Genomic DNA, 144,179 nt, shown 5'->3' with positions numbered 1-144,179 from the left:
GGTTAACATCAGTCAAACAGTGATAAGCTTCTGTGGAAAAGATGAGACAGCTTGGGTTTAGGGAAAAAAAAAAGAAGTATATTTGTTGTGTTCCAGAACATCTCTTTATTTTGAAATAGACATGACAGTACAGGGATAAATCTAGCATTGGCTTTTCTGATAGAAACCTGCTGAGCATCTGGCCTCTGGGATGACCCACAAGAGAAAAAAAAGTCAGCACACACATACCCTCATACCCACTGCGCTCTGGTGTGTGAAGATATTGCTTCCAGACACAAGTAGCTGATGCCTCTGGGAATCAGCTTCTGAGCCAGTAAACATTAATCATGCCCCGCGCTTTTAATTACTGAAATACAGCCCAGCTGTGTGTCTGCAGGACCCGTTCCAAACTAGTGCAGGAAATTATGAAATGGGCCATATAACTCCTCTGTGCAGCAGCCTGAATGCCCCTGCTACTTTTGGTGTCTGTGATTTTATCAGGTAAATTAAACGTGGAGACTAGCTAGTATGGCAAGCTAAAACACAATTACCCCAAAAATAAAGCACTTGGTTAGCAGCGGGTGGTGGAGGGGCGAATAATGAAGGCTGGTGGGATACCTGTTGTCTGTCTTCAAGATAGGTTTATTCCTGAAAAATACTTTGTTATTGTTGCTGTGTTTTTGCTTTTGTTTTGTTTTGTTTTGTTTTCCCAAAAGGGAGCTGTTGGTCTTATTGCTAGTGTTACCTCATGAAAATATGGCTGATTATATGATGTAATTCAGTAAAGATGATCTTTTGGTCCTGTTCAACCTTCAAAATCTAAGAATTTTTGAACTTGTCTTTCCTAGCAAGTGGTTCTACTACTAAAACAGTTCTGATTATTTGTAATTATCTTCTGAAGTTAACGACACTTGGTTATGTGTGAACCTATGTAACAAAACCCTCTTCTGATGTGTCCTGCCTGACCTGATGCAGCAACGTCCCCCTCTCCACACCCTTCAAGGGCTGCTGTCGAGGGCAGGCAGAAGAAAGCCTGTGGGCTGCTCTGCTCTTACTGCTGTTGCCCAGATGGGATCCCTGTGCCAAAAGGCTTGTAGGACAGAAGCTCTTTTTACTGAGGGAAAGTACGTGGTACTAATGAGATGTGCAGTAATGCATTTTCTATTCCAAAGCCATCCCAGAGGGAGGTGCTTCAGGGATTAATGGAAAGCAAAACACTGGTTATCTTGTTAAAATTGCATTTATGGTACTTCTTATCAGGATTTGAAAATATAAAATATATTTATATTTCTAGGTTGTACAATATTTCATTCCACGAAGTGCTTGTGCTCATAAAATTTGCCTACTAGGGTAAAAGACAAAAGCTTACAAAGAGAACAAAACCTCTTGATTTAGCCATGAGGACTTCATCCTGCTGGTCTGTGTAGGGCTGAGAAGAATTATCTAAAGGATTATTTCTTTAGCTGAAAAGAAAACACTGGTCAGTTGATCTGTACAGTACAGTAGGTTTAGCCTTGGGTTTCTTGAGTAGTCTGGAAGAGTTCCCCAGGTTAGCCGGGGCAGCCAGATAGCGAATGAAAGAAGCACACATCAGAACTGCCTTTTCCCTGTTGTTTCCGTGGGCAATCTCATATCCTCTGTAACACCAGGTAAGATAACATCTAAAAGCATGTTCCAAGGCCTTAACAAATCGGTAGAGGACTTTTTTCCATTCTTTGCTGTTGGCCTCAGGCTTCAATTTAAGGGAAGAAAGTATAAAATATACTCTTTTTTTTTCTTTTTTTTTTTTTCTTTTTGTAATTGAATATTTTATGAAGACTTTAAGACTTTTCAACTTGACTTTTTTGGAAGTATACTGTTGGTTGATGCAGGAATGCAGGGTGCTCTGAATATCCACTGCTCTTCTTTAAATAGCATACAAAGGAGAAATCTGTCAAAAATCAACAATTTCATGCAGATGGAAACAGTTTTATTCTGTGAGAAGACACAGAGGCCCAAGGGCATTCTCAGTAACAGGAAAATTACTTGCAGTTGGTCAGACAAGCTGTCTGACTCAGGTAATCTACAGTTCATCAGGTCACTTGGTTGAAACTGAAGTCCAAGATGAGATGCTATGTTCAGACGAAGGGAAGTGTAATGATTTCGTGTGTGTGTATGTGCGCAAATGCCTGCATTTTTGTGTGTGCGTGAGAACCTGGGGTTATTTGCCATACGTGTGATAAGGTGTCTGCAAAGCTTTTGGACAGCAGCGGGGCAAACTCAGGAACAAAGCAGACATTTCATTCATCAATTTACTTTACAGGGAAAAAAAGAAAAGGAGAAGAAGAAGAAACTACGTCAGGAAAGAAGACACAGATATTCTATATTAAAAAAAAAAAAAGGGGAGGGGGGAGGGGGAGGGAATTGGTAGAAATATTCCTTTAGCAGATGGACCAGTATCAAAATACCTAGGAAAGTGGTATCCAAATACCTACTGGTGAACAAAGTTGCCTAATACCTCTCTCTCCTGGAAGAGGCTGAGATGTGTTTAGTGTTCCGATCGGTGGTCACCAGTGGCTGTCCAAGCCTTTCCTCATTAACAGGCTGAGAGAGGAAGGAGCCACTTTGCCTTTGCTCACCTCTGCAAGTAGAGGAGGAGAAATTAAAAACAATTATTTATACTGTGGGCATAAACCGCCTGGTGGCATTATCTGCTGGAAACCCAAGCTGTGTCAAGCTCTGCCTGCACAAGTTGGTAGAAAATCCCTGTCCAGAGATTTTACTTTTAAATGAGAAACAAAAGCAAAGGAAGGGAAGGAGCTTTGTCCCAGTTGCTGACCTCTGCTGGGGTCTCTTGATGTATCTCCAGTTAACCAGCGTGCTTGGCTACCTGTATATGCGCTGATACAAAGAAAAGTGCACATCCAGTTTAAACATCCTATTAGGTTGGGCTGGAAAATACTTTGCAGGTCTGTCACAGAGCAATCAGAAAACTATCTCCTTCACAGAAAACAAATAATATGAAATGCCCTCAGAAGTGCCCAGCTACCCATCAGCTGACTCGGTTTTTCTGCCACCCTGGCAGCAAATTGCGCTGCTTTGCTGTGTGTATAAAGGGGGCAAGTCCTTAGGCTGAGCATTTTTCTCGTCCCTCTCCTCCAGCCAGGCAGTCTCCCCATCCTGCTGCCGACAAAAAGGTTCAGCAGATCTGTAGTTAATGCCTACATGTGCGTCTGATTATCTCTTTCTCCTCCTCCTCCCCCCTCGGCTGCACACTGTGGCTTGTGTGCAGCTCAGAGAGAGCAGCAAGAGGAAGTGGAGGGCTCGTTTGGGGAGCTGCTGAGTACCTCCAGTTGGCCCCAACTGTGACCACTAAACAATTCTTCTAACTATATAACTTGTGTGTAAACTTCACTGAGCACTTCCTCCCGGGCAGGATATCATCCACAGCAGGAGAAAAAAATATGGCTGCAGCAACATTAGCATCTATTTAATTTTCTCCTCCAATCCTGTAGGCAGAGACCCACAGGAGTTTAAGCCCCTGCTTGCAGACCCTGGCATGGGCATCTTTTGGGAGCTCAGCCCTGAGCCTGAACACAGGTCCTCTTCCCAGTTGCAGACATGGGATTTTGCTTCACCACAGCATCGGGATACACCACTCTCATCATGTCTTCAAAACTTCCTAAATAACCTCTCGAGTTTTCTTGTTTGCATCTGCAAAAAGTCTCCACTTGACAATTTGCCAGAGATGGACTGTTCTCCATTGTGTGTTTGCAGGAGTCACTGCAAGGGGGGGAGGACCACAAGACACCCAAGTCCCAAATGAAAAAAAATATATATATTAAAGACAGAAATGGCACTGAAATCACCCATAGGTTTGCCCAAGCCCTTTGGGAAAGTGTTTCTTCTCCCTAGGAAGGCAAAAAAAGAAACTTTGAGAGTGAAGAAAGATCGTCCCAGAAACAATGTCTGATGGGAAATTACTCTGTGCTTGAAACAAATATTTTAAGAGCTAGAACAACATTTACAAGAGGAGTGGTTGTGTGTTTGTATGGCCTGTATTTTAAATCGCAAAACTGACAAAAAGAAAGTTAAAGGTCGCAGATACCAAAATGCCATTTCCAGTCCTCCTCTTCTGCCACGTTGGGACCATGAGCTTGTGTTCAGGGAAATTAGTAGCTGGTCCTCATGTTGCATGACCAAGATCCTGGAAACGTGCCTCATAGCCAGTCCCACCTCATCAAATGGGATTGCTGGGAGATAGCCTCCAAATGGAGCAGCACATCTCCATCCAGCTGGATGGAAACCGTCCCAGCGTTGAAAAGCACTTATTTGTATTATAACAGCATTTTATAATATATTATAGAAACACTTGGAGTCCCAGCCAGCGTAAGAGCCTCGCTGTATTATTTGCATGGGTTGGAAGAGACTACCCTGTGGAGATTAAAGCCTGCGTGCAAATAAGACAAAATGCATTGGACAGAAATCAGAAAACTCTTTTCATAGTGTCCTGATAGGAACAGCTTCACCTGATACTTTGGCTTAATTATAAGCAATGATATCAGTAAGGATTCCTAATCCACATCACTAATTTTCTGAATAGTATCATCCACCAACACCACAGGCTGACTGGAAACTTCAGATAATTTTCCTTGAGAGAAAACAGCTGTTGAACAAAATGGAATTCATTCTGGTTTTGTTTCTGAAAAAAAAAAAAAAAAAGAAAAAAAAAAAGAAAAGGCTGAAGTTTTGCTGTAAGACTGAAATACCCAAATCAAAACTTGTACCCATTTACACTGAAAATCAGGTTTATCAAGTGTCTCGTTTTCCTCTTGCTTGTGGATGGGGAAGTCACAGTGCATAATTTTTGCAACAGGAAGAATCACTGACATACTGAAGCCTGCTTGTAGGGACGGGGCGGTGCGAGGGGGAACGGATGGAGCCTCCTGTGCTGTCCACTCGCTCCTGTGTTCGCAGACCTCACCGCTTTCTCCAGGCCTCGCCTTCCTCGTCCGCACTTGGTGCCTCGTGGTGCGGTGAGGCAGGGCCTCCAGGCGGCCCCACGAAGGGCCCATTGTAGCGCCTCGGCATCTGCTGGCGATTACTGCACGAGGATGTGCCAGGCTCCTGCGGTCAGGGCCCAGCACCCTGGTGCTTCTTCTGCTCAGCAATAATGCTGGCTGGCCCTGAAATCTGGCGGGTGTCCAGCCCCAGAGAGGGCTTGGAGGAGTGTTTCCTCTGTGAAGATGCCATAGGCCCGGTGATGGATCCTTGGGATCTGACATTGAGGCCTCACATGGTGGAAGATCCCAGAGTTTACAGCCTTATTGAACCATGTCACGACGTGAGAGGAATGAAGTTGGCCCTCACACCTGAAAGCTACCTGCTGCTTGGCAACATGTTTCAAAGAGCCCACGTACACCACGTGCAAGTCATTTAACATCGGCTGAAGTTACTTGGCAGCAAGGAATGGAAGGAAGAGGAAAGGGAATAATATTTCCAGCTTTGGAAAAATTAACTCTAATTACCCATTTTGAGCCAAGTGATCAGAGGTAGAAAACATTCATACAGGGGAAAAAGTCTTAGAGAGTTGCTTAAGCCATTACATTTTCTTGATGGGGGCTGGCAGCTGTTCAGAATTTGGGAAAACGTGTAGCGGTGGCTGACTGCTATCGGTTGAGTCAGAACCTGGAGCAAGACTGATAATGGACTCAACCCTTCTAATTTAAAACACAGATCATTTTGTTTGGGACACTGACCTGCCTGTGCCTCTCAGTCCTGTTTTTGTAGTTGATGAATTGCAAACAACGACTGGCTTTGCATAAAGCGACTGGAAATTGCACTGAGCCAGATACAAGCAGATTACATCGACTTTGCTCCTTGAATTCCTGGCTCCCCGCAGTGACCACGGTAGCTCTTGTCAGCAGCACAACTCTGAGGTTCTCTGTAGCTCCACGGAGCTGAGAGAAAATTAATACTAGGGAGGTCAGGTTACAACAACAAACGAACATTCAAATTTGGTTAAATAGAAGAGGCCAGATCATTAAGAAAGACAGGCTGCTGTATTTAGTCTGAGGATGACATAACTACCCAGGGCAACATCTCTTTTGTTAAACGCTGCCTTCATTTACATTTCTGCTACTTTTCTTTTTTTTTTCTTTTCAGAAGTAGGTAATACAGAGACCTGTCAAATTTAAATGCAAGTCTCTTGTCACCCTAATTATCAGAGCTGACACAATGCAATTGTTTGTATATCACAAAGCAAGATGGTGACATCTCAAGTGCAAATTTTGGATAGCGATCAAGGTGTTCAGAGCTTGGAAGAATTTGACATTTTCTGCTACACCAGCAGAGAGCTTCCTAATAGAAGTAGTTCGAAAACCATGAAAGCCCTAAGGGGAAGCCCAGGTGGAGGAGGAGCAGTACACTTTGTGTGGCATGATCTCCTGCAACTCATGTTGACCTCAGTTCCAGTATTTTTATTTCCAGCCGTCTCTAACTCATCTCAGGTTTTAACCTTCCACTTTATCAGGTGCAGAATGTACATTCTCAGGCAAGATGAAATAGCTCATAAGCAATGGAGCTAACCTCCAGTAGCTTCCAGTTCAGTCAATTTCTGTTTTGCAAATTTTGACTTTTTGCCTAAACTCTATCAGAACTACCATGCTACTCCTGCCATGTGGAATACCAGCATCCAAATGCAAGACAGGTGTTTCACCTGATTTGTCTGCAGGGAAGCCTGAATCTAAGCATAAGCCTTGTTAAATGTATGAGAATCCATGACACAAATAAAATGTGATTTCTGCTTCATTTTTCTGGGCATGTGGGATGCTCAGAATGACTCTTTGCTGATGACTACCCTCTGTCCAAGAGTGCGAGCAAACTGGGTTGCACCTTATTCCTTAAAAAATGCAATAATCAAGCTTTTTTCTTCTACCTACTGCCTCTTTTCATGAAACCTGCAGGAACGGAGACACTCTATTCAATTCAGCTGCGGATGGATCACAGGCTTTAAAGCTCTTGGGAGAGAAAAGCAGCCATTTAATTGTTTCTGTCATGCACTGAGGGAAATTGTGCCTGCATACACTGAAATAAAGAAACAAATACAGAAATAGTGCACTGGTTGTTAAGAACATCTTTTACTTGTGCCAGGTAAAAGGATTTGGGTTGGAATAGTGGAGGATGGAATTGAAGTCTCTCTGCCCCCGAGACCTGTAGACTGTGGAAACAGCATCATTCCTGCCCACTTTTTAAACAGAAATTAAGAGCATGCAGGGAAACTGTCCTTATGGTACATAATAGTGCAACACTTAGTGCTTGGTCCCTGTTATTCAGGCCTGACATAGTGGTTTTAGGCAACAATGAGAACTGGGGACACAATATAACAAAGGTTCTTCAAGCATGCAGCTTTTAAAACAATTCCATTTTGACTGTCTCCAAGTCCCCATTGTATTAATAAATATTTTAAGCCCAGATTTGGCAAAGGACTTAAGGACAAGCCTAAAGTGCAAATATGTTTACTTGTTAGTAAATGCCTCGGTGCTTTCTAGACTTAACATGTTCCCCATTAAGTGTAAGTGTGACCCCTACCATCAGCAAGGGGCTTGGAACTTGTTGGAGTCAATCAAAAGAGTTAGGTTGGCATCCTCAGTTTTGAACCAGACCCTTCAAAAAGGGAGCCTTGCTACCTCAGTTTGGAAATTTGCCAGAAGGAGACTTCAAACTGCATAACAAGCAAATTGCAAGTGTCAAACAAATATTTTAGCATGAGTGATTTGCCTGGACCTAATCAGGGGTATGTTTCTATGAGCATGGTGGACCAGATCCTCATCTGTTTTTTATCAGACAGACTCCATGAACTTCAGAGGAGCTATTCATAATCAGCATAGCCAAAGGACTGGCCTATTATGTGTAATATTTCTGCTAGAATGAATTATACTCCCGAGACTCCTTAGCAGAGTAATCAATGGAAAACTGCCTTTTTGTGTGTGAATATGGACAGCTATCTACATAACCAGTCCCCAGAACATGGCCCAGGACTGCAGAGCTACAGCATTCCCTGAGCTTGTCTGGGGAACCCGGGGCTGGGGAGTGAGCAGGACTTCAGGAAGCACTCCCTGCCTGCTGGGCTCTTCTGTCCTGACAGTCTTCAGGAGGTGGAGCTAGACCAGAGCCCAGCATTTCTGGACGCATTTCTTTGTATCCTGAAAATCAATAAATAGGTTGCGCTTTCCTATAGACACGATCCACTAGAGTGCAGGCTTTATCCGCATCTAAAAGGAAGGGAACAATCAGGACCTACTCCTGCTGCCCTGCTGCCTGTGGAGCAGTTGCCTAACCACACTACCTGCACAGCAGAGAGGTGCTGTGTGCTTCTAGATTCAGTGCACAGCCCAGAGAGCTACATCGCGCTTCCACAGAGCCCCCTCTGCTCCAGATTATCGTCTTACCTGTGCTTGCTGTGCAACGGGGAGCTGGGTTTGCCAGGGGTCCAGGTCATCAGTAATTCCCCTGCGCTCGCCCTCCGTGCTGGGGATCACATGGGGGAGACTGTTAGCTATGGGTGACGAAAGCTGGGATTATATTAAAGCCTGGCAATATTTATATATATATATATATATATTTTTTTTTTTTGGTCTGAGAGCAGTGTTGAGAAATGCAGCTTTGCCGGAAGTCTTAGTTTTATGAAAGGACTTCTAATTCAGGAAAATATTCCATTTTCTTACTATTATTAAAAAAAAAAAAACAGACCCAATAGAATGGAACCTGACACTTCCCTTAAGTTTAAAAAAAAATGAGGAGAAAACTGCTTTTCATCTTTGTTCTTTTTCTCCTTTCCCTCTTTTAATGCATCCTTCTGAGTAATGGAGGGAAGAGCACTGACGACCAAGGAGAGGGGCAGGGCAGAGGACGGGGAAAACCTCCGCCTCTCTTCTCCTCTCTTCTCCCCTGCGTATTCCCCTGACCTCGGAGCAGCCCAGCCTGGCGTGCATGTTTTCAATTTCAGCTGCCTTCAAAGAAGCTGTGCCGGGCCCTTTTTTTGCCATGCCCAGCTGTGTGGGAGTGCAGATGTGCAGCCCTCCTGCACCACTCCTGCTGCCGGCACCCCAGGGTCCCCCAGGTCCCTTCTGGGCACTACAGGGCATCCCAGTCCCAAACTGATCCTCATCTGCAGCGAGCACCTGGGAGAATCCCATCAGATTTTCCATAATCTCCCCAGGTTTGTGTATGGGGTGCCCTGCTCCTGCGCCTGCCATCCCTGAAAAAAGGAGGATCCATCCCCTCCTCGCGCGGGTGGTGTGGGATTATGTGAGCACGGTGAGATGAGAAATGATGAGAGAATGCAATGTTCTGTGGAGCAGATGGTCCACCTACAATGTTCCCGGCCACGGTGAAGTGCAAGGTGACCAGGGAGTCTGACTTAATTGAAACCTACCAGCTCCTGTCAAAAAAAAATAAAAAAAATAAAAAAATCTCTTTTTTCATGCAACATTGATGGATTAAAGTACAAACAACCGTGGGTGAAGTGCTTGAATGGGGCACGGTGAGATGGCAGAGCTGCCTCTGCCCATGTGTAACAGACCATCATTATGGGCAGTTTATGAGACCGCTATGTAATTACAAGGTAATTTCATTAGATAACTATTTCCGAGATCACTAGAATAACGGGAAAAAAGGGAATGTGATCAGAAGATCTGATTGGCAAAGACATGATGTTCTGTGAAACCCTAGCCCCAGAAAGAGATGGTCTGTGAGAAGAGGCCATCCGCTTATTTCATTTTTCTGTTTCTTCTCTTTTTTTTTTTTTCATCTATAGAAGGCAGAGGTGTATTAGCTGTCAGTCAAACTCCGAGTTTCTGCATTTTTCCTTTCTTTCTGTACTTCCCAGGAGCTTGCAGACCTGCAGGTGCCCTTGGAGCCCTGGACCCAGAGGTGCACTGGTGAGGAAGGGATTACTCTTCAAGAGGGAGACCTGTGGCTGCAGATCCCGGATTAATGAATTACTTGCATCCTGCTCGATCGTGTCATTAATTTCTCCACTGTTTGGCTCCTGCCACACGTTAGTGGATGCAGATGGCAGTGCTTACACTGCAGCCCGCTTACCCGCATGTGCCTGCAGCTCAGTGAATGGTAGCACTCAGACGTATAGTAGGATGAGCACGGAGCTGGCAGCTGGATGTGAAGTGCTACCATTTGGCAGTCCTTGCCTGGAAACCCCATGACCAGCAAGCAGGAGTGCACATCTGTTGTGCCAGGGACCATACTGGGGGGCCTTCCCTAACTTCACACCTTGGCTGCTGGAAGCTGTGAAGGTGGCGGTCACATTTTGAAGGGTGCAAGGCTCCTCTTGGTGCTCCCACTGTGCTACCAGGCCGTCCTGCTAGACCATTTCAAATCATTCCTAGGGAAAATGCCTTCGTCTTTAGTTTTGACAAAATCCCCTCACTAAAACGTGCTGCCCACACCTGCTTGTTTTATTTCCATTGAAAATTTCCTGTGCACACCTCTGTCTGCATTTAGCATGCTCGCACAGCTGAGAACCTCCTAAAAATATAACATAAAATTTACCTCAGGCTGAAAACCTACAGAAAATGACAATAAGAACATTTTTGTTTGCTGTTTCTACGGAAGTTACCACAGTTAGAATACACATGACGGTATTTCTTTTTCCAACTTTACATTTGGCAATGGAAAAATGCAAAAAAAAGAGAAAGATAAATAAAGACTGCATGATACTTTTTTTTTTTTTTTAAATAGACACTGCATTTCTGTTTAAGCCAGTCTGACTAACAACCATGTAAAAGAGATAATTTTTCTGTATTCTGTAACAAGAATTCCACACAGCATCCATCAGCTGCTCCTCAAATATGGGACTTCCACTGCCATTTTCTGCATTTCTGCTGTGTGATTTTACTGGAGGCTCAGAAAAAGTCACCGGTTTTGTCTTCACTGTGAACACAGAGCTGATGGAGGGTTCCCCAGGCCCCCCTAGCCATACACATGAATCGAAGGAGAGGAAGCAGTGCCACCAAGGGATGCACTGGGTGCAGGCAGACCTTTTCCCACAAATGTGGAACTGCAGGTGGTGGGGAGGAGGATGGAGGGGACTAGGGAAGGCAGAGTGGGAAAGCAGTCAGACACCCTTTTTTTTCACTTTTCTGAATGCAGGATATCTGTTTCTGTGCTCCTGCCCACAACGTGAGAGGGGCTTCGAGGGGCTGAAAAGGAGGAGCAAGGCATAAATAGAAAGGGAAAAGGGGCGTTTGGAAAGGAAAATGCAGATGAAAGAGGGAAAGAAAGCATGGCTCTGCTTCAAAGCAAACTACCCGCTGAAGATGAGTGGGCCTGTGTGTCTGAGCACGCTGTAATTTGCTGGAGCTCGTATCCTCTAATTTAGCCACTAGGTGTGTTTGTACAGAAATACAGAGCTAACAGCAATTCAGAGCTCCTCAGGAAGTGAATGTATGTGTGCATTTCTTGGGACTCTTTGTCTGCTTGGAGTACGCTTAACTACCTGTTTGGGAATACAGGCTGGGCAAAAAGCATAGCCAGAAAAAGGAAAAGAAAATACTATTTTCCCTTCAGAGCACCTCAGTCATTGGCGAGCTGTACAGGAAGTGTTAATGTATTGCTACTTCAGAAGTTCATTCAGGAGCTGCCACCGAAACGCAGTGATGCCTGCTCTAGTTATCAGCAGCCTGAACTATCCAGCATGGTCAGAGTGGTTAATGCAGTTCCTTTAAAGATACCTCATTCAAATAGATTACACCCAAACCAGAAACAAGCTTTGAATAGCTTATTATTATGGGGAGCATTTGTGTAGAAGTTCTGTGTAGGTTTTTCATGTATCTATCCAAACAGTCATGGAATGTTTAATTTATAATAAATGCAAGGTTTTGTTTTGTTGTGGTTAGAGCTATTCTGTCATCGATCTTGTAATTTTCCTCGTGGCTGCAAGGGGACAACGTTAAAGGCTGCAGCTTGTGAGAGGCTTTAAAGAATTTGAATCCAAATCTTGTTGGGGGATTATCTGCTCAGTGTATCAGCCTAGACAGAAACGGATAGATAATAGATAATTTTTTAATATTTTTAATATATTAGTCCAAAGTTAATTGTTAATAGTTAGTCTATGGTTTATAGACTGTAGTCTATACTTAGTATAGCTAATATACTGGACTGGTCAATAGTTAATAAATAACTGCTGTGGTTGCAGTACGTGTTAATGTCACAGAATCTTTGTAAATAATAAAGCAATTTATGTATTTGATCTGGAACAAATATAGTCATCTGTCACCTAATGGTGTGGAATGGGACAGCCATTGCACACCCAAACACATGGGCATATGAAGAGGACAGGTGAATAGGAGACTGAAGTGGTTCCCCGAAGAAGCTGTTTCTGGCTGTTGTGCCTAATTTTCAAAGCTTCTCAACATGCTGAAAGGCAATTAGCTGCCACTGAGTATGTTCTGAAAGCCTGTGCTGACCTCCTGATCATCAAAGCCACTAATTCATATTTAAGAGCAGGGGGTCACAGCTGTGGTCACTTCTCAGGGCTTTTGATCAGGTTTGTGGCAGGAATAGAGATTGCTGCAATGTGACAGACAATCCTGAGCTCCTGCAGCAGGGACAGGCCTGGCAAACGTTATGGTCAGGGGCCTGGAGTCTAAGCACAGTCCTTGAAGTGTAAAATTACAAGTACTTCTGTGCCAGCAACAGAGACTGATAACGAAAATGTGAAACCATCAGCTTTGTTTCTCCCTCTGTGGATGTGGTGACACAAAAGGTGGGAAAAGGATTTATGCCCTGCCGAAGGCATAATCAGCATTAGTGTATGTAAATGAATAGAAAAAAAAATTAAAAATAAAAAAGTAAAAATCAGAATTACTGCTTTGTTTTTCATCCCCACATTTTTAAACAAGCCGGCTTGTAAATAAAGGTCCATTTGCTGAAGATCTCCTAACAAAAAGTAGATTTTGTCACCGTAATAAGCACACATCTCATCTTAAACACACACACCTGATGGGAAACAGAAGACTCTGTCCTCTCCCATGTAATATGTGGAATACAGCCTAGAGGAAACAGTCTCACCTGCCAGATAACTGCAAGTCAGATGACATGGGTAGGTAGGAGCTCCTTTCCCATGCCTTCCTGTGGTCGCGTTGTTCTGAAACAGGATTTTCTAGGGGGCTCCAGAGACCGTACTTTTTTTACTTCATTGAGATTAGGAGATTTCATGTTCTGTTAAGAAACCAAGCTCCCAAAAGGACTGTGAGTTTTCTAACTTAGTATCCCATCTTTGGTAAAGGGAATGTTCACACTGAGCTGAGGTATCTCGTGCATCGTTCAATGAGTTTGGTGTTCACCTCCACCTCCCCCATGTCTGATATTTGGAGGAGTCTGCTTAGGCACTTGCTTCCCTGAAAAGCTTCTCCTGCCACTGGCCACTTTCCCATCTCACACTCCACATTCCAAGGGCAATGGGATTCTGGCTTGTTCCCAGCGGATCAGCGTGCCCAGTAGTTGACTGCTGCAATTGTTTAAGGCAAACATACACCTGTTCCAGGTACAATTCTTCATTGAAAAACCTGCAGCTTGGGCAAGAACATCCTGGTACTCAATTCAACAGTTACGGTACTCCAGTCGTTGGAGATGATTTGGTATAAGGGTGCCTACAGCTAAGGCTTAGATGAGGCCAAATCTTTGAAGTGGCAGAGGACAGGAAGGAATGATCAACCATGACATTGCTGTCATCCCAGGAAAGACCACCTTGGTAGGTGTAAGTAAGGGGATAATTTTTGGTAGGTATTAATAAAGTTAACCTGGGCATACTCATGAGCAGGGTTTGCGGTTGTGGCTAAGCTGGGGCTGGAGGTAGGATCTGCATTTTTGCTAAGAAAAGCCAGGTCTAATTCCCAAGCTATAAGCCTTTTCAAGGTTGAATTGTGGTGTCGCAGATTTCCCTGGGGAGACCTGGCTCAAAAACCAAAAGCTAAATTGTGCTCAGACACTTATCTGTACCACATCCAGCCACCCAGATCTGCAAAAGCCCATTCTCTACATGTCATGGTCTTAGCAGCCACCCTTCCCAGCAAGCCACAAGGAGCTTCCCTCTGTTGGCACCTTCCCCATGTTTCCTGGGGTTGAAAGGGGACTTGATTTACACTGAGTTTCAGACTAAGCACATTGACATCAAAGCAACGGAAATCAAGCCCCAGTAAGCGGTTTATAAATGCAGCCTAAGTGTTTTGAATCAAAATAGTTCTTTCAGTAAAGTTGGTGGGGTACCTCTGTCATCCTTATCATTGTTAGTTTCTGTCTTGAAAACATTGGAAAGTCACTGACATTGAAACCACTCTGGGGATCCTTAGAAAAGAAAGCTTTATTCCTGAATGAAGTCGTTTTCTGCAGGTTTTTCACATTTTTTTTTATTTTTATTTTTTTCCTCATTATATTACTTAGAGAGGATAGTAACTTAAACTAGTGAGATATGTACAGACTATCTCAGAGAAACGACCTGTGAATTGTGTTGAACAACATTAGGATAGGGATCTTCACCTCCTGCATGAGTTTCTCATCCCAGATGGAGAAGACAGGGCTTGCTCTGCAGTCTTTGCAAACAGCCTTGAGATTGTTTCAGCCCACTGAACAAAGAAAGAGCTTATGCAGATGCATCCAGTGAGGACCAGATGTCTGACTCATAAAGTACTTAGCTGAAATGACAAAGATATATTGGTTTGGTGGATGTTTCTTTTAGCAAATGTGCTCGTATCTTTAAGCTGGCAATGACTAAATAGCCTTTCAAATCTGGAAAAACAGTGTCTTTTTGTAATGCTTGCACATCTACTGGCTGCATTGGATAGCATAAAACAAACATAATGTTAGAAGAGAGGAGGAAGGAAAATCCAATGGCTTTTGAAATGAGCCTTTTGTGTTACTGAGCCTCTGAAACTTCTTGGAGCACATGTGTATAAACAATGCACACAAAAAGAGAAATAAGACAAGTAAATATTTAGTATTACAATTCACCCAAGCAGCAAAATTACTCTTTAACTAGGTTTGACTGTTACAAACAAATCGTGGATATCTGATCAGCTGAACTACAACCCCAGATGCCAGCACGGCTGTAACATAGGAACTGAACATAGGTGTGCAAGGGAAGCACAGTGCTTCAGAACAATCTTTTCTTCTACTTAAATCTGTCTGAAATGGTTGTGTGATGTAGTGATGTCACCCCGTCAATAAGACCAGAAATGAAAATAAAAGAATTCCTAAAGGAAAAGATTAAAATTTTTTAAACAGAGGTAAAGAATGAAGTCCAAAACTAGAGATTGTTCTGCCTCTTCTCCTGTTTAAATGCCTATGAGCTGTACATTGAATTTTGACTTGATGGAAAAGAGCCTACATGGTGAAGGTTGTGCATGCACCAGACCCACTGGCAACCTGGAGGGAAGATGTCTGCTGAACAGTGTCCAACAGGCTGCTGCCTCCAGGATTGCACAGAAACTTAGATCTCTGCTTCACATATAGGCATGTAAAACCAAAGGTTTTCATTTTTCAGTCTTAACCAGAAGGGAGGGAGATTTCTCAGAATCGTTGAATCACAGGATGGTTTGGGTTGGAAGGGACCTTAAAGATCAGCCAGTTCCAACCCCCCTGCCACGGGCAGGGACACCTCCCACCAGACCAGGTTGCCCAAAGCCCCATCCAGCCTGGCCTTGAACATCTCCAGGGATGGAGCATCCACAGCTTCTCTGGGCAACCTGTGCCAGTGCCTCACCGCCCTTTGAGTGAAGAATTTCTTCCTAACATCTAATCTAAATCTCCCCTCTTTTAGTTTAAAACCATTCCCCGTTGTCCTATCACTATCTGCCCATGTAAAAAGTTTCTCTCCGTCTTTTTTATAAGCCCCCAGTAAGTACTGAAAGGCTGCAGTGAGGTCATCCTGGAGCCTTCTCTTCTCCAGGCTGAACAGCCCCAGCTCTCTCAGCCTGTCTTTGTAGGAGAGGTGCTCCAGCCCTCTGATCAATTTTGTGGCCCTCCTCTGGACCCGCTCTAACATACCCACATCTTTCTTGTGCTGGGGGACTCAAACCTGTACACAGTACTCCAAGTGGAGCCTCACAAGGGCAGAGCAGAGGCCCTCCCTCACCCTGCTGGGCACCCCTCTGTTGATGAAGCCCAGGATGCAGTTGGCCTTCTGGGCTCCAAGCACAAACTGCTGGCTCATGTTGAGCTTTTTGTCCACCAGAACCCCCAAGACTCTCTCCACAGGACAGCTCTCAATGAGTTCTTCACCCTCTCTGTCCTTGTGTCTGGGATTGCCCCAACCTAGGTGCACTTGGACTTGTTGAACATCACTAGATTCATGTGAGCCCACTTCTCAGGTTTGTCCAGGCCCCTTTGGATGGCTTCGCTTCCTTCTGTTGTTTCAACTGCGCCACTCAGCTTGGTGTCACCTGCAAACTTACTGAGGGTGCACTCAATCCCACTGTCTATATCACTGATAAAGATACTAAGCAGCACTCGTCACTGGCCTCCACCTGGACATAGAGCTGTTGACCACAACTCTCTAGGTGTGGTCATCAAACCAATTCTTTATCCACCAAATAGTCCACCCTTCAAATCCATCTCTCTCCAATTTGGAAATCAGGATGTCATGTGGGACTGTGTCAAAGGCCTTACGGAAGCCCAGGTAGATGACCTCAGTCAGTCTTCCCTTGTCAACTGATGCAGTCACTCCACCACAGAAGGCCACCAGATTGGTCAGGCACGATTTACCCTTGGGGAAGCCTTGCTGGCTGTCTCAGATCACCTCTTTGTCTTGCCTTGACATTGCCTCCTGGAGGATCTGTTCCATGATCTTGCCAGGCACAGAGGTGAGGTTCACCGGTCTGTAGTTCCCTGGGTCCTCCTTTGTACCCTTGTTAAAAATGGGAGTGATGTTTCTCTTTTTCCAGTCACCAGGGACTTCACCTGACTGCCAGGACTTTTCAAGTATGATGGAGAGAGGCTTGGCAACTTAATCAGCCAGTTTCCTCATGATGCTGGGATGCATGGCATCAGGCCCCATAGACTTGTACCTGTCCAGTTCTGTCAGGTGCTCTCAAACCTGCTTTTCGCTTACAGTAGGAGTGACTTTACTCCCCCAGCCCTCACCTACTGGTTCAGGGAAATGAGAGACATGAGAAGCCTGACTGGCAGTGAAGGCTAAGGCAAAGAAGATGTTGAGTACCTCAGCCTTCTCCATGTCTGTCATTACCAGTTCTCTCTTCTCGTTTATCAGAGGGGGTACACGCTTGACCTTTCTTTTCTGAGCAACGCACCTATAGAAACCCTTCTTGCTATTCCTTGTACCCTTTGCCAAGCTCAGTTCCATCCATGCCTTGGCTTTTCTGACCCCATCCCTGCACATCCAGACAGCATCCTTGTACTCTTCCCAGGCCACACGTCCCTGCTTCCACTGCCTGTGCATTTCCTTCTTGTGCCTCAGTCTGACCTGCAACACCTCAGTTTCCCACACAATATGCCAGCAGGGGAAGGCTCTTCCACTGAGGAATGTTATTTTCATCCCAAGTGGAAAGACAAGATCTACATTTCCCAACATTAATGAATGACCCAGGGAAAGTTTTGTTTCAATATACCCAATGAGCGTATGTAGAAACTCATGACAGTAAATCCTTAGTTCTGATTCAGAATGAAATTTCCTAAGATTCTGTTTTCAAAACACTGTAAACTTGGTAAAATGTTCCTTTAAGTTTCAGTTTATCTTTTCAAAATGCAGAACTCAAACAGGCCTTATTTCTTGAGCTTGATTTACAAGAGGACCTCCGAACAGAAAAGAAAGAACACAACTCTTAATCAGTCATCACTGAAAATCTTCCTTTAATCAATATTTCTATTAAAAATGGTGTTTTTGAACAGGTATAGGCAGTATCACAGCCTTTTTACTGTTGTTAAATATAGTGGGTAAACTCTTCTTACTTCATGTAGCTCACACATGAAGTAAGCGAAACTGCATAAATATTCTACAAATTACTCTTCACAATGAGAAGTCTGTCTAAGCAAAAGCTTCTGTTATTTTCCAGACAATATAGAGAACTTTCTAGCACTGGTATTAGAAAAGACATATTGCTCTGCCCAAATCCAAACATGAACATGCTAAGTGTGGTAAATGCAAGTAAACCATGGGTGCTTTCCTTTCATTAGACTTTCTCCCTGACCTCTGGATGACAAGGGCATAGGAAAAGGAAGCAATTTTTCTTCTGTCCTGGGGGAAGAAACGTTTGAAAGAGATTTCCTGTGACTGGACTACATCATCTCTCCAGTGCCTGATCTTAAAATCTGGAAGACCACCTTTTCTTAGGATGCAACACAAATGCATATTTGTTTTTTCCCCATATAGTAACTCGTGGCAGATTCACAAAAGCATTAGGTGGGTATGCACGTTGACAATTTGAGAAGAGGACACTTTTTCTACCCCAGGAAAAGTTGAAAAATATATTTTAAACCTCAGTTTTTTTCGCTTTAAGTTGTCATATGCATCACAGAAATGGTATTTCCCAGCCTGTTTAGTTATGTCAAAGCTGTACATCAAACCCTTTGTTCTCAGAGTCACAGATTCCCAGGGGCAGTTGTCTAAGACCAGCAATCCAGAAATGAGTGCTGGACTTCTCAGGGCCTCATTCTGTGGTATTGTGGTTTCCACCTAAGGGCAATTTAGGTTTCCATATCTCTTACCAGAAAACCTTTCTGATATGAGCAGAGCTTTCCTTTTGTTCCAGCTGGATGAGTAGGATGCCTCAGCCTTCCTTTGTCTTTTCACTTTGTGCAGGCTCAAAGGAAGGCTGTAAGGAAACACCCACAAAGAGTAACATGGTTTACATAAATGGTTTACATGGTTCATATAAACATTATTATGTTTATATGGGGCCCCAGTCACACGAGAAGCAAGACATTGAACAAGATTGAAACTACAAGTATGGGCAGAACAACTGATTCCCACAGTGAGCAAATGAGCAAAAAAATACATTGTTCTTCTCTTCTGGATTTGGAGTTCTTAGATTTAATGAGATTTTTTTTTCTGAGGCTAAGGTTGAGAACCTGGTTATTTATCTTGCTCAAATAAAAATATATCTTGCATGTATAGGTGATGCTGGACTATGGCTAGTATCAGGGTAGAGTCTGGAATCACTGTTAGGGCTTCAGGGAGACAAAACAGTGAAGAAGTAAAAGGCAGTATGGCCACAGTGGTACTAATGTTTTTTCTTTGTGCAAATTGGGAATGTTAAGGTGAAAGTTTCACCGGGGTCAGAGACCTAATGTTAATATTAAAACTAGAACAGGGGTCATAGCTTTGATGAGGTATCAGTCTGAGAAATATGGATGAGATAAAAGGGAAGGAAGGACCTCAGAGAAAATTGTGTTTGGGGCTGTAGCTTGATTGTGTCATAAGCGTACATTAATATTTTGGGTTCCATATTGTTGTAATTCTCTGGATTTACATTTAGGAGTTTACATTAGGAGGATCAAGAAAAACTAGAGGTACAGAGAAATGGGGAATTCAGAATGGATCAGCTCCTCGTGCTCATAGCTGATATCAACCTGCATCCACATTTTCTGTTTCAGAAAATCTCTGGTATTACAGGACAACAACCAAGCATCCAAGCGGGATTTAGCTATGAATGAAATTTATTTAGAAATGAATGATCACTTCTGATGAGGATATTGAAACCAAGTTTCCAAATGAAGCTGAGGGGAAAGAGATGTCGGTTACAGGGCTACATTTAGGCATTCTATTTTTAGTGGTACATAAGCTAAGTGTGGGTTTATAATTAGGCTTCAGGCTTTGAGAAGTTAAGAACTGAAGCAACAGGAGCATTTTAGCCAGTGGAAGTTACTTTTTTGTCTTTGATATACATACTGGGGTTAGGATCAAGAAAGGGACACTAAAGGTTAAAGCAAAAAAGTGATTTACAATTGCCAGTTAATCTCGCTTTGGGACTGGTAGCTGTAATGCCTGGTTCCACAGCCACTTTTAAGTCTGGGTTTCATGGGTGTTGCATGGCTTAGTTTGGTGTTGGTTCAGGTAAATAACTGAGTAGAGGAATAAATTCGAAATAGGACAACAGCTATATTGAAAGATAGTATTACCATTATTTCCAAGCTATTTTAAGATTAAGCTCGTAGGTGTCAATAGACCAGGGTCCAGATTTAGAATATTGTTAGCGGTATTATTATCACAGTACTTGAAAGGAGAAACCAGGGAGGAACTGTGAAGTTCTGCTTTCATGTCATTGAACTACAGTTTCAGTTTCTAAAAATCCTCAACACTGAATGATGTTGAGGTTTGAGTTTCACAGAGGTCACCAGACCAGATCTGACAGTGTTACTAAAACAAGGGCTGTGATTAAGTCTGAAGTGCAGGCTAAGAGAAAGAGAAAAAAAAAAAAAAAAAAAGACTAAGAAAAGCCTAGCAGCCTAAGTTAGAACCTTGCATGGCTTGCTGCATGTTTTTAGATCTAAGGTTTGTGGGGTGGGTGAGGCTTGATCTAAGGCTTCATACCGGATTATTGGTGATGCTCTGTTAGGAAAAGGGAAGGGAGAATGTGAGTGGCGACAAAAGACATAATTAGAAAATGCAAAGAGATGAGGTTGAGCTTGTGGCCGTGCTTGCACCTGGCCTGATGACTTTGCTTATTGTGTTCTCCCACTCTGAACCCTAACCCTGAGTGCCCACCAGACTCTCACTAGCCATTTCCCAGCTCCCTTCCAGTGCCTGTGTCCCAGAGAGGGATGGCTGGGGGCTCTGCTGGGCAGCCCATTTAGAGGAGTGAGGGGGCAGGAGTTGGTTGTACCACAGACCCATGACTTCCCAAGAGCTGGGATGAGGCTGGGGTCATGGTCACCTTCAGCTCAAAGCATGCCTTGAGATGGGCCTCTGCTGTCCTAAGTTTGGGCTGGTAACGATAACTGTTGTACAAATCCTACCCATATTTCTAACTCCATTTGCTATAATGCCCATATATACCATATATTTTGTGATTCTCTCCACTCTTTCCCCAAACCATACCATCTTAACCTTGACCAAAATGTTAAATGAGCCTCTTGATCTGCAGGTACTTTGTGGGCTGAAAGTAATAAGAGGACCAACTCTTGTCCTATGCTTTAATTTAGCCTAATGATGCATTCTGGGCTTCCAACTCCAGCTCAATATTTTGCTTTGATTTCTGACCCTGGCTGTCAGCTATGTAGCCCAGCATTAATTTAAAGATGTATAAAAAGAACCAAAGACAAGTGCTGAAGCAGCTTTTATTTCATTTAAATGGTCTTTAAGTGTGACAGAGATGATACAGTATTTTTGTTTTTCACAGTATTAAATCAATCCATATATCTCATATTAATTGTAGATACAGCTTTAGTGTCAAGACAGCTGGGAACCCCAAGTCTAAAAACATGACAGGGAGCCATTTGGACATTAGTCCTCAAATTCTCATTGTAGACCACTTACCCCTTTCTTGTTCTCAGAGCTTTTTAATAAGCAGAGCAATGTTCTGAACTCTGGACATTAATTTAATGGCGACAAAGAATTCAAGATCTCAAAAGGGATTAAAACAAATACCAGGAAAAACACCCAAATCAGCCCGATGGACCATTTCAGAAAGCTACTTGAAACCAAATGCCAAATATGAATACAAGCTTTACCAAATGAATGACAAACCTAAACCTGACCATGTTGTGGTTAGTCACAAATTTTCCACACGCCTTGTGGAAACGCTAATTTCTGTCTGCGTCCTAGAACATTAAGGACACAAAGGTTAAAGTATTGCGAGCACTTTTGTTGGAAATAGCCCTGGGGATAATATAAGTGCTTTTTTGTGATATAGTAGTTTCTGAAAAACAGAACCCTAATCTAAGTCTTTTTCTATTCCTTCCGCAATCTAATGATATCTAGAAACCCTAAGCTTAAAAGTTAATAAATACCTGCTAAATATCTGTTTTTGAAACACCTGACAATTATTTTATATGGTGGGTGCAGATAGCATAATTTGGGCATTTCTAACCTGGAAGATCTATTTCTGAGTCTATGTTTCTACATGAAAACTGAGAATTTGAAAAAAATAAAAATGTGCCAAAGTCAATGTGTGTGCAAGAACCCCAGTAAATCTTTTTATCCTTGTATCCATCCCCTCTCATAACTACAGTCTCCCATAGACTGAACCCCAACTCCAGTATGAATGTTAGCACCAAGCATCAAAATTTGTTTTGAAAAGATAGAGAGAAAATAAAATGGGGCTCGCACTGAGACAACTACTCAGTCTCAGCCAACTCCATGGGGAGCACCAGTCAACATGTACCAAAAATCTGGGCCAGTGTACCTTGCTGTAGACAATGAACCACCACTCCTATCAGGACAAAGTGTGTTAAATGTCACCCTTTGCCACAGGTGCTTGAAATGTCCAACAAGGACACAGACTGAAAGACAGGGAAAATGGATGTCAAACTCATTTATGTCACGACACTCACAAAGTTGTTGGACAACACTTCTGTCAAGATATGCCAGAGTAGTTTGGGGTTATTCTTTGCTTATTTTCCTCTTGTAACACTCTATTTCTGTATTCACATCTTTTCTTCAGTTTGGGCTTGTCTGTGCCTTAAAAGAGCTCAGCCTAAGCTATATCCTCTCTGAAATGACAGGTTGGATTCCAGGACAAATTCTATCTGGCTTGGTGTGTGGAGTGTGGAGCCAGGAGCTGCATTTGATGATCCTTGTGGGTCCCTTCCAGCTGGGGATGTTCTATAGTTCTGTGGTTCAATGACTCTACCTAGTCTCCATGTGCTTGTAGGCTGGCTGGGACATGCAACATAAGCGGGGCCTTTCCCAAGTGTGAAGAGACTGCATGGAGTAAAACTTCATTTCATGAGGAATGGCACAAGGGCAGGGTCAGGGCTGCTACTCAGCAAACCAACCTCGCATCACGCATCCCCACAGGAGGTGCAGGAGGTGAAGGCAAGGGGCCAACCCTGACAACACCGCATCATTCAGCCCCTGCACTCCTTGCTCCCATCCCCATCCAAAAATACCACCACCAGGACCAGTGTCACATCCCCTCCTTGGGCTGGGGAGTCCCACACCACTGTGAGCAGGCTCTCTGCAAGCCCGTAACAAGCTGCATTCCTGGCTGGATTACTCATACTCCACTGCTGCTGGTTTTCTTCATGTGCACTCATTTGCAAGCCTTTCAACAACGGACACAAAGCTGTCTGTAAAATTAGGTCATGTGTGTTGCACTGTCAAGCCATTGGGCTTGCCAAAACCAGGATTTTCCTGCCATCACAATGGAGTTTGTAAAGCTCCATCCATGGCCAAAAAAAAAAAAAAACTTTCCCACCCCCTGTCACCAAAACTCGTGGTACCATGTACTAGGGATGAAGTCTGTATATACAAACATATCCTGTGGCATTTCTTCTCTGAAGTACTAAAGTACTGTCCTTCAACCTGACATTTAAAAGCAGATGTTTCTTACCACACTAAACTCCATTCTCTTCCAGCTCAGCTGCGTGTGAAAAAGGCAACTCCATTTCACACAGAATATCATTTTTGTCCAGTGGCATCTCTTCCTTTCATCTCCTGGACTGAACGTGAACGGCATCCCAACATCAGGGAGCAGATAAGTGCTGACTCAAAACAGATGCCCAGCTGCTGAAGTCCACCCAGGACCTCAGACCCAGGATGTTCAGCACGTCTGCCATCACACGAACTGCGTATCTTTCCTGTGCTTGGGGCTGTGGCAGCCTTTGGGGAAAATCTTTCAGGTTCAAGGAGGTAAGAAAGGCTGTGGGGTGAGCTGTTCCCTGGGGCACGTCGGTCTGAAAGGGAAGCCAAGGAAATGTGAGCTTGCAAAAAGGATGTTGTTGGAATATTTCTGTTAAAAAGCAAAAGTTTACATTGCGATAATCCCTTGATAACGGGACAAAGCCGGCCAATTTGGCTGTGACTGCTGCTGCAAAAGAAGCAGAGTAGAGGGGGAGAAGTGGAGCAAGCAAGAGGCCAGACCTGGGGCACTACTGGGAGTTTCTCCTTCGGGTTGGAAGGGCAGCCTCAAAGCAGCCACAGCCTCACCATCCCTGTGCACCAATCTAGGTTTCTCTAGATTTTGCAGGGCACTCAGAAGCTAACAGAACATAAAGCTTTTGCTTTCCTCTTTGGGTTGCTGTCATCCTGCACCAGGACTCTGTGAGTCCAGACATGTGGATGGAGCAGGAGGCCAGGCAGTGGGGCTGGGGCAGTTTTTCCCACCTAAGCCTGACATTAAAGCTCTTAGCATACATTGCTCTGACCTGTCGTGTGCAGCTTCTGTGCAGAGTGTGAGTAATGTCACAAAACCATTTTTAAGAGCAGCAGGACAGAGCCTCTGCACTGTAAGATGTGCTCCTGTTGCACCGTAATGAAACCTCTCTGGTTTCTTCTTGGCAGTTGTTTATTCTGCAGCACGAACGGAAAGGGAACACAAGCCTGAAAGCAAGCAAGGTCAGGGTGATTTATTCTTCCTTTTTGTGGCACAGCTTCCTAGCTGTGGGGGATACTGAAAGAGCATGCTGACAAGTCCCTATTGTCAGCGTATTCTGGAGAGCCACCACGGGCTTTTTAACGTGAACCTGGGCCAGATCACAGTCACAAGCAGAATCCAATTTAAGTCTAAGAGGATGTGTGCATAATCCCAATGAGAGATTCAGGTGCCTGGAAATTGAAGTTCTACTTTGGATCCGAAGCATGCAGGTGAAAACCTTCCCTGGCATTACCTGATAACCAGGCAGAGAACCCAGCACCATCAGCTTGCTTTCACTCCTGGAGGAGGAATGTGGGTTGGTGCTCTTCCCAGCAAGGTGTAGGTGGTGTCAAACAGACGTTTCACCCCAAGCAACAGTCTAGTCTGAGTGCGATTTTAATTAACATTAATGTTTTTGGCCTTTATTACCTATAAAGTAGATTTATTTGTTCTTTTAAAAGGTAAAGACAGTACTATGAAATCCCCATCTCAGTATGCTCCGCCTATCTTACTGGCTATGTTCTCTGGACCTAATAAATTACCTTCAGCTACTGCAGCTCTGCCTCCTTTGGTTGTGGCGAAGTTAAGCTAGTGATGAACTTGGGCCAGCATTTTCAGTAGTATCTCTAATATTCTTGAATTATTTGGACAGCTGGGGCTGGGAGGATAATACTAGCCATCTCATTTTCTCATTGATAATTATTTCATTTTCTAGGCAGGAGACTGGGCAAAAAGAGCCTCCAGCAGGGCTGGCCTATCCCCTCTATCTCTCCCTGAGAGACTTTGAAGGGAGGAGCGAGCGGCTAAGCAATGCCCCTGCATGCCTGGGATATTGCTGTTATCACTGCGATTTGTCAGGCAGGCTGCTGCTCTCTGCTCTGCTGCAGATGTGAGTGGTCCTGGGAGAATATCACACTCCTTTCCTTCGGTTCTTAATTCCCGTTTTACAAAGCTGGACTTTGGGTAGCCTCAGTTTTCACTCCTAATGATGTTTAAAGATTCCTGTTGTTGGACCAGCTGTTGTATAGCTATTCGTCCTCCCAGGAGAACCTTTTCCTTATCTCCTGGATCTATGGCAAGGGTCATCTTCCCCTGACTCCAAAGAGTAGACTACAATAACTTGTTTTCTAAGAATGGAGAGCCTGGAGGAAGTGCTTGGGTATTTCCTAGAAATCTGAAAATGAGATTAGCTTCTAAGCATGAGAATACATATGACCTTAAATGTCTTTGTGGAATATCTCATGGATGTTAAGCAGAACTGCTGACCCCAATGTGTATGTATTCAAAGGGTTACATATGTGCCACGACCTTTCTTGGCAGTGGTTGTGCAGGTTAACTTTTAGTTTCTGTGCTGCTTATTGAAAGGATGCATGTGTAAGTGAAATAAAAATGTAGATTCTTGGAGAAAATACAGTATTATCTGTTCACCAACAGTCTGGTGAACATAGATAAAATACCTTCTTATAATATTCCTTACCATCTTATAGGACTTTTATTTGTTCAGAGAAAAAACATGTGGAAAGTGTGCACACACACACAGAAAAAGGTTTAATACTCTTCCACTTTGAAATAATAGTAAATATGCTATTGATATCAACATGAATATGATCAAACCTGCTATTAGGAAGATGAAATGGTTTTCAAGTAGAAAATGTTTCTCACATAATAATGCAGTTTTCTATATAATGAGATTAGCCCTTGAGGAAAAAAATAAAATAAAATAAAATAAAATAAAATAAAATAAAATAAAATAAAATAAAATAAAATAAAATAAAATAAAATAAAATAAAATAAAATAAAATAAAATAAAATAAAATAAAATAAAATAAAATAAAATAATAAAATAAAATAAAATAAAATAAAATAATAAAATAAAATAAAATAATAAAATAAAATAAAATAAAATAAATAAAATAAAATAAAATAAAATAAAATAAAATAAAATAAAATAAAATAAAATAAAATAAAATAAAATAAAATAAAATAAAATAAAATAAAATAAAATAAAATAAAATAAAATAAGGTTTTGAGCAAAGAATTTTTGAATACAATTAAAATGTTTCACTTCTCTTTTTTTTTTTTTTTGGTTAATGTGATGGATGAGGTAATGAGCTCTGTGTCAATGCAGAAATGTTTAGCACTTCAAATCAGGGATAATTCCCACACGTTCAGATATATCTGAAATGTGCACATTTCATGGCAGATGTTGCTGACATAGAAAACAGTAGTGAAATCTCTGATAACAGGAACAGGATCAGGATCAGACAGTGATACGTCAGTGTTTTGCAGTTTACAGTGTGCATGATCTGAAAGAGATAACTCCGTGTTATTGCTGTGAATCTGGACTTCATACAGGGAAAGGTGGCTCAAAACCACAACCATCCTGCCATGTTCAAACACTGTGGACAGCCACAGCAGCAATGACACAGCCTTTTTATGAGAAGATTGGAGGAAACGATTTTGTCTGAGCTTTGTCCTTTGGTCCCAGGGGATGATTCTGAGAATGGTTCTGAACATCAGGGTCTCCTTCCAAAACTGCTCTGGAAAAAAGTTGACTGTCGGTTGTTTGGATCTGGTAGTGTTTGTCTGACATTGCATACGTTCTTGAGCAGCTGACAAAATGCCACAGCACGGAATAGAAATCAAAAGGTCTGGTGAGATGGTCTGCTCCCCGTGGCTTCATTCACATGGCAGTCAAAGGTAAGCCCTGAGAAAACCACTGAGAAACCAATAGAAACTCATTGAACTGCCTACCTCTCCTAGAGCTGGTGTATATTTAGGGCTCTGGCCCATGTCTGGATTACAATTCTGTTAGAAGGGTGGTTTACTCACGAGAAAAGAAAAAACATTCATCATGACTTTCCAAGCCAGGCTTCCCAAACAGTGCATAAAACAAGCTTGTCCATTATTAAGCTCACGTGTGACCTCTGATGTCCTGCTCAAGTCGCTTACAAGGGAGAGGTGCAAGGAACCTCCCAGGTCACCAGGAGCTTCCAGGGGGAAAAATCAAAGTTTTGTGAAAATGGGAGAAAGGATTGTTATTTCTCAGCTGTTCTTTAGCTTATTTACTAATTGCTTATTTACAATCTTCAGCTAATTTACCATCTGCAAGTGCCGAACACATTTTTTTTCTTATTATTTTTCCTACCTTCCAAATTATCCCACTTGTTTATTTTGTTTATTTTTGGTTTTTTTTTCTCCATGTTACTCTTTCATTCTTAGACTTAGCAGGCTTTTTTGCCTGCTAGCAATTAAAATTGGTATGTATACTTCTGTTCTGAAAACTAACTGTTTCAAAAATGAGAAATAATACATGAAGAATGAACATGCAGACTTCAAATTTCCATTATATTTTTCCAGTCTGAAAACAATGCTTATGGAGATTTTTTAATTTGTTTGTTCAGTTTTGAAAAAGGATTCTCCCATTTTATGCTGACTCTCTCTCTCCAGTGTCAAATTCAAACCAGCCATCCATAAAGTCTGCACTTTATGTCTGAAAGACCTTCATCGTCTTGTGAGGCAAAAGAAATCTAAGGCTCATAACTGAACAGGCATCTGCTGGTTGATCAGTACTTTCCCATATATACTAAATATGTATCTGGCATGACTCACTCATTGTCTTTTTTGCAAAATCAGGTGTGTTTGGATACATTGGTGCTAAGTACATATTATTTGAGCATGACTTTGCTGATGATTGACAGTGCACAGATTACTGCCAGAAGTCATAGGTTTTATTAAACAAACTGATCCAATACTCACCCAAAAGCAGATCATATGGCACTCACACAAGTCCTTCTGTATATCTGAAACAGGAGCAACAGACTGGAAGCCAAACATATGTTGAAATTAGTTTAATCATCCCATTTTCATAACTGAAGTCACTTTCTTGTCTGTGGCACAGGGAGGTGGCAAGAACGATATTAGAATAGGGAGAACAGAGAAAGAAGCAACTTTTGCCACTAGACATCCGTTGGTGAGGTGGGGAAGACTGCATTTTGCAGATATTATGAATACAGTAGGTATGCAGATATTATGAATACAGGAAAAAAACAGTCTAACACACTGTCTCTTTGGGTTGGTACAGTGGTTTCTGTTCTCTATTATGCTTTTTTGTTTTTTTTTTAAAGGGAAGCTGAAAAAACAAGTCAAACAGATAATGTCTCTGAATAGATCATATAGGTAGGAAATGGACCATTAGTCATCATTATTTGATAATTTTTGCAGGATACTCTTTTCCAGTCTTCATGCAGACTGCAGGTTTCGTATGGCACATTCACTTCTGTACAGTCCACGGGAAGAGCATTCCTCCAGGCTAATTGGTACCAGCTGCCTGTCTTCAAAAAAAGCACAGAGGGAAGGGATCATGAAACTGGGATTTTTGCAGCCAGGGGGGATTTCAGAGATAGGCATGGCTTCACCGGTGATATTTACATCCCCATAAAAGCTGATGCATTATTTTTTTTTCCTGGGCAGCTACAAATTCTGTTGTCCCTGTCTTTGTGAAGAGTCAGTCCATTTACAATTTAAGAACTTTTTGGCAAATAGCAATAGCTTTATTTATCTTCAGAAGAGAAAAATGGTTGAACTGCACTGTCACAAGCCTTACATTTTTGGGAGAGCTTGAAAGAGGTCTTCACAGTGAGAGAAGACACTTAAAATTAAACAGGACCAGTTTGGGGAAAATACACCCAAATTTCCTGCTTGGAGCTGAGGAATCTTTGACAAGAATGTGCATTGACCTCTTCACTTTGTGAAAGATGGAGCTGAACAAGAGCCATGAAATGTTTAGAAAGTATTAGCTGTTCTCTCCTACAAACAACTAGGGGTGTTTAATTTAGAAAACAGAAGATGCAACAGCACATAAACCTTCAGATAGATTACAAACAATACAACCACCAACTCTCTCTCTTATTTGTAGCAGAAAATGAGTTGGGAGGAATAAATTTTCATTTTCATACCAAAAATTTGTCTTAGTGGGAAAACAGGACAGATGTTAGAGGGAGATTTTTCTTTTTAAACTGTGAGGAAACACAGCACTTGAGGTTGATGAGAGGGGTGGTGAAATCAGACCTACTGGGCCCAGTGATGCACAGAAGAGCCCCCACAGGTGGAGGGATGAAGCCAGTGCTGTGAGGGGCACCAGAGGACCTCAAAAAGATGATGGAAGTTCTCAGAGGATGGAAAATGCAGTTTCTCTGGTTCACAGGGAAGGAGCAGAGGGGCCGTGGTGGTACTTGCCTGAAGGGTCTTCTTGTGGCAGGGCTTTTTGAGGAAGTGGTTGGGCTGAAAACTCACATCCCAGAGAACTGGAAAGAGGCCCCTGGGTCCAGGGGGAAGGGTGAGAAATGTTCAGGCATGCCTGTGTCTGGGAACCTGCAGGCCGCCTCGGGGCAGGAGAACGAGCTCCTGTCTGTCTGTATGGCCACAAAGCTGTGGCTAGCATCACCAGGCAAATGCTTGCCATTGTCTACAGGATAAGCCATGAGGCTTCCCAGAGCGAGGATGTTGCTGGGTTACTTCCTGCCAGGCACTCAGTGAAGATGACTGGTAACTTGGACCTGTGTCTCATTGTGATGGCTTTTTGTTGCTGTTTTTGTTTTAAAGAAGAGGCATCGGTAGTGTGTGTATTTCTTTAAATCTATAGTATATTAATGGAGACCTTAGTGTAGTGACATCTATTCAGAAATCTCAGGAAATTCCCCAACAAAGCTTTCAGTGACAGAGAATTACAACTGAACTGAATGTTGCTAATAGCTTCAGAAGCCTCTGTCCTTGGCATTTTCATGCTGTAATGTAGCATGTTGTAATCAGCAATTATTTCAGCTTTATGATTCCGACATGTCCAGGGTCTCTATGAGTTTTGCCTAGAACTCAGCTTTAGACAAACACAAAATCCAGTAGGAAAGATTAGTAAACAACAAGCCACACTTATTTTTTTTTCTCCATCTCAGCAATGCAAGCAGTAGCTTATGCTTTGAAAAGAGCATGAACTATTTCTGTGACAACAGGCCCATGTTTGACCAAAGTCAGCCTCCACTTCTGAACTTCAGCAAAAGTGTTCATTGACTTTAGGCTGCCTGGCAACCCACGGTCCAGAGATTTTTCTGTGGTCTCCAGTTTTGCCTTTAATCTTTCTTACCTAAATTGCACAGCTTTGTATCACTCTGTAAATGAGCTGTGTGAGGCCTCAGAACTTCTCCTTTGCCATTGTGTGTTTCACACTTCTGTGGTGTGCAGCTATTTGATATGACAATTTCACATATTAACTTTATACTTATATTCGCTTTATACTTACTAAAAAGGCAAAAGATGATTTAGGTAGATAGAAGGGCAGAGGCCTGCAAATGTCATCTGCAATGTACGCAAGGACTGAGTAATGTCAATTACTATCTTTTCTAGACGGCCCAAGTGTCTTTTTGACATCATTGGGGTGTGTCCATAGTTTGCCTCCACAGACCATGACACTATAGACAATGATTTCAAACTGGGGTATAGAGGCTTGCAGTTTGCTTGCAGACTTCTGTGGGTTGTCAGAAACAGTGATCCAAAAGCCAAGAGATGCTGGTAGGGACATACATGTTACTACTGAATTAATTACATCGTCAAGAAATGGGAGACTGGACGTGAGTAATACTTGATGAAATCACTGAAAGTATCTGCCAAAGTGATGGCTGTGGTTTATATTAATGTATTGTCTGTGGTGCCTTGCAGCATTTCTCTTCATTTGAAGAAGGTATGGAGACTGTTTTTGTTTACTTGTAATATCTATGTGAGCAGAATTTTTAGGTTGGATATTAGGAAAAACTTCTTTACCAAAAGGGTTGTTAGGCATTGGAATGGGCTGCTCAGGGAAATGGTTGAGTCACCATCCCTGGAGGTCTTTAAAAGACGTTTAGATGTAGAGCTTAGTGATATGGTTTAGTGGAGGACTTGTTAGTGTTAGGTCAGAGGTTGGACTTGGTGATCTTGGAGGTCTCTTCCAACCTAGATGATTCTGTGATTCTGTGATTTTGATGGTGAACATGTATGTTAGCAAGAGGAAAAGTCTTCAGCCTGATCACACCTCAAGGACATGTCCAACTGCAGTAGATACCCCTGGTACTCCTTGGTGCTGCAGGTGGGCTCCAGCACAATGAATGCAGAATGATTGTGGCCATGAGCGGTTCTTCCCATAGAGACATCAAGATGTCTTATCTGCCCTAACCTCACACTTGAAAAGTCTGCCTGATAGCTTTGAGGAGGGAAACAATGAAGAAAGCAGAACAAAATGTTCAAGGGGGAAAGCACTAGGCAAGAATCTCAGAAGTGGTCAAAGAATGCTTCAACTACAATGAAGATTTTTAGAAGGAAGTGAATTAAAACAGCTGCTCCAGCATTCTTTAGATAGTTTGCATTATTTGAGAAAGGATATATTGAAACTATTTATTTTAATTAAAAATAATAAGATTCTAGGCAGGAAAGAAACTCACAGCATCAGCAAAATAAGGAAAAATATAAGGAGGAGGGAGTAAGCCGAGCCAACATTTAATATACAGCATAGCCCAGGGCTTGATTACATTCATGGAAGACTGAACATAAGATAATGTAGTGTGTGTAATAGCTATTTTAATGTTTCATACAACAGTGGTTTTGAAATAAAAAATAATACATGTAGAAGAACAATAAGACTTCAGAGATCATGCATCTAAGTGCTTGAACTCCTGGCTGCACTCAATTATTTTTCACATTCAGGCCCCACTGCACCCCAAGGATGCAGAAACATTTGCCACGTTTGCCTCTGTTATTGCCAAATTAACCCCTGATCATGCCTTGTGCTTTCGTGCCCCTCAGGCCTTTAGACCACTGCTGCTGACTTCTTTATGACCAGCCAGGAGACCACAATTTTGGGTCCACAGGTGACAGCTCCCACCTCTTCCATATAACGTCCCTGTAGTTGTACCATTTCATAAATGAGTACTGAGGTGATGGCTCTCCTTGGGGCTGGTTCACAACGTTTCTGAATCCAGTAGGTGTTATATACCACTTACCTGGGTACGAGGGATGTGATTTCAGCCTGTGTCTGTATAGTTAAAACATCTGCTAGTGTTTTTGACAAGGGCATTGATACAGCTAGCAGAACAGAGAGAGAGGAAGGAAGTTTCCTTCAGATTTTCATTCTCCACCTCACATGGAAGCCTTCAGTGTTCTTGGGGCTCTCGTTCATCTTTCTGTTGAGGAATACCCCACAACTCACAGTGCTCAATGGTAATTTCCACACTCAAGGGAAGAAGTTTTGGATGTTGTGGCCCAATGGAAATCTCAGCCCAGGAGTCTGTACAGCCCAAGGTGGATGTGGAGCAAAGACTTGGTAAATTATCTTCCATACTGTGATGGAAAACTCTGGGAACATTAAAAAGAAAAAAAAAAAAAAGAAAGAAAGAAAAAAAAAAGCAGCTATTAAGAGTTGCAACAGCTTTCTAGAAGTGGGTGGCTCATGACCGGATCCCAGTGCTGGATGATGGGTTGTCATTCCTGTCCCTTCTCCTGCAAAAACTGCCAGCTGCAAACACCTTTTCTGGTGCTGGCATAACCCCAGCCTCATCCCCTCCCCTTCTTTTCCTTTATTAGCTCCTGAGTGGCGTGCAGTACGTTGTGCAACAGGCTGCTCCCTTGGCTAGCAGTCCTTGCTCCACGTAGCCCAGCCTCACAAGGGCGGGGGCCTCCCCGGCCATCTCTGCACCCAAGGAAGCCAACTCTGACCTCACAGCAGGAGTCTGGAAAACATCTCGTCCCTCCTCCCCATTAATTGCTTGGAAGGAGACGCTGCTGCAGCTAATAGCTTGAGGTAATTCACCTAATTCGCAGCTGGCCTGGAGCATCGTGAATGTTGTGGGGGTTGGAAGTCAGAAGCTGCAAAGCAATCTTATACATCACGGTTTGTATAGAAGGCTGCATCACTACTGGATGGTACAGTGTGTCCCCAGATCATAACACCAGGAACTCCTAAAAACTGCAGAAAAAATAAAAATAAATATAAAAATAAAAATAAAAATAAAAATAAAAATAAAAATAAAAATAAAAATAAATAATAATAATAATAATAATAATAATAATAATAATAATAATAATAAAATAGGCTTCAGGCTCAATTATCTAAATTAAAGCATCTTTGCAGACCAACACCACATGTTGTTCATGGTGTGCTATATAGGAATGTGCTATAGTCTCCTGCACAGGACCCTCTTAATTGTGAGTGATTACAGGCAAGGATATGATAGATGGTGAATAAAGCAGAAAACAGGGCAATCATCTCCAGCAGGCATCAGATGATGTGTTTTTTTCATCACCCCAGGTTTTTTCAAGTGCTAGTTGCCCAAGCCAAGCTGCTGCTGGACTTACCAAACACCCCCAAATCCTGAGGGAGAACCTCAGGATGGCTGGACTCAGCTTAGGGGAACACACCCTGAGCAGCCTCTTTTGCCACCCTCCTTTTTTTCTTTTCTTTTTCTTTTCCTACAGTTACAAAAGCCGTAGCAATTACTTTACTCACATTTTTAAGCTTTTCTCCACCGCTGTGAACAGCAGAAACTCTGGGAAAAAAAATGCATTTCCTGGAGCTTCATTCATGTTCATTCATTCAGTGTAGCCTCAAGCAAACAGCTAAATGGGGACACAGGATGGGCAAGAGAAATACACTTATCTGGGGAAAAATAGGGAAAGAAAAAAAAAACTATCCATGCCAAATTGATATTTCTCTTTCCACTATCAATTAGAATTTTGGAGCAAATATATTAACTAGTTCTGCTAGCTTCTGCACATCATTATGAAGGCTACAACAGCAGCTGCAGTGCATGGACTTGTGCTACAACTGTCTGCAGAGCACAAGAATCACCCTCGTGGGCAGAGAGGGGTTCACAACTGAGCGTTGTACTCCAGGAAAGGTGGCAAAAATCGCCTTTTCTGATGATAGGCAACCAGGTGAGATTCATAGTGCCACTGTATACTTCTGCTAAAATTACATAAATTCAGCCAAATCCGTTTCTTATCGTGTTAAAACAGGTATAACTCCTCTGTGAGACAGCTAACTTTTGTTAAGTGTGGTTCAAATGGATTTTGATCTAAATTAAGTCCTAAAAATGATGCAGTCTTGGTTGGGATTATTTTTTAGTAAGTGTCCTAGGAGCTGTAGATTTTTTTTCTGAAAAGACTTCTTATTGATTCTGCGGAGTTTTGATCAAACAGCTGTGGGATTGGCACGATAATGGAAACTCGTGATTTTTGGTGCCCCTGGTAGTTTGCATTCGGTGTGAGATAGGTTATGAAATCACAAAAGGGCTGTAGTTACATGCGCAGAATTAAAGGACACTTTAAGGAATGTTGAATTTGGTGGTAAATTCCTCTGAAAGCTTTGGCTTACACAAGGACTATCATGATTATTTTATTACTCAATGCCAGGTTTGCTATTCCCTTAGCCCATTTGATCTTAATGAGATCCACATTGCAAAAACCCCATGCAGTCTGTAGGGAATATATACAACCTTGCATGTTTATTTAATGTTGCTTACTTCAAGACCACTTAGGATGAGGAGAAAGAAGAAGGCTTGGTTTCTGAATGTGCAAAAGTAAAGGCAGATACAAGCTGTGTCAGGAAATTAGGGGCACACTTGGAATTAATTAGTTTCTGTATTGCTTTGAGAATATTATACGCTGGGCTTGAGGAGTGCTGCTGATGTCATCTGCCATGAAAGCACAGCTGGAGCGCAGCGTGAAGGCAGCAAAGCCCTGGGACACGATCACACTCTTGGTATTGCAGCCGCAGCCACGTGCAGTTTTCTGGGAACTGACGCTGCCTCACAGAGAAGAAAGCCACTCAGGAAGCAGAGCTGTGGTGGATCTGTCCCCGCAGGCAGGAGGGAATCCTGCCCAAAGGCAGGGCAGGGTGTCCTTCGGACCTGGTGTGGCACGGACATCCGCTGGGTCCTGCATGCTTGTCCAAGCTCCTGCCAGCTGGGTCTGCCTGCATCTGCACGCTGACCTCTGAACATGGCAGGAGGATGCTTCTTGAACCAGCATTACAGAGGCATCTCACACACCCGACCTGTCCAGTCCCTGCAAAGCACCTGGAGCAGTCAGATGAGGCTGGCAGAAGGAATAAGCGACCAGCCCAATTTAAGGACAGAAGGGGGGAAAGCTTTGACTCATGTGGCATTGCCCAAAGTCCTGCTGATTGCCTCGAAGGACACGCTGGGCACTGAGCTCAGATTGGTGGTCCCATCTCAACACATAAACCTTGAGACAAGCACCTTCTCTCTTAGGGTAGATCTGAACCAAGGAGCAGGGAAAAAGGTCTGGTTGAAATGCAAGCTAACTGTACTCTGATTTTCCAGATTTTGTCATAGTGTAAGCTTGGAAAAAGAGAAAAAGGGACAAGCTTTAGGTCAGGCAGAGCTGAGTATAAATCAGAATTAAATGGACTTTGCATTATGACTGTAACTGCAGATCAGTTTTCCCCAGAGCTACCCCATATACAGTTGATGAACAGCATGCACCTTTCCCCTAGCTCCATCTGTTGTGACATTGCTGTTTCCTCGATTGCTTTGGTGTGATTCTAAGCAGTGTAAGACCGGGCTTCTTCTAACCCCAAGGCAAACAAGAAGCTCCTGCCCAGGATGAAGTGGTCTTTGCAGAAGTGGGGGCCGTTTCGTCCTGCTTCAGCCCTTTTGTCTCTTAACCTTGAGCAAAACATTCCCCATACATTAGTGCAAAGCGATGTTGAATTTATGAAATGCAGCTGTCTGTACAGGTATGGACAGAGTTTGGCTTTCCCTTCACCCATTCCTAGTAACGGAGCAGCATTTCATCTGCATTTACAGCTTGGTAAATGCAATGTCATCTTTCAGTTGAAATTTGGCTGCACTGTGAATTGTTTTGCTCTCTTCCCTTTCCTGCGCAGCTGGAAGTGAATCCCTCTCCAGTCCTTTTTGGGATAGGATGAAGAGTGGAGAGAGAAGGGAAAAAAACTGGCAAGGAAAATGCTTGTTCCAGATTAAGTGAAGTAAGCTGAAGTTAAACAAGGCAGCGTCACCTCTTCAGGGATAAGCTGACGCTTGCATCAACACTGTATTTTGGGGGTAGCATCTGCAGGGAGAGCAGAAGCAGCAAGGTTCAGGAGCCTGGGGGAATGGGAGTGACTGCTGGCCGGTGGTTTGGGCACAGACCCGAAAAACAAGCGTGTGCTCTCAGTGCCCTGAGGTGGGGAGACAGAGGGGAAGCGCCCTGCCGTGCCATGCAAACTGTGGCTGACCCCAGCTGGCGTTCATCAGCAGTGTTGAAGCCTTGTCTGGGTGTAGCAGTGCAGCAGCTTTCCTCCCTCCCTGAGAGCAGGGGGAAAATCACCGCCCTGACGAAGCATGTGAAGTGAAGCTGTGATGCACCAGGCTCCCACCGAGCCCCAGCCTGATGCTGCAAACAGCCCAGAGCATGACTCAACCCCACGTCCTGCTCCCGTCACCACCAGGACAGCAATTGGGGCTGCAGGAGGGGCTCTGCAGGCAGCGGTCAGAGAGAGTCAGCTTCTCCCTTGCATACGTGACGCTTGCAGAGCAGGAAAGGTCAGACCGTGCAGACAATGAGGTTTTGGGGTTTTGCTTCTGGAAAATATACTGTGGGTTTTTTTGTCAGGCTTGAAGTTTTTTTTTCCGCAAGTCGTCTTACCAGCAGCCTGCCTGCTGCCTACTGCCACTATGCTGCTCATTGCAGACATCAGCTTGAACATGCGTTCTGCTACCAGCTTGGGAAACCTACAGCCTCCTGCAAAGGTTTTAAACTTACAAGCAGCTGCAAGAACTGAGCATGCAGCTGAGGCCCGACCAGAAAGCCAGAAGCACTGGCCTAATTAAGCTGAGGCTGTTTAGAGTGATGTTAAGTGACACCAGTTGTGAAGCTTTGTGAAGATTAACCACCCACCTCCTAATTGCTTTGGCATTCTTCAGTCTCCCTGCAAGGGAATTAGTCTCTGCAAGTGCTGGTGGAAAGAAGAGTGAGGAGCATGGCACAAAGAAGGAAAAAAAGGCTGAGTGGAGTTTCTTTTTGAACAACAAAATGTGGAAAACCTGTAGTTTCTGCAAGGCAGGGTACACCAATAAATAGAAAATTCCTAAGGTTCCTGGGAGCCTAATTAATACTGACTCAGACTTTCAGATACAAAACCATGCTATTTCCTCCTGTCTGTTAGCATACTGCATTCTTGTCAAGACAACAATGTTGTATATGTAAACAACCATAATGTTGATTTGATGTTAAATAGGAAAGTGTAATCCATCTGTTCACTTGTACAGCAGCTCTTTAGATTGGGTCAGTTTTCCTTGCAGTGAATACTTGCTCTGGGATCACTCCAAGTGTATTATGTTTCCTAAACTTGTCTGGGGGCATGGCAAGCCATGAAAGGAAATCAAAACACCAAGGAGAGAGCTGCACAGAGCTCCCAGCACCTGCAGCATTGCACCTATGGATGATTCCTTCACCCTGGGGTGCCTCTGAAGGACTTTGCTAAAAGTTCCTTCTCTTTGTAACAGTCCTGTTCATTTACACAGTCTGACTTTGTAGTATCCTTCATAATTTCATCCACATTCTCATGGCTATTTTTTCCTGAAAAATTTGCTTCCTTCTTTCTCACAACTCAAAAAAGCTGTCTCCCATTCACAAGCAGACCATCATACCCATACACCAGTATAGTAATGCAATGATAATCATGACTTAGAGCACATCTGGCCATCACCAGCAAGCCTGTGACAACTGTCTCCTGAATCCCACCCCAGTAGAAAAGGATAGGTACTCCTTTCCATGACCCACATGTGACTTTCCCTCCTCTCAGTTAGGGCTAGATGAAACTAATCTACACTCTACCATAGAATGCAGAAATGGCCATGTGTTTTATTTCATTATTATTATTATTGTTGTTGTTGTTTTTGTTGTTGTTGTTGTTGTTGTTATTATTATTATTTTCCCATGGTTCACTGTCTTAAAATCCTCACTGGACTCACAGGTGTGCCTCAGACTTTCAGTGTCACAGACTGTTTCAGTTCTGGTATTGTCACCCCAAATAGTGGTCTTACAGGTGAAGTTATTCAACATCACAAAAGCAGAAAATAAGTGGACTCACCCACGGGTGTGCAACGAAGTATTTTTTCTGGCAGTAACCGTGTTTCCAGTTTGCTGTGGCTGTCTGAGTGCCACCAGGTTCGTTTCCAGCAGAGGGCAGAAACAGACACGAGGTTCACCAAGCTTGAATTTGAAGTACATGAGTTTTGCCAGAGCTGCTCAACAGAGGTGGGCCCAGACCGAGATTTTGGATCCAGAGGAGATTTGAGAGCATTCAGTGCTGTGATTGAAACTAAATTGAGAATTCACCGCAGTTGTGATGCTCTAATAGAAAATTCGGCATCCAAACACTACCAGCCTTTGGGAATACTTGTGTCACTGTTTGCACTTTATCCACGTCATTCAAGCCTCGCTCAGATTTAGAGTTTCTCACTTCCAGGGATATGAAAAGTTGTTATTTTTTGAAGCATACTTCTCATTATGCTTAACATACATCTAATTTCTTACACTTAATGTCATTATATGGTCTGCAGAGCACACTGTTCAATGGCACCCAGAAGACTATGTTATTGGTGGTGTATAGTTCATAGCAAGGCTACAGAAATGAAGAAGGAATTATGTTTTGGAAAATGGTGCCTGTGCTAAGCAGGTGTTACAGCGAAACAAGCATTTTCATGCAAACACCCCATCCCAGAACGTGAAGTTAAAATAATATATGAGAATCTCTATTTTGGGAATGGGCTGTGTTTCGAAACCTTTATTTTTCTTCTTCTTCCCCTATTTCCCATCTGTCATTGCCACCCTTTCCTAGTGGTGACCCTGATAGCTTTGCGCCAGAAGGACAAAAAAGCCTCACAGAAGGTGCTAATTTTACCTCCTCAGGAGTAGGTGATGGCTTCAGAGAGGTCAAGGGTCCTTGCAAGGTTATTAATTTTCTCACCCTGTTCTCTGAAGAATATTTCTGCTATAATCTGGCTGAAAAATATGCACAAAGGAGGAGTGGTAACTGGTAAGTTCTACCTCAAGAAACACATTATTTATAAGCAGTTTATATTCCCAAAGATTATCATCATGCACTAAAGGTCGAGTCACTTTTCTCACTATTGTTGGTAACCAAGACTTTCTGTGGCCCTTGTTTTCACCTTCCTCATGAACTCAGACTTGCAGGCTTCTTTTCACAAGAGTGTAACCTTGTTTGGGGTTTCCAAAACACGGGAGGAAGGACTAACCCATCCATTTGCTTTGCTGCTTTAATTTGGTGAAAGTCTTACTGCATCCATTTAGCTGTCGTAATGGTGGGTAATCATAAAATCATTAGCTGAATACTTTCAGCAGCATGAAGCAAGAAAATGCCTTCAGAAGGGAAGGGAAGGGGGAAGGGAAGGGAAGGGAAGGGAAGGGAAGGGAAGGGAAGGGAAGGGAAGGGAAGGGAAGGGAAGGGAAGGGAAGGGAAGGGAAGGGAAGGGAAGGGAAGGGAAGGGAAGGGAAGGGAAGGGAAGGGAAGGGAAGGGAAGGGAAGGGAAGGGAAGGGAAGGGAAGGGAAGGGAAGGGAAGGGAAGGGAAGGGAAGGGAAGGGAAGGGAAGGGAAGGGAAGGGAAGGGAAGGGAAGGGAAGGGAAGGGAAGGGAAGGGAAGGGAAGGGAAGGGAAGGGAAGGGAAGGGAAGGGAAGGGAAGGGAAGGGAAGGGAAGGGAAGGGAAGGGAAGGGAAGGGAAGGGAAGGGAAGGGATCTTAGTGTCTAAAAATAAATAAATAAATAATAAATAAATAACTAAATAAATAAAATAAGGAAAAAAGCATTTTTCTTTTCCAGGATATACACTGGAATTCTTGAAAAAATAAGGAGGAGGCATTATATCCTTCAATAAAAATTCTTATTTCTTTGTAAGAATAATTGCTTTCTGTTACTTGCATGCACACTGCTACTTGCTGAGTATCCCTCCCACTGGGTCAAGCAGTCACAAGCGAGCAGGGAGGAAATATTCACCCACACTAATTAACCTTTTTTTTTTTTTTCCTACTGAGAGCAATGTTCAAGGTTGCAGCTGCAGGCGTGCCTGCCTTGAGAGGAGGGCCCACAGAAGCAAGGTTGATAGAGCAACCGATAACTAACGTGACCCGAGCCCCCAAGGGCTGAGAGGCACAAGGCTGCCTTGTGTGGTGCAAGGTCCCACGGGGCAGCGTGGCTCTGTGTGTGGGAAACCCATGCTGGCCTTGCAATAACCACAAGAAACTGCTGGGCCGTACCTCATTTTGCAGATGAAAGCCGTTTTTGTTCTCTGGTGCTAGTAAGCAAATGAGACGGCAGGTGATTTGTCAGATGGTGCTAGCATGTTTGGAAAGTCAAAAGAGCTTACAGAGGCTGAGAAAAGGCACAAAAATCAGGGGCTCTGACTAAAGTAGAAAACCGAATGACGTTAAGTGTCCCTGTCCATTGGACACCAAGCCTAGCTTCCTTCCTCTTCTGTTGCATGTCGTATTTGCTCAATAACCCATGCATAATCACTTCCCTGCTTCACACTGACTTGGTCTGTCCCAAAGTCACGCTTGTCTTCTGCTGCCTGCTTCCTTTGCGTCTCTGCCCCTGCTGATGCATTTCACGCGTCACCTGAGCGCTCTTTGGGATGGAGATGAGTTCTCTACTCAAGCAGGAGCCCACCAAAGCCCACCCTGATGCCCACAGGCTGTGTAAATGGCTCCAGGAGCGGGCCAACACAGGCCAGGGACAGGACGGTGGCTCATCCTTCCAGGGTTGCAGGAGCAAGGGAGTGCCCTCACTTTGGTTGTGACCACCCAGCTCCTGGGACATTTAGTGCTGCAGTGAGGATAACCGTGAGGGTGAGCTTCTTACAGTGCTGGAGTGGTCTGTAGTAAGGACAGGCTTGATGACAGCAACCTCAAGATGTCTGAAATACCACAGGGATCCTCTAATGGGATTCAGGAATGCCTTTATTCTCGTTTACTGGCTACAACTGGAAAGACACATGATTTTAATTTTAGCTCGTTCTCCGCCATTTGAGAGGGAGGTTTACAAGAGCATACACTGACAGGAGAACAGCTCTGCAGAGCAACAGTTCACTGAAGTACCCCACAGCACTTAAAACAAAACAAAACAAAACACTATATAGCACCCACCTAAGAACACCTGATGGAATAGACAAAAATGACCAGAGAACGGGTTCATGCTTATAAAGGTGTATTTTTTTAGGGCTGTGTATGTGGATTTGTGCCTCTCCAGCAGCCAGCTGAAAGTAGCCACTGTATGAGGCATCTGTGAGTCTTCATATTTACAGAGCTGCACAAGCTGCTTTTCCTCTGATCATTTTGCTGGATCCCAGAACAGATACTTTATTTATTTAATTACTTACTTACTAATTTTATATATTTATTACCTCTTTCTGTTTTAACAAGTCTTCTTGTAGGGTTTCTACAGGATTTGGGCCATGTGAAGGAGACAAAAGAAATAATATTTGCTTTTAATATGACCAAAAAAAAAATGTTTGGATGTGTTCAGGAAAGCATCTGTGCTGTTGCAAACCTGAAGGTTTCTGAGTACAGTAACAAGAAGAGAAGAAGAAATAAAACCTGGTAGGAATAAGAGGAGGAGCACAGTTTGGAACAAACTAGACTTACTGTATTAGCATGGGCTCGAGAAAGAAAGAGCCTAAGTCCTATCAGACACGTTCAGATTTTACTTTATTTTATTATTTTTTTTAACAAGCCATGTTTTGTCTATGTAGCCAAAAGCTACAAAAACAACAAGGATTGTTTTCAAATAATGTGTTGAAAGCACCAGTCAGGTCCTTCGCTGTAGGAGTTTCCAGCCTTTTAGTCAGATTGCTGTTGCATCTGGCTGTGTAAATATAGGATGGCTGGTTTGTTAAGGGCTAAAATCTCTTCTTTTCTAAATAAATTGTGGATGCCTCAAACCTGGCACTGGAGGAAGGCAGAGCTTCGGAGAGAAGAAATGACTCAGACCTAAAAGCTCACACTTGAGGTGGGTGATATGGGACATTGCCTCTGGCTGCTATCTTGTTGTTTGGAAAGTCTGTGTTTTTTTTTTAATAGTCTTTGTTTTGTTGTGAACAATATCTTGGAACTATGTCTGGGAGAACAGAACGTAGCGGGAGGAAACTTTGTTCTTGTATACTTTCAGTAGCCCAGTGCTTCATTAAAAAAAAAAATGCTAATAGGGATAAGGGATTTTTTTTATTGGTCCTCAATTATAAAGCATTCCATATTTATCCCCAAATCCAGCCTTAATAGCACACAGTCCTTTCTCACCTTGTGTGTGTACCTGGAAAGAAGAGGAAAAGAAGTGTCTAGAAACCCCCTTGATGCTTTCTCAACCCACCCCAGACCAGGCTTGGTCACTGCAGCAGAGCCTGGGCTGATACAGTACCTAGCGGAGGTGACATTTGGACTGCACATGAGCAAGGCATTTGTCTGCATCATGGAGTCCTGCTTCAGGGCCTCGCGTGTGACATGGGCAGGACTTTTGTCCCCGTAGCCCCGCTCATGCCTGTGCGGGAGGGCAGTGGCTGAGATGAGCAGCAGCATGGGCATAGGACAGGGATAAATACAATAGCAGCCACAAGGTGCTTAGATATGTACGGTACCCAGAGTCATATCCCTGCCTAAAAAGCAAGGAGAAAAACAATAAAATGCTTTTTATTTTTATTTACATTTATAATGTACATGTGACATCATTTCTGAGCTGGGAGTTGTGGCTCCTGAGGAGTCACTGGTTGTATTTTTGTTCTGTTTCAACGTGGAGGCCCTGAGAGCCCTGCTTTGTGCACACGTGTGCATTCAGGAGAACACTCCTGTATCAGGAATATGCCCAGGACTTGCCCAGCAGGGCCAGGAGGTCCCAGCCCGTTCCCAGTAACCTTCCCTGGCAAACAGCCTGCAAGCATAGCAGCGGTGCCAGGGGCTTTGCTTCCTGGCCTCACAGACTTACTTTCACTTCACGTTTAGGCAAATTTACATTCCCCAAGCACAACTGGAAAAGTCAACAGGGATGTCAGGGGTTGTGTTAGCTCACACTCTTTCAGAGCATTATTTGGCACAGCGCATTCCCAGGCCCAATAGTACTGAGCGTTGAACAGGAAAAGATAACTGGGGTTAACTGCATATAGACTTCTGTTTGCCATATTGGTAATGCCTCAGCCAAGATAATGCCCTATATCAACAGTTAAATTGCTGTGTTATCTGAAAACCAGCGACTGCCGAAAAACCCAAAGGCAAATTCACTCTAAGCTTTCACCACTCAGAAGTGTTGATTTTAGCCACAGCCGTTTGGTACCAGGTGAGGCCATCGAGTGAAGGTAAAACCAGCAGCAGCTCCAGAGATATCTCTGGACGGGCTCCTGCAGCAGGGAATGGGTGGCTGGCTTGCCAAAGGAGAGCCCTGCCTAAAAAGCAACAAAATTACATGGAGAAGTTGGCCTTTTGAGGCCTTTCCTTTGTGCTCGGTGGCAAAGATGCAGGGGACAGTACTGCCAGGGCCCCGTCTGCTGGCTGTCCCTGACACTCAGTCAAAGGAGTTCATTTTTCTGAGGCAGGGATGCCTAGATCTAGAACAGAAAGCAATTACTTGCACTGGCAGAAACTCCCGTAGTAACCATGGGAAAGCAGCTCAAGTCTCAGTGCAGCAGAGCAGCATCTCACAGGAGTGCAGGAGAATAAATCCGACCTGTGCTCAGGTGCCATGGCAGCAGAAATGCGAAGAGGAGAGAGTCACAGCATTGCCCGTGAGAGCAATGCCACCGAAGTATCACGGATCTTCATCGAAGGAAGAGTGCAGCTGGAAAGCATAGTTCAGGCATAGCAATGTGAGATGTTAACCTGAAAATTTAGAAAAGCTATTACGTGCGTTATCACCACGAGAGTACTGTTTATGGCTAAAGCAGTATGTTTACAGCTCAGTAAAGTAGAAGCTCTGCAGTGAGAATTAGACTGTAATTGCATAATGGACCTCAAGTGTATTGAGGATTGTAGCCATGAGATTTTTAAGGGAGAAAATGAGGAATATAGTTCTGGGTATATAAATAGAGCCCAGGAGGCTGAGGACAGAGGAACAAGAAGAGCTCCTCAGCTGGAACTGGCCACTGAACAAAATCTCACTGGTGTGGACAAGAACAAAACACAAAAATTAGGGTAAACATTGATCCATCCTTCCTAGAAAAGGAAAGAGTGACAAATCAAGTACAGCCACTTGTGTTAACAAGAGTTAGTAATGGTGATTAGACAGTGAAAAAACACCTCTCATCTTGAAAAATATTCCTCTGTTCTCAACTCACAGTATGCCGAGCTTCTCTCCAGCGGGTACACTGACACCCCTGTTTCCTTCCAGCAAAAGGGAAAGATGCACATGTAAAAAGTCTGGCAATCTATCTTGATATCTAAAAACTGTTAGGAATTTCAGTAATATTTTCTATATAAAAAATTATTTACAGAATTGGCTATTTTTTCATTAAATACCAGTATTAAGTAACTGTATTCTTTCTGTTGTATTCACAAGTGATCTTTCTCACTAAAGATATCTCAAAATCATTTCTTTGTGCAAGATTATTTGGGGGGACAAGATACTTTAGTTTTCTCAGTGCAATAATGAGGATGTCATTATTTAGGGTACTGCTGGATGCTCTCCATGTCTGGAATTAAGATTATTTTATGGCTTGGAAAGGTAAAAGCTATGAAGCAACAGTAAGTGTGCCAATGCAAGGCAGATCAAAATTAAGTTTATGAGAGCAGCCACTAAGTTTTGCAATGAAAAATTACAAATTTCATTCCTTACTATATCTCTGACTCTAGAAAAGTATTAATTCAGGAAAGCAGAAGCTATGGAGCAGCAATAAGCATGCCAATCAGAAGATCCCATAGAATGAGCTTAGCAGAATAACTCTGAGGTCTTTATAATAAAATTAAGAGCTATAGTAGAAATTCCATTTGTAAGGTTCAACATTAAGTTTAACGTTATAGCAGGAGAGAATATTCCAAATAAATGTAGCATGCAGTTGCTCAATTTCAGGAAAGGAACCACATAAAAACTAGCAAACTGTAAAGACAACACATACATCAAAGATTGAGGAAAAAAAAAAGAAAGAAAGAAAGAAAAAAAAAAGACTATGAGGCAGCCAGGAAGCTTATAAAAAAACACCATTGTAGAAGACAAAGTTGAGTACCACAACTAAAAAAGAAAACAGAGCAAGCCTAGCCCTTCTTACTTCACAATGATGGAAATTAAGGAGTTATCAAAACATTAAAAAAAATCAACATTCATTTTTTATTTTTATTTTTAAGGGAACGTTCCTTAAATTAGAAGAAAAACAAAGTTTAAAAAAATGGATTGAGGTAAATTCCTGGATGACAGGTCTGTAAGGCATAAGGAAGTACATCCTAACATCCCCAACACAAAGAGATGCTAGGGGAATAGAGCAAGGGCCATGAGCTGAAGAGCTCAGCCTGGCACACATGCTTTTCCCAAACACTATCTCGTTATGCTGATTTTAAGGACCAAAAAGTGAGCTGTATGTACCAGTGAGCTGGCCTGGGCAGGTAGAGTATTCTTTTAATTCTTATTTTACCCTAGTTCAGGTTTAGGTTTTAGGTGAATTAAAATGTACTGAATCTAACTGAGGAAAATAAATAAATAAATAATAAAACACCAGGAAATAAATAGAGATTTTTATTATTTTTTTTCAGTGGTAGGAGTGCATTTCCAGGAACAATGCTGATAACTAGTAAGGTGGGGGTGAGAAAAGTTGTTCCTTAAAACAGAAGGTAAAGACATACAGTAACAAGGACATTTTGAGACATATCCCCCAAAACTCAGAACGGTAGATATCTTTAATAGAGTTACCGAGAAACTTACTGAAGTTTTCTGTCCTTGAGTGTGGACAAGGGTTAAGACTAGTCTCATGGTGAAGAAAGGGAGTGTATTTACTATGGCGTTCTGAGCTGCCCTGAGCAAACTTAAATGAAGAGCTGTTTGCTTCCTTGGTGATAAAATTGGGAATGTCGTTTTATGGGTATCACTGAAGCAAATCTGAGCCTAAACTAGGCATTGGGGGTTGAGTTCAGGCTTAAAAATGTTTGTCAGGTGAAAGTGGGCTCCAGGTTTATTTAGGACAGCCACAGGGCTTTCCAGTGACAATATTAGGAAAGCATTCCCCTATGAGCCCTCTAAATTTAGTCTTGACCCAAAGGTAGGGTCAGAGTGAGAGTGTAATAAAACAGAAGTCTAAACACTAAGGGTAAGTTATGGATGGTGTTTGCAAGGGTAGACCACCATAAATGTAGATCTCTGGCCTAAAGGTCCCTTGAGTAGGACACTTATAAACGTCAGTCTTCAGGGTATCACTTCATCTTGTGAAATGGGCACGTCGGGATTAATTTTTTGTTTCAGTACAGTGGGATCTACAGAGCTACGGCAGTGGTGAGAAGCAAAGAATTCAAGACAGTCAGTTCTAGCTTCTAAGTGACAGACATGCAAGTTCCACTGGGTATCACTGAGATAAGTCTAAATCTAGAATTAGTCCAAGTACATTAAAGCAAGAGCAGAAGAGCAATAGTAGGGATGTCATTGGGAAGGCAGATCCTTGGTTTAAGGGTTTAGGATGAGAGACAGAAGTTGTCTATACTGGAGAATTTACTCTGCCCAACTAATATAGGAGGCTAGGCCCCAGCCTACTGCTGTTTCTCAGTATCACGGGTTTGAATTTGGCTTATAAAAAATTAAAGAATATATTCTGAGAAAGCCTCAAGGTCAAGTTGTGGAAGCTTCCAGTATGGTGCATTTGTGTCTGAAACGGAACTGTGAGCAATCAAGGAAAATGAAAACTCATAAAGCAGCAACAAGTTGTCTTACCTCAAAATTCCCTTTTTATAAACACATATTGGACACAAGGATTGCTGTGAAGCTCCCATTGGACACACTATGTACTCACTATAAAGAACAGTTGTTGGGTTTTTTTTTGTGGAATATCAGCCTCTCTAGGACTCCTAACAGTACTTCTAAACTACAAAGGGACTGCAGTACCTACCTCCAGAAGGACAAAATTTGTCCCATAGTGAAGTACGTTTTTGATAGTGGGAAAATGCTACACTGCTTCACAGTAGAAAAATAATAATAAAAATAAAAAGACAAAATTACCCCAAAACCTGGCTCTAGTATTTGCTTTAAGATTCTTAAATCTGTCTTCCACTCCAAAGCAAATGTGATTAAGATGGTTAGGATGCGTCTGCACTGAATTTGCAAAGCAAAGTGCTTTCAGTGGCCTTTGCCAATGTGTGACTGCAAACACTTTACCTTTCCATTTAGCTAAGACGTTTAGGTTCTGTTACACCTCTCTCCAAGCAAAGCTTGATATTTTTATGTGTGAAATGAAAGGAAAACCAAGATGTCTCTAACATTCTGCATAACTGTAGGTATTCCAGATGATGGGAATACAAAGAGATCCATCAACTACATTTACTGTTTTTATGAGTGGGTATTACTGGCATCCTTATTTCTAAGTACCAGGGGAGGTTGGACAGGCCATAAATTCCAGAATGTCTTATTTCATACAGTCTTCTAGTTTGACCCCAATGTTTTGGTGTAGGTTTTGCATTTTCCATTTTGTTTTGTTTTCCATCCTCTTTATTTTAGTGTGACTGCAACAACTTATTCAGACCCTCTTGAAAGGTATCAGACACACAAAGATGGTAACTTTCTAAATGATTTATATACCTTTCACAACTCTGCAAACAATTATGTACTTCACTCCTGTGTTACAGCAGGCTAAAACCCTCTTGTTTCGCTTCACTGGGTCACTCCACCATAAATAAATAAAAAAATAAATAAAGATTTTTTTTTGCACATTTTCAACATCAACATCAAGAAACTATCCCATTCTGTTTAACTAATGACTTTGTTTGGCATAATTTGATTTTTGTTCTTGTTGTTGAAAATTCTGCTCTTGACTACATGGGAAACATGCGTTGGACCATCCAATGTATAAAGAGTTCCTTTCATTTCTTCTTGGTATCGAAGCAAAGCTTCAGTCCAGAGATTAGGAAGGGAAGGTCATATTTCCAATTTGAGCAAAAGATGCCCTGATGGTCTGCCCCTAGAATCCAGTCAAGTCCAGACTAGTCCAAACAGGGGTTGGTTTTGTAGGAGATATTGCTAATGAATACTTCTATGCAATATAAACACTGCAAGAAAACAGTAAACTAAACAGGTTTTAATTTTCTAAAAAATAAAATAAATAAAATAAAATAAAATAAAATAAAATAAAATAAAACAAAACAAAACAAAACAAAACAAAACAAAACTTATTATTCCTTATTAAACAAAAGAAGTAAAGCCCCTGTAGCAATCATATTGATTCTTGTAGTCCCTCCTATAAGTAGCCCAGCAGAAAGTCATACGGAAGGTGCCTTGGACTTTTCCTGGACCGTTTATATTAAGTTCTGCTGAAACACTTGTGTGACTTAGCAGGCAATGGTTTAATCCATATGCCCTGGGAGTTCTCTCCAATCCATTTGTCTTGGGCAGAGTTTAATTGCAGAATTAATTTCTTCCTCTCAGTACAAAACAGAATTAGGAGCTAGCTCATGTGACTTTAATCACGTGCTAAATGGAAACTATCTACTAAATGTTTCCATTTAGCCTAACTTGAATCATTTCTCAGAGGTCAGTGCTGTGAGGATTCAGATACAAGAAATACACATAAATGAGGACAGAGAGTTAAGATGAGAAACCAGACTAGCATGGAAACACTCCTGTATTCTAATAAGAACAAATGGATTTGCAGAAATTTAAATTGCTTTCCTGGAAGAGACAACACAAAACTTCAACCTCTCTGTATTGTTATACTTCAACTGCTTTACTCTGTCCTTTTCTTCTTTGTTTCTTAAATCTTCTTTTTCTTATTTATTTTGTTGTTATTTCTTTAAGGTACTTCCCCAGGCTGACCTAGTCCTTCTCACAGTATCTCTCCATTCATGGGGAATGGATGAAATGTAGTAGGACTTCAAAGGCCAGATCATTTTTGATCTAAAATTCATCTATGGAAAGATTTTTAGTATGGATGAAAGTAAATGCATCATGCAAAATCATCTGATGTGACTTGAACTCTGGGTTTTTAGTGCTTTTATGGCTAAACTGTGAGCAAAGAAAGATTCTAGAAAATATCAGTCAGGAAGTTGCTCTGTTGTGGTTTGCAAGGGGGTATATTAGTGGGGTTGTTATTTTCATGCTAGCAGTTCTCCCAGCCCTCTCTCTGTGAAGTATTCTTTAGACAGAAGCTGCAATTAAATGCCCCTAACGTACCTCAGACTCTGCAAAACTCTGAAATGAGTTTTGGAGGAAGAGGACCCTGGGAAGTAAGGTAGGATGTGGAGAACAACAAACTGAATACACTCAAAGGAGGGACCTCTCATGCTGGAAATCTGTAATTCTCCCAAAGCTTTCTGAGTCTTTTGTGTAATTGCAAGATGGAGACATGGAAACAGGCAAGCGAGTTGTTTCCATTCAATAGGGACGATAGGAATAGGAAAAATAGGAAAAACAGTTTCAACAGGAAACTTTATGCTTCCAGCCAAATTATTCTGACATAAAATTCCAACAAGGAACCTCTTGTGCATATGTCCACTAACTATACAGGCTGCAAGGATCCATTAAGCATCAGGATGCTTTCGTGCTTTTTCAAACCAAACTCAAACATGTTGAGGCTGCCTATTATTTCAGGCTGCACATAAATCTGTGCCGAAGTCAGAGGGAAAACTGCTGCATTCACCTGTTGTCCAATCATTCCATGTCCTCTCTGAACTATGCAGCAGTGGGGTGTTAAATGGCATGAAAAGCACTTGTGGAACCACAATTTGTTACACTCATTACCTCTGACCTGCTTGTAATTCACTGCTGAAGGCATACGGCTCACTCTATTCATGACCCTCCCATGTGGCATAAGCCTTCTCCTCTCTGTGTTTACTTACATGTATCTTGGATTTTCCCTGTGCTTAAAAAATGTGGTTTGCCAAGTGCAAAATGCCAGGACATCACAATTCCTACATGATGTCCTGTCCCCTACTGAGGAATTGGAGTTTGAAGATTATCCCACTCTTTCTTTGCCTGGGATGTGGCTTTACTCTAAATACGAAAAATATGCCACTTCCATTCTTTACTGTTCTGTTCCTGGTCTGAACTTAGAGTCATGTCTGGGCGCGTCAGTGACAAAACTATTATTTTTTGTTGGCTTTCATTCTAGCCAACACTCAAGAGCCACCCAGGGTAACTGAGAAGGAGCCATCTTCAATTATTTTCTCTGCTTTGCTGCACAATAGAAATAGTGTACGTTAGCCAACATTTTGTTAGTTTGCTCATGAAATCCATCAGATTCATACCAAAGCAACTGCATCACCGAGACAAACAATATCCAGAGAAGCAGACTTCTAACTTTTTTGTGCATTAAAAAATTTGGGCTTGTTTTCCTCTTCTCACTTCTGAGAATACTGAGTCAGTTTTGGCTAACACACTTGCTCTTTAAAATATTATCCCTCTTAGCTGATGAAAGAAAGAAAAAAGGATGGCTTCTTTGCTGGAGGAAAATGACACGTTTCATGAAGAAAGATGTGGAGCACTCTGCTGGGTACAATGGTTCTTCATGCTAATAGCTGGCAGCCTCTTTCTAACCTTCCCATCTTCTGACCGAGTACAGAAAATATTGCTAAGGCGCTTAGGCAGTTTTCACATTTTCCTGGTGTCTTGGAGTACTGTTTCAATTCAGTTATGGCACAAAGTTTCCTTGTTGAACTGTGTTATGCAGAAGCAGCTGAGGTCATGTGAGTACACAAAAAAAAATAAAAAATAGTTCTGCATGCAATAGGCATCTCAGCTCAGCCCACAACAGCTGTTCCCTTTAAGGTGAAAATCAAGGAAGAAAGGAAGGAAAAGGTTGCTTCTTCAAGCACAGGGTGAGACAGAGAGATTAAATAATTACGTGCACACATTACTTTCGGTGCAGAGTCATGAGTGGCAGCGTGTGGACTCCCGTGGTGCTGTCTGCATGAAGGACAAGCAGACAGGATCCTTACATGACTTCAGTTTGCAAACTGGAAGTAGTTCTTCCTTGAAGAAACAGGATATTGGAAGATACAAGGAGAGGCTGAGAGATTCAGAATGTATTTTTTTCTAAGCCAGAATTTGTTTCCGCTGCTGACTGATTAAATACAATGGTTAAATCTGGCAACCCAACTGCATGGGGTTCTAAGGGTTGTAAGGATTCAATTAAATTTGGGATAATCAGTTATACAACTACAGTGCATGAGTGATGATTAGCCCCTGGCAAAAAGCAATGGTGCAAAACAGGAGAATTTCCCCTTCTTTCTTGCTGTGCTGCATAAGTTTCCACAAAGTGACAAAACTCAAGGCCAAGGAAATGTTCATTAAAAGAGTCATTTGCTTTTCCTTATGATTCTACGCTTGTCCAACTAAAGCCTGTCTGTGGCCTATGGCTGTTGGCAATACAAGCAATTGCAATGGCAGCTTTGTGGGTTGCTTCAGTGTGAGCAGAGCCCGCGTGCCTAGGCACAGCCCCAGTGTCTCTGCAGGGTCTGCTGTCTGTATCACAACAAGCTGACGGAGGAAAAATACCCATCACAGCAGGAAAACAAAAAACAAAAAAAAAGGATAAAAAAAGGAAAAAAGGAAAAGGAAAAGGAAAAGGAAAAGGAAAAGGAAAAGGAAAAGGAAAAGGAAAAAGGAAAAGGAAAAGGAAAAGGAAAAGGAAAAGGAAAAGGAAAAGGAAAAGGAAAAGGGAAAAGGAAAAGGAAAAGGAAAAGGAAAAGGAAAAGGAAGAGAAAAATAAAAATAGAAAGAAAAAGAAAAAGAAAAAGAAAAAGAAAAAGAAAAAGAAAAAGAAAAAGAAAAAGAAAAAGAAAAAGAAAAAGAAAAAGAAAAAGAAAAAGAAAAAGAAAAAGAAAAAGAAAAAGAAAAAGAAAAAGAAAAAGAAAAAGAAAAAGAAAAAGAAAAAGAAAAAGAAAAAGAAAAAGAAAAAGAAAAAGAAAAAAGAAAAAGGAAAAGGAAAAGGAAAAGGAAAGAGAAAAATAAAAATAAAAATAAAAATAAAAAGAGAAAGAGAAAGAGAAAGAGAAAGAGAAAGAGAAAGAGAAAGAGAAAAGAGAAAGAGAAAGAGGAAAGAGAAAGAGAAAGAGAAGAGAGAGAAAAAGGAAAAGGAAAGGAAAAGGAAAAGGAAAAGGAAAAGGAAAAAGGAAAAGGAAAAGGAAAAGGAAAAGGAAAAGGAAAAGGAAAAGGAAAAGGAAAAGGAAAAAGGAAAAGGAAAAGGAAAAGGGAAAAGGAAAAGGAAAAGGAAAAAGGAAAAGGAAAAGGAAAAGGAAAAGGAAAAGGAAAAGGAAAAGGAAAAGGAAAAGGAAAAGGAAAAGGAAAAGGAAAAAGGGAAAAAGGAAAAGGAAAAGGAAAAGGAAAAGGAAAAGGAAAAGGAAAAGGAAAAGGAAAAGGAGGAAAGGAAAAGGAAAAGGAAAAGGAAAGGAAAAGGAAAAGGAAAAGGAAAAGAAAGAGAAAGAGAAAGAGAAAGAGAAAGAGAAAGAGAAAGAAAAAAAGAAAAAGAGAAAAAGAAAAAGAAAAAAGAAAAAGAAAAAGAAAAAAGAAAAAAAGAAAAAGAAAAAGAAAAAGAAAAAGAAAAAGAAAAAGAAAAAGAAAAAGAAAAAGAAAAAGAAAAAGAAAAAGAAAAAGAAAAGAAAAAGAAAAAGAAAAAGAAAAAGAAAAAGAAAAAGAAAAAGAAAAAGAAAAAGAAAAAGAAAAAGAAAAAGAAAAACCACCTACATCCACTTGTTCACCCACATGTTTTCCTGCCTCACCCTTTAAAGACTCTGTTGGGAGCATCTGAAAATGTTTCCTGCCCATGTTGTAGGAGGTAGTGGAGTCTCAGTGCTTTGAATCAAACCCTGTTCACTCCATGAGGATGTCCACCTGCTCCAGGCTTAGCTTTCCAGTGCTAAGCAGCATGAGAAGAAGGGTTCAGGTAACCTTTTCCCTACTCCATGTACCTTGGTACAGCTGCCAGTATGCTAGTAAACATTTAGCTACTCAGGTGCGCTGAAGTGATTGTCAAATGAACAGGAGAAGCTGAACCTCAAGTCTGCTGTGGGAAATTACCCAAGAATCACTCAGAAATATCACCGTGCACGCAAAAGCTGTGCATCCATCCTGATACTGCTGAGTAACCTAAATGGCTGAGCGTGGTAGCGAAGGGTGAATGCCTTGCTGAAGAGACACCATGAAGGCATGGAAGCTCATCTGTCAGATGAAGACAGAGAGGTGTGTTAGGATGTCCTCCAGAAGAAGCAGCAGACTCTCACTGCTTGTGACTGAGCAAAGCATGCAGAACAGTCAGCTAACAATAGCTGCAATGTAAGTCTCATTTGGATCTGGTATTGTTTTACAACCAGAAAATGGGACTGCCATGGGAATAAGGAGCGGTTGCAGCAAAGGTAACAACATGGAGTGTGCTGCTGCTGCTGCCATGAGATGAATACACCCAGCCTGTTCTCAAATGCCCAGAGGAGAGAAGGGAAAAAAAAAAAAAGGACAAAAAGGAGTAACTTGCATGTGTTGTTCTGGTGTTAGCCTCCCACAGCTTTTCCCAGAGGCCTTTGAAAATGTGCAGGAGTTTATTTCTGCATATGTGCACTGCAGTCAACTTGAGGTTGCACAGCGAATTACACCATTCAGAGAAGTCCTCGACCTGTTGAGCACATAAAAGAGGTGTGATCATGGGTCACATCTATGGCATAACAACTGTCTCCCATCACCTGGCCAGAAGGTCTTGAAATTTCTCCTCTAAAGCATAGTTATTTTTATCTCTTCCAAAGAACAATCTGTATAAGCCCATGTGCGGCTATGCAAAGACCTAGCATTTATTTCTTTTCCTGAGAGCTCCTGAGAGCCTGGACACTGTGACTTGTGGCACATTTGTGCTTTCAGGAGGGAAAAAGTAGCATCTCCTCACAAGCAGAGGTAGTGCTCAGTGTGGGAACTTCTCTCTTTAGTTTTGCCCTCTCCTTCACTGCTGATTCTGTCTGCTCTGAGGTTGCAGTCAGGTATCTGTCCTCCCTGGGAAACAATCTTCTTAAATGTTTCTCCTATGCACCTTCCTTTCCTTGCTCTTCTGGCTTTCCATTAGATGCTTTTAGGGGAGACTGAAAGATGCTTTTAGGGGAGACTGAATATCGGCGTGTTCTGCATTCATGCCCCAGATATTTCCAGAATTTCTTTCTGGCTGGTGAAATGATTTTTCCTGCTTGGCAATGAAGTCTTCTACTCTCAAAAAATTCCAGAAGCACAGATATTTTTTTCATTATTATTTATCATTATTATTTTATTTTTAGTTTTCCAGTCTGAAACTTTGTTAAGATTCCAGCTCCCACAGATCTCTGCTGGGCAGAATGAATTTCATTTCAAAATTCTCTGTTTGGTTCTGTGAACATGCATCTTTGATTTTCGTACTGTGTTAAGCTGCATGAATGCTGCAGTTATCTTTCTGTTCTTGATTGCTAAACTTTCTTGTGGTTTCTGTTAGCTGTTATTGAACTTCTCATGTAAAGATATATTAAAAATAAATAAATAAATAAATTATGATGATGTTACCCAGGTTTTAAGGATAATTTCTTTGGCTTAATTGAATTTGAGCTTTGCTTGATCTGCTTGTCCTTATCCAGGTGTTCTGCTTTTATCTATCACTCCTTAGAAGCATTGTTCAGTGGCATACCAGCAATGAAGGTCATCTCAGCAGCTATTGACTATCCATACATGCTAGGATGTGTACTGTTCGTGCACATGTTCATGATCCATCCATGGCAAGACCTAGTATAACTGGAAGCAAAGTACAGCCACATTTTTAAGAGTATTCATGCCAGATCACTGTTTACTTTTTCTCTTACACTAGCAAAGAGAAAAGTGAAGTGCTATATCATATATCATATATCAATTATATATCATATAGCTCTTCACTTTTCTCTTTCCTAGTGTTAATAATAGAGGCAACTGGGACCAAAAGATGCTTCACAGCAAAGATTTCTCGAAGCTATTCTGGGAGTTTTGAAGAATGGAGACTTGTGTTGCATATGCTATGATGGTCTACAGAGGGCTGTTCTCAAAACTTTCCATCTACTGCTCCTTTCACCCCGTGGGGTGCAGCACTTGCAGAAAACTTTTCAGACTACAGACAGCTCGTAACTCTTTTCCAGACATCACTGTTTCTGTGATTACGTGTTGGGGGCATTTTGACAACAATTTTGTGTTTCCAGTGCATTGGAGGCATCTCTTTTCTTTTTCAGGAAGTGCTGATGAGCTCCACCACAGCTTCTTTTAAGTGGTACATGTCACATATCATTAACATTACTGCTGGGACTTTCTTGACTGCTGTTTTATTGTTTTTCATCTTCTCAATTGCAGCTTGTGTTTCTGACATCTCTATTGGACTGATATTAATGAAAATTTGGCTAAGTTCCCATATTTCACTGAAGGTTGTATTAAGGTGGAACTAAACTTTTTTTTTGGAAGTTCTGTGGTTTTTACTTTGCTTATCTTTTTCTCTTTTTTTTTTTCTATCCAAATCTGAGGGTGTTTCCTGCTTTGCATTTGATTAGCTTATTTCTTCTTTTGCAGGTTGTCACTTGGCACAAGGCTCTGTGTTTCCCCACTTTACTACAGCTTCTGCCCAAATCATTAGGTATTCGGTATTTTTCACATACCTTTTCTGCATTGTTTTTCCCTCCTCTGACTGCTTGCACTTTTCCCTTATTTATTTTTTTTTCCCCACAGTTTTTCAATGAGCTTTGCTCAGAAAGTTTCCACGCCTCTCAGCTCCTCCTGTTCATGCTCACTGGGTGAGCATTCAGTTGTCCCACATGCAGCTTGAATTGCACTGTCTCTGGACAACATCATTTTTTCTTCCAGTGTGCTTTTTCTCCCTCCTGTCAAACCCATACTTCAGTAAAGGGGGAGTTTCTCACAGCACTATCTTTCTTTGCCAGCACATGCTCTGCCTTTGGTGACTGCACCTACTCTGTATTTTCCATTGTGTCTCTCCCCCTCTGAAGGTGGAGATCCTGTTTCAGAAGAAAAGTTGGAGTCACACAGGTGCGCCTGTACTTTCAGTCTACAGGACATGGTTAGATCTAGCACCTGCTCTGTGATAAACAGGGTATATTAGTGTATATTGGGTATACAGGGTATATTTTATTGTATAAAATATAATTGTATATATATAAAATATAACTGTATTTTATTGTATAAAATATAGGGTATATTTTACTGTAGGAACAAGGTGCAGTGTAGGACATAGCTGAATCTCACCAGAAGAACCTTGGTCGAGCACTTTCTACTGCTGTGCTCTGTGGAGAAGTTTCTGTAGGTCAATTTCAGACAGACCTGGGCAGGTGCAATCCTCTCGCTGTCACAACTGGCTGGTGTGTTACCCCTAATCCCTTCCAGCTGTATTTTCAAAGACCAAAGAGGGCAGAAGGATCTGACCCTGGATTTTTTTTCTGCTTTTTATCTTTGCAGAAGGCTAGCTGCAGTGTTAGTTAAGCTCTCTTCTGTGCAAAACTGCATAAAATAAAATCACAGATTTCTGAGAACTGACTGTTCCACTTATTGTGACTGTAGGAACAACACTGCAACATGATCTCCTTTGTCACAGAAATTATAATGCCTTCTGGCCAAAAGACAGGAGTTCTGTTTCTGCTTAATAGCTCTTTCTGCCAACTCTGTTTGTGCTGAGTAGCGTCTTGCTCGGCAGATTCTGCTCTTGAAGCCAAAAGAGGAACCTCAGAATGAGGAAGGGCAGAAGGATTAGCCCCACTATTACATATTTATTCCTAAAATTTTTACTCAAAGTGCTGGACAATGTTTGCAAACATTAAAAGAAAAAAAAAAAAAAAAAAAAGAGGAGAGAGAGAAAAAAATTGAAAGAAAAAAAAAAAAAGAAACCAGAAACCAGAGCATTAGGAATCTGTTCCATTAGGAACTCAGCAGGAAGGTGAAAAGTTTAAACAACTGAAAAACAGAGTAATAGACAACAGTTGGAGATTGTGGTGCAGATGCATATGTACAAAAATACTAATGGAGTATGTTGTCAAAGATGCAATACCTCTAGTTCAGCCCTATGTAAACAGGCACAGCTCCAGGGGAATAAACCAAGCTTCACCCACTTAAACTCTGAATACATCTCCGTGTGTGTCTGTACACGCATATGGAATTTGGGCTTGAGAAAGAAGGGATTTTACTTGCGCATGTTTTGATTTATGTCAAGCATATAAAACCTTCAGGTTTATTTTTTAAGGTGTATTTTTATTTCCTTTAATCAGAGCTGAGCAAATCTTGCAGAAGTCTAGTTTCTTAGTTCTGGCACTTAGAGAGCTCCAGAGTCCTGTTTTCAATTCTTAGCTCTGATAAATTACATGCGCAACTTGAGCAAATCACTAAATCCTTCATTTCTTAATGGGAAATAAAATTCTTCCTTCCCTCCTGCTCTCTGCATATCTTGCTTATTTAAATTGTAAGCTATAGAGACTATAAAATACTGTTCCAGCATATGCATATCTGGCACGCTACAGTCCTAATCCCCATGGGTAGAAGCTGGGAGGCAGAAGAGAGAATAGGTGCTACTGCAGTACAAATAATTTCCAGATTCACCAGTAAAGGACTAGGATTCCGTGAAGGGTAAGAAGGCAACTGGGCGGAGATTGCCTTTTGATAGATAAAAGCGTATGAGTAGCCATGAGCCACTAGAGCTTTCATCCAACCTACTGCTCACCTTCAGCAAAAGGCAAATACTACATGGTTCAAGATTAAACAAAAGAGCAGAGATGTATAATTACTTCCTGTTAGGTTGGTTTTTTTGTTTGTTTGTTTCTTTCTTTCTTTCTTTCTTTCTTTCTTTCTTTCTTTCTTTCTTTCTTTCTTTCTTTCTATTATTTTCTAACCAAAATTTTCTAACCAAAAGCAGCCTTTACCACTGCTATGGTTTGAGTTTATTTATGCATTTATTTGTTGTAAAGGAGTAATGGATTTTTTCATCTGTGCTGATGATGCTGCCTTCTGGCATCCCCGATACTGGTCGCTTTTATCCTGTGCTCACCTCTCAAAGCCACAAGAAGGTGGTCGTGCATGGAAACCACCCCAAAAAAACTTACTGCAGGCAATACTCAGGATGACAGAGATGTTTAGCTTACATGTTCTTTTCCAGAGTCTCTGTTTCTGTATGCCTAAATTGGCTGGCATTTTTAAGTATATACTTGGAAGAGGAGACAGAGGAGGTCAAGATATACATACTTGGAAAGGAAGACACCCGAATAAGGAGGAGGAATGTGTGTCCTTGGGAATATACATTTCTGCTTCAAGCAGTCACCTCAGCCTTGGACTGCCAGGCTGCCCTCATTCACTGAGCTGCTCAGATACATTAGTCATGTGTTGGTCAACTCTTAACGTGATATCTAAAATCAGTCATGACTATGGGACAAAACATGTCTTTTCCTGCTGGCAGGAGAGAGGGAGGGAAGGGGGGGGATTTACTTTCCAAGCAGATGGCAGCACTGATGACTCTTTAGTCTTTACAAAAATGAAAGAGAAATATGCTGTCTTCTAAGACTTTCATCTTAGGGGAGGTTTTCAGGTATGGGGAAAAAAATCAATTGAAAAGACAAGTCATCTGTGCTGTCCCCTTATTCCTGTAGTGTAGAGATGATTGAAATGAGGAGATAACCACAGTCCTTGGACCAAATGGAATTTTTGCCTGTTTTCCAGATAACATTGTTTGCAAGAGGAAACAATGAAACCCACATAGACAAAAAGGTCTTTTTTGTTTTTATTTTATTATGCTAGATAATCACTTAGGCAAAATTCTGTTTTCTTCCTGTCTTTCCATAAATTGCTACTTCATAATGTCAGAGCAGCAGCATAGAGCTTTCCCAGATTCCCATTGCCAGCCCAGTGCTTCCCATAATCCCATCAAATCCAACTCCTCAGCACAGGTCTCCCAAAATTAAAGGGGGTTCAATCACTATGCTTGTATCTTCGGCACCCCCAGCCCCCAAAGGAGCGATCTGCAGCGCGCTGGCTGCATGGAGCAGCAGTGGGGGGACGGTCAAACCAGCCTGCTCGCAGACTTGCCACGGGCTCGGAGGGGGACTTGATGGTTTCCAGCTGTGCTTATTCGACGGTTTCCTGGCTTTCCGCAGCCGTCACGTCTGCCATCGCATGGCAGAGGCTGCAAGGAGGCTCCTGGCTGCTGTGGGGCCACTTTGACAGCACAGCACAGGCACCATTGGAGGGAGGTAGGCCTCCGTGTACCACCGAGGCCTGCACTTCATCCCCTCACCTTCTGCATGGCTGGAGGTGGGACATCGTGACATAACCGTTGCCAGTGAGGAAAGAGGCAAGCCTGGTGGCTGTGATGCCATCGTGGAGCACTAATTTGTGTCTGTAGAGTTATGGCAGGGACCTCAGAGTTGTTTCAGAAAGTCAGTGAAATCAGGAGAATGTCTGCAGCAAGGCATGCGGCCAGCAGCAAAGATACTCTCGACTCTAATAGACTTCTTGTGTCATTTGAAGCTCAAACCCAGGATTCACTTACTCCCAAGACAAAATGTGTGGGGTGGCAGTGTTTCAACAGCATTGCTATTTTTTTATGGTAACACCCATAGGTTCCACTCAAAACTGATGCTGCTCTTTGTGTCAACACACAGTCTCTGCACCAAGGAGTTTACAATCCCTGCTGTTGCTGTCGCTAAGTTTTGTGCTGCTTTTAAATGGAGCATTTGAAAGGAGATGTCCTCCTCCTCCACTTTTCTTCCCCCGCCTTTTCTCCACCATGCCTAACTGACAGGAGTTTCTGAGGATGATGAACTTTTTAAAGATATACTCTTTAAATGATGATCTTTAAATGATATATCACAAAATCCATGCATGGGAAGAAGAGGAGCAAATTTATTGTTCTTGGTGGTCCCTGGGAATCAGACTGGAAACCAACAAACTAGAATGGGAAGGGAGAAGGGGAGAAATATTCTCGTCTTGCCACGGATATTGAAATGAGCTCTTCCTGCTCTGTAAAGGGAATCCCCTTACTCTGAAAGAAAACCTGCTCTTTCTTGTACCCAGAATCTCCTGTAATTCCAGTAATGTAAGGCCAATAAATCTTTGGTGTAACAAAGCCAATTCTCCTGACTCACTAGGAAGCAGAACAGGGAAGTCCTGCTGCCTCTTATTCTTAAATTTCTTCCAGGGGAGCACGGGTATTTGTTCTGCAGAATGAGCAGTGTAAGGAGCACTGCAATTCGAGGAGCAGCGCTGCTCTCAGCCCCTGCTTGACTGACTGACCAAAAGAGCATCTGGAAGCCACTCGTCCTGAGCCACAATGAGTGCATTGCTCCAGCCTTCCTGGGAATGTGCTGAAATAGGGGGGTATGTTGCTAGTTTGAAGATGAGGGATTTTGCTGTATCGCACTCCTTTCAAGTGCTAATGGGAGTCACATGCTGAACTACCTCAGCATGCAGACAGTGGTGTAGACTGCTTCATGTAAAGCTGCTAAACTCACGTTAGCCCTCCCCTGACACTGAGAACTTGATTTTGACCTCAATCATTAACTCATCCTTGCCTACAAGACTTGTGTATCTTGAGGCAGTAACTGATTTCTGGAGTTCACAGAAGATAGGCATGTTACTGTGTGAATGACTTTACAGAGGTTTTCTTGTTAGGCATTAGGTCTCCACAAAACATAATCCTTCACTTATTGCAGTAAATAAAAGTTTGGATGAATCACGCTGAGGATGAGAACAGGTCACAGTTCAAAAGGCAAGAAAGAACAATAGGGTCCAAAAGCGTTTGGCTGAGAATATCTCCTTTAATGAAACAAATTCAAAAAATATCCTAGCAATGTTCATGAAGATGCAATAAATCATGGTATTCAAAAAGCTTTCTTAGCAAGTTTTACAGATTGTTATTAAAAATGTAAAGACTATACATGATACCAGTCTTTTTATAAAGAGAATTTTTAAGCATTTTGCCTCAGGATTTTTCACCCCCAGCTGCTTAGTGCTCCAGGTAGATTGTCAGCATTCCCATTCACCTTCTGGGGAACATGCACAATGGGCCTTTTGGAAGCTGGCATCTTCTACGCTTGCAAACAGTTTCTTCTACCTGAAGGAGAAATAGTCACCCCTCCTTTACCTTGCCCTAAACTCTGAAATCAGGAGGTCATGGGATCTAAAACATGCAAATCCTGGGAGCAGACACTCATTCTACCCACCAACTGGGGAAGCACTGTTGGTATGGTTAAAACAAACAAACAAACTAACTAACTAACTAACTAACTAACTAACTTCACCTATTCACTGCTTATGGGACCAGGTACCCACCTGGTCAGGGTTGTGAGAAGAATTGTCATTATTGCCTGTATTCACCCTCAGCTGGGAAGGACACAGGGTGAAGGGTGCATTTCACTTGGGTCATCCAGCTGTCCATAAACCTTTAGGGTGCCTTGAGGAAGAAAAATTGGCTTCTGGCATACACATAGAGGAAGTCCTTCTTTCTTGTCCTTGCAATCTGCTATTTTCCTAAAGATTTCAAACACAGATTTTTGCTGTGTATCAGAAAGTAAGACACATTGCTAGCACAATAAATCTGTGACCACAAAGCTGAAATAGTACACAGAAAATATTGCCTGAAGAGGAGGTGGATTTCTGATCTTTTTGAGGGTATGAATCTTGCCCTGTAGATGCCAGCTGAATGGAAAGAGGCACTGTGACACGTCTGTTTCCGGTGATTCAAGCATTACACCACCTGAGTCAGGATTCCTTTTTATTACCAAGAGACTGTGTTAAACCTCTAGCTTCAGATGTTCTTCCTGACTGGCAAGAACTTGGTGGCCTTCAGCAGAAAGCAGTCAGAATGGGACATATTTTTAAAGCTTCTTCTTAAAGCAGCTCAAGACTTGGGCTGCAGCACGTGCCATCCAGAGGTGAGGCTCTCAGTATATAATACTGAGCAGCCTAGCACCTCGGTCTACTTCATCCTACTCAACCTTAACAATTCAAAACTTTGATGAGAATTTTTGCTTAGAAGAGAAAAAATAAATAAATAAAAGTTTTGATGTATCTGTGTAGGCTGAGGTGCTAAAGACCAAACTTCAGGTCAAGCATTTTAATAATCGTTTATTTATAATTCCACTTTTCTATGGGGTAAGTGCTTCTGTAGTTCTCATTAACCTTCAGAGGGCTTATGGAGCTACCCTCAATGAAAAGAAAATATCTTAGTTTTTAGCTTTCATGCACAGATTGTAAGATGGAGACTAATTTTTTCCTCAGGGTCTTCTATGAACAAGTTTCCAGGACAGTTTGAATAGATCAGTCTCAGGCAGTAGGTTTACATTTTTGCTGTTGCCTCTTATTGTGGCATCCATTTAATGACGTATTTGAGCAGTGTATGTTCTTCTTCATTACCCTATACCATCAAACAATCCAAAATTTCACATTCCTAAAATTACCATTATTCAACTGATTTAAGCCCAAACACACAACTGCAGATCAGTTTCCTAATTCCCACTGGGGGAAAAAATAATAATAAAGTGCCTATTTTAATCACTCATTGTTGAATTTCCAGTTGTTAATTTGGTCCCCAAACTAGTGGGTGCCTTTCTTTATTCTGCTCTGTTGAACAGTAGGAGTAGGCAAAACTATAAAGCACAGCCTGTTTCTAATTACACTCTCATATTTCCTCTTAATGAACAGAAAATCTCCATTCTGTGCATTGCCTCTTAACCCCTGGAAAGGTCAGTGCCTTGCTCCTGTAATGCAGCACATGTTTTCCCCTTCCATTTAACACAGTTATTGCTTTCTGGAAGTGAGGATGTTTCTTGCCCAGGCTGGTGCAGAATTAGGCTGGCCCTTTTCATTCAATGTATATATCTGAAAACTCACTTAGTCTGCCCTCCAGTACAATACCCATCACAGACTTTCCCTTGCCTACTCATCCTTTATGTACAAAATTGGTGACTGATAAAGCATGTTTGTCAAAAAAAAAAAAAAAATAATAAAAAAATCTACATACCCTTGGCTTGAAGATCTTATGCTATGGTACAGCAAGGCCTTGGATTCAGGTATTTCTGGTCCTGTACAACCTGACATACATTACTTCCATCAGCAAAACTGTAGGAACCTTCAACCAGTGTTCTTCTGCCTTACCAGGCAGCAAAGGTGGGCTTTTTTTGCTCCTTTCTGTCATGGAGGGAAAAATACATATGTATTATGTCAGGAAATTATTTCCAATTAACAAGCTTCTAATTACTTATTCCAGTATTGAGAAATAAAATTAAGCAAACTCTTAGGGAGACATTTCAGTTTTGCTCCTGACACTTCTCCTCCCTTGGTGCGGCATGGGGTTGCACAGGGGCTGGGGCAGGTGTGTTGGGATTCCTTGGCTTTGGTCTTCTCGTTCCTTACTCCACAGCTCCAGCATGGGCTCCTCTCCAGTCCCCCTCAGAGCTCTGTGTCGTCCTGTGTCTCCTCCCTGCCTCTGCTGGGGCAACTCTCCACTCTGCTTTGCCTGGGAACTGAAAACCTGCCTGCTCCTGAAACCAAACCTAAAAATGAAAAAGTGATGTGGCCTCACATCCGTTTCATGGCAAAACTCAAAAGCCTGAACTGGAGCTATTTCTGGTTTCTCTCAGTGCTGAGGAGGTCACAGTCAGGCTGACAATGTCTCCAATGAGTTACCATAGAAATTACCAAAACTTCCTCTGTGCTTTGGACACCCTCTTCCTACTAACATAAATGAGAACTGGATATCCAGATGTCTTCTAAAACCACAGTCCGAGCCAGCAAACTTCTGGCAGCTGCTCAGTAAAGCAAAAGTGGCATCAGGGAAGGTGGACTCATCTCTTAAAAATATAGAGCTAGACTTTTATCAGGCTCAAAATGTCTTTAGTTGATGAAGTCAAGGGGTCTGTTCCCCTAACCGACTGGCATTAAACAAATACTTTATACTTGCTTTTCATCATTGCCCTTACTCTGCCTGCCCTACAAAGGCGACACAAAGGAATGACAGGAACATTTGCAAACAAACACTGCAAATATTATGTGTGGGTTTGTAAACACAAGCAGTGATTCAGCCCTAAGTGACAACAGATTGCAGCAGGCACTCAGGCCTTCAATTATTAACTAAAGAGGCTGGGCTGGCCCAAAGTCTTCCCTCTGTGATGGGTGAGGCAAAGAGGGGGCATTTCACCGAGTGTGCAAGGTCAGGCTGATGGGAAGGCAAAGTGGTGGCCCTCATATCCCACCATCAGCTGGCAGAGCAGATGTAAGGGTGCAGTGTGGGTTTCTGGGTTATGTGGGCTTTGCTGCCAGGGTGGCGGGAAGAGACTGGAGATGTCCCCACCATGGTGGTTCTCCTCACTCTCCCTTAGGAGGGAGCTGGATCCAAACCCACATGCCTTTTCCACCTGAGATGCTCCAGAGTGTCCTACCCCGCTGTTCCAGAAAGACCTCCAAAAAGCTGTGTGCACCCTCTGCTTCTGTGCCACGTCTCAGATACCCCATAGTACCCAGGTAGAATGAGATGGTGGGGTGAATCCCATTTTACAGCCTGGTTTTGAGGCTGGATGTCAGCAGAATTACAGCCCCTGCCTTCAGCACCCCTAAGAAGCAAAACTGAAGTGCAGGAGAAGCAAACCACATGGAGGGCTGCTGGCTCTGCTGCCTGGTGTCACTGCCTCTCCCATCCGGGCTCGCCTTTTTACTCCTGTGTTCGTGCACCAAAGGGGGAGCTGAGGAGAGCAGACACCAAAAGATCCCTCAGCCACCTTCTTTCTCAGTGTGATACTGCCACCAAAAAGCTGCATCAGAACTAGTCCCTGAAAGCCTCAGTGGGAACTAGGCAAAAAGGGGGGGGGGGGTACAGGGGGCTCTTGGGAACAGAAAAAAAGCAGAAACAGGGTCTTGTGAGCTGTCTGCATCCACACTGCTCTACACAGAGAGACATCTTTCCCTCTTTCTTCCCATGTGTTGTTGTTGTTGTTGTTTTTATTTTATTTTTTTTCATTTCTTTTTACTATATTTTTAGCTTGCTTAGTAAGTACAACCTTCAAAGTGCTGACATGGGAGTGAAAAAAAAAGAAATGAGAGAGCTGGCTTTACTGGTGGCAGTAGGAATTACAGCCCCTCCAGCATCCCAAAGGCTCCTGTCCATAAGGTCTGTTCAGATATTGGGCTCACAGTTGAGCAGCAGAGGACAGAGATATGCTTCAGACCTAACTACAGGAGGCCTGTTTGTGAGAGCAGGTGGCCTCAGAGCCGTGATGGAGCTGCATCTAGTGTAGAGTTGAGTGTTGGAGCTGCGAGTGAGTTTACAGTGTTACAGTGGAGGTTTAAGCCAGAAAAAAAAGGAAAGTGCCTGTGGTAACACACCCGAGTAGTGAGCTCCTAGACTGGTCATTAATTAAAACCTGGAGACTGGGTAAATTACTGTAATAGGAATGTTATTTAATGAAGGGGGTGTGTGCTCTAGAGGAAGAGTGAGTCTCCCAGAACCTGACATCATTCCTGCATTTTCATGTATCTAGAAGGAATTTCTCCCCATACACACACCCATGATTTTTTTTTTGTCCACGATATTCATCACCAGGTAATCCCGTTGACTGTAACAGAGAGTCACCTGGAATGAATTTGCCTGTGCCTTGGAAGAATATATTGTGCGTGGGTCCTGCATACATTATTTAAATGGCAGTACTAAGAAAACAGAATGAAATGTATTCATCAGCCTGACTGCCAGAGGTGTTGCACACCTGCAGGTCCCATTTAAGCCCAGTGGAAAGTGGAGGCTGAGGTATCTCCTCTTTTGCGTTCTGAGGACTGAATAATTTATCGGGAGGTTATTGAAGGTTTTTAATGGTGCAGTCAAGTCATTATAAGCAAAAAGCTACAAAATCAAATTCAGAACAATGAAAGCATCAGTTCATTAATGGAACAGTTCCAGCCATCTGGCATTCATATGTTCTGTGCTGGGGCTGCTCTTGTGCAGACATAAATGACACAATCTTACCTTCAAGCAAGAGCTTTCATTAACTGAATATATCCAAATTCTTTACAGTTCAGCTAATATTACAGGTTCTGTCCTGTGGTCCTGTGTTTTTTGTTTGTTTGTTTGTTGTGTTTTGTTTTGTTTTGTTTTGGGGGGGAAGTGATCTTATTTATTCATTCATTTATTTTATTCAGCTACTGCTTCAATCCTAAGCCACATCTCCTTTGGGGATGTGTGTTCCCAATCTCCCTGTCGGCACAGCATCTTTTGGAAAACTTTTAGTGGTTCTTGGTGCCAAAGCTCTGGAAGAAAGAGAAGAGGCAAACTGTATTTCAAGTGAAAATAATAACACTGATTATAAATACTGTTGCTCCAAATGAAAGCGATTCTAATGTAGGACTGATTTTCTCATTCGTCATTATTTAACTTTTTCAAATGAAACCTTCAGCAGCTCTTCAGGGATCTGACATTTAAGCAGACCAAACCGATGCACAAGGTTATATACAGTACAGAGACATCCACCAGACTATTCCAAGTGTTTATTTATTAACCCACCGTTTTATTAAGAGTATAGAGTTCAGCTTACTAGCGGCAAAATATCATTCAGTTCCTGGTGAAAGGTCACAGAGAAATAAATCATGCATTCTGGATGCTGCCTGTGTTAGCTAAGGATGTCCATGGGGAAGGACTCTACATCAGCTGCATCTCACACCTGCAGCCAAAGGAGTGGCTGCAGTAGGGGTGTCAAAGCAGTGCAACCCTCCGGATCCTGCTGTAGTTGCTGAGGCTAAAGCTCTTGGTTGTCTCCTTGCATCCTCACAAAAAAAAAGGCGATTTCAGTCCTTCCATGGCAGACCTGGGCCCTGTGCTTGACAAATGAGAGCAACAGTCACCCTCCAGTTTTCCCCAACTACCCCAAAACCCAACATTCCTAGTAAAGTTAACAGAATGCTCATAGGGTTTCAGTGTCCTGGCAGCTACATGGGCTATTCGGCATCTTGTATACATGCACATCCTCCCCAAAACAGGGGCAGTGACAACAGGCTGGTTACACCTGCAACCAAGACGGGCAGATGTCACATTGGGCTCTTCAGCAATGGCAGACACCTTGGCCCCAACAAAGCCAGCATCCCACACTCCACACAGCCACTGGATCTTGCGCACTCCAGTACTTGATGCTATGCGGCTCAAAAGATTATTAACTGCAATGCTGAGGATTATGGTCCTATGCAAGTTACCATCGGATTATCCAGTAACATGTTGAGCTTCTTTGCATATCTGACAATAACTTTCTCAAAGCGTTTTACAAACCCCATTGCAATCATCTGTATTGGGTTTACGTGGCAAGGTTTTGGTAACAGGAGGGGCTGCAGGGCTGGCCTCTGTGAGCAGAGCCCAGCAGCTGCCCCATGTCAGAGCAGAGCCAGCTCCAGCTGCTCCAAAAGGGACCCGCTGCTGGCCAGAGCCAAGCCACGAGCCATGAGCCACGCTGGGTGGGCCTCTGAAGGAGCAGAGTGAAGGAAGGGAAGGAAGTGCTGGGCAACAGCAGCTGGGAGAGAGGGGTGAGAGCCAGCCCTGCAGCCCCCAAGGGCAGTGCAGCAGGAGGGCAGGAGGTGCTCCAGGCACGCAGCAGCAGTTCCCCTGCGGCCTGTGGAGAGGCCCCTGGTGGAGCAGGCTGTCCCCCTGCAGCCCATGGGTCCCACACGGAGCAGATCTCCACGCTGCAGCCCGTGGAGGAGCCCCCGGTGGAGCAGGTGGATGTGGCCTGGAGGAGGCTGCGGCCCATGGAGAGCCCCCGCAGGAGCAGGCCCCGGGCCGGAGCTGCAGCCCGTGGAGAGGAGCCCACGCAGGAGCAGGGGTCTGGGGGGAGCTGCCGCCCGTGGGGGACCCGTGCTGGAGCTCCTGGGGGATGGACCCCGTGGTACGGAGCCGTGTGGGAGCAGTTCTTGAAGAGCTGCTGCCTGTGGGCAGCCACTGCGGGCTCAGTTCGGGAAGGACGGCATCCCGTGGGAGGGACCCCACGTGGAGCAGGGGCAGGGAGTGACCAAGGAGTGGTGGAGATGAAGAATCCCCCATTACCTGTTCCCCTGCACAATTTGGAGATGAAGTAGAAGAGGGTGGATGCGGGGAAAGGTGTTTGTAGCTTGCTTTTAGTTTATCACTGTTCCAGCTAGTTAGTAATAGGTAATTAATTATATTAATCTCCCTATGCCGAGTCTGTTTTGCCCATCGTGATTATTGTTGAGTGATCTCCCTGTCCTTATCTCAACTTGTGAGCCTTTTTTTTTTCTTTCCAGCATAGTTTTTTCTCCCCCTCTTCTTTTAAGGAGGGGGAGTGAGAGAGCGGTTGTGGTGCAGTGCAGCTGCCCAGCAAGGTAAAACCACCACATCATCTCAGTGCAACATGGATGGTGCAAGAGCCAGGGCAAACAGAGTCAACACAGTCGTCACCCGGACAGATGCCGCTCTCCTGTCTGGCACGAGGCTGCTCCAAACATCCTGACGTGGCCCACATCTTGTCACGGAGATGGTAGGGCACAACCATCCGGGATGGGCATGGGCAGAAAGTCTTTTCCCAAAGGCAAGGCCTGGCTTCCAGGCATGGTAGAGTCATGTTAGCTTTCCAGCAACCAGCTATGGTGCAGGAGAACCAGGATGAGCTCTAGGCTGAGGAGCATGAGCCAGGGAGAGAGAGAATTTGCATGGAAAAAGCAGCTCTTTGACTTGAGAGCTCTCCAGGTTTCAGAGTCCATGGCTCATAGGATGCTGCACACAGCATCTCTAAGTACATAGCAGGAGGCTGGATGAGATTGAACCTGGGCAGAAGAACTACAATGACAAAAAGATGATGTGGCTTTGGGGATAGTGTTATTTTCTGCATGACTTTTGATCCATCTGAAGGTGCTCAGGCGAGCAGTATACTTTCCAGCCATCGGATAATGTTATTTGCTCAAACTTCTCTGCACCCAGCTCCAAACAGATACCTCCAATGTGAGCACTGGGGTTCTGGTATTACAGATATAACAAATAAGTAAAATTTCAAACTCTAGAGAGCACTTTCTTCTGCCTGGATTGCTGCCGCTGCTCTTCATAACATAACACGTGCTTCAGCAATGCGCTATGGACCGCAGTATTTTAGGAAACTGGAACATTTTTAAAAGCTGCTTGCTTATAAGGCCATTTCATCTGATCAATAGAAAGTGTATGTTGAAAATATTTTTCAAGTTCTCCAGTCATTCCTATCTCAGAGACAGTGATGTTCACCATTTTTTTATTCGCTAAGATACTAATTGCCTTCTCATCTAATGCTTCCTTCAAAACACCCACTGCACTAAAAGATGTAGATGAAGTACAACGCACTCCCAATCTGAAATGAAATATCCATCATTAAAAGAACTCCACAGTACACTGCACATAGAAGTGCCAAAGTGAAGAGACATCTTAACTGTAAATTCCCTGAATTTTTATTTTTTAATTAAAAACACCAGAGGTACTTTCCAGGCCCAGACTAAAGAGGAATGAGATGTCTAACTTTTCTGGAACTGCATGAGTAATCTTGCAGACACTCAGCTCAAACTGTATGAACACTGAGAATTAAATGTAAATATATCAATATGTGTACATGCTAAGCATATTTATGATTTGAATCGATTCACAAAACCAAGCACATGGAACTTATGTGGTTTGTTCTGGAAACAGACACTTTTTCCAGACTGAAGGATGTGAAAACTACTTCCCTATCTAATGTGATTCAGTACATCTGTATGTGATTACAGAAACACGTTACAGACTGCAGAGCAGCATAGCCAAGTCTCATAGAAGTTACATTCATTAAGCTCTGCTGGACCATGTGATCTTCCCCGGACCTTCAATATTTGCCTGTTTCTAAGCTTACTGAAGTTCCCCCATATTTTCTAGTCAGAGAAAGAATGGAGAACTGAGATTTAATTAATCATGTTAGCCCTTAAAAAATAACAAGTCACTGTTTCAGGGATGTCTGAAGCTACTAACAGAAATCAAAGGAACTTGCATGCTATTGTAACTTAAAGTATATCATTTCACCACTTCTATGGACTAAGAAATGCTTTTTTTTTTTTTTTTTTTTAAGTGTATGTCATCATTTTGCCATCACATAATTCCATCTCATGCATAGAGCAGCATTTTCCTACAAGCACAGCTAAGACTGCTATTTTCCTTCAGGCGTCAGTAACTCAAGTCACTGCCGAGAAGGTCTTGACTATCAAAGCCATACTGTAACCATATTAGGTGAGACACTGTTTTTATGGAGTTAAGTGCTGTTAATTCCCGATTCACAGATGCTGTAGCTCTTCCCACAAAATGCCTTCCTACCTGCACCATCCCAGTGAAACATGCTCCTGCATGCTCAGGGTGGTAGGTCTCACCACTGACATGTGAGCCCTGTCAGGCCGTTCCTCGCTTGAAGCTTTGATAATTTGTGTTAATCTTGGTTGTTGTAGGGGCATCTGGGCAATTGAATGAGCATGGGACAGGAACTGTGGACATGTGCCCGCAGTTCCTGGTCCACAAAGCCAAGGAAAATCCTTTTTCCAATGAAGCTACATATGGAAAGCATATTGCTACAGAACTGGAGGAATCACTTTTACTCTCTGAAGACCTGCTTTTCAAACAGTAGGTCATGCAGATGACTCCAATTCTGCCCTAAGTTCAGGACACCTGTCTAATTTAACCATACTGTTTTAAGTATGCAGTTGTCCAGACTGGATGCAGCCTGTGCATAGATGGGAAGCTATCAAGAACTGTCCTGGTCCTTAGTGTATGGATGCTAAACCAGGTATTATAGCTTGTGACAGAACATCCGTCTTGGCCTCATCTGCAAACACTTGATAGCTTGCTTTGGGCACAGAAGAAACCAAACATTTTGCCAAGTTAATGGCTTGCTGAATGCTTTACAAGTCCTTTGAGCATGCTGAATACCAATCTCTGTGCTAAAGTACAGTGCTGAGAACAGAATAAAGTCCAGGATTGCGTGGGGCGTAAACATCTCTCTTCTTGAAATATACACACACGCCCGTTGTCAATACACAGAAATGCATTCAGCTCTTTCCTGAAGGGAAAGAGCTCCCAGCCAGCCACGACAGCAAGAGATCTGGTCATGCTGACACCTAATACCCGTCAGTAAGTGTTGAGGCCAGTATCATTGCTGTGTTGATGGTTCACAAGCAAAGATCTGCTTTCAGGATAGCTACCTCTGCTGGTTTCTGGTTCCTTGAGAAACACGAGAAAGAGTGCTTTAAATGGGCTTGGTCTTTCATTATAGGCTTTTGTACTGCTGGAGGCACTGCCACCGTGTTTAGCTGTAAGTAATCTCTCTAGAAATCTCTCTACAGCATGTAGAAACACCTAGCCATGTCAGCCACTAAGCACGGAAACTTTGCACCAGATGCGTGCACATGCAGAAGCGGCCTCTAGATGCTACTGCAATCCAACTAAACCGGAGGTTACCGGACAACAAAAACCCGCGGTGACAAAAAAAAAAAAAAAAAAAAAAAGTAAAAAGAAGTAATCTGAACCTGTTTTTGCATAATTAAATGACTCCTCTAAGCCTGGATAAAGCACCCGCTGTGCAACCCTGCCCCTTCCCAGCTGCTGGCGTTTGGTGAACCTACGGACCGATCCCTGCAAACTCCTGCCGCCGACATCTCCCGGAGGTCCGGGCGCTTTCGCAGAGGCAGCAACTCTGTCGCTCCAGCTGCGTACCGCTTCAAAGCTGTTTCTTCCCCGAAAAACCCTTGCAGTAGGTCCTCTCCTCCCCCGGCACCGTGCGGGGACCGGCGGGGGGCCGCGGGGGCGCACCTGGCCCCCGCCCGGCGAGGCGGGCGGAGCGGGGGAGGAGGGAGCCCGTCCCGTCCCTCCCCGTCCCTCCTCCTCCTCCTCTCCTCCTCCTCCTCCTCCTCTCCTCCTTCTCCTCCTCCTCCTCCTCCTCCTCCCTCCCTGCGCGCCGGCGGCGGCGGCGGAGCCGCGCTCCCTCCATCCGCGCCCGCGGAGCCCCGCGCAGCCCCCGCAGGTAAGCGCACCCCGGACCCTGGAGGGGTGCCCGGCTCGCCTCTCCCCGGGGTCTCCGAGCCCACTGCTACCCCCTTTCCCTGCCGGGTTCCCGGTTTCTGAGAGTGGTTTTGAAGTCCCGTGGGTGTGCGGTGATGCCCGGCGCGGTGCGAGGAGGAGGAGGAGGAAGAGGAGGAGGTGCGCCGGTTGGGTGTGGGCTTCAAGGGCTGTCCATACTGGGTCGGACCGCTGCTTCTGCCGGGCTAACGCCTGCGAGGTTGGCCTGGAATAAGGAATGGACACTTGTTTGATTAAGGGTCGCTAACAGTGCTACCATTGTTCTATGGCTTAGGGCCTGTCCTGATTTTCTTTTTTATTTATTTTTTTTTCCGTGAAGTCTCTTTAGGTTTAGTTATACCAAGTTGAGGCGGTGGAAAGAGTCCCAGTGTAAAAAAAAAAAAAAATGGTTGCCACCTTTCTCTCCTGACTTTTTCACTTCGGACGATGAGCCCGCTAAAGTCAGGCAGAAGCTGCACTGCTGTGTCCGTGGTGCTGGCAAAGGTGCGGGACGGGGAGAGGATGAATGACAAGCACAAGGGTAGGGAGTACAGGAGAAAGACTGGGAGGGTGGAGAGCAGGAGGGAAGCTTTAGGACAAAAGCCGTTAGCAAACTAAAGTGAGAAGAGGGAGGTGGAACCAGAGGGACCAGCTTTGTTCCTCTCGCTCTTTTCTGCATGCTCTTTTCAGATAGCTCCGCAGTGGGAAAACCTGAAAAACCTTCTTCCTGTGAAAGTGTATGAAAAATCTTCTGTACAGCTCTTTAGCAGAAAAATGTTGGGATATCTAAACATTTTTTGTCTCGTGGAGCTCTCGTTGAAACAAGCTCACACCTCTCTGATTTCTCTTGCAGCTGAGTTGTCCATGAATAAATTAGAAGCTGCTCTAATCCCCACTTTTTATTTATTTATTTATTTATTTTTTAAGATCCGAGGCAAACTAGCTTGCAAAAGCCTCTGCAGGCATCCTGTGTTCCCAAAGAGTAGGGGAAGTGGGGTGGCTGTAGCCGCTGGCTCTAACAAAGTGTTGCTCCTGTATCTTTTCAAAGAAAGGCTCTTGCATGCTAGGTCCGGTTTGGTGCGCCGTACCATTTGGTCTGAAATGAGTCACTCTCAGGTCTGAGACTCATGTTTCAATTTGGCAGCCAGGACTGCGTGCCATGCAGCCTCGTTACTCCTGTGTTAGGATGGGTATAGTGTAGTATTAAAACAATATGTTCTGGCAATTCCAGCCACGGGCTGAAGCAGCACTGTCTGCACAGGCGTAACTGAACTTCTCTCCTGCAGCTTGCCAGTACTGGCTGTAGGCATGCTGTGCATTTCTCCTTAAATGATACACGCTCAGACTTTGAAAGAAATTTTTTATACATCTCTCTTTTATTGTTGCTTTTATTAACTACTCAAAATCAGATGTTGTTCTTCTCCAGAAAAGATTGACACTGTCCCATCCTATGCAATTGTACATATGCTGTGTTTTTTCTGGCTGCAAATTTGTTTCAGCTACAAATAACTGAGGAAATGTTATTTAGGAATACTGGGAAACTTTTGTGCTCAGCGTGGTGCTGCTCTTATCACTCCCTATTGCAGGTTGCACTGGTTAGACCCTTGGCTGCTGCAGTAAACCTTGTTCTGAGAAGTTATCTGTAATTGTGCTGGATGGAGTGGGAAAAATACTGACTGGTGCCTGCTTTCTTTCCCTCTCTTCAAAACAAATATTGAGAATGGAATGATTAAACAGCTTTTGAGACAAAACACGTGTGCAGTGCGAAACTAGACTGTGTACCCAGCTTTAATATGTGAACCTAACGTGTGAGTAACGGGCAATCCTGTCGCTGTGAGCAAAGGCACTTATGGCCACATGGCTTTCAACAATAGCTCTGGAAGAATGTGTTGTTAACTAAAATACAATTCCTTAACTACAAAGAAATGGGATGAAATAAAAAGCAGTCTTTAAGCTGGTCCCCTGGCAAGTGTCACAGTGATACTATGTGGGGAGCCCAGGGTGCTGAAGGAAGCATTTTGCCCTGTAGCTGAAACTTAGGTAGGAGTTACGTAGGGTCAGCTTTTACATCTCTGTGATGAACCATTGATAACACTTTAATGAATGCTTAATTGCTTCTCTGTAGCCCCTCCGTACTGAGCTTGTTTTGTCCAGCATTCAAGGGTTTAAACTGAAAGGAGAGAATTTCTCCCAAGTATCTTTTGTCACTGGGGGACCACCATCATCCTACCTTTGGGTACACAGCAGCTTTGATTGTTGTCTCCCAGAGGTAAGCGGCCTCCATCGGGTATCTGAAGAGCTGGCTTTGAGCACCTCTAGGTGGTGACCTGCCAGCACTCACTGAACACTAGTACGGTGTCATTGCTGTGCGGATGGCTGCTTTATTGTATGGCCACAGGTGAAACCAGTCACTGCCAAAATCCTGAGGTAGTTCTGTTGCTGGATGAGGAACTCTTTGTAACTGCTTTTCACAGTATTTGTGATGGCCCAAGGACACGCAGAATTAGGGAGTGGGAACAGACTGTACTGTCAGGCTGTTGTCCTTATCATTTCCAAAAACATCTTGGAATTTGATATGTTCATGGGAATTCTCCCTCTCCCCCCCAAAAAAAAAGAAAGATGTGTGCAATTTAAGGGGCGCTCACAGTCAGTTTATATTCATCTAGATGAATGACTTCAACTGCAACTACAAACAGTGCTAGCAAAAAGAAGCAGTTTTACTGAAAGGAGGATAGAACAAACAATATTTGATCCCTGCAGCATCTTTAGTTATTTGTGATTTAGTTATTTGTATGTAGTCTGCTATTTTACTGAGTCTTCCTTCACAGTGGGTTATATTCATTTTTCCTTTTTTTTTTTTTTTGGCATTTTAATAGTAGGAAAAGAAAAGGAAATGAACAGACTGACTTCAAAAAGTAAACAGTGTGGTTGAAAAAGACAAAACAAACAAAAACACGGGAGTTATCAAAAGACAGCTGTAACAGATGGAAAAAAAAGAAATTTTGCACTCTCCTTTTTTTTATATCTCATTTCCATTAAGTTTGCTTCCCCTTCAGGTGAGGTACCCATTTGAGTTCTTACAGTTTAATGATAATTTGAGGAGAGAGCTCTGCCCAGTGCTCTCCAGAAAGACCTAATCACGAGTGACTCGTGGAGGTGATGGCTTGAAATGGTAGTGATTATGTGTGTGTAATTTTGCTTTTCTGTGCATCACAAGGTAACACTGCAGAAAGGTGACATGCCTCAGTGGTGCCCCTTTTGGGCTGAACTTAAACATTTCTCATTTTGTCTGCTTTCTAATAGTTAACTTCATCAATGGCCTATTGATGTCAATGATGAATCTGTGTTGAGATCAAACGGCTTTGGATTTGACCCAAGGCTGATGTGTCGCTGTGACAGAACTATGAAGTTATTTCCAGGGCAGAGGAAAGCTCTGTCCAGGGAAGAAGAGATGCTCTTCTGTTTACATTACAGGGGACTTGAATTTTGGTTTTCTTCATTTGTCTTTCAAGCTCAATTGCTCTAAAAGAAGTAGTAGCTTGTCCCATACATTCCCCTCTTTTCGCTGCTGTTCTGAAGGAAATTGAACATCTGAAGCAAGTCTGGTGCCTTATTTTGATTTTCAATAAGCCAGAGGAGAATTCTGAGAATGGTCTGTCAATGTATATCAAGAACTTATTGCTCTCACCCAGTGCTGTTTTTTGACGTCCTGTCACTCTTCCCAAGCAGATGAGCAGCATACCTGGTTTGCAAACCCTCAGTCATTGCTTGGCTGAAAGGTTGCACTCTAGGATTAATTTCTTTATCTTCAATGTTTGGTGCCTCTTACTCTTCCAAGTGTATTTTCTGTTTGTTCAGCGTTTAGCACTGGTAAGGAAAAGAGCCCATTTAGTGCCAGTTTAGGTAGCAAACACGTGAGCCTATCCCACGTGTCCCCACTCCATGATCATTGCGTTTCTCCAGCAAGCTCTTGAAAGAGACGTTTTGAGGTGGTTCAGGCACTGTATTTCTGTATGGGGGAACAATAGCCGTGCTCGGAGCAGTGCAAGGTCTTCAGCATTTCCTGACAGGCACAGCCTGGAGTGGTTTGTTAAACACATTTTTCTGAGTCCTGCCTTCACGTCCGACTGGATCCAGCTCCTTCTTGACCCAGATAACGTCGGCAATTACGTGAGCTCACATAAACGGGAGAGTGCCGGCGCCTTTACCCCGGGGTAAAGAAGAATTTCTTCATAAAATGGACATTGTTCATCACATCATATATGTGGTGTTTTCGCCACAGGTACTGCTTGTGAGAACTGCGCCGCATTTTTGTGCCGACTGGATTATTTTTGTTTAAAGTTACTTTAACTCGAGAGGCGTTGGAACTGCTTATTTTCTTTGGCTTCCACGTGGCATACCCCAGATAACATTTGGAGGTGCTTTCACCTTCTATTTAGAAATACAAAGGTGCCAAGTATGCGAGTCTAATATTGTCTTTCTGCTTTTGCCTCTGTGAATAACAGGCAAACCTCTCCAGAAGTCATTTTTCTAAACTGCTGGAAAAAGTGCTGATGAGTTTGGTGTCTGCATATGATGAAGTTCACCTCTGTGCAACACACCAGTGTGAGGCCTGCACAACATTTCGCCTTTTCCTTAGGAATTTACGTGCTGCAGTGACCCTCTGAGCAGGGTGAATTTCACAGGCACTCTCTAGACAGTATGCTGTTTCTTTGCCAGTTAGAAAATGTATTGCATACTGTACTGCTTGCAGGAGCAAGCAAAAAGGCATTGGATTGACATCAAAGGCAAAATCTTTTTGTACAAAATGCTGGAGATTTTTAGAGTGGTAAAAGTCTGGCAAAGGAAATGCATACTGTTTTTCATTGTAAGCCCCTCTCCCTCCTCCTCCCCTTCTTTTTAGGGAGTGTGTGTCAAATACAAAATGGTGCCAGCACATTATTTATGGGAGCAGTTTGCAGAGACTTTTTGTAGAAGTTATTTGGCCGTTTGGGGATGATTGTTTTCAGCCTGGATGGAAAAATGTATGTATAACTAGGGCAGTACCCTCTTTTTTTCCTCCTTTTTTGTCATGAAGAAGCTAGCTGCAGCTTTGTTTAAAAAATAAATAAATAAAAAATAGTGAAACTTGTGCATTCCTTTGAAGGTGAGTGATTATTTAGGGCTTCTGAGCTTAGCATGAACTCCGGCAAAAACTTACAGGTATCTGAGAAGTGAAGGAAGTGCTGTACAGGTCACATCCATTTTTTACGTGGTTGGTTATGCTTTGGACAGGCATTTGCAGGAAAGGAGAAGGACCACTGACATCTCAGGAGTAACACCTACGTACCTTACAAGTGTGGTCAGTGTCATTTGTCTGCTGTGGTGGGATATTGGTAAAGGGTCCACAGCCAATGGATTTCACTGAATGTTTAGCTGTGGGTAATGCAATCTGTTTTCAGCCTGGACATTGGACCTACAGGATGGTGTCCTGAAGCCTCTGGGCTGCTGCTGGTGGTCGCAGGAGAGAGACAGTGCAGCTGTAGTGAGTGCTTCCATCAACTGTACAGCTAGTAGAAGTAAGCTGTGTGCACTAGATGCCTGTTTGTGTAGCTGCTGTTCCCGTGCATCCTGTGACAGGTATGTTTCTAGCAATTCCCTGGAGAGATTGGGTCTGTAGGTTTACAAGGTATGTACAGTTGTGAGGTGAGCTGCAGTGGAAAGGTGTTGCTTTGATGTGGTAATGAAGCTGTAATGTAGGATGTAGAGGGACACTCTGACTACATTGCCTCAGGTTATGCTTTAGGATTAAACATTTTAGTACGTATCTGCAGTTGCCTCGTAGCTTTAAACATATAAAACTAATTATTGAAGCACAAAAGCATTTGGGAAACTGGTAGAGGAGTGTACAACAAACCAGAAGAGGTTCAGACTGAAGACAATAAGCCTGTAAGTCCCAGAGGAAGGCGTTGCACAGTAAATTCCATACTAACACCACGTTGCAAGTGAATATTGCACTGGGAAGAAGACATCTTTGCAAATGTGTACACAGCTCTGCTGACAAGTCAGATTGACGAGTTTCTGGCAAATTACTGGTACAAGACGATATCCTGAAGTTTTCTGGGTCCACATCGAGAATGCCCCAGGGCATTCCTATCTTGTCAGGAGGTACCAGACCAAGGTACAGAAGCACGTTGTACTCTGTGCCACAGTAACACCTGGGACCTACTGGGAGTCACATTTAAATGTGTGTGTACCATAACATCATTCAGATTCCGTCAAGGAGGGAAGCCTTGGCTTTCAGTGAGGGATTCTTGGGACAGTCAGCTGTTTCTGTCCATGTGTCAAGTTCAGGATGATGCTAAAATATGGTTTGAAAAATTCCCCCACTTACTGCTACACTCTTGCAGACACAAGGCCAGTACTCCAACACAGTCTGTGCTCCTTGTGCCTTGTCAAGGAAGCTGGATTTGCTCACCATTTTGCTCAGATGTTGCAGCAGGGTAACTAAATGATAGTTGATGTTTGGGTAGGTATACAGCATTCAAGGAATACCGTTGTAAATGTGATGTGTTGTACTTTAAAGATACCTCTGTAATTATCTGTGGAGCGCAGTGGTCTCTGCTTGTGCTTGCAGTTCCTCCCAAAATGCTGCAGCCAGGGCCTACACTGAGCACAGTCTCTGGGCTTTGAGAGCTGCGCCTATGTGGCTGGCTACAGGTCAAGTTCATTTTGCTCCTCTTTGGATGGAACTCATAAAAACTGCACCTGAGAACAGAGCATATCCCCTTACAGAAAATATGCAAACTGGAGATGACTTTTCCAAGTCAATCTGTTTGCTGTCCTCAAGTTCCTTATTTACAGCCGTTGTAGCATCTGATTTCACATGTCCCATGCAACTGAGACTGCAAGGTGACTGAAAGTGCAGGATATTGCTGTGATCAAAGCAATTCAGGTAATTAGTGAATAGGCTTAAAAACAGGTCTGTAGAAACTTTGCATTTTTGCAAACAGCTGATAGGAATAGCACAGCTCGTTGCCTGGTACTCCAAGAAGGACAATGTGTTTCTGTTCCTTGCTTAAGTTTCACAAGCAAAAGCATCCTAAGAGGCTCAGCCTAGAGAAAAACATGCGGGGAGAGCTGTGCGAGCTGATGACAACCTGATGACAGGAGGGAACCACGTGATTGTTGAACACACAGAAATGCCTTAAAACTGAGATGCCTCAACAAACATTTCTGCTGCGGCCCTGCGTGTTTGCATCCTCAGCGTCTCCTCTGTGTAGTTTCTTGTGAACAGAAACCAGGTTGCCCAGATTCTTGTGACAAATTTCTGATCAAGAGACTTGGTTAATTCATATCTACTTTTTTCTGAGTGCTCCACAAGGACTGCAGAAAGGGGCTCTAAGCGTGATCATTTTGGGAAAGCAGTTGCTTTTTGGCACCACAGCATCTGCGCTTCAGCATCGGCAGGCATGTGGGAAGGGAGGGAGAGAAAATACCGTCCTCCTCGGGGCTGCCAAGGCAGGCGGTGTGTCTTAGTCGGCAGCGGGCCCCGGCGTGATGCTGCCATGCCTCCGGCTCCCACAGCTCTGCCAGAAGCCATCCCTGCCCCGTATCCTCCTCCGTTACTTCTGCTTGAGGTTTGATCTGAATTCCCCCTCCGTAACTGTGCAGAAGGGACTCTCACTGGTGTGAGCTGCGTCTCCACTAGAGGGGGGTGCCAGTATAGCTATACCAGGAAACTTTGAGGATTTGCTGAGTTACACTGCTGAAAGCTTCCCGGCAGGCGTGGTTGGTTGTCTGCTGGGGTGAGCAGAGCATCCTTGGAGGCAGAGCTACTGCGGGACCCAGCAGAGGCCATCCTCAGGGGCTGGCCGAGCAACAAGCACTGGATTTCTCCAAAACAGTGTTGATTCAGCCGGTGCACTGTCATGCACGTTTGCAAAAGTTTGGCCAACCTCGAGCAGGCTGCTGAGCCCCGGGAGAGATGGATCATCATCAGTGGGCTCAGTCCTTCAGCTTCACTCTCATGGACAAGCTTGGGTGCCTTTCTGGGATGCCCAAAAAGTCTAGTGGGTGGGTGGATGGCAGCATGCTCCCCTTGTGTGGCCCAAATCCCTTGGACTCCTTAGTTTATGTGTACAATCGCAAAAAGAATCGCAGTGGTTCCCTAGGAATGCTTCATGGTTCGTGCTTCTGTTGTAAAGAGGCTTTGAAGAGTGTGTGTGCACTTGAGTGTTTGTGCCTGTGGTAAAGTTAGGTCCAAGGAGAACATTTGAGGAAAACTATTTAATTCTGTTTTGTCTTTTTTTGTTGTTTTTTTTTCTTTTCTTTTTTATAATAATCAATTGTTCTTCAGTTGTATTCGTCTTTGACTGAACCACGTTTTCCCTTTCTTTGCTCTTTAAAAGATGTGCAAAAGCAGTGCATCTGAAGCTAGTCCTCGAACACAAACTTTTCCCTCATTGTATAAGTATTAGAAGTATATTTTTTTTATTTTGTTCTCACATCGATTGCATTCTGCCTTCTGGCTTTTTTGTTTTCCTCCTGAATTCTTGGTGTCTCCCAGACACTCTGCCTGAAATATGTCGTTCCTGCTGGACGGTACGTATGCAGAGAGAGGACCTAGTCAGAGTAGCTGAGTAATCACTGAAGTATGGTGTGAATTTACAACAACCTACTTAATTCACGTGACCTCTTGTATGCCCTGAAAGCCCGTCTGCTAAACACAACTCGGAGTTAATCCAAGCCAGCTCTTAAAGGGAATTAGTCAAGCTGCGTGCTAATCCCCTGTGTTTACCTGCGTATTCAGATATGCAGCAGCCCGAGCTGTATCAAACCTAACTTGATAATTGAGAGGGGAAGGGTTGCAGGGGAAGGTGATGAAATTTTGGTGTTTTCTCCATCTGTCTCTTTTCGGGGCATGTTTCAGAACTGATTTGTGTTTATAAATCTTGAATTCGTGGAATGATCAGCATGAGCTACCTGAGGCCAAAACCCCATACTCTGCTACAGCTCTCCAGTAAATACCTCTGGAGCTGCTGCTCCCAGGATGTTGTGGGGGTATATTGCTTCCTGATCATCCCTAGAAGTTGTTCCTCGAAAACTGCAGCTGGTAGAGAGGGGGCATTGTAGATGGAGAGGAATATGGTGTGGACTATGGGGATAAAGGAAATCCTTTTGATCCCCACCAAGAAATTAGCATCCAGCCCCAGTTTTACATCATGGGCTCACAAATTCCATGTGTATTGTTGTGAGCACACCGGTGACTTGCATGGTGGGCAAGAAGTAATTACCTTTAATTTGTCAACATTAGGATTTTTGTTGTCTTGAGCTACTGGGTTCATTGCCCCTCCCTTGTGGTGAGATCAAAGGTAAGATCTTATTTCTGGGCCACTGCTGTCCATCAGATAAGTTTGTTTGTGGCCTTGGGAAAAAAGCAGTTACGTGAGAACAGGGAATTTAAACCCCGCCATTAAGATAATTCTTTCCCGTTGTCAATTCTTAGTTCTTTCAAACTTCGTTTGGCTTAGCTATGCAAAATGCAGTGCAGCAGAAATTGCCAGGATAACAGTCAATTGAACTGATGCAGATGTTACAGAAATATTTCTGAAGCAGCTTGAGTGTTATTTCTAGTTTGTTTTGAGAGACTGATAAACAGTTACTGCGTTGGTGCTGGCCTGAACCACGTTAAGCTGATGCCTTGCAGTCTTTCATGTAGTTTTCTGTGGGGAGTGGAGGGCAAATTTCTGCTTCAGATAAACTTAATTAAACTCCTGTTTGCACACCATTGGTCAGGGTCCATGCAGATCTATATTAAGACGGTACGTTTTGTAATTTGAGGTTTGGGGTTTGGCATGCTTAATTGCGGACTTCCTTGGCTTCAGCCTTTCCAGATTATTGTATTTCGTGGTGGTTCATTTTGTCTGAAGAATGAACATGTGTTTTGTGTGTGTGTGTGTGGAGGGGGTGTATTTGCTTTAACTTTGGTCCCCCTCAGAGCTGTTTAGAGAATTGTGACATTCTGTTATCATCCAGATGTTTTTTATCCAGTGAAAAGGATAATGCCTGAATGTCTAAATACAAACTCGTTTCAGAAGAATGCCAGACTACTACTACTTCTTTGTGTTTTAAACAAGAAGTGGATCATGTCAGGTAGGGTTAGCAGCTGGAGTCTGTGTTGCTGATCCATGGAGGTGTTGAACAGTATTACTTTGCTTTTTCTTTTTTGAGATACATAGTAGAAATCTGTAAGATATTATGAAGAACATTTCTTGCTGCTTTTCCTGCTGAGGAATGATAACAGCATCTTAGTATTTTAAATGGTGATTTATACCCTGATACGAGTGACTTTGCCTACTGTTGTCTTCTTTCATGTTACCGAGTACTAAGAAAAATAATGAGGAGAGCTCTCTAAGAGTTAAATTCTCTCCACTACCTGTGTGAGGCCATGCCCCCCCTCTTGGCTCTGTGTTGTGAAAGCTGCTGCTTTCCCAGCATTCAGAATGGTTTCAGTGAGCATCTCCTTGCTTGGGTTTAGTCATTGTTTATAATGGAGGAGGACAAATGTATGCACTGCATTTCCTTTTTGCACGCCCCCACCCCAGTGATGCTGGTGACAGTGATGCATCCTAAAGGATGAGCTATCCATGGTGACTTTGAACTTTTCTCCCTGTTGGTTAAACTCTTCAAATTTCGAGTCTGTCTGTAGGAATAAACCATGTTGAAAGAGTTTCAGAAATTGTTTTGAAATAGCTTATTTTAGAAGCATTCGGTACTTCAGAAGTCATTACGATGGAAGTGCAGATTATCAAAACATTGTCATATGATGGCAGCTTCCTTGTAGTTGTGCTCTGAGAGACCATCCACATTGAAGTTACTTGTTTACATGAGCCTGAGCACATTGGTGTTACTTTCCAGCAGTCAGTGTCTACTCATATTTTTCTCTTGTTTTCTGGTTATTCTTTTATAAAGTTTATTTTAGAGTAATGGGATGATGTTGAAATTCATTGATGGCATGAGTTATTACTCTGGCATTTTCCTAGTCTACATTGCCTGTACTTGAAAGAAGGAAATCAGAAGTTCACTTTCAGGGATATCTTATTGTTCCAACATTCACTGATTCAAAGAAAAAAATAAAAATAAAAAAATAAAGAGAAAATGAACAATAGAGCAGCTGCTGCCTACAATTGTTTCTTGCAGCTGATGCTGTGGTTAGTACAAATACTTTAAAGAATTATTTTTTTTGTTGTTCATTGGTTGCTTTTTCTGTTTGCTTGTTCATTTTATCTTATGCCAAACTGATCATTTTGGTGAAGAAGCTCCTAAAATAACTGAAGAAACACATATGTGCCAGCCAGCATCCCTGTGGTGGTAGATGCCCACTCACCCCCTCAACTGAGAGCAGGAGGAGGCTCTGCAACCTTGCTGAGTCGCAAAGTAAAAAGCATCTCTAAGCAGTCTTTAACATGCAAGAATTAATGAAGGTTGTTAAGAGAAGCTATACTGCTGATAGGTAATGACTAAAATAAGTCTAGAGGTTCTGACTGGTGATGGGAAGGCAGCCTATCAGAGGTTGGTATGTTGGTTTAAAAGGTGGAAATGCAGGAAAATGAGAACTACGGAAGCCATGCAGAATTTCTTAGATTTTTCAGACAGAGCTCAGAAGAAGCTCTTCAGAGAAGTAGGAAGCTTCAAGAAAAGATGAAGTATAATTATAGAGAAATTACAAGAAAATGCTGTCCAATAGATGTTTGTAGAACAGAAATAGCATGAAAATAATCAAGAAAAAAAGCTGAGCAACTGAGGGAATGGAAATTAAATAGTGCAAACTGACTTCGGTCTGGGAAGTACACAAAAGACTTTTAAAAGGGACACCTAAACGAACCAAACAGAAGTTTTGTCTGATGGTAAATAAGATTCTACAGAACTGAATATGTAGCAGAGTGAGAGAAGGTGTCCTGTGTTCAGTGGGGGAAAGGGAGTGTGATTCAGTTACGGACAGCATGGTGGTGGCACTTTTAGCAAAATGTTAAGATATGACGAGTGCCTCCTGAGTTCTTCAAAGCTCATCTGAGCAGTATGCAGAGAAACTTGGAGTGCTGCTGCATGCCTTGTGGATTAGCCTCCAGCTAGGTGGAATTCACGCTGTACCATAATTGACAAGATTTAGGGAGAGTGCATTTGTGATTTCATGTTACCAAACCAGACACTGTGGACTTGTTCTTTCAAAATGTGTTATCTATTTATTAGTAAAATGTAACATTTGCTTTTTAATCGCAGAAGTCAAAATAGCAAAGATGCAAGTCCCCTAAAATATCCTGAGGCAAAGGAGTTAATTGTTTTGGACACAGAAAACTAGAAACACCTTTTTTTTCTTTTTTCTTTTTTTTCTTTTTTAATCAGATACGGCAATGTTTAGTTTCTTGCCTTCATGATGGGATGTTTATGTGCCTTAGAAAAGACCTTTTAAGTGACCCTCTTGCTACCATTGACACAGAGGAGGGAAGATGTTTTTTTTTTTCCCATCAGGATGTTCTTGGTCCTTTCCATTAATCTGAAAACAAATGTCACGACTGGCCAAATAAGCATCCGTTCTGCTTCCACCAACACTGTAGTGACATCTCCCAGTCATCTCCTCAAACACCTTTTGCCATGAGTAACCAACTGGAGGAAGTCGTGTGGGTATGTGTAGCAGAGCAAGGAGGGTCAGGGCTCTCTGACTTCAGCAGGGCTGGACTTGCAGCAGACGCTTGGGGAAGTGGGAGTCCTCCTGACTTCCTTGCCTGTCATTAGGGTCATCCACAAAACACATGAGAATTTCATGGGCACAGGATCAGGCTCTTGGTTTGCCAGAATAAACGAACAGACAACAACAAAAAAAACAAGAAGACAAAACAAAGCAAACAAACAAAAGACTGAAACAATTCCAAGAAAAAGGAATAGCTTGCTATCTTAGGAATATTCCTCTTACTGAAGAGACTTCGTGGTGGCCACAGAAAGACATCTGAAGGATGCTTCTGGGGATCAGCATTACAGTAGCTAAAGGAGAAAGGCACAAATGCACAGGTTAATTACAGATGTTTGAGCTGTCTGCCCTTTGGTGGAACCCAGCGCATAGCTGTGGTCAGCCTGCTTTTGTCATCTTCAAAAGGGCAATGAGGCATGGTGAAAGGCAAGCCAGGCTGGCTTATGGAAACGATTTCCCTGCAAGATGAATGCTTCAGGATACTGTACGGTCTACTAAAAATTTTGCATTGCAAATTTGTGGATAGAGATTTTTTCTTTTATATATATACAAAATGATCTTCCACCTTTTTTTTTTGGATGGGCAGAGGCTCTGATGTTGCCCTGCTGGGATGACTAGGAAGGTTTATCTCCTGCCCCATGTAAACAGATGATTTCTTGGAGGGAGTGACACTGCATAGCACTACTCTCTTACTGTTGTAAATAAGCAAAGTGTGTGGTAAAGGAGTAACATGATGGATTTCCTCCATAATGGTGCAGTGTTGAGGAAGGGACAGTTCTGCTCTCTCTGCAGAGTTCATGAGGCTGCTTGGTTTGGGCGAGGAGGCTCCATCTGACACGTTTCTGCATTCCCTGCTGAGATCTTTGCTGGCTGCAGTCTGTCACGGAAAGATTTAGCAGCAGTCTTGCAGTACTCAAGAATTACTAATTCTTGAGGCCAGAACAATGATCTCTTCCTGATTAGCTACAGAGCCCCTATTCAGAGAAGTGTGGCTGATGTCATTTTTTCGAAGCATAGGCTGAGCTGCAAGTGCAGATGACATCGTTTTGAGGTTCTCTGTTGATCACTGTGTTGTAGAAGGCTCCTACCCAATGTGAGGGCAAATTTTATCAAGTGCTGAAATAATTTTCTTTTTAGCCTTGTATTACTGCTGAAAACTTCACCTTTTTTCCCTGTCTAAGGAAGGCTAAGATTTGTATTGTGTTCCTGTACGTGAAAGACTGAGGCAATAGAAAATGTCAGTCTTTCCTACCTGCAGGAAGCTGCAAAGTCCCCTGGTGCACCTTTTAAAAAAACTTTGAAGTGTACAGGTGTGAGTTGGCTGAAAGCAAAAGACAGAGTAGAAAAAGTGATTCTTCTTTATGTTTCAGTGATACCCTCTTGGACTTCTGCATTTTTATTTGGACTTATTAAGTTACTTCTCTTACGCTTGAAATTATTTGGTAGATGCTTTTCGGATGGATGGGCAAGTTGACATTAAATTTCCCAAGGTGTTTTTTGTTGTTATTTGGGTTTACATGGAAGCTAAATGCTCCAGCCAGAGTTGCTGTTCTCGGTCAAGCAATCTGTGGGGTGGCGTTCTGGTAAACAAGCATCATGCTGTTGATGCTGCTGGTGGCTAAGATGTGGTTGCACATGTATTATGCAGAAAGTATGCAACGTGCAATCAAAGCAGACATCATGCAAACACAGAAACAGATGTATTGCTAACATCGGACCACAGCAATAATAAAATCCCTGATACTGTGGGTACTTTGTAATGCTGAATAGCTTCCAAGACAACTGTTCAGGACTTTTTCGTTCTGAAGACAGAGCAGCAGCAGTGTAAACAGTATCTGCTTTGACATGTTTAGTGGCTGGGTTAGGTCTGGGCTTGTGAAAGTTTTTGTCCTTCTGCTTTTCTGGCTGCTGATGTCACAAGTGCTCAGACTGTAAAAGCCTGAGACGAGCCAGAAAGCAGATGATATGCACGGGATAAAAGCAGGATGTTTCTGAGCAGCCAGAGCAGGGGGTCTCCACTCTCGTGACCTAACCTTGGGGTGCTGCTGCTCCTCGGAGGGACAAAGCATGCCAGCAGCTGGGCAGCAGGTAGCAGGCACTGGCTGCCCAGAGATCTTGCTGGAGGCTCCTGCTGCCCCCCTGTGCTTCTGCAGAAGGCCGTGTCAGCCTGCCCTGCTGCTGGCTCTTTGACATGCTCTCACTGGACATTCCGTGCATGCAGGAGCTCTAGTAGCGCTCCTACATCTCCATGCATTGGGTGGCGGCCGCCAGATCCACGGATATTATTGCAAAACCTCATCGCCCTGCCATATAGCCAAACGGGGACGGCATGACTGAGGGGTTGGTGCCACCCGACTGTGGTTTTGGGGCCAAACACATCAATACTGCATTGCAGCTGCCAGGTTAGTTACTACTAACTAGTCATTTGTTGATGACTGTGAAGCATGTAAAATACTGCATTATTCATTTTACATATCTCCTTCCCTTACTCCTTTTCTCACTCCTCCCCTCCCCTTTCAGCCTTTTATTTAGCCACTTTATTTGTTGCCTGTTGTTAATTTGTTGTATCAGGTTGGAAATGCATCTTTCTTTTTTTTTTAATAATTGCTCTGGAAATGTTTGTGCGCAACCAGTGCATTACTTCACTGGTGCAGATATCCTGAGAGCAGAAATTACCTGGATAGAAATTAATGCTATTGGATTAACCCAATCAGCCTGCAAAAGAGAGTGTTTCATCTCTTAAACTCTGTCTGCAAATAACTGGCCTTTAATGCCAAAGTGAATTAACCATTGATTAGTGAAAAGAAATGACTAATTCATTTCTCCACAGAGACAGGGATCTGATGGAAAAATGTTCCTGGATATGGATTAATTTCCAGTGGCAGTTTGGGCAACGTGTGTGCTGCACTCTGGGGATGGGTTATTATTTATATAAGCATCTTGTAGTCTGTGTCTAAAACACAACTTTTGCCTCCCACGTGATGTGATAACATAACAACAGTGCAGAAAACCTCACCCCATGTTTCCTGTGAGTGTCTTGATTTTCTTTTTTTTTCTGCAGGACTGAATGGGTAGCTTGGTTTCTTGGCATCTTTAGTCTGTGATAGGTCTTTCCGCTCGGTTTGAAAAATTTGGCCACGTGCTTTGGGCCGGTTGTAACTTTTGTGATACGAACTCTTGCTAGTGGGAAAGAGACAGTCATGTATGTTTTACTCTTCATTTTTTGCAGTTTCTGTAAGGTAGGGATTTCTCATCATTGTGCCTGAACTTATCCATATATTAGCAAATTGCATTAAATTCATGTTTCTAGACTGTGAAGTTAGGCTCAGAAATGTCTGACCTTCCTGGCACGGGCTGTTTCCAAGCAGGTGACCATAGTGCCAACACTGCAAATGGAGTGGGCTTTGGGAGTAGTCATGTTCATGTAAATGTTTTCCACCGTGACCATGGAGGCTGGCATTGCATGAGCGTAACTCATGCTGTTTGATGGCATCAGGTCTAAAGACATGCTTAATAGTTGCAAACTTTTCCTCCTATAAGCATATACATAGACATTGTTATGATGCAGTCAGTGCACATGACATCAGAAATAGATATTTGCCTTCCACACTTCTCTTGACAAAATCATTCCTGACTCCAGCAATGTAATTTCAAATTCACTGCTGCTTAACAGCTTAACTGGTGCCATTACTTTATCCTGATAACTACTGCTATAGTAGTGGATGGTGGATGCAAAGGCAGTCTTTATCCTGCTTGCTGGAGAGAGCCAGGCTTGTGTCAACCGCGCTGCAGAAACTGTGGAGCAAAATGTATTCAAAAAGTGTATTCAGATGCACACAACATCAGCAAGGTTTGAAAGGTATGGTTATTTTTGTACTAGCTTCCAAGATGGTGACACATCTTTTGAGGGAAGAGAAGGGGAGGTCCCTCTTCTGATACATTGGGTATTTGAAGGGGTGTTTGCAAGGGAAGAGATTCTTTGAGTAGAAAAAAAATTAAAAAAAAAAAAAAGCGAACTTGTTGCAGTTGTTCAGAAGGATTTAAGGTAAGAACACAGCAATGTGCCACACCATCTGCCAGGAAATTACCTCCTTTTTTGTTTTTATCTTCTGCGTCTTGTACCTAATACTGAATCATAGCTATTAACATACTGCAGTGTTTTTAATCAGTGAGCGAGTTAGCTCAGGGCACAGCAGGTTATCTTCAATTACAGGTAAAATGCATCCTAAAACAGAGAGAGAGGGCGGAAGTGGGAGGAAATACGCTTCGTGGAGATCATAACCACTGGAATTAATTTAGCTTGTCAGTACACTTTGACAGGTCATTCAGTGGAGCTTCATGTCTCTTATGCAGATCATTCTGCAAAAGTGTTTGTCGTGGTGCACCGCGTGCTGAACTCACTGTGGGATTCAGAGGTCTGGTCCCTGACACAGAACCAGACGGACTTTTCCTGACACGCCACACAAGGCATGCCATGTGAAAAGGAGGAGGAAAGTCCTGAGGTGACAGGACAGGGAGCTGGCACACGGCTTTTCCTCCTTTTTTTTATCCAGTAGAGAACTGGTGAAAAAAAAAAAATGCTGTGCAGTATGCAAAGGTTTGCAGAGACTCAGTGCTTTGGTGAAGTTAGTGCTGACTGCAGACTTCGGAGCATGCTACAAGAATTTCATGGAGACCAAGAATTTCTTATCTGCATTTCTGTGGTATGAATTGCCCTCTGCCAGTCTGCTGAGACCATCATTTCACAGCTGCTGGTACCTCTGCTCAGTTATGAAATCATATTTGTATATCCTGTGGCTTTTCAGATTTTTTGTTATTGCTTTAAAGTGTATGTCAAAAGAAGTTTGAAGAGTTACTGTGAAATTTTTTTTTTCTGAATAGTTTTAAGCAAGTGAATTGTATTTATGTAAACAAATGTGTACATCTACTATTCAAGATCTGTATGTCATATGCAATGAAGGCTTTACCTAAAGTAATATAAGGACTCAAAAGAGCTGATATCTCCATGTTAGGAAGGGGATCTAATGCTCTGCAATGTGCAAAAGAAAGCCAACATTTTTGCAATAGCTCCTAGCAGTCACTATATTAAAGGAAGAAAGAATAGAGTAAGATCTCTACTCCTTTCTTAGCAGCACGAAATTGAAACCAATTTTCTGCCTTTCATTTTTGTTTTATGTGCTAGACAGTGTATCCATAGTAGTTCTTCTATTAACTGGGTGAGGTTACTGAAGAAGAGAGAAACACCTCCATAGTAGGTAACTGAAAATTCATGTTTGTGTTGTAAAATCTCCCCTCTTTTTTTTTTTTTTAAGAGGAAACCAGATTTTTTTAAACTAAAAGACAAAAGGCTGGAAGAGTCATATTACCACCAGACCTCCTATCTGAATGAGATGCAGGAATCACAGGCTTCATAAGCTAAAATAAGCAGTGAAGAAGTATTGAGTGTGCTAATACAAACCCCGACCTTTTGGTGCAGGAGCACTGAGTGAAGCTGTGGGCATCCTTTCGGGTGCAAAACCCATGCAGGATGCAGCGAGCAGCACAACTTGCCCCCTCCCAGAGGTGGGCCGTGCTATCTCCATCACTCTAGCAAGTGGAGAAATGAGGCAGCAGCTAGGCTGAGTCATGGTTACAGCCCTTCCCTCGACCACACTTCCTTGTCTTTTTGCCTTGTAAGGCTGCCGTGGCAGGGTCATGCTTTCATTTGTGTGTTGAACAAGCTCAAGCTTACAAGCAGCAGTTGTTTGGCAAAGGAGGCTGCTGTAGGTGAGTGATGCCAGATGACGGCTCTTGGATGGCAAGGCTTAGGATGCCATATGAAATTTGGAATGTCTCTGGAGTGACATCTGGAAGTGGAAGCCCTGTGTCAGATCATTTTCTAATTTTCATGCCTTTCTAAATGTTGTTTGATTGTTGTTGTTCTATTTTCCTTGACAGGCTTATTGGTCCTAGCTATCTGGGGTCAATTAGTACTTAAAATTGTCCTCTTTGTAACTGCAAGTTAGGCTTTTATTCGCTAGAGGTGGACAGGGAAGGTAGCCTTCTTTGCTGAGCCAAATAGCTTCCAGTTCATACTAAACCAGTATCTTCTGAGTCATCGTATCCAGAAACTTGACATCTGTAGAGAGAAGCAGTGGTACCAAAGGATGCTGTGATAGGAATGCAGAAAACCTAAGCTGAAAAACAACAACAGTGCAGAAAAACTGATACGATCTGACACGGGAGACAAACACAAATTCTGAAAATCCAGTTTGCCTTCCAGTCCCAGCGCCTTATTCTAGCAGAGGCACTGTGTGCATTTGTGGTCCAAGTGAGATATGTAATGATTCAGAATTTGTTGCTAACATTGTGTTACTCTAAATCACAGATATGTGTGTGCTATACAATAAATTGTGTGTGCAGGGGGAGGTGTGGGGGGTGTTCATTACTTCAGTCATTGTAATGTGTGTTTTAGAAGTGGTTCCATCAAGACTATGTTTCTGTGATGCATTATTGCATTTCTCCTAACTACTCAAAGTAATGGCAAAACTGCATTGTTCCTCTTTTCTGTGGTCTCGGACAGCCGGTCCAGAAATTATGATGCTTAATCATGATGTGTTTGAGAGCAGCATTTCATTTGGTGAGAGTGCACTCCCGGTCTTCATGTTAGACACGTGCCACTCTGTCAAGTGTCAGCTGATTTATCTCCGTTACCTGAAAACACAGTGTGTTACCATAAATGACTTCCCAAGTGTTGTAGTTTATGGTGAAATTTCATTTTTTGGAGATGAATCACTTTCACAAAGGAAAAGAAAGTCTATAATCTTCATTTTACTGATTTTAAATATGGATCCAATGTCTTTTCCCATTTTTCTTTTGGTAGTTCTGTAGATGGACTCAGTAGAGATGCAACTTATATCAAGAGAAGACTCAATGGAGTGGCGTTCACAAGTGACACCTGCAATTCCCATGTTCCGGAGTGATATGTGGGAAACTGTTTGCAGATTTGGGGACTTTTATTCAGTGTATTGTAGGCACTAAGTCATCAAATCTCATAAGGAGCCACTCCTGTGCTTTTGTGTTGCAGGCTTCCTGTTTAATAGAGATTACATTTTCTGCCATAATGCCCCTTAGTGAAATTCATTACGAGATCCTATTACCTTTATTTGCAGTTCTTGAAAAACTCAGGGCTCCACCCTGAACTCACACGGGTATTAAGTTAGGTGCCACCTTTGTTTGCCTGAAAGAAGGCAGCCTGTTTTTGCACCTCCCTGAAAGCCCTATCCGCTCTGCATTTTGTTAGTGCTGAAGGAGACAGGGTGGGGTGGGAGCAGGGGGGAGAGTCCTTTTGTACAGCCCAACTCACTTAGAGCTGGGGTGAATTTAGGAGCCTAACCATTTAGCAGAAAGTCGTCATCACCACTGAGGTTGTGCTCAGGACGTTGAATAGCTTTGGTACGGCACAAAAGCAGCAGTGGCCCCATCTTGTGCATCCCTGTCCCCTTCCATCTGTGCACTCCTACCCATGCATGACTTCTATTGGGCGGGCAGAGCTCCAGGTGCCTTAGTCCTGGAATTTCAGCCAGAGAAGCAGCAGGGTAATGGTTCAGTGGCATGTATGGCATTCAAGATAGAATGGGTGAACCCTGTTTTTTGTTTGTTTGTTTGTTTTGTTTTGTTTTGTTTTGTTTTCATCTTTTGCATCCTGCTTTTTTATTTTATATTATTGCACCAGTTGGAGATGCCTTTTGCCATGCAAGGTGTATGCAGAAGAGTCCTCCTTTTCCCTGCACAATTTGAGGGATTGGTGCAGCACAAGCAATGAAAATGTGGGGAGGTGCAGAAAGGAAAACAAGAAATGTTCATATGCCTAGGTATTTTTTAACCAATCCTGTTATTTCTGTTTATTGGAGAGATGGTGAAAAATGACTACAGAAATATTCTCTCATCTGTGTTAAAGTACTCATTCCCTGCTACAAGATTAGGCTTATTCTATCCTTGGTGTACTACCAGAAGTAGACAGAGCTAGAAAAAGGGTGAACAGATTCATGACTTTTTTTTTGTCAGTTTTTCTCTTCTGGTTTGTGATGATCCCTAGTAAAAAAAAAAAAAAGAAGAAAAAAAAATCATAATTTTCTCTCCTTTTTATATGTGGCAAACACGATTCTGAGCATACATCTAGTTTTGGTCTAAAATAGTCCTCCCTAAAGTCTGCTTCATCTGTAATATATTTATTCTCTTCATTATGCAACAGCAGCAGCATTTCAGGAGTAAGAGAGTAGAATAAATTTAAACAGAAACTAACAATGAGCTGCTGTAAGGTAGGTGCAGTGTCATTGCTGCGCTTCAGCGTGTTTCGAGAAGGACAGAAACTAAGGTCTGATGAGTTGTTATTTAAGTACATTTGTGACAGCTCACAAGACAGTGAAAATATGTGCCAGCTGAGGATCTTAAGGCTCTTGATGGAGTTTTACTGGAAGTCACGGTCTTGTTCAAATAGCAAATCTTCTCTGAATCAGGAAAGCAGTAGTTTCAAGTTGACAGTATGTTAATGTTTCCCTCATCTGTCATGCACAGTGGAAAAATTAGTGAATTTCAGAAAATAGACTGAAGTTTGTTTTGAAAAGGAAATAGGAAGCCTGAAGGATCTGCAGCTTGGCTCTTTGATTTCCAATGAATGTTTTCTTGGAGGAATGCTAAATCTCCATTTTCTGTCCTCTACATGAGCATAGTAGTAAAACTTTGGAGCAAGGAGTGGAAAGAATGAAAGGTTACTAGCAAGAAATTAATAGGAAAGAATAGGGGTCACTGGAAAGCTATATAAAGATGGAAAAAATGATCCTAGAGCTTGGAAGATGAGCCAGTCAGCTACATGTGACGTAAGGCAGGCTGGGGTGTGCTGAAATGTGGAGCAGGCATTTAAAGATGATGCTTTTTAAGAAGGAGGAATAATTTCCACAGTGGTGTGCGAAGGCTGAGTTTAAATGAACAGAACACACACACAGACAGAGACACACAAAAAGAAAAAACTGACTCAGAAAAGCATGTGGAGTGCAACTTAGCCGTCCCTTCTTGGCTGGGTAAGTAAGGGCTGGCTTTGAAAAAAGGAACCCAAGTCTGGGAGCGGTGGTAGAGTTGTCTGTGTGCTTGCACCATGGTCTCCATTTGAGAAATACTGGTTAGGTAAGGGATCATTTTTAGTGTATTTGTTGGATGCTGAATACAATTTGCGGGAGAGGTTTTCCACCGTGACTTACAGAGTAGGAAGTGGTAGATACTGTGAGCAATAGGATTTTGTCCAAAATCCCTTCTGTGGTAGCTATTTTGTGGGTCATGTTATATATATGTCTGACCTGATTGTGGAAAAGAAATTAATAACTGCAGTGGCATCAGTCTGGAGTTTTTAAACAGACTTGATTTCTTGGCCATTTACAGTTTTCTACCCATTTGTTTGCTTTTATTTGTGCATAAGAATAGAAGCATATGCTGAAGCTGGTCAAATCTTGATAATCATGATAGTTAAGGAAACAGCTCCATTCTGTTGTATCATCTGATCAGCAGTTCAGTATGTTCACCTACTGTATGTATCTGGAAAAAAAAAAAGGTTAAAATACATCTAGGATAACGTAAGTTCATCACAATGTCTATGTTATTTTTGTTAACAGAGAAGAAAAGTAGTGTGCTCACTAAAATGTAAAAAAACACCAACTGAGAAAATAAATGTATCCTAAATTCCAGCGAGTATTTGTATGCTTACTCTTCTGTGAGGTTTCTCTGTTGTTTCTTTCACTGGGGAAAAAATGTTAATGCGATTCTAGAACTCTGCAAGTGACCATCTTTATTTGGAAATGTCTGCATGGCCTTCTTGCAGCATTCAGTTCCTGTGAATTCCAGTTTGTGTGGCTGAGTGAATAGTTTTGCTGTTCTGGACCACATTACACGGTGCCCTTTGAAACTTCTGCAAGTGCATTGTAAGTGGGTTGGGTGGTGTAAACTGCCAGGCTAGTTTTGCAGCAGCTGAGGGGCTCATGTGTTGACTGCATACCCAGTTTTCTTGTTATTCTCAACATTTTTTTTTTTCCTTCCTGCCAGGAATAAATGCCAGCATGACTAGGATCTGAGGAAGCATCTCTGTATTCCTACCGAAAGTTCACGGGTGCAGAGGAGAGGTGCAAGGACAACAGGGACATTTTGAGCTAAAATGGATATCCCCACCAACTTGGTGCCGTCCTCCATGATGTCGCAACCTGAAGTGATTGAGGTGAGGAGATCGCAGTGAAACTCTGACAGCTGAACTGACTGAACCTCTTTATTTCTTCATCAAATCCTAGGTTTTTTCCAGTCTCGATTCTGAGTCATCGAGGGAATTTTCCCTGAAACGTTGTATTGAAGACACTCATCATTTGCTAAGAATGTTGTTATACTTTGAGGCATGACATTGCTGTGTTATAATACTATTTGTAGAAGAAAATATATGGCATATTATGATCTTTATTGTTTCCACGTAGGTGGTCCCTGCAGTATGGTTTGATTTTACCATGTGTAATGAACACAAAGGAGAAGAAGGTCGTGTTGGGGTTCAGTTGGAATAGTACTACAGAAAATTTCAGGTTCAGTGCTCTTATCAGGAAAGCTAAGGTTTTAAGCCAAAAGCAGCGATAAAATTAATCATATACTTCCAATTACTAACACACTAACCTTCCTTTCATGAATCAAAGTGTATATTTAAGCCACAATATTTATAAATACCGAAGCGATTTCTTCTGCTCCATGTACTGAACGCCAAGTACTTGTGCCTGCTGGTGAAGTAAATATTACAAACAGAAAAGGAGATGTTAGTACCAGTCAAGATTTCATCTCGGAAAGTATTTTCAAAATTGCTTTGACTTCACTGAGACCCAGGAGTCTGTTACATCTTAAAGCTTTTAAGAGTATGTACCTTACTGAACAGTGCACTACAATTGATTAAGGTAGATGATACTGCCAGAAAATGGGAGATCTGAAGGTTTTTTATTTGTTTGCTTTGTTTTGTCTTTTTTGTTATTGTTGGTTTTTGGTTTTTGGTTTTTTCTTTGCCAAAAATCCTTAGGCTGAGGAGAACTGCAGCTCTTAGCAAAGAGCACAGAGAAGTGCAGTAGTTCACAGAGATACCTGTACCCTGTGAAGCTACAAGGAAATTGTCCACTAAAGGGTGGCAGAGCTGAACCCAAAATCTGTTTGCGGAAAACTTCTTTGTGCTCCTTTTCCTCCTGGTTTCAAATGGAGGTGGATTTTGTGTCTTCACAGCAGGTCAGGATACCTGGTAGGATGGAGATGATGTATGCCTGTGTCCTGGGGTGCAAGGCTGCTGATGGACTCTTCTCCCTTTCTGGAGAAAGGCTTCCCCAGGCCATCTCCTTGGTGCTCTGAAAGACACTTGCACCACTGTCTCTGTGGGTTCCCACTTTGAAGAAAGGCTTCTTTGTGCATAAGAAACGTGTGTAACTGTTTAGGGATTGCTGTTCAGGATAAATGTTTTCTTGAAGGGAAAATACGGTCAGCTGTGGCACAAGAATGAGTGGGAGAAAAGCTACCACTTGTAAAGGACCTGATGTGAAAATGTCTTTCTAATACGCATGGTCACTATTCTGTTGTATTTACAATGAATGCAGCCTTTTTCAGTGTTTGCAAGGAGTTTCTGCTGAGTAAATCTTGCATGGGACTTGGATCACTAAACGAAAGACTAGAGAAAAGCAGAGGTTATCAGTCATTGACTGGTAACACAGATGGCTCTCCCTCCCCGCCTTGGCTTCGGAGGCCGTGCTTCCATGAGGTTTGATTTGGGAACAGAAAAGAAATGGCAACAGGAAACAAAGAAAAGTCTGATATCTCAGTGTGGGTTGCAAAATATCTTTCTCTCAACCTCATGTCGTAAAAACAGACTCCAGTTTCACAGATGATATCCACATGGGCAGACTTTTGTGCATGCATGAATTCCCCACAGATTTCAGTAAACCATCCTGGATGTGATGGTTGAGACAGGGCTTCAGTCCTATATAGGGGAGTAATGGCTCCAAACAACCAGCCTGGAGACATTTGTCTTTCTGATGGTAAGGAATGGCTCTTTAACAGAAAAGGATGTAGTGAAATGCATCTAAAGAGGATGATTACTGAGTGCAAGTAATGTAGTAAAGCAGTTTCGCAGGGAAGGGCCTTGCCTTTAGCATTTGTGTTCACATTACAATGAATTTTGATTATAGTTTAGAAAAATGTATTAATTACAATACAGTTCTTTTCTGCAGCACATTATTTTGCCTTTAAAACTGAGCAGATACCACAGTGTGCTGCAGAAGACATTTAGAGGCTAATGTTTTAAGGATATTAAAAAAAAAAAAAAAAAAGCCTTGGAAGTAGTTTTGCATGCTTTCCGCATGAGCTAGATGACATCACATTAAAAAAAAAAAAGTTTCATTAGTCTTTTTTTTTTTTAAGCATTATCAGGACAGTTGTTTTCCTTTCATTTGGTCAGTTTAGTATTATAAATATTACCTATTTTATACACCCATGCATTTATATGCGTGTATGTGTATAGATCTCAGTAACAAATATTACTCTGCCTGTCATCAGCCCTTTAACTGCACAGGGACAAGCAGAGGCCTCAGCAGCATATTTTCGCAGCCTGAAGCCCAGTCTGGCAGTATTTTGCTTAGGTTTGATCCTACAGATGCTTGTGGTGGCACCACACTGGGGAATTTTCTGCTAATTGAATTGCTATTGGTATTTTTCCTGAGATTCGTTTTCTGAGTCAGGTAACAAAAAGGTTTCTGAAAGTAGCTTCTTGGTACAAGGTGTGGCATTGCTATTACTACTTTAAGTATCGGTAGTGTGTCAACATAGGAACAGGTTCAGATGCATCTCTACAACCTTCTACTGAAGCAAGGCTGTTTTTCCACAGTAGTGTCTCTTGATATCCTCCCTACACACTGACCTCTGAGAAGCTCTGCTCCAACCTTCTTTTCTCCTCCAGCATCCTGTTACCAGAGATGAGGACTGGGGAATAGACTTAAGGCATCTTGGTGAAGTTTAAATGTGAAGGATAAGTAAAGTTTGGGGGTGATTTGACTAACCATAGCTGGAATCTGGAATAGAAAGTGGTTCTGCGACAGCACTCCCAATGTATCAAAGAAGTCAATTAAAAGAAAAGTTGCCAGAACATGCCTTGAATTTTTTAGCTATGGGGTTTTATTGTAAGGCTGAATCTATTCATTTCAAATTAGACAAGCCATACTGTTCCTAAAGAGAGAGAAACAACAAAATAACAAAACTTTTTTTTAGTATTATTTTTAAGGTTCTCTGTGTTTTTTGGCAGATATGACAACTTCATGTTTCAGCTGTGTATAAGCAAAAAGATAACAGAAACCTGATTAGTCTGATAATGCAGTAAAGTAGAAAGTTAAAGCAGTCTGTAGGAAACATTTAGCATCCCAGAGGGCTTTCTTTTTAGCAAAGAGGGAGCGTAAAAAGTAGTGATTTAAACAGAGCGATTGTCTCTATGGAGTGATTAGTATCTTCTCTTCTTGTGAATGGCATGAGATGAACTCTTCTGTAAAAGCTTTGAAGAAGAAATTGTGTGAGCTCTACTTGCTTAATGAGCTAGGGACTTCCAACAGTGCTTCAGAAATGCTTAAAACAAGAAAACAACAAAAATTCATCATTCTCTCTTTGCTTTTGCCAGCAGTAGATCCTACCAGCCAAATACTAGAAGTAAATGAATACATTTAAATAACCGCCTTGCAGCTGTTCCAGAGAGAAACCCGGAGCATTTTCCATTATAGTGGCCTTTCATGGCTGTGTGGTTACCAGAGCCAAAAACCACTTCTTCCACTAAGTGCCATTGAATACTTCTTTATTTTCCTTCCCTTTGTTCAAATTAGAGTGGGAGAGATTTAAGCTATCTATCCTTGCCACAGAATGGTCATGTTTGGTATCTTTTTCCTCTTTGCAATGATGCTGGAGAACCCCTTTCCCCAGTAAAACCCAACATTTTACATCTTGGATTTGCTGCTCAAATTTCTGTAGCTGGCAAAGGCACTGCATTTTTCTCCCCTTCTAAGTGAGTAAACAGAGTACCCTCTGTATTAAAACTGACCTCTTGGGGTGATAAATAAAGTAAATGAGAGGGGGAAAAAAAAAAAAAAAAACAAGAAGAAGCAAACGGTTTGTGATTAGAGGTGTATCTACCCAGGTACAGACACCACAGTGGAAACTAAAATACCAGTGTGCCTTTTTTTTTAATGATAATAGATGAAATTATCAGGTGTTCAAAATATAGCTTCAATTTGTTCAAAACAGACTGGCATTGCCTTATAGGCAGCTGTTTAGTACTGTACAGACAAGCTAATGACAGGGAACCCTATCGTTGTTGTCAGAACCCTGAGAGAGAAAGATTTTTCTGTGTTCTGTTAATACATTTCACAAAAGAGTGCATCAAATCAAACAAAACCAAAACTATCTGATGTATATTTCAAGAAAAAGATGTATTTGCAGTGGTAAACACAGGACAGCCTTCTTTCCATTTTGAAATCTTAGTTTCCAGCCCACAATTAAATGTGCTCTGCTCATTAACATAATTTTGAATAGGCATTTGCTTGAAGGCTCAGCTCTCCCAAGTGCTTGCTTTGCTGGTTTGCTCTGTGAGGAGTGATGGAAGGTGTGCCCTGGAAATGGAAGTAGCCCCAATAGCCTGCAGCATTTTTTCAGCATAAAAGACCAGTCTTTCAGCTGCTGGAGCCAAGAACTAATCCCCAGCTTGGATCACAGAGCAACAAACTGGGCCTGAAGGATGCTTGTTGCATTTCTTTATGCATGGAAACACACTTGGGATGTTTGAGGTGTGGGTTTTTTGGAGGCTTGTTTTGTTTGTTTGGTTATGTTTTTTGTTTGTTTTATGTATTATTTTGTTCTGATGTTTGTTGTTTTTTTGTCAATGGTTGTTTGTTGCTTTGTCTTTTTTTGGAACCCCTGTTTTCTTCCAGTGTGGAGGCTTCTAAAACAACACAAAGAGGGGACTGTGTGCTGTATCTCCCTCAAAAAAAGCTCTTCCCAGGGCTGGGTAGGGCTGTCCTGAGCTGCACTCAACCTGCAGAGCAGCCTGCAGGAACACGAGAGCAGGTTGGATATCTGCCATGGTGTTCAGGTGGAGGGCAAGGGTAAGGCCAGGAGGGTAGGGCAGGTAGGCCTACGGGGAGTGAACCAGGTGGCTTATTGAAGACATGACATGTGGCTTATCGTGACACAGACATTTTTTGAAGGTGTGAGAGGCAGCATATTCTGGTAAGTTGATAGAATATAATCACTTTATTGAGTTTCTCACAGTGCCAGGAGGTGCTGGGCCTATACTAGGCCTTGTCTGAGCTCCCTCTGCAAGGAGGAAGGGGCGGTTGGGAAGCCCAGCTTGTCATGAAAGCTCGTCCAGAAGAAAATGAAACTCAAAGAGTTTTGCAAAAACCCATTAGGTAGTCTGTATGGGATATTCAGGCTCAACAACCCAGAAGATTTGCACAGTCATGTCTCTCATGGTTGCAAAGTAAATTAGTGTATTGCAATACTTACATGTTGCAGTGGTGGCCTCTCTTTTGAGAGGGGTTTGGAAGTCAGTGTTGGGGCAGCACAGAAGTGCTGACTAGTTTCGGAACACGTCTTCGGTAATCAAAGTGCTCAAGCCAGCCTTGCAGGGGAAGGGGGAATATGATAATGTGGAATTATACCCTGATTCAGGTGGTCTTCATTTCCTACTGTATTGGAAAATATTCATCAGAACATGTAGGTAGAACTTGTGAGGAACGCAGCTCATTTGAAAATGATGGGTCTTTGGAAAAGAAGCAATGATAAAAAAGTGTCTGAATTATTTGGTAGGCTGTTGTATGGAGGTCTTCACTCTGTCTTCCACTGGGTATTTTTTTACAATCTTTCTACCTTTTGATTTTCTAAATCTTCTTAGGCAGAATTCTGCAGTGAAAGGGATTTTGTTTGCACGTGCATGCTTCTTTCCTGTAGCAGTAGAAAATGCAAGAGTGTGAAACCAGACAGCTACCTGGAGACCTACTGGCCCAGCTTGGTGTGCTCCTGACCATCAGTGCTCTTCACCAGTGAGAATTCAGTCTGTGCATTGCATGATCCCTGATCTATCTATCCTGAAAAGTTGTAGGGTTGCATCTAAGTACTTCAGACCTACTAGTTATGTTCCAGAAGAAAGGCATTTTTATCCTTTGCTGGACTTCCTGCTCTTGCCCGTTCTGTTTTCTTTAGCCCACGGAAGCTATTTTTGAACTTGCTTTTGTAGTAATGGATAGTGAATAAGCACTAAGGAAGGTCAACACCCTCTTTGGTTTTATAGTCAATCTGTGGAGGTTGTAATCACGGCTTCCAGCAGGATCTGTGTCACTTGTGAATTATACCTTCCAGCGGTCAAACAGCTTCTTTTTCCAGTGTTGCTGGTGGCTGGGTCTCTTTGGTACCCTGAGGGCCTAGATGTGTTAGGTTACTCTTTTTAAGTATAAGCTCTTGGATAACTCAGGGCTTCTCAGTTTGATTTTTGCTAGCTTGGACATTTCTTAGGTCTCTGCTGAAACTCAGCAATATAGTCTACTACAAAAGCATTCTTGAAATGTTGCCACAAGGTCTATAAGTAATTTTTTTTCTTTATCTTGTCATAGCAGAATTAAAAGAATCCCCTTGCAAAGGGATTCATTTCTCCCCTCTTTTCAGCTGTGAGAAATGAAAAATTATTCTAGTGAAACTGAGATGGCTTACTAAATCTAACATGCAAGTTTTTATTTAAATCTGTCAAACAGTTGCTTTGGAAGATGCAGTTCTGCAAAGGGTATGTGAAGAGCTGTTGGATCTTGGTGATAGTGTTTTATGCTTTTGTTTTTCAGACTTAAATAATTGCATAAGGTATAGTAGATATAAGGCTTGATGAATCAGCACCCTTGTCTGAACACTTTCTTGATTTTGGACTTAACATTTTGGGTAAATGATACCTATCAACTTCTATTTTTAAAGTAAAAAACACCATCCTTTCCCCCTTTATTTTTGAACCTCTTATTTCCTTTGCATCCCATAGTCTGAACAGTAGTTTATGCTTTTCATTAGATAGTGGAGAATTTTTTGTTGCAAATTGGATTTTTTTTCTCATCTGTTACAACTTTACTTCTATAAAGACCAAGATTTTGCAATTGCAGCTTGAGAAATTATTTACATATTGAATCAATTATTCCTATACTTACTCTCTTATGCTTATTTTAAAGATATTCTTAATTTATACCCTTTTTGAGGATTTTGAAACGGGCAGTTTCCCCAAGTCTTCCAGCTCAAGCCTTCCTGGTATGTTGGTAAATATCAGAGTATTTAGCTAAATTCAAAGAAGTGCTATTGCTTTTCCATTCACTGCTGTACTAAATGTAGACCTGTAAGCCACCTATTGCCGTTTTGGAGTCCTAACCTACTGTTTCCAATTCTGCCTTTCCTCTGAAATATTTTCTGGACTTCCGGATAGCACTGAGAATGATAAATATTATTTTGGGGATCCAAAGGTAGCTACCTAAGAATTAAAATCTCATCCTGTATAGGATGAGTCTCCTCTGAGTCTTGCAAACTTCAAGGAGACTGCATGCAAGTTGAATGACTTCTGTAAATTTGAGGTCTCTGGCTTCTACTTGGCATTTTGCTGCATGCAGAGTTGTCATCTTTCCCAGGCGTCTTTGCCAAATAAATGGATTTTCATCTCCTCTTCGTGTTCTGGGTAAGAAAACAGCAGCATGTCAAGGTTAATTCAGTAAAGGGGAAAAGGAGAGAAACAGACTGTGTTTGGAGGGCTTAGGGTTAAAATACTTTTTAAACATTTTCTTGGATATGGAAACATTGTTGTGGCTTCCAAGTTTTAAAGGCTCTATAAAAGTCAGACCTTAGTATGCTAAGACTGTTCATCTCTATTTCTCTCAGCAAGAAATAAATGCACACATGTCTTGGTGGGGGGTCTTCTGTTGTGTTTTTCTTGGGGGAAGTGGGGGGCTAGGTGAACTAAGGAACTCTGCAAATTCTCAGATTGCAGTGGAGTTTATATAGTGATCATTTGCCATTCATGCACTGAGGTGGTAGGATCCAGAGCTCCCCTCTCACCTTTCTGCTCCAGGCACCCCCTGCCTTCTCCACTCCAGTCTTTCTCCCAGGAGGATAAGGTGGTAATGGGCTGCTCACCCAAGAATAACCCCATGGGCAAGGCCTCTCCGTGCCTTGGCCCAATTCCTCACCCCACTCTTTCAGCCGTGCTGGAGGGGCTGGGGCAGCAGCAGGATGAATCAAGCACTGATCACTGGAGAGAAAGTCACTCTTGTTCCCAGCCTCCTCATTGCCACCCCAGTGGCATGGTCCAGTACCACCACAGCGGAGGAGACAAGGAGACACGTGTAGCAGAGAGTGGCTGGAGAGGCCACTGCCAAGGTGACATTCTCACTGCAGGATGAAAAGGTGTTGGCTGTAAAACCAGAGTGAGTCTTCTTTATGAAGTCCTGGTGCTCAGTTTCCCAGTCTGTGTGCACTGGGTTGGGGTTGTGCCTAGGTCTCATGTTTTCGAGAGGTTTTAACCCCATATACTCAGGATTTTCTTGTTCTTTGGCTTGGGTATTAAATCAACTTCGTATGGTTAGAGGAGGCTTTGATTTCAGCCAGTTATTATTCAATTTTCCTTTATGTATCTTGTTGATTTGTAATGCAGATGTTGTCTTTTTTCTGCGCAGACGTGTCCTGGAGATTTAGTTAGCATGGGCAATTTGTGGCTCAGTTTGTTTTAAACTTCTGTTGAGATATATGAAATGGATGAGGTAAATCTCAGGGCACTGCACATCTGGCTCACCCATGCAATGAAACACACTGAGTGAAACTTCAGGAAATTAAAATATAAACTTCCCTGCCCCTTTTCCTTCAGGGGCAGGAGAGGGGCTGGGTCTGCCTGCTTGTGTGTGTCATTATGGTATATTAACACTTTCAGTACTCGGAGGTACATTTTATTTTCCTCTTGCTGAAGCTTCTGCAGCCAGACAGCAGCATCATGGGTAAATGTGATGCCTTGGGATCTCTGTATGTTCATGACCCGTGAGGTCAAAACCTTCCCGTGGATATCTGCTGGCATCCGAGAAAGTCCATCATCTGGAAGTCCCCTATTTGAACTTTTGTTAGCGACCTGTTCCTTATTACTGTCGCTAATGGACCCATTTATTATGGTGTCTGGAAACTCCAGTGGTGAACACCAATCAATTCCCAATTTAACTCTCAAGAGCAAACACCTGCATGACCGAGGCCCTGAAAAACTCTTCTTTCCCCTGGGATTGAAAAGATTGCTCTTAAAGGAGGATTCCAGGTTTTAGATTAGCATGCCCTGAGCACAAAACGTCTTTCAAAATCCTTTACATGACCAGAGTCTTTTGTTCCTATGTATTCAAAAGAAAAGAAACTAGTGAGCCTCGTTCTGTTCATCTGGGATTATTCAGGTGCTACCCTGTTTTCAAACCTAAAATGTCTGGCTCTGTAGCACTTAGCATATTCTTATTGGCATTGCACACATTTAGCCCTGGCTTGTCACTTTGTGAATGAGACAAATGCAATACACTTTGTGCATATTACAATGAGCCTTGTGTTATCCTATCTCGTTTCAGGTTTCATATGAGGAGTGTGGGGAGAATATTACAAAATCAGAGGAATATTTCACGTTCTAACCCCAAATGCAAAACAAAGTCAACACAAGGGAAAAAGGAAAGCAACATCTACCACATTTTCAATTTCTGAAATTAAAATATATGTTCTGCCAGGTGTAGTTTCTGTCTCTCTGCAGGAGCAACAGGGGAGCAAAAGTTGTTAAGTATGGGCAGCAGTCATCTACAAGAAACATTTAGATCAGTAAATACATGGAAGAAGATAGGATTTATTCAGGATCACAAACTTCCACTAGATTTTGGAGTCATGACCTCCTTTGTAACTGAGACTGTGTCCAGATATTCATACAGAGGGCAAAAAACAGGGCATTCACATAATTAATGCAGATGTTGGCAAGATTTTATAAGGTCCACTAATTCATTCCTATGACTTCCTCCCTCCCTCAAGGCTTCTTATAGTTGACCTGTTATTACCACACAATATTTAAGCAAAGAATTAAAGCCAGATGTCTTGTAGCTAGGTCTCCCTTTATTAAGTATCCCTTGTAAATCATTTTTTCTAGGCAGTGGAGAGATCCTGAGAACTTCTTTAAATTCTTAAATAATTAAGACTGAAAGGTTTCTAACCTAAGAGTTGATGTATCCTAGAGGAACAATAAAAGTTTTATAGTAAGTGTGCTGAGAAATAGTATTTACTCTGGCTTTTTATTATCCTGGGTCTGCAAATGTTTCTGATCAATGTTTAGGTTGGGGGTAAAATCATTTTTAGAAAAACCTTTTTCTTTAACACAAATCTAGCTATCATGTGGCACATTTGGGATACAGGTGAGAAGTTTTGTACATTGCTTTATTGGAACTAGCCTAGTTGTGACGACAAAGAGATGCAAATGAAAACAAGCAGAAATAGCTCTGAGTAGTAATTCTAAGGAAATCTTCATCATATACTATTTTCACTTGAGTCCAATTACTATTTCTGTTTCCCAATTGTGTACATGTTTGGTTTCAAAGTGAAGGCTGTGTTAGCTGTAGCATTTCCTCAGAATGGCCGGACCTGTCTAAAACATGTTGGTTTTTTTTTTTGTTTGTTTGTTTTTGTTTTTTTGGTTTGCATTTTTAAATGGGAAGAAATTCTTATCTTTTAATATTGTTGATCTGTTCCTTATTTCGTCTTATTACCTGCTTTCTTGCTAAAACTGCTTCTCTTTCTGTGTTTAAGAAAAAAAAAAAAAGTTCAGTCAGTAAAGTTTCACAGCCATAAAACTAGAGACAGGTCTCCTGAGCCTCTTCAAACAGAGACTTTTCTGACATGAACTTCTTGTTGGTTTTCTTTTTATTATTTTATTTTTAAGTCCTTTATGATAAGCCATGCTAAACAAGGAACCAGTGTGTTACTCAAAAGAGTTTCTTTTTCTGAGGTTTGCCTTTTGGGAATTACACCTTGAGTAATTGATTATAGCTTAGGAAGGAAACTTATTAAGCATTTTCTTGTTGGCCAGTGTTTTTACACAAAACTTTTATATTCTGGTAGGGTACAGGCCTTGCTTGCTGCACCCATAGCTGTGCTCAGCTGGGTACTCTGGCAGGAAAATTAATCATGTATTTCTTGACATAGCCATAACAATATTTAATGCAAGAAATAAAGTCTGTTGCTTTTAACACTTGCTAAGACGAATACTGCTTTTTTCTTTCCTTGCCTCACTCCTTCCTTTTCTAACTGAAATAAGCAAGTTTAGGTGAGTTATAGCTAAAGGCACAGTGCATTTGTAACCCGGTTTAGAAACATGGTTGATGGTAAAAGGAGAATGCTCTTAGAAATCCAGTGGCTTCCTTTATGGCTTATAAATGCACTTCGTGCTTTATGGACAGACAGGACGACTGGCCCTGGGAATTTACGTTCTTAGCACACATTGATGATTTTAATTTAGTGTTGTTCTTCCCCATTTTTAAGACAGCACAAGAAACGCCCCTGACAGAGACCTAAATGAATGAAAATCTCCTGAGAACTGCAATAACTTTTCCTGCTCATTGAGGAGCTTGTCTTTTAACACAGCTACAGACAAACAATGTTTTTATGCATTGATAACATAAATAAGGCATTCTATAACAGAGGTAACGTCTTTTAATTATGAATTGCATGCCCTTCTCCATGAGTGAGTTTTTTCAGCAGGTCTGTTTGGCCAGAAGCTCTTAATATTTACTATGTAATTTACAACTATGTCAGAAGTCATGCTAGTTCCCAGAGCAGATGGAAGTATTTCTGTTTGTTTCTAATCTGGTTGCAGTTACTGGACTCCTCAGAGCAATTGTTTGTGAGTTGTGGAATGCTATTTGTTCTGAAAAAATAAATTTGTTCTGAAGCGTGTTCCCTTCCTGCCTCCAGTGCCTCTCCCTGCTCTCTGTGCATGCCTTGTCCATGCAGGCAATCATATGTTTTTAGTTCTGATGTCGTTCTTTTTCTCTCTCTTTTTCCCCCCCCCCTCCCTCTTCTTTCAGTCCACAGCCATGAGTGAACCACAGTGCTACTACAATGAAACCATTGCCTTCTTTTATAACCGGAGTGGAAAATATCTAGCCACTGAATGGAACACTGTCAGCAAGCTCGTAATGGGCTTGGGGATTACCGTCTGCATCTTCATCATGCTGGCCAACCTCTTGGTTATGGTGGCTATTTATGTCAACCGCCGATTCCACTTTCCTATTTATTACTTAATGGCCAACTTAGCTGCTGCGGACTTTTTTGCAGGGCTGGCCTACTTTTACTTAATGTTTAACACAGGACCCAACACTAGAAGATTGACTGTAAGCACCTGGCTTCTCCGTCAGGGTCTCATTGACACTAGCCTGACGGCTTCTGTAGCCAATCTGTTGGCCATCGCTATCGAGCGGCACATTACAGTCTTTCGCATGCAGCTACATACTCGGATGAGCAACCGGCGAGTGGTGGTGGTAATTGTTGTTATCTGGACTATGGCCATCGTAATGGGCGCCATACCAAGTGTCGGATGGAACTGTATTTGTGATATCACTCACTGCTCCAACATGGCACCGCTCTATAGTGACTCCTACCTGGTCTTCTGGGCTATTTTCAACCTGGTCACTTTCGTGGTCATGGTGGTCCTATATGCTCATATCTTTGGGTATGTCCGCCAAAGGACTATGAGAATGTCCAGACACAGTTCTGGACCCCGCAGGAATCGGGACACGATGATGAGCCTCCTGAAGACTGTGGTCATTGTGCTTGGTAAGTATTTACTTCGTCCCACCTACGTTCCCCTCTCTGCTTCTTATCATGTGATTGCAGTAATGCATGCCCAACTTCTGGAAGGTCAGCAGCATTTGAAGGATGGTAGAAGAGGCAGGGCCCATAAGAAGCCCCAGTATTCATTACTGTGTTGGGATTATCAAGCCTTTTTATTGAAATGGACATCAGAGACTTGGTCACTCAGCCCTGTGACATGAAACTGATGAAGAAACAGGACCTTGAGATGTAAGGGTTGTTGGTTTTTTGTTTGTGTGTTTGTTTGCAGCAATGCAGGTTTGAAACCTATAGCAGCAGCCTATCCTGGGCAGTGTTCACCCTTTTGCTCTGGAAGATGCCAAATGGCTGCAATCTTAAAAATAATAATAATAATAATAATACAGGGGAAGCTGCACTATCCACTGAAGAACCTGTTGTTTCCTTTTGCTACTCAAAAAGCAGTGTGCATATTCAGGCAGTACTTTGTGTCTGGAGAACAAAGAGGAGCTAAAGGCTATCAGTGAAAGGATTTCACACATTAGGCAAGACTGCATGCACAGTATGCTCAGGTCTCTGCTATAAGTATATCTAAGAAACTGCCACTTTATTTATGCAGAAAGATACAACATGAGGTTTTAACGTGTTTCAGTGCAACACTCGGGAGGTCCCTGAGGTTCAGAGCTTGGAAAATGAGGAAACATGACGTGAATATCATGGCACACTTTGGGGTCAGATGTCTTCTGTCTTTCTGTGGATGGGTGTATTTGGTTTTGGTCTTGGGCTCTCAGCTTTCTTATGCGAAAGGACATGTTGGATACAGGGCACCACTCTCTGGCGATTTTCCTTGCAGTTTCTTCTGCCCTTTGTTGCAGCAGATGTAGGTGAGCTGCAGGCAGGCAGGGATGGTGCTGGTTGCTTCCTCAACCCCAGATGTGGACCTACACATGAGACCGTCCAGCATGGTACACGGGTCTCTTGGGATAATAGTTCCCTTTTGCATGGTGAAGTTGCCTTAGTCATCCATAAATGCCACAGTACCCAGTCGCCAAGGACCAAAACTTAGCCAAGGTTCTTGCTCTAAGGTCCTGATATCCGTGGTTTTACACTGTGATTTTTGCTTTCTAACAGTTACTGCCTGTACAGACAAAGAAGATGGTTACAGAGCTTTATTGTGAGTCACCGTGACAACTCGTGTTTTAGTTTAAGAATGTGCATGCTGCTTTCTGACCTAGCAATTTGCATTTTAACCAGAATATGGACTGTGTAGGACTACCAGGTCCATCCATTAAAAAGCTGTATTCCTAAGTGTCCTGCTTTTTTCTTTAGGGAAAGAACATCCTTCAGAGTTTTGCATGGGAGGCTGTAGCGTTGGGTTAAACTTCTTTTGACTGCCTGGTGGTTCAGAAACCTGTCTCTCCATACCTCCCTCCTTGCAGAAGGCAAGATGAGGTTAAGGAAACAAAGAGAACTTGGGTTTTGAAGACTTTCTTTTTTTTTTTCCTTTTTTTTTCTTTTTTCTTTTCTTTTTTTTTTTTTTTGAAATAGATCCTTGTTTCCTCTTCTGAGTAAATTACTTTTCATATAACAGTGAAGTATTTCCTGTAAGAAGAATGACTGGTTCAGGCATTAAAAAAAAAAAAAAAAAAGCGAATGGGGAATAGAAAGCACTGATAACAGTAAAATGCAGAATTGTAGCAACATATAAGTCACCGAATAAATTGCAAATGGTAGTTAATACCAAGCATGCATGGGGCTAGCTGGAAGCATAGGTACTGACTGTACCTTCCTCCATTCTCCTGGGTGGAGGCCACCCAGTACCACAACAGCACCACAGACCCGGACCACAACAGCTATACAAAGAACCTAGAGTAGCCCCTAATAAGAGCCTCATTTTTTCAAGGTATTTATTGTTCTCAAAACAGCGGAACAACTCCAATGGCTAAGTAGCATTAGCCAAACTGAAGGTGACTAAAGTTTAACTGCTGATGTAGCTCAGTAATATCTCTGATTCTTCATTTAGAGTATTTGGAGTAAAATTTGTCGGTACTGCGGGTAGCACATGTTAAGTTTTCCACAAAACCCTAACAGGACCTTATTTCTTATCACTGATGCAGCTAAATTCATTCAGCGTTGTGCACACACTTTGCTTTAGCACCTCTTCTAATCTGCAAAAAAACACCATTTTTAGTGAGAGACAGTCTTTTATTGGATCTCTTTGAGGAAGACAAAGCAACTTCCAGGCAGTTTGGCTGGAACAGTTCAGTCATAGGGCTGTCGGGTAAAGCAGCAGCAATGCTTTCACCTCGCTATCATCTGGGAGATGCAGCTTGCAAGGTAAAGAAGGCTGAGAAACAGCAGTATAGAAATGAGGAAGATCAGCCTGAAGCCAGGAATCAGGCGTAGGGGCAACCAGAGAGAATTTGGGGAGGTTAATTGTTTGTACATCGGGGTGTTAAGCAGATTGCTAACTGAACCGTGAGAAAAGCTCGTTAGTTGCCACCAGCTGACGAGAGCTGTCCCGTATCACCGAGTTGCCACTTCCAGTGGAGGATTGTTGTCTGGTTCTGAAATGAAAGTTGAGCATCAGCTGGAAGCGCTGATTAGGTAGGGGATGTCTGAGTTTGGAGGAGAGAACTTACTGATCCTTTGGGTGTCTTGGTGCTCTTGCACTGCTTGAAGTCCACTTGCAAATCTGGTTTAAAGTTTTCACAAGCAACAGATTTAATTCCAAAGCATCATACGTCCCAAGTGCCTCCTCCCAAAGCTAGCTGATCCACAGTGCTGCAGGGGAAGAGTTTGTTTCTGCTTTGGGAAAGGCTGAAAAGGTGGGTGTCCTGGACTGCCTGGAATGGCTGAATGTGTATCTTATGCTGTGTGGCTTTTTCTGTGCGAGCAGGTCACCTCTTCCCCTCTCTCCATCACGCTACCTTTTGTGGGAGGGAGTCAGCATGGGAACTGCCTGACACCCCCAGTCCTCAGGCCTGGCCAGGACCCCAGTTTCGGTCAGGAGCGAGCGCGATGCCCCGGGGCTGCCGGCGAGCGGGACGGCCGCCAGCCACCACGCACAAGCAGCCGATTGTGCAGCGGGAGAGGTCGGGGTCTGGCACCCGGCGTCATCCCGCAGAGCCGGGGTACCGAGTCCCGGGAGCACGTCGGAGGCGAAGAACATATTTTTTTTTTCTTTTTATGCCCTTTTGTTTTTAGCTTTTTTTTTTTTCCTTGAGTGAAATATTTTAAACAGAAGGAAGTGATTTCATAGTTGAGCGCTTTTTTTTTTTTTTTTTCTTCTAACAAGGCGGCTTTTGAAATCTTTCAAATGTAGCAGGGAACATAAAGCTCTTTCTCCAGAGCATGCCTTTTCCTGTGCGCTGGGGCTAAGGCAGGACTGATCTGTATACCGCACACGGCCATAAAATCGGGTCTGGTTTGGCTTGCAACCCAATGACACTTTGCATTTCACCACGAACATGTGTTAGGTTTAAATGAGCAGTCAAAGGAACAGGCAGAAACCTAGCGGATGCCACAGCTGAAAGCTGGCATCTTTCTTCCCTTCTGTCCTCGCTGTTTTTGTATCTTCTTTTTAAGGACAAAGCTAAACTGCTGTTCCTTGCAGAAGTCATAGTTGGACTGTGAAAGCATTCAGCAGGGCCAGATGCAGATTTGCAGATTTGTTCCAAAAGAGGGTGACAGTATCTAACTGCTCTTTTAAGAAGTGATGAAAACATCAAAAGGAGGGAAAAAAAAAAAAAAAAGCGGATTTCAGAGCTCACGTCTGAAAAACTAGCTCTGCTTTGGGTTTTCATGAAATGAAACAAGCCATGTAAGACTAGGTGTTTTTGGGCATTCTTATATACATGCATTTGAAGAAAAGTATCAGCTTAGATCACAAGCATTGGAAGGTCAGCCTGTATATTCTCCTGCCTTGCTTATCAGCTCCTGTTTTCATAATGTGGATAACTCTTCCCTAAACCTCCGTACACATCTTTGGACAGTATTCCCTGTCTAGAATGTGGTCTTTGTCTGAAAACCTTCTTTTGCCACCATTATGATACAAGAGACAATAAAGGCAAAAAACTGAACCTGGTGTGTGGTCCCCCTGCAGAATCATTAAAATTATGAGGTAGTTTTGCCAGTCCTTTCATTGTAATTAATCATTATGTCTTCCTGATACAGGCTGGAAAACTGCTGTATCTGAGATTATGATACTGAGGTTTTATAACTAAATTTGAAATAATAATAGCAACAGCTCTTCCTATGATCCATCCAATTAGCCTTCTGTTTTGGGTGAGTTCTCAATGGTGTTTGGCCCAGACCAGGCAAGCCTGTTGAGCTGAGCACCACAGTTACCCCCTAGGACAGAGGGAGAGCAAACAATGCGCTCCTGATTGCTTACCCTTTATGTTCACGGGAACTAAGAAGACACTTAGGCCTTCCCGGCCTGTAAGACCATCCACTTTGTAGGAGTAAGGTTTAATCTGTAAGATTTTGAAAACCAACGTAAGCACAAATTAAAAAAAAAAAAAGTGAAGGTTCTTTTTGTCTAAACTGTTTTGATTTAAAGGAGTCTTTCTGCGTTTGAAGACAGTCCCTTCCCATATTATAACGAAGCAATAGACGCAAGGAAAACATCTGGAAGTTCAGTATAAACATCTGGAAGGGTGGAACTGCTCGGTAACAGCTTTTTTCCTGCCCTCTCTTTCTGCCGCAGTAATGAATTGCACGAGAGACTTACTTTTGTACTTTTGTAGCTTCTCTTTCACAACTAAGTACCAAATGGGGATGGAAAGCAGCAAATAACTGTGGTAACATACCGAGTTTCAACATGCTGTATGTGGACAGGCAACTAAAGCACCCAGAATGCATTATTGATAACTTTAACTTTTCTGGGTGATTGATTGAAATGCACTGTTTTATTCCACAATCAAAAACATGGAGTTCTATGAGAGCACATTTTAAAAAGATGTTTTCAATATCTACGCTGTCTTTTATGACGTGTGGTCTGCATCTTTTCCCACTTCCTCCCCCCGTGCAACAAGACTACTAAATTGGCAGTAGAAAATGAAAAGAGCAAGAATTAGTGCTGCAGCCTGAACGAAAACACCCTGAGTGTCACCGGAGGGATGTCTTTATTTCCATACCCCTGCAGTGTCATGTGGCTAACAGGCATGGCCTGTCTTCACCGGCTGCTAAATCTTAAAGGTTTTAAACCTAAGCTTTATGAAATGTATTTTGACAGTCACCGAGTAAGTGGTCATGGGCTGGTATCAAGATGACACTGTCTAGCCAGAGCTTGGTCATGGATTCACTTGACCGTCAGCAGGCCTTCCCTGCCCATGGAAAGTTACTCTCGTGGTCCAAAGCAAACATCAGCTCTGGTAGCACAGTGCAGCTGATACGAGGATCTTTCAGAGAGGATGGGGGTTTAACTCTGAGCCCTGGGGCTAGAGGGTGACAGCTTCACCTCATCGCCTTCTCCCTAAGGAGTCCTGCTGGCATGAAGAGAGACAAGTTCTTCAGCAGTGTTTTCCCTGAGATGACTGTAAATAAACATGTCATCTTCATTTGGAGACATCCATCCGCAAGGTAGTGGTGGCCCTGACAGTAGCATCCAGATGTTTTTCCCTTAACAAGATTGCATTTTCCACGTAGAGCTGAGCCAGGGAGTGAGATCCGGCTGGCGTTAGGCTGAGGGTGGCACATTTCACATCTTCCCTGGAAGTGGGGGGATGTGAAGCCATAAATACCGGGTTACCCTGTGGCCAGCACGGGGGGCTCATTCAGAGTCACCAACCCTGCCTGACCCCTGCATCACAGTAATGTCGCTTGTGTATTGATTTAGTCCGGACGGAAAAACAGGGCAATAAACTCTGGGACTGGCGCTGGCAATACGAGCCCGAGCATCAATGACTTTCTGTTCTAACACACAGGGTGCAGTTATGTGCAGTCCCAGTGTTTTCAGATAAGTATATTTTAAAAGTGCATAAACTGTGAATTTAACCCACGGTCAAGTAAACTGGGAAATTGTGGCTGATGACCGTAGTCTAAATGGAGCGCTCCTCGTGGAGTTTATACGATTAATTGTTATTACCATTGTATGAGCAGTGTGGAGGAGGGGAAGGTTTATAATGAGTGCTTTCAGAGCTGCAGCATGACTGCAATAATTTCAAGCTGTATCATCAAATATTTGCATGAAGAAATCTTCATTAAAATACAAGATTTTCATACAACATACCTCACCCTGTAAGATTTTTGATGGCTTGGGTTGCTTTCTCTTTTCTCGGTGGAAGTCCTTATGAGCAGGTGTGATTGCTCCTCTGAAGATTCCTTTGACAAAAATAGAGAACACGTACAGTTTGGGGTGGGGATGGTTGCCATGGCTGCTAATGCTTATCATGTGTTACTTTTTTTTTTCTTTTCTGTCTTAATAACATTTTGATACTGAGTTTAAAAAAAAAAAATCTGTGTACCTTCAGCTTGTACATAGGTGAAGGAAAACAGAAGTCTTCAGAGTATTGTTTATATTTGTTAGAGTATTTAACTGTGAAATCAGTCTGTTTTAATACCAGTAAAAATGGAATTTTCACGATGCCTGTTATCCCTAACAAGAGTGGACTAGTAATTTTTATATGCATACAAGTGTCCAAATTCTTATATATGAATATATATGATATATATATTCTTGATATACATTTCTTACTGTATTAGCTAGATATTGCACTATTTTATAAAAGGATTAATAATTTTTGTGAATAACTATTTTTTGAAAAATGGGTTTCTGCTTTCAATTGAAGAAATGGAAGCATGAAATCTTGCTAAAGATGTAAGCTGCAGTGCATACATAGTTACGAAGTAATTGGAGTGTGTCTTAAGTTTAAAACACTTTGGACTTGGATGGATGTATTTTTCTTGCTTGCTTTTCATACTCTTCTAGTAAAAGCAATAACGTGTGCTCTGTGACACTTACTGATCTCTCTAAATCTCACTCACTGGTCATTTTTACTATTGTTTATACTCCAGAAAATGAATTACAGTTGATCTTATCAAATTTGGCAGTGTAGCCCCAAAACAAATCCTGTCTCATTGCTGCCTGGCAGGTGAGGATTTTGCAAGAAAATAAAGAATAAGGAAATGTGGCATGTGAAAATAACAGTGTGGGTAGTTTACGTCATAAACCTCATCAGTAGCTTCCTTTTTCAAAACAAGCCTGAGCAAGCTCTTGCTGCTGAAACAGAAGTTTCTGTTGCTCCGGATCCAGACAGCTCTTTCTCTGAACCCAGAGCCTGTTTGGGTGTGTTGGGGGTTTGGTTCTAGATGTTCTGCTTAATTTCTTCACTGACTCTCCCAATTAAATTTATTGCATCCTCAGCTAAAGCTGATATGTCCTTGGTAACAGTCTTTTCTCTAAAGTATTCCAGCTATCCCTGTGTAATTCATCACTTCACCCTTGGGAATCCATTTGGAAGTTTCCCCCATCTTTCCCCCTTCAGTTAAGAATAAGCATTATTTATTTTCGTTCAGGATCTTTTGAAACTGCTTTGAGGAACTTCCATCATTTACCAAGGCAGGAATGTGGTATCATTTTATTTCATTTTTGAAGGGGGAAAATTGCTCTAGTAAATCCATTTCTTTACATACGATGGAAATGAGGCCTTGTTTAATAAAAGTCTTTCCCCTGACTTCACTATAATTTATTACCTTTCAGGGAAGAAATAAATTTAAAGGGCAAACTCTAGGGGTTCCTCCAAGAATGGCCAGAGAAAGATAAACCTGAGTAGTTCAATATTTACACTCATGTTCAGTTTTTAATTTAAATAAATAAATAAATAAACAAACGACTCTTGTAATTGTTTGCATAGGTGGTTTCTTGTTTCCAAAAGGTTCACAAAAATGGATTTCAAAAATAGGTTTTATTCTCAACAAGGCCAAGGGAATTGATTTTTATCTTTCTTTGTGAATTTTTTTTATTTGATTTTTTTTCTTTCTTTGTGCATTTGAAAAACACACCCCTACCCCCAAGCAACAGAAGACAACCTTTTAGATTGGGTGAAGGTGAACTAACAAACTGCTTTCTGTACAGTTAAATTCACTTAGTGAAAATGCACACAAAAACAAAATGAATTAGTGCCATATCTCAGTCTCCTAATTCCTAATTCCACCTACCAATGCAACAGCCATGAATGTACTCGTCTACCTGGGCTACTCTGAAGTAGCTGAGATGGACACTCATTTATGGCATGTTCATTCTAACCTAGAACTCTCAGCAAACTTTGAAAAAAGCTGAAGGCCCAGGGTAGAAATAGTTAACAAGAAAAAATTTAGCAATCTGTGTGTGCAAGAAAACATGCATGTAAAATTTCAGCACATGGCTAAGAAGACCTGCTGATCTTAGACTTTCTCAGCTGAATATTTTGGAACAGAAGATGGGATTCTATCCTTTAGAAGGGTTAACAGTAATGCTTTTGCAAAATGGCTGCTTGAAAGGTAACATTTTTATCTTCTGGAAAGCACATAGTTGCGTGGAGAGTTTGCTTCTAAATGTTTTGCTTAATTTCTTCTCTGACTCTCCCAATTGAATTTATTGCATTGCCAGCTAAAATTGATACATCCTTGGTGACTGTTAAAATACAGCATTTTGCAGTGTGGGAAGATCTGGAGTAACATGCATGTCCAGCACTGGCTTGGGTGTTTTCATCTTTGAGATGCCATTTGAGTATCACTGGAAACCACTGAAGGGCTAAGCCAAAAAGTCAAAGCCAAATTTACAGATAGACCTCGGCTTGAGAAACTGTGAACAAAAAAGCCTGCTGTTAACTTGTCACATTGCAAAACTGTGTTCAGTGAAGCACTGAACGATCATTTGTTTGCCACAGTGGAAAACATTTTGAACAAGAGGCTGTTTTGTGGGAGAGGAGAAGGGTGCTGCTGGTGGTGTGTTTCATCTCACTTGGGCAGCAGGAGCAAGTAGCCCGAGTCCTCTGTTTATCTGAGGGTGTCCGTGAAAATAGAAAAATATAATTTTCAGTCTGAGATTATTCCTGCTTCTGTAGTTTTAATGAAATTATCGCTCTCAATGTCAAAATAGGAAATTACTTCCAGTAGAAATGCTTGTGGAGACATCTGAGATGCATCATCTGCCCTCGTTCTGATTGGTGGGGTAGTGACTGCAGCCCTCGAACAGCAGCCTTTGTGCTTCCCTACTTGCAGTCTCAACATGAGAAATGTGTTAAAGGAGAATGCCTAGTTATTTTTTTTGTTTGTTTGTTTGACTGTTTTCTTTCAGTGCATGCATTTTGAAGAGGAATATGTGAATGAAAATTGTAATTTGAGTACTTCTCGTTCTCGCGTCATTAGCGGGACAGCTTCCTATTTCATACAGCTGTGGGCACCGTCACTGACCACACATGGACTTTTTTTCTTTCAGACAAAGGTCTTTTTTTTTCCTTTTAATTTTGTTTTCAACCTTCTGTGAATAAAGCTTTGTCACGCACTTGCACACTTGATGCATGTCCTTAAAGTTGGAAGTTTACTGCTGCGTCATGGCTGGTGGCTGTGGCCAGGCTGGTGGCGAGTTCAGTGGCTGCCTGAGTCTAGGCATTTTTTTCTCCTTCCTCTTTCTCCTTGCTCCCCATAGCTGCTCTGTCCAAACGTGTGAACCCTTTGGGAACTCAGCTTCCTTTAGAATTTACTCTCTTGTTTATTTGAAGTCCTTGGCCTGGTGAGAAAGGTCAAAAAGCATGATCCGTATGAGCTCGGAGGAAAACCTGGAGAGCAGATAAAAGGACTCTGAGCTGGTATGGAAGGTCACGGGGCTTCAGAAGCAATGACATCATTTGCTAAGTCTAAAGTGTTTTTTTGTTTGTTTGCTTGTTTTTTCTGCTCTCAACATTGTCTGTTGTGTGAATCTGCTCACTGACGAGGAACTAGGGCTCAGGGAACCACCATCAGTGACAGAGCTTGCTGCTGCAGGCTGTTGCTCAGAGAGCAGCACTACGTGACGCAGGGGACTGAAGCAATAATGTCTTCACATTGGTGCTAAAAGCCTGGGAGGTTATTTAAAATTAGCAGACAAACAAAACCATGCTTCAAATAAGTTTGTGAGGGAAGCGAGAAGGAGCACATCTATTGTTTTTCATTGTGTTGGACTAAGAGGTATCTGGGGCTTTCTGCTCTAACAAATGACTTGGCATCTTAGCATGAAATTGAAAATATAGCTGTAGATGTGCAGGGACAGTTAAGATTTTTGAAATGTTTTCCTTTGTGAAAGAGGAAGTTGTCTCCTAAAGAAAAGGCGAGAATTTAGCTGTTAAAGCAGGAAAAGCTGCCAAGCTACTGCCTTTATCTTCTTTTCATGGAAATTGTTTCCTCTGACCCTGGACTCAGTACCTTCCGTGTTCACCTAAAAGCGGTTTGGGGAGCTGTTTCCCATTTTCTGGTATTGCTATAACCCCAGGAAGAAGTTGTTTCTACATATGGAATTGATAATTCTCTTCTGCCTTTGTTTGAAGTCACTTTTAAGTGCCCAGTTTTTACTTTTCTAGAATTACAACGAGTAACATAAAGTTGAATTTTTCCCAGAAGAAGCAGTGTGTGTAGATAGGAAAAAAAAGAAAAAAAAAAAAAAGGGGTGTAAATCTATTGCATATTTATAGAATAGCTGATGCTCTCTTCCATTAAACAAAATAAAAATGAAAATTGTAGTTCATAAAAAGAAAACTGAAGGAAGTTTTTTTAAAAGAAGGTATTAAGTGGTTTTAGATGTGTAACTGGATTGCTTGAGTGACATGTATTTTTTTAAGTTGGTTATTAATTATCAAAGTAAACATATGTAATGACATATTTTCTACCGTAAGTGCATCCTGCTTCTATTAGAGGAAAGGACATACTGGAAACTGTGCTCACACATCCAAACATAGCATGGTTGCTGCACTGGTGCCCCAAAACAGGGCAGCATGCCCAGCTGGGAACCCAGTGTTGCCTGCCAGTCCCTTTGGTGCAGATGCTATTGCACACGTATTTCAGTTAGTTCCCGTGAATTGTGAGGAAAAGCTTCTACATAATTACCAAAAAAAAAAAAAATGTTTCATTTCATTTAAAGTGAACAGGTGAGGAACAGGCTTTTGATTTCTCTCATCATCTGGCAGGCAGTGTGAGAAATGAAGAGTGATTAATAACATTATTACAAAGTCTATCTTGTGCCTATTAATCAGCAGCCACAAGGTCTGTGTTTGATATAGGTGGGTTGCATTTAAAAATTTGCCAGCAGAGCCATTAATTTGGTTAAGTACTTTAAGTAATGAGGTGTCTACCTCCAGGTTACAAACATTTAATGGGGAAATGTATTTCTTTCAATGCATAGTAAGGAATTGTCAGCTTGTAAGTGATGTGGAAAACAGCCCTTACTCCCAGTTAATTGGGAAAAGGGCCACAAAGAGGTTGCGTACCTCCAGGCTCTGAAAAGCCTCATGAATGGGGCGAGACACAGGCTGAAGGAGTCAAGCCATGTCTTTTCTGCAAATAGAAAGGCATGGCAACTCCCCTTTGCTCATACCATGTAGGAAGCAGTGTGAGAGCGACCCTGTGGGTGTTTCTAATCCCTGTTTGCACAGGTCAGAGCAGAAATTTGTAATGTAAAAGCTGTTTGTCTTGAGCTGGCAGACCTGCAAAGCATGTCTGCAAGTATTTGATGTTCCACGTTGTGTCAGCTGCGCACACCGTGATGGCCTGGTTCCTCCTCTGGAGGCAGTGAGTGGCATGGAAAAAAGCTGTGCCAGTCTGAGAAATTAATATAGCTGCATCCCCAGAGCAGAGCCAGCGCTCAGAACAGCCTGACCAGCGCAGCAGTACTGCCCAGCACAGGCAGAATGAGGCTTGCCTTGCACCCCTAAGGCACGGTGCTCTTTCACGTATTTATGTGGTTACAGAGGTTTTGGTAGGGTGTGCTGTATCGTTCAGCTTGTCGTTTCTGCCTTGGTTCCTCTTACTGCAGCTGTTTTTGTGGGACTTTGGAGCACGAGAGTGAATCCCAGTGTCTCTCTCCTGACCCTTCACTTCTGGTTTGCTCAGCCAGACATTCAGGCTTGGGCGCTGTGGGCACAAGCATTTCAGTCTATTCCATTAGAAAGACTGTGCTGTGCAGACAAGGTCAGTGATAACCAGGAGATCCCCTGCCTTTGTCATGTGTGTGCCCAAGCAAAAGAATATAACAATATAACACTAGCATATTTTCAGTTTCTGATAGTAACAGCAATGCAGAAAACTAATTGGTTCTTTGTTTCTGAATCAAAAATTTCTCCTCTGTCTGTGTTTTGTACTGATGGTATCCAGTTTGCTCTCTGCAGCAACTCTTTTGTTTAGATACTGCTGCACGCGAAAGAAACTGCTATATATTTCTTGTAGTTTTTATTTGGACTGCCTTTTGAGCTCTTCAGACACGCATTAACAGTTTGCAACTTGAAAACTTTGCCCTTCCTGCTCCTTGGAGGAGCAGAGGAATGCATTTGAGGAGACTAGAAGCTGTTCTTCTGCCTTAAGGTACGAGGTGAACGTAGCATGTGGTGTTCCTGCTGATATCCTCAGGTATTTCAGTCTCAGGCTCCACCTGAGAATGAGAAGTTTCTCTCTTCCTTTTTTTTTTTTTTTTTTCACCTGTAAAGAAGTTAGAGAGGTTGTGGTCTGCATTTGGGATAGTTCAGAGCTATGCCTCCATTTTTGTACCTACAGCTTCACTTGAAGCATGTGACTTGTCAGCTGAGCCTATTTATAGTGAGTGTTTATATATATAATTAAGAATAGCAAAGGGCTTGCTTGGTCAGCAACTCTTCTGCCGTAGGCTCCCGAGCATGTACCGTAATAAAGCCACAATCTCCATTTGCTAGCTGCACTTGCCGCACATGAAACTTTTAGGTTACCTCAGTTGCAGGTATGAGTTTTGAAAACAGAAGGAGGTTTGCCTTTGATTTCTGGCAACCTGGCTTGCCAGAAATCAGGTGAAACGTGGGTTGCGCTGCTGGGAGTCGCGTGGATACTGGTGGGTTACTGGAAGGGTGTCCCATCTTAGTGTGCAGGATGGATGTAACAGGGTAGTGCACAAGTCTTGAAGGCTAGAAAAATCTGTAAGATTGACAGTAGAACGAAGGAAAGATTTGTAAGATAGGTAAATTGAGTGCACTTTAGTTTATGTTGTGTTTTGTCTAAGATATTGACCACCCATAAGGTTAATCTGAAGCATGCAGCTGCAGCATGTCTACTGTTTTTCCCAGCATGCTGCGTCATACCAAGCACCACTTAGGAAACCAAAGACTGATGTTCCAAGAACTTGTCATGGCTAAAATTCTTACTCTGAAGCTGACCAGTAAATAGTTCATGGTAGAGAAAAGGAAGTATCTCTGTTCAGTGACAGTGGATGAAACTTAACAGGGAGAGTGAAAGAGTGCCTGTACCTTGGTCACAGAAGCTGATAGACTCTGTTGTGAAATACAGAATAAATCAATGTTTCTTACAATGCTTGGCATAGTTTCTGGAACTTGCGTGATTTCCCCATTCATTTATTTCAACAAAACATTCTTTTGGAAGTATCTTTTGTAGTATACAGCAGTGGAATGCGTTCATCGTTTCTTGAAGAGGTGACAGTTTTTTCATCGTCAAGTCGATGCAGGTGCTTGTTACGTAACAAGGTGAATGGAGCAGGAGTGCATCGAGCTGGCTTTTCACTCGCTCTGCCTTTGTTCTGGTGCCAGGATGCAGGCATCTGAGATGTGAAGGTGGGGGCAGTTCTCGGCCACACCGGGGTCGTCCTGCGACCTCTGCTGAAGAAGCCTGCCCTCCCAGAGCCGCAGACCAGGTGCTGAAGGCATGCAGGTGGCTGGCTTTGGCCTTCCCAGGTCTCAGCAGGGGCTCCCATCCCAGCAGTGAGCCCCCAGCACCTCCTGCCACCACCTTGCAGCCCCTCAACATCCCCCTGCCTGTCCCTGCTCTGCCTGCCTCATGGCACCATTTTCCTAAAAAGCAGAACGTTTTGGCTTCTTCCAAGGTAGAGCAAGGCAAAGCAAGGAGGGGTCAGTTTAAATAAACCAATAAAGCGAGCTAATTAGCCAGAAATAACTAATGTAGCATTCTTGAGATGAGGAGAGCACTCCGGCATGCAGTGCATTGAAGCCTGCATGCCCCACGCACCGTGTCCCACTATGTGCTGGTTCTGAAGAGCAGGAGGCTTCAGGATGCTCAGCATTGCCTTGCTTGCCCTGCCAAAGAAGCATGTGAGGTGTGTACAATACTGTATGCACTCAAGAAATGCAACTTTTAAGTGCACGGCAAAGAATACATTAGTGCTTTGCACCGTTTCCCATGAGGTTTTCCTTTTTTTAAATTCTGGGGCATTCTTCACCCAACCCCTTCTCCCCTCCCCTCTGTTCCTGTCTCTCCACTCCCTTTTTTTATCTGTGGCTTTACCTTTCTGCTCACATTCACTTGGCAAGGAAGGTCAACACCTTTCAGAGCCAGCTCAGCTGCTGCAATGGGAGTCGGGGCGCAAGCTGTAGGAGGATGCTGCCGGGTGCTTCAGGCTCCTGGCGTGGCAGAGAAAAGCAATTTAAGGCCTATTTCCCTAAAACAATATGTAGCCACCATCCTGATAGTGTTCATATCCAGAATATAGAGCTTTAGTCCTGGAAGAAGGTCATTTTTTTTCCACTCATCTTTGGAACTAGATTGTGAAACAGAAGAAGCATTTCTTGTGTCTTACACTGCCTGTGGTATCCAATCCCATGTTTTATTCAGTGGGCATTAAAAACAGACTTATTTAAACAATGAGTGGATCTAATCAAACTATTGTCAGGAATGTGCATTGAGAATATAATCTTTTACATTTCTTTTATGGATATGAATTCTAATTTAACAAGCAAATGGCATTTTATTAACAGGGAACTGTTTATTCAGTGTGCTTTTTCTGTTTTTGTTTGTTTGTTTCTAATTTTGAAATTCTTTGGGTTTGTTTTTATTTTTTTTTGCTGAAATTACATGTTTCATGCACTTCAGTCCACCTGCAAGTTGTTTACTTTCAGAATAAATTCTGAATGCCCGAGACACTTTCAGAGTTGTTAATATATATATATATTTTAAAACCTCACATTACTTTTGAAAATTGTACTTTTTTTTTTTTTTTAAATCTTGCCTGCCAGGCTGGGTAGGTGGGCATTTGCTCAGAACATCTGTATTTAGATATATTTGCCTGGGGACCACTGGTTGGACCCCCTCTGGGTCCACCTAAACAGCGGCCAGGCTGTAATGCTCACTGCAGGGACGCCAGGCAGGGCTGGGGTGGGTTGATGCAGAAAGCAGTTCTGCCTGTTTGGGTATTTTTCTTTGGGAGGGATGTCCAGGCACAAACTGGCTGGTGGTCTAGGGCACGGCATTTGCGACAGTGCCTCAAGCTGCAGATGTGCCCTTCTCCATCCAAAGTAGGGACATGAACCAGATAATAAAACCTGACCATGAAGTTACCTGTGACTTGTACAGCAGAGCAGATCCTGCAAGGGGTCAGCTAAGGGATGTCTCCATTGCATATTTCATTGCTGAGTGGAAGTCTCCCAAAAAAATTAAAAAAGGACTAAATAAAATGTTGCCAAAAGTTTTATTAGAGAAGCTCTGACACCCTGCTTTTCACCTGAAGTTTAAGTTCACTGCCTCTTCCTGCTGCTGTTGCTTACAAACAGGAAAGAGAAATGTATGCTGTATGTAACAATTTTATTGAGTATCTTTTAACTTTCATGTAAGAAAGCTGAAATCAATATATATATATGCACAAGCAGAAGGCTTCTGATACTGCTTTAGAGAGGTTTTTTGTTTGTTTTTAAGAAAGCAGTTAGTGCTATGTGTAGAAAAAGTACTAGTATTGCTTACAAGGCTGAATGTATGATTTTGCAGGCAGCATTTTGCAATAGCGGTATAGTGGACCTCTGCATGTGCTTTGCAAATCTGTTGTAATAAGAGATGTATGTCACCACATCTTGAAACTATCTCCTCCACTTCTGTGACATGGACAGACCACTTTTTTAACCAAAAAAAAAAAAAAAGGAGGAAGAAAAAAAGCCTGCATACTTGAAAGTATGTTTTCATTGTTTAAACACCTCTATCTCCAATGCCCTAGGGGAAAAAAAAAAGAAACACAAAGTGATTGGAAAAGTCAGGCACATTGCCAGCATTTTAAAGAGCTGTTAGAGAAGAGCTTCTAGGCTAGAGATAGGTTCAGAAACTTCCTGAACCAGCATGAGAGATATCAGTAACAGAAACATCCGAAAACAGTTAATCATTTGCTAACTCGCTTCACAGATGAATCGTCCTGCGGTGTAGGTGGAGGGGACTTGTGCTGGATTACTTCCATCGATGGATTATTTCCATCCTTTGAGACCGAGGCGCATGTATGAGGACTGTGAGGATGCCCCCATTGCTGTGGCTGCTGCTGCACGTTCGCCCTCAGCTCTCGCCCCAGGCTTTGCCTGGAGCTCACGAGCTCTCCGGAGCTGATCAGTGTGCCTTCATCACGTACTGGAAGCAGCTGCCTCCCCAGTTGTCCCACTGCTTGAGAACTGCCATGGGTGAGGTGTTTTGGGTGCCAGCAGGCCTCATGGAGTGTGTGCGCGACCCCTCTGGTGCCTGGCGGCCTGCTGGGCCCTGCCTGGCCCTTCTCGCCGAGAAGGCCAAAAGCAGAGGAGCCCTGGCTCCTTCTCCTGATCCATCTCCCAGCAACGTCTCCCAGACAGCCACGGCACTTCCCTCCACATGGAGATGCTCAGGTGCTTTTGCTTTCACCACCCCGCAAAACAAAACACAACAAGAAAGCATTTAGACACCCTTGAAGCCAGCCAGCACAAACACAGTTGTGGCAGTGGCTTAAACAGTTTCCAGCACTGTATTAAATAACATGCTTTTGAAAAGCTATGCTGTGCTAAATAAGCCACAGAGAGATGTAAGGACCATTCCTCAATTTGCACTCCTTCCCTGCTCCCTGCTTAGCATGTTGCAGATCGCTTTAGTTACAAATGCTCCCCCTCCCCCCTCCCAACCACCCCCCCCAAAAAAAAAAAAAAAGAATAGCCTAAGCATTGTGGCAAGGAATGGTTTTGTCAGCAAGTGTCTAGTGATTATTCAGCACAGGAAGGAGACAGCTCGTGGTCTGGTGGTGCTGGCTTAATGGGACAGCCTGCCAACGTATCACAAAATTCAGAGAGTATGGCTGTATGGCTGGGAAGAAGGACAGAGAGGCATCAGGTCACCTGTTGCCCCCTTCTGTTGTAAATAACTTCTGGAGTTGTCTCTTTCCATGTTTTGCACATTTTTCCACAGAACTTTTCTGAGGAAAATCTTCAGCTTTAAATTGCATTTGCAAATGTTTGCATGCGTCTGGTGCAGTGATGTGCAGAGCTCCTGCAGGTGCCAGTGCACTCTGTCATTCCCTTACCTGCTCTCAAGCCTCCTGACAGGGTGTAGTGTACTGTATTTTGTGGACAAACTCATTCCCTTGCTGCTTGATATGTTAGTTCTTACTGTGCCCTGCTCCATCTACTGTGAATTACTGCAGTTCCCACTCAGAATGCCTGGATTGCAGCAGCTTTGAAGCACAGACCTGCTTCTAGCAGCAGCTTTGATGGCTATAACTGAACTAAACTTTCTTCTGTCAACCTCAAAGTCCTTCCCAAATTGACCCTGATGAACACAGGCATTATTCTGTGGTGCAGAGTAAGAAGGAGATGAGGAACATCCAGGCTGTGCATCAGAGACACTTTTCTTTTTTTTCCCTTTCTTTTTCTCTTTTATAAGTGTGATAAATAGGCAATTGCAGTAATGTATAGACTGTAAACACCAGAGTCCAACAGCAGCAGACTTTAGTCTCGAGGGAATTTCCCTGACCAACTGGGAAGAGAACAAAAACCAGCACTGTCTGAGCAATACTGTTTGTGACTTGCTGGGGCCAAGACTTCCTGTCTTTGGGAGGGTGCACAGAAGTCATAGTGGTGCTCCTGAACCTCTCTATTCTCTCCCGTGTCCTTCATTAGGTAGGTACAGCCCTGTTTTTGCAAACAGGGGTCAGTGTAGAAGGAGGGCAGCTGCACCATGGCCAGCACCCATGTGCTGAAGCACCAAGTCCAACACCAGCAGCCAGCACCAGGGGCTTTGCAGAGCACTCAGGCATAAGCTGGTGACATTCACCTGCATCTTGCCGGGTAAGTGTCATTTGAGGAAGGAGTGCAGTCAGGGATAAACAACACCAGTGGGTGTTTTCAGGAAAGTGTTTGAAATACCATGGGATTGTCAAACTCGCCGTCAGTTGGTCATGAACGCTTGCCCAGGCATTGCCCTGCTCGTAGCCCCCTGTTGTCATCAAGCAGCAATGGACGCAGTTACGTGTCAGGGTTCAAACAACAGGACAGCAGAGACAGAGCACTTTAGCATCAGTCAATACACTTGTGGTGCCACCAGCTGACCAAGCTGAGTGATTTTGGAGAAGGCAGCTGCATCCCTCACTGCCTGCCTCTCCAAGAAGGTACCTGAGACAGAAGATGATGTGCCCTACTCTTCCCTGCATGTAGCTTGCACAACAGCTAGCAAGAGCCCAGCAGATTTGCAGCCTGTTGTGCTGCTTGGTTTGGGACTTACTATGTGAGGCACAGCTGTGATCCATCCCCAGGCTACAAAGCCTGCCTTCTGAGGAGAAGCAGCTGGGGCCATGGGCTCTTCCCACAGAGCTGACATGGCCTCTCTTCCTTCTGCACTCATCTCTGGTTTTGCTATGCCTGCAGCTCTGAGCTGAGCAGAGAAATGGTAAGAAGCCAGCTAGGATCACCAGAAGTTCTCATTGACATCCACCAAAGGCTTATCTGAGGGTGCATCAGGGCTCCCCTGCTTACACCTCCCCTGCACGGGTATTTTTGTCAATGTTACTGCAATATTTCTTTCATTGTAACACATTTAAAAAGAAAATGAGGTCAGCTCTGATTGACTTCCTTTAGCATGTTTGGGTTTTTGTTCTTATCTCAAGTTTAAAAAAAAAAAAAAAACAACTGTGTATTTCACATAGAGCACCAGGAATACTTCTTGGAAGCAATTACTTTGCTGAGTAGATGGATTTTGCAAGCAGTTTGCTTACATTGTACTAATTGCTTTCTTTTTTTTTTTTTTTTGAAAAAGAAAAATCCTGAGCAGAGTGCCTTTTGCCTCTAAGGTCTCCATTTATCTCCTGCTGCTTTCCCTTTGCTTTAGGTGCAAGCCCACAGATATCTGCTCAAAAACAACTGCAGAAAAATTCCAAACTCATACATCAGTATGTCCACCCCAAAATAACCAGACTTAACTGTGAGCACTGCCAAATTAAAACATTTGAATGGTCCTGCAGGCACTGTTTTGAGTCTGTGCTGTAGGAGGAATGCTCAGTGTTGCTGCTGTAGTACTAAAATAAAATAAAAGTTCCTGTGTACCCAGATTCGATCTCTCGGACACGTGCTGTCACTGCAGTGCCTGTGAGCACAGCCTGTCTTCTGGGTGCTGTAGGTTTTCAGCTTGGAGCAATCTGTGAGCTGGCAGCAGGAACCTGAGGAGGTGTCTTTTTAAATCCCAGTGGCTCTGTTCCAACTTTTCTGCATCTCCATAACTTTGCTGCCTCGTCAGCCCGGTGGCTGAGCTGCAGGCAGCTGCAGCAGCTGAAAGTAATCCAGCTGGACATTGCATTTATGGTTCGGTAGCAGTGCTGGTCCTTCACTTGCGCTTTCACCAGGGAATAACAGCAGATGTACACTAGTTAGGTCTTCCGTTTTGCAACCTGTATCCACAATTACAACACGGTGTTGTTTCAAGTGGAAGGATGCATACCAAGACCTTCTTTTGAAGACTGATAACCTTGCAGAAACTTCTTGTGTGAAGAGCACCAGAGAGCCCGAAGGGACCTTTTGTTTTTCCTTTAGGGGGCTGCTTTCAGTGAAGCTGTACCTCTTGTGACCATTTGTTTTTTACAACTGCTTCGGGAAGCCAGAGGAGTTATGATGTCTTTGATGGGTGTATCCCTGCTTATGCACTGTCCCCTTTCCCTGAACAGATGTCCAGATCCCATATCTAGAACCTCTTCTTGCTGAGCGATCAGAGCAGCACGTTGTGCAGATGTGGCCAGTTGGCACAGCATGCAGGATTGGTAGGAGGGATCAGAAGGATCCAAGCGCCATCCCGAGCATGCAAAACAAATTAGGCTTGCTTTTCGGATGCCACTCTTTTGTCATTCTTAGCGTTCAGTCTCTGCCTTTCCAAGTGTGTAGCAAATGCTTTCATGGGTGTCTTCTGCCTCTGGCACCCAATGGTGTGGCCTGCCTGGTACACAGCTGGTCTGACACATCTGATCAAACTGGTGTTACTGGTTATTTTAAAACGTAAAGTACCATCCTACTATATATAGTAGCTATGTGAAGTATTACCAGATCAGCTCTAGTTCGCATCTCAGAGAATTGTTTAAAATGCATTTTGTGTTTTGAAAACATATGGATGGTTTTGTTCTCAACCAGCAAAGGTTTTACACTTACCCTCACCTACGTCTTGTGCTCCGTGAGGACCGAGGTCCCTGGCTGGGGAGGGTGCCAGGAAGGACACATTCCCAAACTCCTGCCCGGTGGGAGCAGCACGCTTCTCTGAGTGCTCCTGGGGAGCCACGAGGAGCTCTGTGCTGCTGGGAGAAACCGGTATCCACCCTGCTCTGAAGACAGGTGGCCGTGAAAAATAATTAACATCATCTCTGGTAGGGTCATTAGGGAGGCCAAGTGTCTGGGGGAGGCAGAGATGGCTCCCCTGTGCCCAGCAGCAGCAGCAGCATCACCCAGAACAAACCCAGCTACAGTCAGGACACAGCGAAACTCTCTGCAGAGAAAGTAGTGATGTTAACACTTCTTCCTTCCTTGCCGGGTAGATAGGGGCTGGATCGAAGTGATCTTTATTTGTCACTTCTCACAGGCATGCCCGAGAGGGACAGAGGTGGCTGGGGACCAGCCTGGTTCTGCCATTGGAAGTGTTTCAGCGTTCTGCCGCAATAGAATTGCTCTTTCCTGAGTAGGTGGGAGTAAGTGAACCGAAAGAGAAGACCTTGCACTATTTTTTTCGTTGTTGTTATTTCTTTTAACATAGCCCAAATCTAGCCCATTATGAGGACACTGGCACAAGCAATGTGCCAGAGGTTAAAGGAGACGCATCCTCAGAAACATGCAGATTGAGCAACCTTCGATGTGGTATGATAGTGCTCTTTTTTTGTGGTTTCAGAAGCTATTTATATAGAAATCTTTGAGCCACAGTGACGCAGGATGTGGTGGTAACACAGTAGCTGAAAGGCAAGCACTATTGTTGGGCACTTCTAGGTCCCATGCTTTGCTTACCAGGGGTTAAACTTAGACTTGGAGAGCACACTGCCAGAGGTAGAGCACTGCTCCCGAAAAGCAGCTGGGACATAAGGAATTATCCGGTGTGCCGAGTCAAACTCCCATCAGTGGTAAATGTGTGACTGTGGGAAACTCACTCAAAAGGCTCATCGCTGGCCTAACCCAGAAGCAGTTTTAGTGGCTACCTTTATGGGGGATAAAACTGGGGTTGCCTCCTTCACAGGGATGAGGGGTGTCTCATGCATTCTGAATTTCTCCCTTGCTTTGATTTTTACCTGCTCACGCTGGACTGAGGACATAATGCAGAACTGTGCAGAGCATCACTTCCCCAGTAACTGTATTCCAGCACTTTCAACAGCTGAGAGAAGGGACCAGCTGAAGATGTACCTTTTTTTTTTTTTTTTTTTGGTATAAAGCCTTGTTTGGCAATGTTATTCTCAAGTAAAGGCTAAATTTTATCAATGCAGTCTTCTGTGTTTGCCTGAAAAGTTTTAATCAAAATCGATTCAGTGACGGCATGCACAAGGGAAATTACAGAGAAGCTGCCACTGGCATTCAGATGTATTCACCAACACCAGTGAAACATTTCCAGGCTCGTTCACTGTATCTCCCATTTTAAGTACGGGAAATACTGTTTTTTACCACAGTGAAATGATATGCTGCAGGATGGCAAACACCCTTCTGACAGGGGAAAAAAAGTGCCTACTGTACACTCTTGCAATGCTTCTTTCTGCATGATAATATTTTAATGAATCCACAGACTGGCTTCATTGAAGTTGATAAAGCACTTGCCTTTGATTCTTCCTGACATCTAAGACTTAAGTTACAGTATAAGGTGATCTTATCCAAACAGTGAACATTAGGTATTCCAAGGGAAACCAGAGGCATCTGTGAGAGCCAAGAGGTAGTTGCTTCCCTTTAAATCTTGTCTCATCTGCAGAGTAGAAAGACGAGCTAGAAGCTGTGTTTTCTGCCTATCAGCCTCATCTAGACAGGTTTAAATGAGTACATGTAGAATTAAGTGCTGAAACCTGGAACTTACCTCTCTGATAAGCTGTCGGTATATACATACCACAAACAAAATCAGGGTGGTTAATCACTTGGTGGTTCTCTTGTGAAGTGCTGTGCCGTGCCTGTCTGCTGTCCTAGGGCTTTATCCTGCCTCTGCTCTATCATTGCTCTTTGTAGATGTTTCGGTAGCCGAGTGATAGCAGGAGCAACGTCCTTTGGGCCTGGACACCCTCTTTCTCCATGTGAGAGCTGCTTGACCTGCAGCATGTACGGGGGACTTGCGTGCATGGGCTATCCCAGGCTGTTGCTGCTTTCAGGCAGTATTTTATTTTGTTAACGTTTAGATCAGGAGTAGAAGGTCTGCTTGGGAAGGAGGCTTTCCCAACAAATAGACCATCTGATTGTCCAGGAAGACATATTCTGGAGTCCCCTTAACCACGAGAGCTCCTTCCCTGTTGTGCCTCTCAATCTGGAGCTCTGCTGTTTGCTTTGCCAGGGAGGCACAGACATCACATTTGATTCTGCTCTAAAATCTGTGTTTTGTGTAGCTGGACTTAACACAGTTGGCTCAAGGGATGTCCACCACACCTTACCAGCTAGCTATCATTGGATAAATTCCACTAGGGCTCTATCAAATAAAAGCACACACAGATTTCTTGCAGTTGAGTGTACAGTGCTGCCATTTCAAGTGTCTCTACCCTTTTGTAGCACTTTGTCCTGTTCACAGTCTGGTACGAGCATGGGAGAAGCTGTTTTTATTCCTATTAAGGAAGCAGATAGAGGGTAATATGTTCCTTCTAATATTACTAGTTTCATCTTACGTAAGAATCAAAGCAGGCCTTTACACATTAAGTTGCATCCACCCATGCTTCATTTGGAAACTTGTGTTGCAACTGGAGCTTATCCAAAGATAATACCAGCAACGCTTAATGTCCCTGACAACAAAGGAAAATACAATTAAACAATCTCATGCACCAATGTTGCTTGAAATCTGCTAAACAAAGTGTATAGCTTAAGTGTGGCATTGTGACGGTCCCCGGGAAAGTGCCAGAGTACACAGGGGGTTTACGGATTCCCAAAAGAAAAGCAGGGAAAACAGTGGGTTTTTTTCAACACCGCCATGAAAGATTTTTCTGTGCTTAAAACCTGCAGGTAGTTACAGGAGCGAAGAAACGCCCAGGTCCCAGGCATGCTAAATATACCTTGGAGGTGCAGGCAGAACAGAGCCCGGCTTGTGAGCTGCCTGTGGGGTGCCAGCCGTCCCGCTCCTGCCTGAGGTGACCTCTGGCCATGAGCCTTCATGTGGGGGTGGCCCTGTTAGCGTGGCCACCACGAGGACTTTGGGGTTGCCCACCCTCTGCTGACCCGCAGGGCTCCCTCACGGCTGATGTTGACAGAAGGGATGGGGTTCTTGGCATTGTCCATGGAGACACAGGTGCACGTGAAGGGTGTTTTGCATGTCTTCAGGCCCATCAGCTCAGAGTCACCACAGGGCCACTGCTTGCCACCCCCAGCTGCACCACACCAGGGACTGAGGGCCTCAGAAATTCCTCTTGCCTCTGGGACGTGTCTGTCCCGCACCCGGTGTGTCAAGTCTCATGACCATGAGCAACCACTGCCAGTAAAGAGGAGGCTGAATTTCAGCGAGGTGGCACAAGTGGGATGCCAGGTGTGGACTGAAAGGTGATTTCTTGCTCCTAATTTTCCCCATAGCTCTGTTGCATGTGTTTCTTTCTGCTGTGTCACTGTGACACAGGGACACCATCACCATGAGCCTCATGAGCCTCTGATCAGCGGGACTTTGGTGCTCCTGTTCCAGCCAAGCTACCACCACCGGTTTGGGACTGCCTGAGCATTTCTGTCTGCAGTAAAGCATAAAGGCTCTTGTAGAACGGCTGAAAGCTGAAAAAGACACTGAGGTTTCCTCTGTGTGTCAGGTTTTTGGCAACAAAGAAACTCCATGGGGACTACTGTTTGTCTTTACACAGAGATAAATACTCAAATTGCTTTGGCAACAGCCGGGCCTTTATTCAGAGATTAGCTTCACATATCTTTATGAATTTAGAAATCAGTTGGAATCCTGACCATTGGCACTTAATGACTTCCTGTTTTTGTCTAAAATGTTTTTTTTTTTTTATAGATAAATGGCTTACTTTTGTCTCTTGGGGGGGCAGGGGAAATAAAAAAACATTTTCTCTCTCCTGCAGTCATCATTAGATCAGTGACGAAGTCCATTTTCCCTTAAAAACCTTTTGAGGTGAGGGATTCAAATGGATGTGGATAAGCTGCCCTAGGCTCAAACAATTCCTTTTCTTTTCTGAAAGCAGCTCGCGCGTGCCATCTTTGGAGGATATCCTTTAAAACAACAACAAACGTGCGTTTGAAACAAGGGTATATCCAAACACCTTTGGTTTGCATGTGTCAGTTGAAAAACAGCCCTGGTCTCCTAAGTTTGCATTAGTGTTGATTTCTGCTGCAGAGATGTCAGCCAGAGGCTATTTGAGGGTGGCCAGGTCAGCTGGCCAGAGATCAGCAAACTTGTTTCGCTGTGCTGCTCGCAGCGGGCAGAGAATGACACCAAGTGCTAACCTGGGCCGGAGTCTAATGTGTACCCAAGTACTGATGGCTTGCTTCTGCACACGTCTCGTTTTCTCTTCAGTTTGTTTTGCTTTGTTATCATTCATCCTCAGGCAAGCTGGCTTGAGGAGGCAAAGGCATGAGTTGGAAGAGAAGGCCAAAAGGTATCAGCCACCCCAAAAAACAGGAAAGTGTGATGGTGGTGGGGACTGTAGACGTAGCCCCAACCACTGGTGTTTTCTGTCTCTCCATTTCCATGCTGCTGGTCAGCAAAGGGTGCCACTGAGGATGTTGGATAGCATTTATTGTCAGCACTTTGCCAGATGCTGTGGTGGGACAGCTGTATATTCAGTTGTCTCTGTGTACAGAAAATGTAGGTACATAAATTAATGCAGGGATTCATCTTTACACAAGGAAGATATTTTTTTACAGTGAGAACAGCCCCTCAATGTAACAACCTCCACAGGGACATGGTCAAGTCCCCAGCACTGCAGGCTTTCAAAACACAACTGGACAGGGTGCTAGATAGTTTCATCTAGGCTCCTTTTTCCCACAAAAGGTCAGACCTGATGGTCTTTTGAGGTTCCTTCCAGACTGGGCTGTTCTGTGGTTCTGTGACAAGGATGAAAGAGACGAGCAGTCACAGGTGAAATATTAAGTATTATTATTGACAAAGATAGCCATGCCTTAAACACTGAACAAATCCTGTGCACAGGAGCTCAAAGATGAAGACATGTTTGAAGCAGACATACTGTATCCTCCTGGGAAGAAGTGCATTTTGGAGGAAGGTACAATTTCTGTGCTTCTCTACAATGCAGCCATTAGTTTGTGCAAAGTCTGACCAAACACAACAGCTCAACATCCTAAAGTAGGATTCAGGAAGAGGTTGGAGTGTGGGCATGCATCTTCTATCTGTGGAGAAGGTAGGAAATCAGGGAATGTATACAGTGCTAGCAGAAGCAGCTTATTATTTTAAAGTCCCTTTGTCAACCATGCATGCACACACTAGATGGAAAAATCTGGCAAACCTGTCAGTTTTCCATGTGAAATTGGGAAAAACTGTTGGAGATTTGCTCCCTGTCCATAGGGAGGTCAGGATTTTGTCTATTAAATGCAAATTCAGACTTCCTCAGCTCATGGAAGACTAAAACAGGGGTCCCAGGAATGGGGCAAGTATAGTGCTGTGAAGGACAGGCTGGTAACTCATAGCATTGGGACCCTTCCATACACCTCCTAGTTGGGTATTTTCTCCTACTTCCTGGATTATTTTGCCCCAAACCATCTTTCAAGAAGTGTATCTAAGATACTGTTTCATGAAGATGGATGCAGATTTTTGTTAGCTTTTCTTTGTTCTCATTTCCCATCTTGCACTGCTGCAGATATTGCCCCTTCCCCTCACACACAACCCATCAGAGAAATGTCAGGTGTGAAACCCAAAGTTTCTACTGCATCAGAGTTTCTCAGCCAGGATACATGTGATAGAAAGCAGCATTTTGCACTCAGTCAGAAACACAAAGCATGGTAAGCCCCAAGCCTGGTGGAGCCTTGGGGCCTGTAGATAGAGGTGCAAGACTCTCATATCTCAGTCTTTGCAGACTTTGCCAAATCTAGCATGGGATTATTTTACCTTTCTTAACCTGGTCCATTTCTGGTAGCCACATTTTATATTTTAGTATAAAAATTCCATGGGTGAAAGCAAACCTTACCCCAATGTCGAGTATTTCCAGCAGAAAACTACAGATAACAGCAACAACTGTGTTTTCATTCAGTAAGAACTATAAGCTATATTGTAGTAATGTTGTGGCAAAATCGGGGACAGTGATGTCAGACTAGCATTAGAAGAATGACGCCCACGCTCTGTATGTTTACAGCACGATAAATGGTCTTCACAGGTCCTTTGCATATATAATAATCCAGCATTCATTTTAGATTTCATTCTATAATATTTCTATCTGGGGAAAACAATACATAGCTATAAACGAGGCCTATTTCATGCAGTACTTATCTCCATTCGAGCTATGCACACAATAATATGCAGGGTGATAAGGAGGCTTATTGATAAAGCTTTACAGATGGCGAGGGCATGAAAAAGTGCAGTTGTGCTGCAGCTGATGAGGTTTTTCCCCAGCTAGCATAGCAAGCGGCTGTCCCTGCTGAAGGTGTCATTGTGCTGGGAAATATCAGGCATTTCTGAAGCCTTTGGCTATAGCTCTGTTAAATACAGCCAGGGCTCTGTGCTTTTACATTTGTTTTTAATCAACAAGGCAGATGTAACGCAGAGTTTCTTCTGCACCTCCACCACCTTGCTGCACAATGGGCAGGCCACCGCTTGCCCGCAGCTCGTTTTGGATGCTGCAGTTTCTGTTTTCTTTCTCAATGCTTTCCAACATCAGTACCTTCCAGCTTTCTCCCCCAGCCACCAGCCAGCCAGGTCTGTGCTGCTGTGCTCCCATGGAAGTTGTGTCCCCACATCATTGCAGAAAACACAGCAAGAACCTGATCCCTGTTGGTCACCGGTGGTGGTGCCCAGTGTTCTTCTCTCTCCTGGTCCTTGGATGTCCTGCTGGAAGAGGTGGTGTAGCTGCCCACCATACTCTGACACGAGGAGGGGATTTGGAGAGGACAACCTCTCCTCTTTCTCCCTAAATTGAGCCCTTTCCATATTTTCCTCCTCCACCGCTCCTCCAGATGAGGAACCTGCAGGCTGAGCTTGAGAGCATGCCAGAAAACAGCAAAGTCAGGGTGGACACGCAGATGGGTGGAAGAGGACTCACAGCAGGGACACGTGGTTGTTAAGGAAAATGGTAATGGAAAATAAATGTTTCAGGACAGGGACGTATTGGTGCGGGTCACATCTCACCAGAGCCTGAGAGTAACCTCCCTCACGCCCCTTTCCCTCCTTCCAGCTCTGCCTCGCTGCTTTCTACTTGAAATGCACTTTTTCTCCTCATTGACGAAAAGCCGTGGATGCTCCCCCCCTGCATGTGGGAGATCAGGGTACGAGCAGCAGCGGTGTGTGACTTGGCAGGAGCAGCCGTGCTCCTTTTATTTCATCATTGTGAGCGAGGGGAAAATAAATGTTCATGGAATAAATGCAGTCTGTCTTCGTCCAAGGTGAAAAGTCTGAATAAAAAATAAATAAATATAAAAAAATGGCGCTGCTTAGGAAATGCTTTGCCTGCTAACCTGAGAAGTTTCAAGAGCAGCTGTGTCTGGGCTGGGTTGTGTCTTTGGCCACCGCAGGGACACCACGGCGGGGGACACGGGGGGACAGAGGCACTTACCTGTGCTTGGTTTAGGGTCTGTGCAGTGTCTGCACTGAACTTCTCTGAAAAACAGAAGAAAGCTCCTTAAGACATACTGGGAATGTTTCTCCCGCCCTTTTCAACATCTTTACTATTTAACCATGTCCAACATTCTGGCTGTGCGTGCTTCTCAGGAGGGGGACCCGTACTTGCTTTGGCTATAACCAAGTTTTTGTAAATACAGGCATCAGTGTGAGACAGTCTCCACTGGCAGGAAAACAAATCACCCCAAAAGGTCTGTTCTTAGCAATAAACTAAACCATGGCATGACTGCCTGTGGTAGCACAGATGTGATTTGTCTCTCAGGTACGGCCTTAAAGCAATATTTCTGTGTTTTCGGAGACTGTTGTTTACCTTACCCTCTTTTTCCTTCTGTACTGTGTGAAATTTGTTGTGTTGTTTTTGCAGACATTCATTAGAGGACTGAGGACTTAGCAATAAGTGACTAGTTTGTCAGTGTTTGTCCTCATGTGGTGGTATGTTTCCTTTCTGCTGCCCTTTTCTTGGAGTTGTTTTCTCTTTTGTTTTTCAAGTTGCTCATTTTTGTGTGATTTATCATGCGTGGTTTCGTGTGTCTGTTGCCCACAAGAGTTTTTACTCTCTCGCAATCACATCTTGACATGATGCCACACTTACCCAGGAGTTTCCAGGCTTGCAGCTACCATGGATTTTATTTCAATCCAGACAGCTGCACTGGACAGGGGTTCAGGGCAGATGTGATGTAGTCATACCATGGTCACTGGAAAGCCCTCAGCACAACTTCCCCGCAGCATAGCAAGCCAGACTATGCACGAGGAGCTGGAGTTCCAGCCCTGAGTGGGATGTATCATCACGCAGCAAGTTCCAGAAGATGAGATTCATATCATGACTGCTTTGTTGTAACTCAGATTTGTGCTTCCCGGTCTATACGGATGCTTCCCCTCTTGTCTCATTAAATCTCGTTAAAGTATGCTGTGCTATTTTCCCTGTTCCCCAAGCTTTCCCACCCCTCAGCCTGATGGGCATTTCCCAGACCAGAGGGCAGACCTTGGCTATGCACTGTGGGGATGTTGCTCACGCTGCAGACCAGCAGCCAGGTCAGCTCCGTGTGAGGCCAGCACCCTACGGGCTGCCAGGGCTGGAGGCGTCACCCCAGGGCACTCTCTGTGCAGGCAACTCAAGGACTTATCATCTGCGGCTTCATTTGTGCATGTTGGGCTCTCCCAGTGCCATGGCAGGACAGTGACATACCCATAGAGATGATCAGGTGTGATTCCTTGAATGCAGTAGATCTGCTTTGTATGTCCTTGTAACGCGGGTTTCATGGCATTTGTGAAATGCTAAGATGCACCTGGGAGTTGATCACTTTGGGCTCCTCTTGGTTCTGTTCCTGAGCAGAAAAATACATCAAGACTGTGAAGTATGCTGAAGGCTTCTCAGTATATAGGCAGTATGAGGCTTTTGGATCTTGTTTTATTAGATGTGATATTTTTAGATCTTCATTGTTGGTGAAATCGATGCACAGCAGATTTCAGAAAAGGGAAGAATTTAACCTCACTTTTAGCTCAGTATCACTTTACTTTGACAAATATTCCAAGAAAGAAGTAGAAAAAATAAACTCCAAGCCTTTTTCGTTCCAGGAGAAGAATTCCACCTTTAACAGATGACCTACATCTGAAGTAGCAGGAGCCTGCCACTTTTACGTTCCTTGCACTGTACCTAATTCAAACACGCCCTCACTGTGAGTGATGCTTTCCAGTATTTTCCAGGGCACTGACAGTTAAATAACAAGTGAGAGAAAACCGGAGGCATTGTTTGTGTCACCATTTGCAAGCACTTAGCTTAATAAGCCACAGGAGCCATTAGCGTGGTGGGAAGTTTTGCTAGGAAAATCCCAGGGGCTAAAGGGAAACAAAACCCGCTAGACTGAATGGGGCTGGCTTCAATGGCTTTGCTTCCCAATAACAAACGAGCCGTCTGTTCCGAAGCCTGAAACTCACACTGTGTGCCCAAAGGTCAGTCCTGGATCTTGTGTGGAAGAAACTGCGTGGAAGAAACCAGATGGGAAGTCGGCGGGGTCTGCCACCAGGAGCCAGGGCAGCCCAAGTTACCTCTGGGGTCTGGAGCCACACGTTTCTTCTGCTCTCCACAGCCTCGTCACCAGTGGGCACAAGCAGCAGGGTGGCAGCATGCAGTGACAGCATCCTCTGCACTCAGAGCTGCCTCATGCATCAGCCCTACATTTTTTCTTTTTATTTTTGAGGGCAGAATGAGGAGCATGGAGAGTGTAGTTGTTTGCTGGACCACAGCCCTCTTTTTTTCTGGAGTGCAACCATGTCAGGCCTCAGCATGTAGTTTATTGGACGTACCTGAGATACTGAGGAGCCTTGAGAGGCTCCAAAACTCCACCTGAGACCAATGTTCAGATGTTCAGTGCAGTGGGTTGCATGTGGACTTCTGTCAGCGATTCTGGGGCTTTCTCAGGGGCCAAGGGCAACCTGCCTCACCGTACTGCTGCCTCTTGTTGCTGCTATTAACGTGTCCAAAACTGGTAGCAACAGAATGATCTGTTTGATACGTTTAGTTTCTCCACAAAAAGATTTGAAACAAAACAACAAAAATTGTTGGAAAATTGGAAGCTTTCAATTGCAACTTTGAGCAACCCTAGGAGAGCCTTCCTGTCAGCCCCATTGTTCCCACGTCGGACTTCTCTGCTACAGGCTGGGTGAGGATGCTGTCATCATCTTTTGTCCTTGACTGGAGATCCCATGACTTGCAGAGTTCCCGTCTCTGATGTTACCCTCCAGAGGCAGCCTGTAATGAAGAAAATACACGCCAAACATGGAACAAAGTCCACCACTGCCTCGCTAGCTAGGAGGCTGAGCACAACACGCACAGCTTCTGCAGCGAGTGGTTGAATTTGAAAGATTTTCTCAGTTTCTGCAGAAACGAGCTCAGCAGGGCTGCTCCGTGGGGAAGGCAGCCTCTGAATCAGCCTGGGCAATCCTGCATGTAACGAGATGCAGTTTTCTGCTCTTGCAGGAACAGGTACGAGTAAGGGACAAAAGAATAAAACCCTCTGCCCAGGTTTCAAGTGCTCTTTTCCAGGGCTGCTGGAATCCAAAAGAGCTGCAGACAAAGGCTCTGAAGTGGGCTCGTGTTTGATGCCACCTCACTGTCGGAGAATTTCAGCCCTATTCTGTAAATCTGCTGCCAGCCCCTAACAAAGTAATCTGGCAAAAGAAGTCAGGGCTTTGTACTGGCAGCTGGCATCTCACCTCCCAGCATCTTTCCCTGTGTGAGTTGTTGACCAGCAAAGTGGTAGGCATTGAGGGGCACTGTGGCACCACTGTTTGCAAGCAAATTCAGTTTGGAGTTGTCTTTTGGTCCATTGAAAACCTGTGTGTGCTTGCCCGGTTGGCAACCAGCATCTTGTAGCACAGCACACCCTTCAAAGCCCTTCAGAAACCACTCTTCTGCCTGATCTGGGTGAGCAGCATCCGAAGGGAAAGGTGTTTGCATGGCGTGCGGCTGCTGCTGCCCAAGCTGCGGACAGCAAGCAGCAAGGCAGAGTCTGACTGAGGGCAGCTATGAGACCCACAGAGCTCACTGCTGCCAAAAAAAGGGAGGTGATACAAGAACCTGCTGGAAACAGCGTTGGCTGGGCAGTGCTGGGAAGCCCTCATAGCTGCTCTGAAGCCCGCCGGCTGATGATAAGAGCTCGGTTCCCACCCCCACCAAGCATGTCAGCTTGGAAAATCTCAGGAGCACTGTCTTTGCTCTGACAGGGCCTGTGTGCGAGGGCTTCCCCCGTTGTGCTTGGATTCAAAACCTCTGTAACCCTGCAAGAAGTTAGCATCACTGTTTGACTCAGTACTTCCAGTAAAATGCAAGGCATTTTGATTTCATTTCTGCATTGAGCTCCAAATGTTGTTCTGGGCTTTGTCCCCATCAGGGCTTTGCAAAGCAGAGAAAGGAGGGGGAAGCATTTTAATCGGGCTAAGGCTCTTTGGCATTTACACTATTGAAGCCCGAGGAGTCTCTGAATTTCTGTTGAATAGAGCCCTAAGAAAAGGAGTAGATTTGTTGAAGGACGGCATTTCAGTGCAAGAAGGATGTGCGTTTAGGACTTTCCATTACATAATAGGGCTGAAATGGATTAACAAGACCCAGGCTTTCTTTTTTCTTGAGAATTGCTGCCTGCACCACTTTTTCTCTATTACTGATGCTTCAGTCACAGCTCTCACAGAAAGGTTTCCTTTGTTGTTATCGGTTCAAGAAGTAAATTACAGCATTGTTTCTCCTGATCAAGAGATTGATTAGTCAGAGGTCTCTAACTGAAGGGGAAAATGTTCCTCATCATCAACTTTAAATGCAGGCGTATGTGCCAAGCGGAGAACATTTAAAATCATGAGTGTGGGGGGGAGCGCCTTGCTCTTTTGATGTGCTGCCCGTAACTGTTCATGGGTCTCTGAAAGGCAGCCATCTCATCAGGTCAGTGAAGAAAATAGTGTGGGAAAGATGCCCTTGAATAAGAAAACTAAACACCACCACTTCCAGCTGGATGGTTCTCGTGGTGTTGTGACGGGTGCCAGCACGTTGGTATATCTGTGGGTTTTGTTGTGTGTCGTCTCCTCTTCCCCTCACCAGGTGCTTTCATAATCTGCTGGACCCCGGGATTAGTCTTGCTGCTCCTCGACGTCTGCTGCCCGCAGTGCAACGTCCTGGCCTACGAGAAGTTCTTCCTGCTCCTGGCCGAGTTCAACTCTGCCATGAACCCCATCATCTACTCCTACCGGGACAAGGAGATGAGCGCGACCTTCAAGCAGATCCTCTGCTGCCAGCGCAGCGACAATGCCAACGGCCCCACCGAAGGCTCGGACCGCTCGGCGTCCTCGCTCAACCACACCATCCTGGCCGGCGTCCACAGCAATGACCACTCGGTGGTGTAAAGCCCCCCGCCAGCCAGCCGCACGGCCGACAAAGCCACCCCGGGGAGGTAACCCACTCGTAAAGGTTTTTTTGTTGTGGTTTTTTTTTTTTTTTTCTCAAACACTAATGGACTACGAGCGCTTCTCTTCCAGGCAGCCCGGCACAGCAGCTGGTGCCGGGACCAGCTGTGCTGCCAGGCCTTTGCCTTCTGCTCGCAGAAGGTGGGAAGCAGACGCCTTGCAGCCACGCTCACCCCTGAGAAGCCTCGCTGAGACTTCATCGGCCCTCGCGGCGTCTTGGTGCCAGTCTGAATCAACTCTGATTAATTAAGCTTATACCTGCTTCACTGCATTTACATGTAGCCACTTAGTCTTTTTAAAAAGGGAGTAAAGGGGATAAAAGTATGCCTTTCATTTAATAGACATGTAATATTTATCACCATCAGCATGCTTTTGATGAACATTTTCTGTGCAGGGAGTAAAACTGTGCTCTAGTCTTCGTATCCTTAGCCACACTGCCGTAACTACAGTAAAAACAAAAGTATTTTTTCTAATACAGGCAACAGGAAGATGATGGAAACTGACTCTTCCTACCTTCGTTACTGGTGTTAGAGAGCATGCATGTTCTGTGTGTATGCAGATTGTTTTAATTATGGGAAGAAAAAAAAAACTCGTTGTAAAGTCTGCAGGAAAGTAGAAAAGCATAGACTGTATTCCAGTGTTTGTTTAGATTATGAAATAAACAATACTCTAGTCACAAGGTATTTAATGTTCTTCTTTGAAGTGTGGTATGAAATGTGTAACGTGTGAGGGGTCCCAAGTTTTTCAGGGTCAAGTTCTTAAAGTAGGACACATCTCTAGGGCTCTTCAAGGGCTACAGTCATGTTGGTAAGTTTAAAAAAAATATATATATATTTTTGCTGTTGGAATGCTTTTCTTGTTCATGATGGAAAGAAATGGGATTTTTAACATGAAAAAAATATATACATTTTTAAAAAACTTCTTCTAATTAGAAACACAACAACTTCTGTGTTTTGCACTGAGAAATGTTTGTAGGGTATCTCCTAAATTATTTACCCTGCATTTCAGAAGCAGTGGGCTGCTAAGAATGAAGATAAAATTTTATTTTGTAAAATCAAGACCAAATATGTAGTAGTCTATTGCGAATGACTGAACCATTCTATATAATAGTCACATATGCACATTACTATGAAAAGCTAAGATGACAGACAGATACTTTCATATGTAGCTGTTTCAAAGAGAAATGCCACTAATGTGAATTTCAATTCCCAAGAATCAGTGATGTTAATCAAAATTTCTTGATGGGAACAAACATGAGCAAAGATGGGATCTTGCAGACAAAGAACTTGGGACCTTCCTCTGGGAAACTGTGTCTTCTCCTAACAATGTAAAATATATCAACGGTAAATTTCTAAGACCATTTTCCTTATAGTAATATGTCTCTATAGCAAAAAAAAAAAAAAAAAAAAAGTAAAAAATGTGAGGTGTATCAGTCAATGTAATGTATTGGAATGTAACATAAGGGACTATATTCTCCCATGTGGGCAGGGAAGAAATGGAGATGAGAGGGTCAGCTTAACTCAAAGCCGAATTTTTAGCATCTCTGTTTAAAATCATGGGAAAAAGTTGCTCAGAAAACGCAGTTCCTTGCTGAGAGAGGGAAAAACAGCAAGTGAGCAAAACCTGTCCCCACTAAACACAGTGAGAGTTTTGCCACTGCTTTCAGTAAAACTGAAATTCACTTGTACTGTTAAGCCAAATTTGTACAGACACTGTGGAAGGAGGAGTGGGAAGAGGGGATAAATGAAGCATTATCTGCCATCTGATCAAGGTACCAAATGTTGCACTTCCTTTGGACAAAGCAGAGGTCTTTATCTGATCGTGTTTAAAAGCAAGTGAATCTAAAGGTTGATTTGTGTTTTATTCACGTGACTGTAGTGAGAAAGAGAACAGGCTGTATGAAATTTTTCATGTAAAAGCATCTGCTTGCAAAGCCAGTCATAATGTTTCTTGGTGCCTGCATGATGGCCGAGCTAGTGCAGGTAAGCAGAAGAAAGGAGAATGCCTCCAAAGAGAGAGGACATCTCACAAACACTTTTTTATTATTTTTTTCTTATCTAAAAAGTGCTCCGAGTCACTTTCTTCCCTGAATCTAGGGAGAGCACTTTTTCTTGTCCTCCGCTTCCTCACAAAAGAGGAGCATCATAGACACTTTATTTTGGGGGCAGTCTTCCTTTTCCCAGTGTCCTTTTAACTGCTGTTTGCATGTTCTTCACAGAGTCTGTCCTGGATAAGTTGGGAGGGTGATGTTAAGAAATAGCAGTGTTTTGTTCACCCCAGTTTTCTGTGCTGGGAGTGCGCGGTGGTTTCGGAGAAGCAGTGGGTGAATAACTTAATGGGGAGCGCGATCGTTCATGACATGCTGGTGGGTCCAGAGACCCGACGTGAAGACAGATGCCCAAGGAGGCTCTTGCATTCTTGTTACCATTGCAACAGGTGGCAGGTGCTGCCCGGGTACATCGATCAGACGTTCTCCAAGGAGGCACTCGACAATTCAAAAAGCTGGACCT

General features: G+C 43.0%; 1 protein-coding gene and 1 long non-coding RNA gene across 8 annotated transcripts; one reads left to right on the top strand and one right to left on the bottom strand.

Annotated features, from left to right (window-relative positions):
- Positions 1-61,484: 61,484 nt before the first annotated feature.
- LOC106043028 (uncharacterized) lies at positions 61,485-65,061 on the bottom strand. Its single transcript, XR_007158992.2, has 3 exons — positions 63,702-65,061; positions 62,012-62,209; positions 61,485-61,793 (listed from the first exon to the last, which is right to left on the bottom strand). It is a non-coding gene; the product is annotated as an uncharacterized lncRNA (long non-coding RNA).
- Positions 65,062-72,425: 7,364 nt separating this feature from the next.
- LPAR1 (lysophosphatidic acid receptor 1) lies at positions 72,426-142,352 on the top strand. Of its 7 annotated transcripts, XR_010827470.1 has the most exons (6): positions 72,588-72,717; positions 95,551-95,719; positions 107,640-108,387; positions 109,513-109,555; positions 141,308-141,656; positions 141,742-142,352. XR_010827470.1 is itself a non-coding variant. In XM_066987849.1 (5 exons), the coding sequence occupies exons 2-5, from the start codon at positions 95,660-95,662 to the stop codon at positions 141,591-141,593; spliced, it is 1,137 nt and encodes a 378-aa protein (XP_066843950.1). In that variant the 5' UTR covers positions 72,426-72,447; positions 95,551-95,659; the 3' UTR covers positions 141,594-142,352. The 7 variants fall into 7 exon arrangements, 6 of the variants coding, with proteins under 6 accessions (XP_066843950.1, XP_066843949.1, XP_047906525.1 ...); XM_066987849.1 differs by lacking the exon at positions 72,588-72,717 and adding an exon at positions 72,426-72,447 and having other exon boundaries at positions 141,308-142,352; XM_066987848.1 differs by having other exon boundaries at positions 141,308-142,352.
- Positions 142,353-144,179: the final 1,827 nt, after the last annotated feature.

Source organism: Anser cygnoides, chromosome Z, assembly GCF_040182565.1.
Source record: "Anser cygnoides isolate HZ-2024a breed goose chromosome Z, Taihu_goose_T2T_genome, whole genome shotgun sequence".
Taxonomy (NCBI): domain Eukaryota; kingdom Metazoa; phylum Chordata; class Aves; order Anseriformes; family Anatidae; genus Anser; species Anser cygnoides.
The sequence above is the reverse complement of the archived record's forward strand: the minus strand, read 5'-3'. Positions and strand labels throughout refer to the sequence as shown.

Bases quoted from the DNA above. Each gene is read 5' to 3' on its own strand.
- LPAR1 (XM_066987849.1), top strand. From the start codon at position 95,660: ATGGATATCCCCACCAACTTGGTGCCGTCCTCCATGATGTCGCAACCT. The intron at 108,388-109,512 runs GTAAGTATTTAC...GCTTTCTAACAG, and splicing joins GACTGTGGTCATTGTGCTTG to TTACTGCCTGTACAGACAAA. The intron at 109,556-141,307 runs GTGAGTCACCGT...TCCCCTCACCAG, and splicing joins GATGGTTACAGAGCTTTATT to GTGCTTTCATAATCTGCTGG.